Source organism: Macaca fascicularis, chromosome 3 (genome assembly GCF_037993035.2).
Source record: "Macaca fascicularis isolate 582-1 chromosome 3, T2T-MFA8v1.1".
Taxonomy (NCBI): domain Eukaryota; kingdom Metazoa; phylum Chordata; class Mammalia; order Primates; family Cercopithecidae; genus Macaca; species Macaca fascicularis.
In genome coordinates this window covers 52,285,217-52,427,076 of record NC_088377.1, presented here as the reverse complement: position 1 = coordinate 52,427,076, position 141,860 = coordinate 52,285,217, and the positions used below count along the sequence as shown (strand labels likewise).

The window sequence follows — 141,860 nt, the reverse complement described above, 5'->3', positions numbered from 1 at the left end:
TAAGCATGGGTGACACCTGCCTGCAATTGGGTGGGGGCAAAGAGAACGGGAGCTTGCACTGGGTTCAACATTCATGCAAACATTTAGTTAGCATCTGTAGCGTCTGTGAACACTGCCCTGGGAGTAACAGCACCTACCCTATTTTTAGAGGTCAGCTTCAAGATTAGGGTTGTCATAGCACCTCTTTTTTCTTTGCTGCAGACTAGGAATAAAAGCCATAGCACCTTACACCTCCCTTCCCCTACTTAAGTTGGCATTTATCAAACAGCATTTTATTTATTTATTTATTTATTTTTTCCGAGATGGAGTTTTGTTCTTGTTGCCTGGGCTGGAGTGCAGTGATGCCATCTTGACTCATGCAACCTCCACCTCCGGGATTCAAGCGATTCTCCTGACTCAGCTTTCCAAGTAGCTAATTCTGTATTTTTAGTAGAGATGGGGTTTCGCCATGTTGGACAGGCTGGTCTCAAACTCCTGACCTCAAATGATCCACCCACCATGGCCTCCCAAAGTGCTGGGATTACAGGTGTGAGCCACCGTGCCCAGCCTAGGCTAGCATTTATCAAATAGCATTTTAAATATGATTTGGGAAGCTGGACCCAGTGACTCATGTCTGCAATCCCAGCACTGTGGGAGGCCGAGAAAGGAGGATCAATTGAGTCCAGGAGTTCAAGACCACCAACCTGGGCAACAAAGGGAGACCCTGTCTCTACAAAAAAAAAAAAAAAAAAAGGGCAGCCAGGCATGGTGGCCCTCACCTGTGGTCTTAGCTACACAGGAGGCTGAGGCAGAAGGATCACTTAAGCAAGGCCCTGTACCAAAAAATAAGTAAAAGTAAAAAATAAATGGTTATTTTTGTTGTTGTTTGGTCTGAATGTTCTACTAAACTGGAAGCTCAGCTAGTCATGGTGGCTCATGCGTGTAATCCCAACACTTCGGGAGGATCCCTTGAGACCAGGAGTTTGAGACCAGCCTGGACAACATAGTGAGATCCCATCTCCACATGAATAAATAAACTGGGCCGGGTGCGGTGGCTCACGCCTGTAATCCCAGCACTTTGGGAGGCCGAGGCAGGTGGATCACGAGGTCAGGAGTTCAAGATCAGCCTAACCAACATGGTGAAACCCCATCTCTAGTAAAAATACAAAAAAATTAGCCGGGTGTGATGGCGGGCGACTATAGTCTCAGCTACTCGGGAGGCTGAGACGCAGAATTGCTTGAACCCGGGAGGTAGAGGTTGTAGTGAGTCGAGATCACACCACTACACTCCAGCCTGGGCAACAGAGTGAGACTCCATCTCAGAAAAAAAAAAAAAAGACAGGCGCGGTGGCTCACGCCTGTAATCTCAGCACTTTGGGAGGCCAAGGCGGGCAGATCACGAGGTCAGGAGTTCGAGACCAGCCTGACCAACATGGTAAAACCCCGTCTCTACTAAAAATACAAAAATTAGCTGGGCGTGGTGGTGCGTGCCTGTAATCCCAGCTACTCTGGAGGCTGAGGCAGGAGAATCACTTGAACCCAGGAGGCGGAGGTTGCAGTGAGCTGAGATCATGCCACTGCACTCCAGCCTGAGCCACAGAGCGAGACTCCGTCTCAATAAATAAACTGGAAGTTGTTTGAAACCAAAACCACGTATGTCTTCAGTTTTTGGTACAGAGTCCTGCACAAAATAGGCATCTTTTATTTATTTTAGAGATGGGGTCTCCATATGTTGCCCAGGCTGGAGTGCAGTGGCTATTCACAGGTGCGATCATATCACAGCTGACTGCAGCCTCAAATTCCTGGGCTCAAGTGATCCTCCTGCTTCAGCCTCCCGAATACTTGAGACTACTAGATACTCGAGAAAAGGCAAGAATGTGGTCTGAATGTTGGGAAAGCAGTTCATCTGGTGAAGAGAGGAGAGGATTCCAGGTGAGGAACAGGTATGTGCAAAGGCCAGAAGGCATCCTGAAGAAACGCGAAGAAAGGCGTGGTTGGAGCACAGCGGCAGAGCCAGAGGGCAAAGGTGCTGGACAGGAGAGGCGGGAGGACAGAGACAGCGCAGGAGCGCGGTTCCACAGGGTCAGGTCCCTAACACGCTGGCCAGAGCAGGGAGCCGACCTCCAAACTCCCAGGGAAAAGAATCAGTTGCCCACCGGCAGCACCTCACACCTCGCCCTGACTACAGCACGTGCGCCCGGCCCGCCTCGCACCCCGGCCCGGGTGGGGGCTCAGGGGACTCCCGGGGCGCTCAGGAGGGACGCCCCGGGCGGGGCGCGCAGGCGCGCTGAGGCCGCGAGCCCCAAGGGGCGGGCGGGTGCGCGCGCTTCCTCGCGCACGCGCGCACAGAGGGGGCGACGGCCGCGGTGACGCTGCGGCGGCGGCGGCGGCGGGCGGGCGGCGGCGCGAGGCGCGCGATACCCGGTGTCTTGGGAGCAGTGCCCTGGCCCCCGCCGCTCCCGCCGCCGCCATGTCGGGCCGGTCGGTCCGGGCGGAGACCCGCAGCCGGGCCAAAGACGACATCAAGAAGGTGATGGCGGCCATCGAGAAAGTGCGGAAATGGTGAGGGGCCGGAGGTTAGGGGGCTGGCGGGGGTCGCGGGTCCAGGCCCTGAGGAGCGCGGGACTGGCGAGTCGGGTGGGAGCCGACCGGCCGGCGCTGGGGGAGGGGGACGCGGGAGAAGGCGGGAGGAGGGCGCCGCTGGCGTCGGCGTGAGGTCAGAGGGCGCGCCGGCCGCGGCCAATCAGCGGGCCGCCCAGTTCGCGGGCCCGCCCACCTGCTGCGGCTGCGGTCGCGCGCTGCCCGGGAGGGGATGCCGGCTTCCGGCCCGTGCTGGGGCCGCCTGGCCTCGGTGTCGCCGCGCCCGGCCCAGCCGGGGGCCCGCCCTCCACTCTTCCTGGGTTTTGGCCCCGCCTGCGTTTCCAAGCTGGCCCTTGATAATAGCGAGTATCCCTGGAGTGATTTCAACCCGCCAGGCTGAGAGCTCTGCGTATTCAGGCATTGAAGTTGGGTGAGTTTATGGGTTTGTCTGTTAAGGGAGGAAGCCTGGTGTCATCCAAAGGAAAACCCCTCACTTTCCCCCAGAACCCGGCCCCTGCGCCGCGAGCTTGGTAGGCATTTTCTCTTGCTGCCCTGACGGCTGTCAGGAGAGTCCTTTGCAAACTATGTACCAGCCTCCCTTTAATTTCTCTGGTTCTGCTCTTGCTCATTACCCAGCCCGTTCATCGTCTGCACTGAGTGATTTTATTTTTCTCACTTCCAAGTAGCAGTGGTCTTTTTAAAGTGCACGTCCTTACTTGGGAGGCTGTGGTGGGAGGATTGCTGGGACCCAGGAGTTGGAGGCTGCAGTGAGCTATGATCGTGCCACGGCACTCCAGCCTGGGCTACGGCGAGAGACCCCATGTCTAAAATGTGCATGGAAGACGCCGGTTGAGCACGTATTTTGTATCCAGATCTCCGATACACACTGTGTCGGTGTGTATCAGAGTCATCACGTTAAACTTTCATAGCCAACTTTGTCAAGTTTTTTGTATAGCCAATTACTACCCATTATTAAAAACCCAAGTATGGCTAGGTGAGGTGGCTCAGGCATGTAATCCCAGTACTTCGGGAGGCTGAGGCGGGCGGATCGCTTGAGGCCAGGAGTTTGAGACCAGCCTGGGCAACATAGTGAGACCCGGTCTCTACAAAAACTAAAAGTTCAAGTAGATATTACCTCCCGCCAGGAAGCCTTCCTTAACGTCTCCCACCCCTCACCCTTTACTCCCTTTAAGATCATTGGTACATTGACCTTTATTTGTGTGTTTATCTGTCCATTTCCACACAAGAGGGAAGTTCCTTCTCTTTCTATGTCTGAGGGCTTCATATATAGTTGGGTTTCCGTATAAATAGTTTAATTTATTCATGGTTTTCCTCGTCCACCTTTAATCCTCCAAGATTTTGGTGAAACCTGAGAACAGGCACACCCTTCTCTTCTCCCCATTTTTGACCCCCCGCCCCTAGCAGGCTAGGCTCAAGGGCCGTCCTCTGTCACCTGGAACTCTGTACCAGCCTCTTCTCTCTCTGCTGCTCTTGCTCATTCCCCAATCTGTTCATTGTCACCGAGTGATTTTATTTTTCTCTCTTCCGAGTTACAGAGTGATCTTAAAGTGCACAGCTTTATTTGGGAGGCTGTGGTGGGAGGATCGCTGGAGCCCAGGAGTTGAGGCCGCAGTGAACTATGGTCATACCATGGCACTCCATCCTGGGCAACAGAGCGAGACCCCATCTGTAAAAAATATATAAAATGTGCATCTTATGCTAGCACCCCTAGTAATGCTTCAGTGGTTCCATTCTTGCTTTTAGGATAAATACCGAAGAAGGCCTTCCTTCCTGCCTCACTTGGCTGGCTCTTTCCCAGGATGCCCACCGTCTTTCCAGTGAAGTCACTCTGCTCTTCCTGCCGCCTGGCATTCTTCTTCCTCTCTTTTCTCCTCCCTCTTGCTGAGTTAACTCCTAGCGCAGCTCAAAAGTTGCTTCCTTAGGTTCACCACTTGAGATTCCCAATCTAGATCAAGTCCCCTTCACAGAACTTTCCACGATTGTATTAGATGGACTCATAAGACATTTCTTATATTTGACTTCTGTTTTGTTTTTCTTTTTAGACAGAGTCTTGCTGTGTCACCCAGGTTGGAGTGCAGTGGTGCAATCTTGGCTCACTGCAACCTCTGCTTCCCAGGTTCAAGCAATTCTGCCTCAGCCTTCTGAGTAGCTGATTGCAAGTGTACACCACCACACCCAGCTAATTTTTGTATTTTTGTAGAGACTGGGTTTCACCATGTTGGCCAGGCTGGTCTTGAACTCCTGACTTCAAGTGGTCCTCCCACCTCGACCTCCCAAAGTGCTGGGATTACAGATGTGAGCCACTGCATCTGGTCTCCTGTATTTGGCTAATTAACCTACAAAAATGGCAATTTGATATGGTTAAACCTAATAATTAAGTGACTAATCCTGAATTGAGCTATTCATGTCTGTTTCCAGATATAAGACAGGGTCTGTGAGGGCAGGGACCATGGATCTTGTTCTCTGCATCGCCAGGTCCTAGCACAGCCTGTTGTAGACTAATTGGTTGAATAAATGAGAAAATGGAGTGGTCTGTTCAGGAATTCTAGTTATTTTCTAAGACTTTAATTCATTCCTTCTGTTACATCACAGTCTTTTTACACTCCCAGTATGTCTTTTTTTTTTTTTTTTTTTGAGACCCAGTGTTGCTCTGTTGCCCAGGCTAGAGTACAGTGGTGTGATCTTGACTCACTGCAGCCTCCGCCTCTGGGGTTCAAGCAATTCTTTCGCCTCAGCCTCCTGAGTAGTCGGGATTACAGGTGTGTGCCACCATGCCCGGCTAATTTTTGTATTTTTAGTGAGGACAGGATTTTACCATGTTGCCCAGGCTGGTCTCGAACTCCTGGGCTCAAGTGATCCACCCACCTCAGCCTTCCAAAGTGCTGGGATTACAGGCGTGAGCTGCCGTCATCATTTGCTGAACAACATCAACAATTACAACAGCAGTTACTTTTTTTGCTTTTTCGTGACTTCACATTTGGACTTGACCCTTTGAGAAGTTGGCTCAGATCTGTGACAAAGCAGTTCTCTGCATTTGGCCCTTGTTCCTACTGACAGCAAGCACCTCTTAAGGTATCAGTGGACCTTACAATAAGCAGATTCGTTCTCTGCCTGGCATGCTTAGGGAATAACCTTCTTGGAATGAAGGAGAGGCTGGGCACGGTGGCTCACGCCTGTAATCCCGGCACTTTGGGAGGCTGAGGCAAGAGGATCGCTTGAGCCCAGGAGTTCAAGACCAACCTGGGCAACATGGTGAAACCCTGTTCTTACTAAAAATACAAACAATTAGCTGGGCATGGTGGCCTATCGTCCCAGCTACTTGGGAGGCTGAGATGGGAGATTCACCTGAGCCTGGGATTTTGAGGCCACATGGTGATCACGCCACTGCACTCCAGCCTGGGTGACAGAGGGTAGAGCCTATCTCACACACACACACACACACACACACACACACACACAAAATAGAGCGTTTCCTTTGTTCTGTCTCCTCCACACATTTGTTTGCAGACCTCGAAGGTGCTCTGTGGGCAAGCTCAGAACAGTGGCATTCTGATCTGGTGTGGATAGTTGGGGGTCCGTAGTCATTTAGAGAGTGACCTTGTGCAAGACTTTTATCCCTCTTGTCCCTTTGCTTATTTCGTGAATGTAGCGGACTGATAAACTCTGCCATTTTTACCCCTTTGGAACACAGCAGGAGACAAAAGGATTTCTACAAAGCTTTGGAACTTCAAAGTTGAAATTTAAAAAATTTCTTTAAACTAGTTTTCTTTTTCTTTATGCAGTCTTAGTAACCCAGAAAGGGAAAGGATCCTAACTTGTCACACCCACCACGCCGTACCCCCCAGCAGCAGGTGTCTCTCCTGGGATTGTCTGTCCCTTGGAAGAACCTTTAACTGGAGACTAAGTAGGCCAGGTGCAGTGGCTCATGCCTGTAATCCCAGCATTTTGGGAGGCCGAGGTGGGCAGATTGCTTGAGGCCAAGAGTTCAAGACCAGCGCGGGCAACAAAGAGAGACCCCCGCGTCTCTACAAAAAATAAAAATGTAGGCCGGGCGCGGTGGCTCAAGCCTGTAATCCCAGCACTTTGGGAGGCCGAGACGGGTGGATCACGAGGTCAGGAGATCGAGACCATCCTGGCTAACATGGTGAAACCCCGTCTCTACTAAAAAATACAAAAAACTAGCCGGGCGATGTGGCGGACGCCTGTAGTCCCAGCTACTCGGGAGGCTGAGGCAGGAGAATGGCGTGAACCTGGGAGGCGGAGCTTGCAGTGAGCTGAGATCCGGCCACTGCACTCCAGCCTGGGTGACAGAGTGAGACTCCGTCTCAAAAAAAAAAAAGAAAAAAAAAAAATAAATAAATAAAAATAAAAATGTAGCTGGGTGTGGTGGCGTGCGCCTCTAGTCCCAGCTACTCAAGAGGCTGAGGTGGCAGGATTGCTTGAGCCCAGGAGGTCGAGGCTGCAGTGAGCTATGATTGTGCCACTTCACTCCAGCCTGGGAGGCAGAACAAGACTCTGTCTCACTTAAACAAAGGAAAGTAGTAATAGAACTCATATATTTGGTAAAGAGAAAAGCACCCAAAGTAACTCACATGCAAGTAAAAAACAATATGGTGCTGTGTGTGCTACCTTCCAGCCTTATGTCCCACATCTTTTTTTTTTTTTTTTTTGAGACAGGATCTCTGTTGCCCAGGCTGGAGTGTGGTGGCGTGATCTCAGTTTACTGCAGCCTCTGCCTCCTGGACTCAAGGGATCCTCCCACCTTAGCCTCCCGAGTAAACTGGGATTACCGGCACATGCCACCACGCCCAGCTACTTTTTGTATTTTTTTTTGTAGAGATGGGGTTTCACCATGTTGACCTGGATGGTCTCAAACTCCTGACCTCAAGCGATCTGCCCACCTTGGCCTCCCAAAATGTTGGGATTACAGGTGTTAGCCACTGCGCCTGGCCTGTATCTTTTTTTAGAGATGAGGTCTCGCTAAATGGCCCAGACTGTTCTCAAACTCCTAGGCTTGAGCGATCCTCCTGCCTCAGCCTCCCACCTGGGATTACAGGTGTGAGCTACCATACCTCACCAAGAAGAAGTTCAGAAGGATTCCAGATTGAAGGAATGATCTGCTGAGTAGTAGAAAAGCACAAGTGATGAGCAGAAAACGCATTGCATTGTTTTATCGGTTCAAAGAAGTGTCTTTCTTTTAGGGAGAAGAAGTGGGTGACTGTGGGTGACACGTCCCTGAGGATATTTAAGTGGGTTCCTGTGACAGACAGCAAGGAGGTAAGTGTGGATGAAAATCAAAAGGTACCATTTTGTTTATTTCTTTATTTGATTGCCTCTTTTTTTATGAGATGGAGTCTTGCTCTGTCGCCCAGGCTGGGGTACAGTGGCGTGATCTTGGCTCGCTGCAACCTTTGCCTCCCAGGTTCAAGCAATTCTCTGCCTCAGCCTCCCGAGTACCTGGGGTTACAGGCATCTGCCACCACACCCAGCTGATTTTTGTATTTTTAGTAGACACGGGGTTTTACCATGTTGGTCAGGCTGGTCTGGACCCTCCTGACTTGGTGATCCACCTGCCTCAGCCTCCCAAAGTGCTAGGATTACAGGTGTGAGCCACTGCACCTGGCCTAATTGCCTCTTAATTAAAGGAATTTATTTTCCCAGAATTGAGTGGAAAATACTTCAAGGCACCCCTGTTACTGGTCCATGCAAGGCCTCTCTTTATTATTTTCCTTCTTTATTCCTTTCCCTTAACTCAAGCCTCTTTTCTAGGGCTTGACAAACTAAACCCTGGCGTATTCCTTACGTTTTTCAGTATATTTCTATTGGAACATAACTGGCTGGGTGTGGTGGCTCATGCCTGTAATTCCAGCACTTTGGGAGGCCAAGGTGGGCGGATCACTTAAGGTCGGGAGTTTGAGACCAGCTTGGCCAACATAGTGCAACCCCCATCTCTACTAAAAATACAAAAAAATTAGCCGGGCTTGCTGGTGGGCACCTGTAATCGCAGCTACTTAGGAGGCTGAGGCAAGGAGAATCGCTTGAACCTATAAGGCAGAGGTTGCAGTGAGCTGAGATCTTGCCACTGCACTCCAGCCTAGGGCAACAGTGTGAGACTCATCTCAAAACAAACAAAAAACCAAACACATAACTATACCCACTGATTCACTTATTGTCTGTGGTGCTTTTGAATTACGATGACAGATTGAGTGGTTGCCATAAGGCCTAATGGCCCATAAAACCTAAAATATTTATCATCTAGCCCTTTAAGAAAAAGTTTGCTGAGACTTGCTGTTATGCGATTAGCCCCCTACTATAGTGTATTATGTGTATATACATCTTTCTAATTCTGATGTAGGCCTTTGTGATTCATCTTTGTTTGGATACCTGCATATTCTTTAAAAATACATAGCGTTTTTTCATATGTGTATTTTTGTTTTTAAACAAAACTTACGGCCGGGCGCGGTGGCTCAAGCCTGTAATCCCGGCACTTTGGGAGGCCGAGACGGGGGGATCACAAGGTCAGGAGATCGAGACCATCCTGGTTAACACGGTGAAACCCCGTCTCTACTAAAAAATACAAAAAATTAGCCGGGCGCGGTGGTGGGCGCCTGTAGTCCCAGCTACTCGGGAGGCTGAGGCAGGAGAATGGCGTGAACCCGGGAGGCGGAGCTTGCAGTGAGCTGAGATCCGGCCACTGCACTCCAGCCCGGGCGACAGAGCGAGACTCTGTCTCAAAAAAAAAAAAAAAAAAACAAATAAACAAAACTTACATATGTACAGCATTTTGCCAGAAGCTCTTTGTATTCTCTTTGGTTCAACTGTGGTTTTTTTCTTTGGGTTTTTTTTTTTTTTTTTTTTTGAGATGGACTCTCGCTCTGTCACCCAGGCCGGAGTGCAATGGTGCAAGCTCAGCTCACTGCAACCTCCACCTGCCAGGTTCAAGCGATTATCCTGCCTCAGCCTCCTGAGTAGCTGGGATTACAGGCGCCTGCCACCATGCCTGGCTAACTTTCGTATTTTTAGTAGAGACGGGTTTCACCATGTTGGCCAGGCTGGTCCTGAACTCCTGACCTCAAGTAATCTGCCCGCCTCGGCCTCCCAAAGTGCTGGAATGACAGGCATGAACCACCGTGCCTGACCCAACCTTGTTTTGAGAACCCTCCATGTATCTGTAAATATAAGTAGAATTATTACCTTTGACTCATGCATTGCATTTTCTTATTTGCTGTGAGTACCTTTATCTACGTATTTTCTGGGTGATAAATACCCGGATTATTTTTCCAACTTTTTTTTCTAATTGTTTTTTAAAATTTCAAATATAAAACATACAGAGAAGTATATAAAACAAATGTACAGTGTATGAATAATATAAAGTTAACACCCTTGTGAGAACCACTCAGTGTAAAACATAGAGCTTTGCCAAGACCCCAGCAGACCTCTCTGCAGCTCTTCCCATCCTCTTCCTCCTGCCCCTCTAAAGGTAATCACTCTCTTACTTTTGCTTTTCTTACCACTCTCTAGTCATTCATAAACAGTTTTTCCTTTATTACTATTTTTGAGATTTTTTTCCCACAGACAAAAATCTCACTATGTCACCCAGGCTGGAGTGCAGTGTCATGATCTCCACTCACTGGAGCCTTGACCTCCCAGGCTCAAACAATCCTCCCACCTCAGCCACCTGAGAATCTGGAACCACAGGCACGTGCCATCGTGCCCAGCTAATATTTTTTTCTTTCTTCTTCTTTTTCTTTTTTTTTTTTTTGGCGGGGGAGAGATGGGAGTTTGCTATATCAGCCTAGGCTGATAGATCTCAAATTCGTGGGATCAAATGATCTTCCCACCTCAACCTCCCAAAGTGGTGGGATTATAGGCATGAGCCATCGTGCCCACCCTTTTTGCTTTTTTTTTTTTTTTTTTTTTTTTTTGAGACGGAGTCTTGTTCTGTTGCCCAGGCTGGAGTGCAGTGGAGCACTGTAAGCTCCGCCTCCTGGGTTCACACCATTCTCCTGCCTCAGCCTCCCTAGTAGCTGGGACTACAGGCGCCCGCCACCACACCCGGCTAATTTTTTTGTCTTTTTTAGTAGAGACGGGGTTTCACTGTGTTAGCCAGGATGGTCTCGATCTCCTGACCTTGTGATCCGCCTGCCTTGGCCTCCCAAAGTGCTGGGATTACAGGTGTGAGCCACCGCGCCCGGCCCCTTTTTGCTTTTTTAGAGATGGGGGTCTCCCTTTGTGGCCCAGGCTGGATTTGAACTTTTGGGCTCAAGCGATCTTATCTCAGCCTCCCAAATAGCTGGGATTACAGACATATGCCACTGCACCAGGCTCTAACATTTTGAGCGTTATTTCTTTTGCTCAGCATTATGTTTATAAAATGCATCCATGTTGTCCTTGGAGTTATCCATTCCTTTTCATTGCTCTCTCTGCTGTATTTTGCTGCATATTCATCACATGGCTAAGTGTAGTTTATTTTTCTGGTTCTCCTGTAGATATTGAGGTTGTCCACAGTTAGGGCTAATAGGAGCAATGCCCCTGTGAGCATTCTTGTCCAGAACCCACATAAGCATGTACATGGGTTTTCCTAGGATATATTCTCGGAAGGGAAGTGGCTGGGTCTTAGGGTATGTATGTTTTGACCTATATTAGCTGATGCTAAACTATTTTCTGAAATGGTAGTTGTACCAATTTATATTCCCACCAGAAACAAGAGTTTTCTTTTTTTTTGAGACAGAGTTTCACTTCTCTTGCTTAGGCTGGAGTGCAATGGTGCAGTCTTGGCTCACTGCAGCCTCCCCATCGTGGGTTCAAGCGGTTCTCCTACCTCAGCCTCCCGAGTAGCTGGGATTACAGGCATGCGCCACCATATCTGGCTAATTTTGTATTTTTAATAGAGACTGGGTTTCTCCATGTTGGTCAGACTGGTCTTGAACTCCCGACCTCAGGTGATCCACCCGCCTTGGCCTGCCAAAGTGCTGGGATTACAGGCATGAACCACCATGCCCGGCCTGCTCGTTTTTTATTGTTATTATTATTTTTTAAGACAGGATTTCAATCTGTCGCCCAGACTGGAATGCAGTGAAATAATCTCGGTTTACTTCTACCTTCATCTCCTGGGCTCAAGTGACCCTCCCACCTCAGCCTCCTGAGTAGCTGGGACTACAGGCACATGCCACCACATCCAGCTAATTTTTGTTGTTGTTGTTGTTTCTTTATTTTGTTTTGTTTTTTCGAGACAGTCTCACTCCGTTGCTCAGGCTGGAGTGCAGTGGTGCAATCTAAGCTCACTGCAACCTTCGCCTCCTGGGTTCAAGCGATTCTCCTGCCTCAGTCTCCAGAGTAGCTGGGATTACAGGCACACACCACCACGCCTGGCTAATTTTTGTATTTTCAGTAGAGACAGGGTTTCACCATGTTGGCCAGGATGGTCTCGATCTCCTGACCTCGTGATCTGCCCACCTCCGCCTCCCAAAGTGCTGGGATTACGGGCGTGAGCCATTGCGCCCAGCCTTGCCTAAAATTTCATGCACCTACATTTTTTTTTTTTTTTTTTTTTTTGAGACAGGGTGTCACTCTGAGGCTGGAGTGCAGTGATGTAATCTTGGCTCACTGCAGCCTCCGCCTCCTGGGTGCAAGCAATTCTGGTGCCTAGCCTCCCAGGTAGCTGGAACTACAGGTACATACCACCACACCCAGCCTAATTTTTGTATTTTTTTAGTAGAGACAAGGGTTTCACCGTATTGGCCAGGCTGGTCTGTAACTCCTGACTTCAAGTGATTTGCCCATCTCAGCCTCCCAAAGTGCTGGCGTTACAGGCATGAGCCACTGTGCTCGTCCTCATGCACTGACTTCTTACTGTTTTCTTCTACATTTGTTTTTCTTTTTGCTAGAGTACATCCTTCAAGAGTTTTGTCAAAGAGAGCTTCTGTGGGGAAAACTTTCTGAAAATATCTTTGTTTCACTTTCATGTTTAAAATTGATTTTATCTGTATATGAAATTCTAGGTTCAAAATTACTTTCTTTCTGCACTTTGAAGCTATTACTCAATTGTATATCCAGTGTCGCTGTTGAGAAATGTGATGTTATTCCCATTCTTGAGTCTTTGTAGGTGATCCACTTGGCTTCCTGGAAACTTTAGCATTTCTTCTATCTTTGATCTCCTAGGAATCTAGGAATTCCCTTAAAATATCCTGAAATGTTTTTTTCGTTTGTTTATTTGTTTTTTGTTTTTTTTTTTGAGACTGTCTCACTCCATAGCCCATGCTGGAGTACAGTGGTGCAATGATGGTTCACTGTAGCCTCGACTCCTGGGCTCAAGAAATACTTATGTCTCCACCTCCCAAGTAGCTGGGACTACAGGCACGTGCCACCACGCCCGGCAAACTTTTAAATTATTTGTAGAGACAGGGTCTCACTGTATTGCCCAGGTTGGTCTCAAACTCAACTCAAGCGATCCTTCTGCCTTGGCCTCCCAAAGTGCTAGGATCACAGGTGTGAGCCACTGCACCCATGCAACTGCTTGCCTGCCTCCCTTCCTGTCTGCCTGCCTTCCCTCCCTCCCTCCCTCCCTTCCTTCCTTCCTTCCTTCCTTCCTTCCTTGACGAGTTTTGCTCTTGTTGCCCAGGCTGGAGTGCAAGGCACAATCTCAGCTCACCGCAACCTCCACCTACCGGGTTCCAGTGATTCTCCTGCCTCAGCCTCCCGAGTAGTGCTTGCACCACCATGCCCAGCTAATTTTGTATTTTTGGTAGAGATGGAGTTTCTCCATGTTGGTCAGGCTGGTCTTGAACTCCTGACCTCAGGTGATCCACCCGCCTCTGCCTCCCAAAGTGCTGGGATTACAGGAGTGAGCTACCACGCCCAGCAACCGGCTTTATTTCTTAACTTTTCTCTCATTCATTTCATTTCTCATCTTTTCCTGGTGCATTCAGAGTTTCTCAACACAGTTTTTGCTTATTAATCTTTTATTTAGCTGTTTGTATTTAAATTAATTTCGTTCACTTAATTTTTATTTGAGCAAATTATTTTTATTTATTTATTTTTTTTTTTGAGACGGAGTCTTGCTTTGTCGCCCAAACTGGAGTGCAGTGGCCGGATCTCAGCTCACTGCAAGCTCCGCCTCCTGGGTTTACGCCATTCTCCTGCTTCAGCCTCCCGAGTAGCTGGGACTACAGGCGCCCGCCACCTCGCCCGACTAGTTTTTTGTATTTTTTAGTAGAGACGGGGTTTCACCGGGTTAGCCAGGATGGTCTCGATCTCCTGACCTTGTGATCCGCCTGTCTCGGCCTCCCAAAGTGCTGGGATTACAGGCTTGAGCCACTGCGCCCAGCTGCAAATTATATTTTTCATAACAAATTGCCTCAACTGGTTCTTCCTCAAAACACTTTTTTTTTTTTTTTTTTTTTTTTTTGAGACAGAGTCTCGCTGTGTCACCCAGGCTGGAGTGCAGTAGCATGATCTCATCTCACTGCATCCTCTCTCCAACTTGCAGGTTCAAATGATTCTCCTGCCTCAACCTCCTGAGTAACTGGCATTACAGGCATGTGCCACCATACCCAGCTAATTTTTTTCTATTTTTAGTAGAGATGGGTTTCACCACGTTGGCTAGGCTGGTCTCGAACTCCTGACCTCAAGTGATCTGCCTGCCTTGGCCTCCCAAAGTGCTGGGATTACAGACATGAGTCACTACCCCTGGCTAAAACAACTTTTCAATATTATCCGTATCTTTCTGAGAAGATCTATGTTTAATTTCAGTTCTTCTGCTCCTTCTGGTATAGACTATTCTATTTATCAGAGTACCTGTATTTCTCCAATCTCTGGTGAGTTTTATCTGTTCTCTTACCTTTTATTCCCTTGGGACTCTCAGTTGCTTTGGCTGGTAATGTATAACTAGGAGGACCGAAGCCTGAGCCGTAGTTTTCCTTTCTGTAAATGAATTTAGGAGGTCAAGGTTAGCCTCAGGGTTCAGCCTCTCCCTTTTGCTCTCTGCTGTCGTCTCTGGCTCCAGGAAACCTCCTAGCACCAACCCTACGGACTCTGCCTTTATCTGAGAGCGGCCATCCCAAGAAGTTCTAGGATGCCAAATTCATGGAGTTGATGGGGCATGGTTCTGGAGCAACTGTTTATTCCCTATCCAGCCCTGGCTCTGGTGAGGCCATTACCCACGGGAGTCAAAGGCCAAGCAGTAAAATCTCTTGGGCATTGTGTATAGATAGGAGTAGATGCTGCTAAAAAACCCCCTTCCCTTGGCCAAGTGCGGTGGCTCACGCCTGTAATCCCAGAATTTTGGGAGGCCGAGGTGGTTGGATTAGCTGAGGTCAGGAGTTCAAGACCAGCCTGGCCAACATGGTGAAACTCCATCTCTACTAAAAATACAAAAAATGAGCCAGGCATGGTGGCAGGCACATGTAATTCCAGCCATTCGGGAGGCTGAGGCAGGAGAATCGCTTGAACCTGGGGAGGCAGAGGTTGCAGTGAGCCGAGATCGCGCCACTGCACTCCAGCCTGGCAACAGAGTTAGACTCTATCTCATAAAAAAGAAAACCAGGCCAGGCGTGGTGGCTCAGGCCTGTAATCCCAGCCCTTTGGGAGACCGAGGTGGGCGGATCACGAGGGCAGATCATGAGGTCAGTAGATCGAGACCATCCTGGCTAGCACAGTGAAACCCCATCTCTACTAAAAATACAAAAAATTAGCCGAGCATGGTGGCGGGCACCTGTAATCCCAGCTACTTGGGAGGCTAAGGCAGGAGAATGGCGTGAACCCATAAGGTGGAGCTTGTAGTGAGCCAAGATCGCGCCACTGCACTCCAGCCTGGGCGACAGAGCAAGACTCCATCTCAAAAAAAAAAAAAAAAAAGAAAACCCCTTTCCCTCCAGCTCCCCACAACTCAACCCCCTTGATCCCTCCCGGGGGCTCCTCACAGGCTTGTGTTGGCTGAACTGGGCTCTTGAGGGTCTATCAGTCTATCTCCCCTGTGGTGGTCCATAGTGGTGTGCTGTCTTCTAGCATAGATTTGTTAGTTTAGGAAAAATGGAAAAGAGAAAAACACCATGAAGGAGACGAGAGAGTGGGACATGGCTGCTGGGACAGTAAGTTGGCACCAACTTTGTACAGGTCACATTAGTCATATGTATATATATATATCTATCCACTTTCAAAATACCTATTACTTCAATATAGAAGTTTTACCTTTAGGAATTTATCTTCAGGAGATATGCTGTATTCAAGGTACTTCTACAATGTTGAGTGTTATGGCATTATTCATAATATTTAAAAATCTTGAGGCCAGGCACGGTGACTCACACCTGTAATCCCAGCACTTTGGGAGGTCGAGGCAGGTGGATCACCTGAGGTCAGGAGTTCGAGACCAGCCTGGCCAACATGGCAAAACCCTGTCTCTACCAAAATACAAAAATTAGCTGGGTGTGGTGGCACCCATCTGTAATCTCAGTTATTCAGGAGGCCGAGGCCGGAGAATCACTTGAAGCCAGGAGGTTGAGGCTGCAATCAGCCAAGATCATGCCACTGCATTCCAGCCTGGGCGACAGATTGAGACTCTGTCTCAAAAATAATAATAATAATATTTTTTAAAGCTTGGCCAGATACAGTGACTCATGCCTGTAATTCCAGCACTTTGGGGGGCCAAGGTGGGAGGATCACTTGAGGTCAGGAGTTCTAGACCAGCCTGGGCAATGTAGCAAGATATCGTTTCTACAAAACATTAAATTAAATTTAATTTAAAAATTATTGGGTGGAGGGTAGGAGGAGGGAGAGGATCGGCAAAAATAACTAGGGTACTAGACTTAATACCTGGGCGATGAAATAATCTGTATAACAAACCCCCGACACAAGTTAACATATGTAACAAACCTGTACATGTACCCCTGAACTTAAAATAGAAGTTAAAAAAAAAAAATTAGGCCAGTTGCAGTGGCTCACTCCTGTAATCCCAGAACTCGGGAGGATCTCTTGACACCAGGAATTTGGGACCACCTTGGGAAACACAGTGAGACGTTGTCTCTACAAAAAAATAATTAGCCTGGTGTGGTGCCACATGCCTGTAATCCCAGCTACTTGGAAGGCTGAGGTGGGAGAACTGCTTGAGCCCAGGAGTTTGAGACTGTAGTGAACTATAATCATGCCACTGCACTCCATCCTTGGGGATAGAGTGAGACCCTGTCTCAAAAAAGTAAAAAAATAATAAAAATTATAAGCAAAGTAAAAATGATTGTACATAATTCACTAAGTGATTGTGCACCCATACCTTGTAAAGCCTTGTAACTGTGATAAAAGATGTTATCGCTGGGCATGGTAATGCTGTCCTATAGACCCAGCTACTCAAGAGGCTGAGACAGGATAATCACTTGAGCCCAGGAGCTGGAGGCTGTAGTGTGCAAGGATGGTGCCTGTGAACAGCCACTGCACTCCAGCCTGGACAACATAGCGAGACCCCATCTTTTTTTAAAAAAGAGAGAGATTTTGGTAGCATTATTCATTGGGTTAGGAGAATGTTTATAGTATGGTGAGTGGGGAGGAGAAGCAAGTTTATGCTGTATTAAGACTCTTTTTCTTTTTTTTTCTCGAGCCAGTCTTGCTCTGTCGCCCAGGCTGGAGTGCAATGACGTGATCTTGACTCACTGCAGCCTCCACCTCCTGGGTTCAAGTGATTCTTCTACTTCAGCCTCTTGAGTAGCTGGGACTACAGGCAGCTGCCACCATGCCCGGGTAATTTTTGTATTTTTAGTAGGGATGGGGTTTCGCCATGTTGGCCAGGCTGGTCTTGAGCTCCTGACCTCAGGTCCTCAGGTGATCCACCTGCCTCGGCCTCCCAAAGTGCTGCGATTACAGGCGTGAGCCACCGCACCCGGCCTATTATGACCCTTTTTCACACAAATATATGTTGATATTGTGGCTAGTCATATAGTTGATTTTCTTTTTCTGTATTTTCAGAATTCCCTGTAGCGAATATAAATTTTGTATCAACAACACAGAACTATTAAATATAAATGAGGTATCAGAAAAAAGTGATGATAAACCCAAAAATTGGCGTCAGTGCTATATGAAACTGTGCATCAGATACATTGCCACGTCCTTTTTGAAAGCAGTGAGGCTCCAAAAAAAACCTGTAAAAGATTATAATGGTAGGTGTGGTGGCTCACGCCTGTAATCCTGGCACTTTGGGAGGCCGAGACAGGTGTATCACTTGAGGTCAGGAGTTCAAGACCAGCCTGGTCAACATAGTGAGACCCTGTCTCTACCTAAAAATACAAAAAATTAGTTGGGTATGGTGGCACATGCCTGTAATCCCAGCTACTTGGGAGGCTGAGGCAGAAGAATCGCTTGAACCTGGGAGGCGGAGGTTGCAGTGAGCCAAGATTAAGCCAGTGCACATCAGCCTGGGCAACAGAGCGAGACTCCATCTCAAAATAAAATAATAAAGTAAGATATGATAAGATAAAATAACATAAAAGAATCAGACCAGGCACAATGGCTCACACCTATAATCCCAGCACTTTGGGAGGCTGAGGCCTTGCAGTAGAGCTTGCAGTGAGCTGAGATGGCACCACTGCACTCCATCCTGGGTGACAGAGTGAGACTCAGTCTTAAAAAATAAAATAAAATAAAAATTAGCCAGCATGGTGGCATGTGGCTATGGTCCCAGCTACTTGGGAGGCTGAAGTGGGAGGATCGCTTGCACCTGGGGGTTCAAGGCTGCAGTGAGCTATGATTGTACCACTGCACTCCAGTCTGGGTGACACAGCAAGACCCTGTTCCAAAAAAAAAAAAAAAAAAGAATAGAAATAAAAGATGCAAAACTAAATGTCCAGTATTTGGGAAGTGATTAAATGAATCATGGAAATATTAAGCAACCATTAAAAATGTTGATCGGGTACAGTGGCTCACATTTGTAATCCCAACACTTTGCGAGCTGAAGCAGGTGGATCCCTTGACGTCAGCAGCTTGAGACCAGCCTGGGCAACATGATGAAATCCTGTCTCTACAAAAATTAGCTGGGTGTGGTGATGTGCACATGTGGTCCCAGCTACTCAGGAAGGCTGGGGTAGGAGGATCACTTGAGCCCGGGAGGCGGAGGTTGTAGTGAGCCGTGATTGTGCCACTACACTCTAACCTGGGTGACAAAGCAAGACCTTGTTTCAAATTAAAAAAAAAAAAATTATGTAATATATGTAATAGTAAAGTGTTTGCAATTACATCAAAATTATATCTGAAAAATGAAGGAAAGGACACAGGGACCCATAACTGCAATTGATTTACTCCAGAGGTAAGATTGAGTTATTGGCCGGGCGCAGTGGCTTGCGCCTGTAATCCCAGCACTTTGGGAGGCTGAAGCAGGTGGATCACAAGGTCAGGAGGTTGAGACCATCGTGGCTAACACACTGAAACCCTGTCTCTACTAAAAAATACAAAAAATTAGCCGAGTGTGGTGGCGGGCACCTGTAGTCCCAGCTACTCGGGAGGCTGAGGCAGGAGAATGGCGTGAACCTGGGAGGCGGAGCTTGCAGTGAGCTGAGATCCGGCCACTGCACTCCAGCCTGGGTGACAGAGCGAGACTCCGTCTCAAAAAAAAGCAAACAAAAATATTGAGTTATTAACAAAAATTATGTTACTAATACAATGCATCTACCAGAAATGTATAAAAAGTATGAACTGGTAAATTTGAGCCTACTCAGATTTAAACTTTTGGCTTTTGGGATGCTCTCATTTTCATATGCTTGGATTTACTCTGGGCTGGTTTTTTTTTTTTGAGATAGGGTCTAACTCTGTTGCCGAGGCTGGAGTGCACATAGCTCACTGCAGCCTCGAACTCTCAGGCTCAAGCAATCCTCCCAACTCAGCCTTCTCAGTAGCTGGGACCATTGGCATGTGCCACCATACGTGGCTAATTTTTTATTTTTTGTAGAGATGGGGTCTTACTATGTTGCCCAGGCTGGTCTCAAACTCCTGGGCTCAAGCGATCCTCCCACTTCAGCCTCCTCAAGTGCTGGGATTACAGGCATAAGCCACTGTGCCTGGCCCTTTGGCTTTCTTGTTGCAAGCTGGTGCTTACCTGCCCACTGTGGTTGCCCTGCACTTATAACCTATATCTTTCTCGAAACAAATGTTATAGGTAAAAATAGACATGGGGTGATCATTTTGTTTTTTGAGTTTTTTTGTTTGTTTCTTTTTGAGACGGAGTTTTGCTCTTTTGCCCAAGCTGTTATAAAGTGGCAGAATCTCGGCTCACTGCAACCTCCACCCCACAGGTTCAAGCAATTCTCCTGTCTCAGCCTCCAGAGTAGCTGGAATTATAGGTACATGCCACCACGCCAGGCTAATTTTTGTATTTTTATTATTTATTTATTTATGGTTTTATTTTTATTTTTTTTTAGATGGAATCTCGCTCTGTAGCCTATGCTGGAGTGCAGTGGTGCCATCTTGGTTAACTGCAACTTCCACTTTCAGCAGTTCTTCTGCCTCAGCCTCCCAAGTAGCTAGGATTACAGGCACGTGCCACCACACTTGGCTGCTTTTTGTAGTAGTTTTAGTTGAGACAGGGTTTCACAATGTTGGCCAGGCTGGTCTCGGACTCCTGACCTCAGGTGATCCATCCATCTTGGCCTCCCAAAGTTCTGGGATTATAGGCATGAGCCACTGCGCCCGGCCGGGGTGATCATTTTGAATGGATGAGGCTGACGGATCAGGAATAGAGCTAGCCCGGGCCCATTTGTCCTGTCACTGTCTGCGTTACACGAGGTTCCTTCTCTCACTTTTTTCCCCACTCGGCTACTGAAACCAGAATCTTTTTCAAATGAGTGTTTTGTATTTCTTGCCCTTTTGCATAGAGAAGGGTTGCCTGAGCAGTTTGATCAGGGCAGGAGAGGGATACTATGGGACGTTCTAGTTGAAGTGTATATATCTGCCTGTTGCTTATGATTCATGATATTCCTGCTGGAAGGGTTCATTTTTTCTGAGGCTTGAGGAGAAGTGCCTTGTCCAGGATTCTGTTTTTCCTTGGGTCCTTGGATTCTCATGCTGCTGTCATTTTTCCTGTTCAGTCCTAATCCAGACCTCTGTGGTCTGTCACATAGCACCCTCCTCCCTCTCTGTGAGTCTCCTGCTTGGCTCTGTCATATTCCTCTTTTTTTCCTTTTCTAGAAAGAAAAGTCAAAATCGAACAGTTCAGCAGCCCGAGAACCTAATGGTTTTCCCTCTGATGCCTCAGCCAATTCCTCTCTCCTTCTTGAATTCCAGGGTGAGTTGCATCTCTGTGTCTTCCTTGCAGGAGAACAAAAACTTGGATGAACGCATTAATAAGAAGAATTGGCCGGGTGCAGTGACTCATGCCTGTAACCCCAGCGCTTTGGGAGTCCGAGGTGGGCAGGTCACCTGAGATCAGGAGTTCAAGATGAGCCTGGCCAACATGGTGAAACCCAGTCTCTACTAAAAATACAACAAATTAGCTGAGCGTGGTGGCACGCGCCTGTAATCTCAGCTACTCACGGGGCTGAGACAGGAGAATCGCTTGATCCCAGGAGGTGGAGGTTGCAGTGAGCTGAGATCGCACCACTGCACTCCAGCCTGGGCTGCAGAGAGACTCTCTCAAAAAAAAAAAAAGAATTCTGTGTATCAATTCAGCGCCTGCTTTTTCGCTGGTATTTTGCTAGGCACTTGACCTAAATCTTTTCATTTAAACTTCACGGTAACACTGCAAGATAGATAATGGTATCCTCGTTTTCCAGTGAAGGAAACAGGCTCAGAGAGGTTAAGTTACATGTCTGAAGTTACATAACTTGTAAGTGACAGACTCTGTGTCAGGTCCTGGTTGTCTGAATCAGAAGCCTTTTTTTTTTTTAGATTGTACTTCATTTTTTATTTTTTGTAGAGATAGAGTCTGGCTATGTTGCCCAGGCTGGCCTTGAACTCCTGGCCTCAAGCAGTCCCCCAGCCTTGGCCTTCCAAGGTACAAGCAAGAGCCACTGCACCTGGCCTAGACTGTATGTTTTGTGATAGTGGCTTAGAGAAGGCTACCCAAAGCCGAAGCTTTTGCTTACCCACTGTTAGGACGTGTTCTGCCTCCTAAACTAATCCGGCTGGGTCAGCACTGTAGTCATGATACTGCCTTTTACGTTTACCTGCTAGGTACTGTCTACGAAGCACTTTTACTTTACTGTCTCATTTTTACCCATATATCAGCCTGTGATATAAACCAGGCAGTTATTATCATCCCTATTTAAGGAAACAGATGCTCAGGGAGGAACGGTGTTTTGCTTAAGTTCAAAAGTGACAGCTTTATTCATTTGGTAACAAAATGCTACTTCCATTTTAGTGTGGGTATTAAAGGTCTTTGTAGGAGTCAAGACTAGCGTGAGTTTATGACTTTCTCTTCAAAACCAGATTTGAGCTAACCCAGCGTGTAGTTATCCCTTCCCCACCTCTTTCCCAGGCCCCACCAAGGTCAACCATATACTGTTGGAAAGGGAACACCGATGTGTGTTCAGTAGTCAGAAAGCTCTGGGAGACATATGAACCTCCATTTCCTCAGTCTGGCCACCATCTCCTCCTTTTCATTTAGTAAATACCATGAACTGTATGCAGGTACCGTGCGTTGCACTGGGGAATCAAGGACAAGTGAGCCACAGAGCCTGTCCACAGGGGCTCACGGGAGGACGCACGTGTGCAAAATGGTAAATGCAAGCGTGCACAGGCTATCATGGGAGAGTAAGAGAGGTTGGTCATTTCCACCCATGCGAGCCAGGGAGGCAGGGCTCCATGGAGGAAGTGATGTCGGGACTGTGTTGGGAGGTCTGGGGCTTTCCAGGACATGAGAAGGCAGCCTAGCCAAGTATGAATAGCTAGGCAGAAACACCCGTGCATGACGAAGCTTTTGGGTAAGGGTCCAGCCTGCCTGGAGCTGAGGATGCTTGTGGGAGAACAGCAGGCACTGAGGCCAGAGATCAGAAAGGACTTCCTATGTTGCAACAAGGCCAGCTCGTGCCTAGCCTAAGAAGTACTGGGTATGGCCGGGCGCGGTGGCTCAAGCCTGTAATCCCAGCACTTTGGGAGGCCGAGACGGGCGGATCACGAGGTCAGGAGATCGAGACCATCCTGGCTAACACGGTGAAACCCCGTCTCTACTAAAATACAAAAAAAAACTAGCCGGGCGAGGTGGCGGGCGCCTGTACTCCCAGCTACTCGGGAGGCTGAGGCAGGAGAATGGCGTGAACCCGGGAGGCGGGGCTTGCAGTGAGCTGAGATCCGGCCACTGCACTCCAGCCTGGGCGACAGAGCCAGACTCCGTCTCAAAAAAAAAAAAAAGTGCTGGGCATGGTGGCTCATGCCTGTAATCCCAGCACTTTGGGAGGCTGAGGTAGGCGGATCACCTGAGGTCAGCAGTTCGAGACCAGCCTGGCCAACATGGTAAAACCCCGTCTCTAATAAAAACACAAAATTATCTGGGCGTAGTGGCGCAAGCCTGTAATCCCCGCTACTCAGGACGCTGAGGCAGGAGAATCGGTTGAACCCGGGAGGCAGAGGTTGTGTTGAGCCGAGATCGCGCCATTGCACTCCAGCCTGGGCAACAAGAGCGAAATTTTGTTTCAAAAAGAATACTGGGTATGACATTTCTCCCTTAGGCAGCAGTGGAGCGTCGAAGGGTTTAGAAAGGTCTCTCTGGCAGTGGTTTGCAGTTCAGTTTAAGGTACATGAGACTGGAGGCAGGGCAGTGAGGTAGGTGGCTGTTGCAGGAGGCCAGGCTAGAGATGAGGAGGCTTGAACTGAAGCAGTAGAAGAGGAAGGAATGAGCATAAATGATACCAGAGCAGAAATACTTTGGTGACTGACTGCTGTAGGTGCAGCAGAGGAAGGCACTGGTGACTATTTTTTTTTTTTTTAATTATTATTATTTTTATTTTTTGAGACGGAGTCTCGCTGTGTCACTCAGGCTGGAGTGCAGTGATGCAATCTCAGCTCATTGCAACCTCCACCTCGCGGGTTCAAGCGATTCTCCCACCTCAGCCTCCCAAGTAGCTGGAATTACAGGCGTGTGCCATCATGCCCGGCTAATTTTTGTATTTTCAGTAGAGACAGGGTTTTACCATGTTGGCCAGGCTGGTCTCGAACTTCTGACATCAAGTGATCAGCCCACCTTGGCCTCCCAAAGTGCTGGGATTACAGGTGTGAGCCACCGCACTCGGCCTAGTAACTCTTAAGTTTTGAAATTTGGTGATGACTAAGCCTTCAGGCAGAACTCCCAGGTGCTAATCTATCAGTCCTTGGGGCAGTCAGGCAGCTGAAGCCTGAGCTCACCACCTTCAGACACCACCAGCCTCCTTCAGATGCCCAAGGGTGCCTGACAAATGTCATTTTCTACACATCTTGTGATGTGAGAAGGAATGAGAAGTACTGACCAGAGACACAGCTACACCCCTCCCTTCCACAAGCTGCAATCAGTGGATAATAAAGAAGTGTTTAATAAGCATATCCTGACCTTCCCGAAGTGTAATGTTGCATAAACATAAAGATTCTAGGCCGGGCGCGGTGGCTCAAGCCTGTAATCCCAGCACTTTGGGAGGCCGAGACGGGCGGATCACGAGGTCAGGAGATCGAGACCATCCTGGCTAACACGGTGAAACCCCGTCTCTACCAAAAAATACAAAAAAAAAAAAAAACTAGCCGGGCGAGGTGGCGGCGCCTGTAGTCCCAGCTACTCGGGAGGCTGAGGCAGGAGAATGGCGTGAACCCGGGAGGCGGAGCTTGCAGTGAGCCGGATCTCGGCCACTGCACTCCAGCCTGGGCGGCAGAGCGAGACTCCGTCTCAAAAAAAAAAAAAAAAAAAAAAAAAAAAAAAGATTCTGGCTGCTCTGGTACTTATAATCTATGTCGTGTAGGCCGGGCACAATGATTATTATGCTCAGTTGTATCCTTGACTGCCTAAAGTGATGCCAGGCCCTTGGCTCTGTCCAGAGTTCCTCTTGAGGAGAATGACCACACTCAGCTGCTGCCTTTGTTCTGTTTGGTTTTCAGATGAAAACAGCAACCAGAGTTCCGTGTCTGACGTCTATCAGCTGAAGGTGGATAGCAGCACCAACTCAAGCCCCAGCCCCCAGCAGAGTGAGTCCCTGAGCCCAGCACACACCTCCGACTTCCGCACGGATGACTCCCAGCCCCCAACCCTGGGCCAGGAGATCCTGGAGGGTGAGTCGTGGTTGGCCCAGGATGAGTTTCCTAGAAGGGCCTTGCTTCCTGCTCTTGTTGCGTCTCATCTTTAGAGTAACAGGCTCGAGAGAGTACCTCAGAGCCAGGCGGCACCAAGCCCTTTCTCACCAGCTTGGGATATTTTGAGGAATGATTATATTTTCCCCTTTCACAGAGTGAAGGGAGAAAACAAGCCTTAGAGTTGAGTGCCAGGCTCTGCGGAAGGAACTTGGGTATTTGACACCTGGTATAATTCTCTTAAAAATCCTGTGAGGTGGCAGCTATTGTCTTCTTTTACAGATGAGGAAAATGAACATTCAAGGCTTAGAAAGGTTAAATTGGGCCAGGCATGGTGGCTCACACCTGTAATCCCAGCACTTTGGGAGGTCTAGGTGAGCGGGTCACTTGAGGCCAGGAGTTCAAGACCAGCCTGACCAACATGACAAAACCCTGTCTCTGCTAAAAACATAAAAAATTTAGTTGGGCATGGTGGCACGTGCCTGTAATCCCAGCTGCTCCAGAGACTGAGGCAGAAAAATCGCTTGAACCTAAGAGGCAGAGGTTGCAGTGAGCTGGGATCACACCAGTGCATTCTTGTCTGGGCAACAGAGTGAGACTCCATCTCAAAAAAAAAAAAAAATAAAAGGCCTGGCATGGTGGCTCATGTCTGTAATCCCAGCACTTGGGGAGGCCAAAGCGGGTGGATCACCTGAGGTCAAGAGTTAGAGAACAGCTTGACCAACATGGTGAAACCCCATCTCTACTAAAAATACAAAAATTAGCCAGGTGTGGTGGCACATGCCTGTAATCCCAGCTACTCGGGAGGCTGAGGCAGGAGAATCACTTGAACCCAGGAGGCAGGGGTTGCAGTGAGCCGAGATTGCACCACTGCACTCCAGCCTGGCGACAGACCTAGACTCCATCTCAAAAAAAACAGAGTGAGGCCGGGCGCGGTGGCTCAAGCCTGTAATCCCAGCACTTTGGGAGGCCGAGACAGGCGGATCACGAGGTCAGGAGATCGAGACCATCCTGGCTAATACGGTGAAACCCCGTCTGTACTAAAAATACAAAAAAAAAAAACTAGCCGGGTGAGGTGGTGGGCGCCTGTAGTCCCAGCTACTCGGGAGGCTGAGGCAGGAGAATGGCGTAAACCCGGGAGGCGGAGCTTGCAGTGAGCTGAGATCCGGCCACTGCACTCCAGCCTGGGCGACAGAGCCAGACTCCCTCTCAAAAAAAAAAAAAAAAAAAAAAAAAAAAAAAAAAAAAACAAAAAAAAACCAAAACAAAACAGAGTGAAAGGTTAAATTGCTTATCTAAGATCACATGGCCGTCTAGTAACTGTTGGAATGAATGTCACTTGTCCTTCTGTCTTCGGCATTTTTGCTGTCTGCATCACATCCTGCTAAATTTTTTTCCTTTCCTTTTTTTTTTTTTTTTTTTTTTTAAGAGATAGGGTCCTGCTCTGTTGCCTAGGCTAGAATGCAGTGGCTGAATCCTAGCTCACTGTAGTCTTGAACTCCTGGGGTCAAGTGATCCTCTTGCCTCAGACTCCCTAGTAGTAGGATTGTAGGCCTGTGCCACCATGCCTGGCTATCTTTTAATTTTTTGTAGAAATGGGGTCTCACTGTGTTGCCCAGGCTGGTCTTGAACTCCTGGGCTCAAGCGATCCTCCCACCTCAGCCTCCAGAGTAGCTGGGATTATAGGTGTGAGCCGCCATGCCCAACCCAGGTTTCTTGTTATAATATGGATATATAGATGTGTCTTAGGCCCTTGTTAGCTTTCCTGTGCTGTGACCCGTTAACAGCCAACTACAAAATGGAACTTGTTTCTCCGTGGGAAATGCCAATTGTAGTTAATATTTATTGTGTTCTTACTATTTGGCATGCACTGTTCTTAGCTCCTGTGTTTATTACTTCATCTAGTCCTTATAGCAACTCTCAGAAAACTGGGAGATTGAGTTAGAGTCATAATGTTTGGGCTGGAGGATGACAAGATGAGCGGATTTGTGGGTTCCAGATATCTCCAGCCCAGCAGAGATGGCCCTCTGCAGTCTAGCAGTATTTTGCCCTTCCACCATTCATGACTGTGACCTGGTCCAGCTGGGCCCTGAATGAATGTTTGCTTCTCAGGCCAGTATTCTCCCCTCCTCACCAAGCCACCTCCACACAGCTCTAAGGAAGCTTCCCCAGGTCCAGGCCTCAGGGGACCCCTGCCCTCAGGCCGACCCTGCTGCCTTTTCAGAGCCCTCCCTGCCCTCCTCGGAAGTGGCTGATGAACCTCCCACCCTCACCAAGGAAGAACCAGTTCCACTAGAGACACAGGTAAGCAGTCACTTTGGGGTTTCTAGTTTTTCATTTGTTTGGTTTGAGGCAGGGTCTCGCTGTTGCCCAGACTAGAGTGCAGTGGCACAATCGTGGCTCATTGCAGCCTCCACTGCCTCCCGGGTTCAGGTGATTCTCCTGTCTCAGGCTCCTGAGTAACTGGGATTACAGGCGCCCACCACCACACCCGGCTAATTTTTATATTTTTAGTAGAGACGGGATTTCACCATGTTGGCCAGGCTGGTCTCGAGCTCCTGAGCTCAAGTGATCTGCCCATCTCAGCCTCCCAATGTGCTGGGATTACAGGTGTGAGCCACTGTGCTGGCCAGGCTTCCCAGTTTCTAAGTCAAAAAACCAGGAAAGACTGGATGTGGGCTTGGATCTGCAGCACTGGAAATGAGTCCCCGGGTTGTAGGCAGGGGAGGAAGTTTGATCATCTGCTGGAAGGAGCAGGGTGGGCATCCCATTATAATTCAGGTGGTGGGAAGGTTCTGGTTGGGAGGGGTGGCCCTGGCATTCCATGCTCTGCCTGCTCCTAGGTCGTCGAGGAAGAGGAAGACTCAGGTGCCCCACCCCTGAAGCGCTTCTGTGTGGACCAACCCACAGTGCCGCAGACGGCCTCAGAAAGCTAGCACCGTCCTGGCCCTCTGCCTCCTGGCCCTGCCTCTATTTATTGCATTCTGGTTCTGGCCGCGCTGCGTTGCTGGGGTAAGGGCAAGCACTGGGGTCGAGAGCCTGCACACATGAGCCTTCTGGGCTGGAAGGCTGGCGTAGGACTTGGGGCTGTAGCATCATCTTCCCGTCCCTGGCACCTGTGTCTACTTGCTCCCGAGAAGAGGAGCGCTCATGTCTTTTTTGCACCCCAAGTTGGCTGGAGCATCGGCCACCCCAAGATTCATCTGTCACCTCCAGGCAGCAGTCTCTGCTCCAGAATCTCTGGACAGAGCTGCTGGCAGCTTCTGCGAGAAGAGAGAGATGTGGAAGGCACCCTCTAGAAGAGAGTGCCTCGGGTTACTTGAACTTGAATGGAGACTGTAGACTCCCGGACTTTCCCCTAGGACTGGGGGCCCTGTAGGCTGCTGTTGGAGAAGGACTGGGTAGAGACGTTGGAGGGAAGGGAAGGGCTTTTCTCCACACAAGGGCAGAGTCTGTCTAGATTTCTTGCTGTCCTGCCAGTTCCGCCCATGCCTGAGGTGGTCCTGCCCCTCACGGGCACCCTAGCTGCTGACAGTCCTTTGTGGCCGCCGTCCCCATCCCCTGCCCTCAGCACACACGTCCGCACACACAGCTTTCTTTGTTCTCACCTGTACCTGTCATTCCAACATCCCTGCCTCTTGCCACAAACTGCCCCAGCAAGAATTTGAGGTTCTGACACAGTACCCATCCCCCACAGTACCCCTTCAGCTCAGTTTCTAGAAAGCTCCCTTTTCTTTGAAATCTGCATGTTAAATTGAACTTTGTGATTTTATTTTTTGTTTCAAAAAAGTTTAAGAAAATGGAAATGGGCAAGTGAGTGAAGACATATTTTAGCACTGAATAGAATATTTTTAAAATTAAACTATTTGAAATATGTCCTGTTGGTATCTGAGTGCTTCCTTCTTGAAGGTTGCGGAGTTGGGTGGGGGTGGTGGCTGAGTGCTTGTGGGGTCACTGTGGGCTGGGCCTGCCTATCCTTTCACTCCCACAATGTAGACTTCATGACAGTGATTTCCAGCCTCCCTTTGAAGCTGTCACATAGTTCAAATTATGCTTCTTGCTGGGCGCAGTGGCTCATACTTCTTATCCCAGCACTTTGGAGGCCGAGGCAGGAGGATCACTTGAGGCTAGGAGTTTGAGACCAGCCTGGGCAACATAGCAAGACCCTATCTCTATCTAAACAATATTTTAAAATTAAAACATAACAACCAGGCCAGGCGTGGTGGCTCACACCGTAATCTTAGCACTTTGGGAGGCCGAGGTGGGTGGATCACCTGAGCTCAGGAGTTAGAGACCAGCCTGACCAGCAAGGTGAGACCCTGTCTCTTCTAAAAATACAAAAATTAGCCAGGCATGGTGGCAGGTGCCTGTATTCCCAGCTCCTTGGGAGGCTGAGACAAGAATTGCTTAAACCTGGGAGGTGGAGGTTGCAGTGGGCCAAGATTACGCCACTGTACTGCAGCCTGGGTGACAGAGCGAGACTCCATCTCAAAAAAAGCAAAACCAAATTCCATCCCTGTGTACACCAAATGCAATCCATGGACGTGTTTTCCACAGATCCAAGTAGTTCGGAGGGATTCATGAGTTCTTTGTTTTTTTTTCCCTTGTGGTAAAATACACATAAAAGGTTTTTTGTTAGTTTTTTGAGACAGTCTCGCTCTGTCACCCAGCAGGCTGGAGTGCAGTGGTGTGTTCTTGGCTCATTGCAACCTCTGCCTTCTGGGTTTAAGCGATTCTCATGCCTCAGCCTCCCAAGTAGCTGGGATTACAGACATGTGCCACCACGTCTGACTAATTTTTGTAATTTTAGTAGAGATGGGGTTTCACCATGTTGGCCAGGCTGGTTTCGAACCCCTTAGGCTCCCAAAGTGCTGGGATTACAGGTGTGAGCCAGTGCACCTGGCCAAGAGTTACTTTTGTCATCGTTGTCAAGTGTGCATTTCAGTGGTACTGAGTACTGAGTACATTCGCAGTGCTGAGCAGTCCCTACAGTGCAGCTCCGAACTTTTTCATTACCCCGAATGGAAACCTCATGTCCAGTTAGCATCGTTCACCATCTTCCCCTCCCTTTGCACCCTGGCAGCCACAGATCTGTTTATTTCCCAGAGTGATTCCCCTCATTTCTCACAGGGGCTCCAGGTGTCATGGATGAGACTATAATCCAAGTTCTACTGTTCTGTCTTATTTATTATTATTATTATTATTTTTTTTTTTTTTTGAGACAGAGTCTCGCTCTGTTGCCCAGGCTGGAGTGCAGTGGCCGGATCTCGGCTCACTGCAAGCTCCGCCTCCCGGGTTTACGCCATTCTCCTGCCTCAGCCTCCCGAGTAGCTGAGACTACAGGCGCCCGCCACCACGCCTGGCTAGTTTTTTGTATTTTTTAGTAGAGACGGGGTTTCACCGTTTTAGCCAGGATGGTCTCGATCTCCTGACCTTGTGATCCGCCCGTCTCGGCCTCTCAAAGTGCTGGGATTACAGGCTCGAGTCACCGCGCCCAGCCTATTTATTATTATTTTTTTGAGACGGTCTCGCTCTGTCGCCCAGGCTGGCAGTGGTGGGATCTCGGCTCACCACAAGCTCCGCCTCCTGGGTTCACACCATTTTCCTGCCTCAGCCTCCCGAGGAGCTGGAACTACAGGTGCCTGCCACCACACCCGGCTAATTTTTTGTATTTTTACTAGAGATGGGGTTTCACTCTACTAGCCAGGATGGTCTCAATCTCCTGACCTCATGATCCCAACACTTTGGGAGGCCGTGGTGGGATTACAGTGTTGGAATTACAGGCGTGAGCCACCACACCTGGCCCCTGTTTTATCTTTTCTCAAAAAATATAAATAGGGCTGGGTGCAGTGGCCTGTAATGCCAGCATTTTGGAAGACTAAGGCAGGAGGATTGCCTAAGCCTAGGAGTTGAATTGAGCCTGGGCAACATGGCAAGACCCTGTCTCATTAAAAAATAAAAAAATGTAGGCCGGGCGCGGTGGCTCACACCTGTAATCCCAGCACTTTGGGAGGCTGAAGCGGGTGGATCACGAGGTCAGGAGTTCGAGATCAGCCTGACCAGCATGGCGAAACCTCATCTCTACTAAAGATACAAAAAATTAGCCGGGCGTTCTGGTGCATGTCTGTAATCCCAGCTACTCGGGAGGCTGAAGCACAAGAATCACTTGAACCTGGGAGGCGGAGGTTGCAGTGAGCCGAGATAGCACCATTGCACTCCAGCCTGGGTGACAGGGCGAAACTTGGTCTCAAAATAAATAAAATAAAAATTAGTTGGGCATGGTGGTGGGCACCTGTAGTCCCAGCTACTCAGGAGGCTGAGGCAGGAGAATGGTGTGAACCCGGGAGGCGGAGCTTGCAGTGAGCCCAGATTGTGCCACTGGACTCCAGCCTGGGCAACAGAGCAAGACTCCGTCTCAAAAAAAAAAAGTAACAGCCAGGTACAGTGACTCATGCCTGTAATCCTAGCACTTTGGGAAGATCGCTTGAGCCCAGAAGTTCGAGACCAGCCTGAGCAACATGGTGAAACCTCATCTCTAAAACAAAAACAAACATTAGTTGGGCATTTTGGTATGTGCCTGTAGCACCCCCTGCTCAGTGACTGAGGTGGGCGGATCCCTTGAGCCCAGGAGGTCAAGGCTATAGTGAGCCGTGATCATGCCACTGCACTCTAGCCTGGGCGACGGAGAGAGACCCTGTCTCAAAAAAAGAGACATATAAAATCAAATTGTCAAATGAATTTTACAGATAATGTAATTGTATGTGGTACATAAAATATGTTTTTTTTTTCCTTCCTTTTTGTGGAGAACGGGGTCTCTCTGTATTGCCCAGGCGGGTCTCGAACTCCTGGGCTCAAGCTATCCTCCCGCCTCTGCCTCCCTGAGAGCTGGGATTACAGGTGTGAGCCACCGTGCCCAGCCTTTTATTTTCTTTTTCTTTCTTTTTTTTGTTTTTTAGAGACAGAGTGTTGCTCTGTCGCCCAGGCTAGAGTGCAGTGGTGTGATCTTGGCTCACTGCAACCTCTGCCTCCCAGGTTCAAGCAATTCTTCTGTCTCAGCCTCCTGAGTAGCTGGGATAACAGGCGCCTGCCACTGTGCCCAGCTAATTTTTGTATTTTTAGTAGAGATGGCGTTTCACCATCTTAGCCAGGCTGGTCTCAAACTCCCAGTCTCTTGTGATCCACCCACCTCAGCCTCCCAAAGTGCTGGGATTACAGTCGTGAGCCACTGTGCCCGACCCTTTTTTTTTTTTTCTGTAAAGGCAAGGTCCCACTATGTTGCCCAGGCTGGACCCACCTTGGTTTCCGTTTCCCAACGTGCTGGGATTATAGCTGTGAACCACCATGCTTGGCCAACATAACTGTTTTAATTGTGTTTAAACAAAGGGAAGTATAATGGGCTGGGTGCGGTAGCTCATGCCTATAATCCCAACACTTTGGAAGGCTGAGGAGGAGGATTGCTTGAGTCCAGGAGTTTCAGACCAGCCTGGGCAACACAGGGAGACTCCATCTGTATGAATAATTTTTTTTTTTTTTTTTTAGTTAGCTGAGTGTGGTGGTGCACATCTCTGGTCCCATATACTCTGAAGGCTGAAGCAGGAGGATTGCCTGAGCCTGGAGGTCAAGGCTGCAGTGAGCCATGCACCACTGCGCTCCAGACTGGGCAACAGAAAGAGATCTTGTCTCATTAAAAAATAAAAATACTGGCCAGGCGTGGTGCCTCATGCCTGTAATCCCAGCATTTTGGGAAGCTGAAGCAGGCGGACCACTTGAGGCCTGGAGTTCGAGACCAGCCTGGCCAACATGGTGAAACCCTGTCTACTAAAAATACAAAAATCAGCCGGGCATGGTGGCACAATAAAAATATTTTACAAATACATTTATCCCTTGGTAGCTGGAGGGGTTGGTTCACAACCCTGGTGGATACCAAAACCTGCAGATGCTCAAGTCCCACAGTAGGCCATGTTCCGCATCTCTTGAATCCAGTATTTTTGATCCACTATGGGTTGAATCTGTGGATATTGAGGGATAACTGTATTTGTTGCAAACATAATCTTGGTAGGTTCTTTGTAAAGTACAACTGGTAGACACGTGGTCACTGCCTTTAAGGAGCTTATGGTCTGATGCAGTAGAGAAGGTGGAGAGGAGTAGGAGCCGTGAGGGCTGGTGAAGGTGGAATACCATTAGGGTCTGGAGAAGAATCTTGGAGGCTTTGAGATCATAGAAAGTTTATAGAGCTGGGTGTGGTGGCTCACGCCTGTAATCCCAACACTTTGGGAGGCCAAGGCAGGCAGATCACCTGAGGTGAGGAATTTGAGACCAGCCTGGCCAACATGATGAAACCCCATCTCTACTAAAAACACAAAAAATTAGCCGAGCATGGTGGGCACCTGTAGTCCCAGCTACTCCAGAGGCTGAGGCAGGAGAATCACTTGAACCTGAGATGTGGAGGTTGCAGTGAGCCCAGATGGCGCCATTGCACTCCTGGACAACAGAGTGAGACATCTTAAAAAAAAAAAAAAAGGTTTATAGAATAGGTGGTGTTTGAGTTGGGCCTTGAAAAATTTGGATACGAGATTTTTTTTTTTTTCTTTGAGATGGAGTTTTGCTCTTGTCCAGGCTGGAGTACAATGGCGAAATCTTGGCTCACTGCAACCTCCGATTCCCAGGTTCAAGTGATTCTCCTGCCTCAGCCTCCTGTAGCTGGGATTACAGGCATGTGCCACCATGCCTAGCTAATTTTGTATTTTTAGTAGAGATGGGGTTTTGCCATGTTGTTCAGCCTGGTCTTGAACTCCTTAGGTGATTCATCTGCCTCGGCCTCCCAAAGTGCTGGAATTACAGGCGTGAGACACCACGTCAGGCTGAAAAAATTTTTCTTTGTAGAGATGAGATCTCCCTATATTGCCCAAGCTGGTCTCAAACTCCTGGGTTCAAGCAATCCTCCCACCTCTGCCTCCCAAAGTGCTGGGATTACAGGCATGAGACATCGTGCCCGGCCTACAAACATTTTTTTCCCCCAGCTTTTTGACTGAATTACTTGAAAATAGGTTGCAGCATTATGACACTGCTATGGTTTGAATGTGTCCTGTCCTCTCCAAAATTCAGGTGTTGCCACTGTGATGGTATTAAGAGGTGGGGCTTCCCCCCGCCCCCACCGGAGACGAAGTCTCACTCTGTCGCCCAGGTTGGAGTTCAGGGGTGCAATCTCGGCTCACTGCAAGCTCCGCCTCCCGGGTTGACGTCATTCTCCGGCCTCAGCCTCCCGAGTAGCTGGAATTACCGGCGCCCGCCACCACGCCTGGCTAATTTTTCGTATTTTTAGTAGAGATGGGGTTTCACCCTGTTAGCCAGGATGGTCCGGATCTCCTGACCTCCTGATCTGTCCGCCTCGGCCTCCCAAAGTGCTGGGATTACAGGCGTGAGCCACTGCGCCTGGCCAAGAGATGGGGCATTTAAGAGGTGATTAGGCCTTGGGGGCTTCTCCATCATGAATGGGAGTAAGGCCCTTATAAAAGGCTTCAGCAGTGTTCGGCTCTCTGGCCCTTCTGCCTTCTGCCATGTGAAGATACAGGTTCCCTCCGCCCAAGGAGATTGCAACATCAAGGCACCATGTTGGAAGCAGAGAGCAGCCCTCACCAGATAACAGAACCAGTACCTTGATCTTGGACTACCCAGTCTCCAGAACCGTGGCCAGATAAATTTCTGCTCCTTGTACATTATCCAGTCTCAGGGATTTAGGTAGAGCTGCACAAATGGACTAAGACATTTTACCCCTAAATACTTGAGCTTCTATCTCCCAAGAACAAAGACGTTCCCTAACACAACCAGACTACCAAATCACACCCAAGAAATTTAACGGCCAGGCACAGTAGCTCATGCCTGTAATTCCAACACTTCGGAAGACCAAGGTGGGTGAATTGCTTGAGTTCAGGAGTTTGCGACCAGCCTGGAACACATGGCAAAACCCCATCTCTACAAAAAATACAAAAATTAGCCAGGCGTGGTGGCGCATGCCTGTTGTCTCAGCTACTTGGGAGGCTGAGGCAAGAGAATTGCTTGAACCCAGGAGATGGAGGTTGCAGTGAGCCAAGATCATGCAACTGCACTCCAGCCTGGGTGACATGGTGAGACTCCATCTCTAAATAAATAGAAGTCCATATTGTTCCAGATTGGGCCAGTTAGCGCCTGTGCCCTTTGACATTTCTGCATCATGATTTGAGCAGTGCCTTACCATCAGGTACGAAATGTTCCAGACTCACTTTTTTTTTTTTTTTTGAGATGGAGTCTCACTTTGCCGCCCAGGCTAGAGTGCGGTGGCACTCTCTTGGCTCACTTTAACCTCCACCTCCTGGGCTCAAGCGATTCTCCTGCCTCAGCCTCCCAAATAGCTGCGATTACAGGCATGCGCCACCATGCCTAGCTAATTTTTGTAGTTTTAGTAGAGACGGGTTTTCACCATGTTGGCCAGTCTGGTCTTGAACTCCTGACCTCAGGTGATCCACCCACCTTGGCCTCCCAAAGTGCTGGGATTACAGGCATGAGTCAGCGTGCCCGACCCTAGACTCACTTTGGACTTATCCAGCCCCAGCCATTTTTCAAGGAGCCCTGGATCTTTTTTTTTTTTTTTTTTTTTGAGACAGAGTCTCGCTCTGTGGCCCAGGCTGGAGTGCAGTGGCCGGATCTCAGCTCACTGCAAGCTCCGCCTCCCGGGTTTTTACGCCATTCTCCTGCCTCAGCCTCCCAAGTAGCTGGGACTACAGGCGCCCGCCACCTCGCCCGGCTAGTTTTTTGTATTTTTTAGTAGAGACGGGGTTTCACCAGGTTAGCCAGGATGGTCTCGATCTCCTGACCTTGTGATCTGCCTGTCTCGGCCTCCCAAAGTGCTGGGATTACAGGCTTGAGCCACCGCGCCCGGCCTACCCTGGATCTTTTTAGGGGGGAATATTTTTAATTTTTTTAATATTTTGAGACATGGTCCTACTCTGTCATTCAGGCTAGAGGGCAGGGGGGCAATCACAACTCACTGCAGCCTTGACCTCCCCAGCTCAAGTGATCTTCCCACCTCAGCCTCCTAAGTAGCTGGGGCTACAGGCACATGCCACCATGCCTGGGTAAATTTTAAAAATTATTTGCAGAGACAGGATGTCACCATGTTGCCCAGGCTGGTCTCAAACTTCTGGGCTCATGCAATCCTCCTGCCTCAGCCTCCCAAGGTGCTGGGATTACACACAACAGCCACCATACCTGTCTGGCCTAGTATTTTAAAACCTAGATAGGCCGGTGCGGTGGCTCACAACTGTAATCCCAGCATTTTGGGGGGCCGAAGTGGGGGTATTGCCTGAGGTCAGGAGTTGAACACGGTGAAACCCCGCCTCTACTAAAAAAAAAATACAAAAAATTAGCCAGGCGTGGTGGCAGGCACCTGTAATCCCAGCTACTCGGGAGGCTGAGGCAGGAGAATCACTTGAACCCGGGAGGTAGAGGTTGTGGTGAGCTGAGATCGGGCCATTGCACTCCAGGCTCGGCAACAATAGGGAAACTCCGTCTGAAAAAAAACAAAAAACAAAAAAAAAACAAAAAAAACCTAGATAAATCTAGGTTTTGATAGCGTAAGGAGTTTGAGGGAAGAAGTATCAAGATGGCAGATGGATTGTGGAGGGCCTCGAACGTTAGGCCACAGTTTGGTTTAATTCTGTTTGCTTTAAGGAGCCATCCATCGGCAGCTGTAAATATTAGAGTGACACGGTGTGCTGGATACCATGGAGAGGAAAGAGAGGGGAGGCAGGGAGACAGATGGGAAGGACAGTGCTCGCCGGGTGTGTTTGCATATATTGAGAGAAGAGTTACAGTTCTGTCTGGGGACAGAGCAGAGATAGGTCCAGAGAAAACGAAGTAAAAACAGACTGAAGTCATCCAGAGACAACAAAAGAAAGGAAATGTAATGAGTTTACCACATGAATCATCTGTGAATAATGCATAATCATAAGTTATATGCTGCATGCTGATTTAGCCAATTGCAATATAATTCTTTTGGGAATATGTTTGCATATGTGTGTGGTGTTTGTGGGGCTAAGTCCTCATCTTCCATTGAAGAAAGTCAATAGCTAATATTTATAACTGAAAAACTAGGCCAGGCGCGGTGGCTCACGCCTGTAATCCCAGCACTTTGGGAGGCCGAGGTGGGCAGATCGCTTGAGCTCAGGAGTTCAGCACCAGCCTGGGCGACATAGCACTGTCTCTACAAAATATACAAAAATTAGGCTGGGCACGGTGGCTCATGCCTGTAATCCCGGCACTTTGGGAGGCCGAGGCAGGTGGATCACCTGAGGTCAAGAGTTCGAGACCAGCCTGGCCAACATGGTGAAATCCTGTCTCTACTAAAAATACAAAACTTAGCCAGGGATGGTGGCAGAAGCCCGTAATCCCAGCTACTTGGGAGGCTGAGGCAGGAGAATCACTTGAGCCTGGGAGGTGGAGGTTGCAGTGAGCCAAGATTGCACCACTGCACTCCAGCCTGGGCAATAGAATGAGACTCTGTCTCAAAAAAAAAAAAAGATATAAAAATTAGCCGGGTGGCACATGCCTGTGGTCCCAGCTACTCTAGAGGTTGAGGCGGGAGGACTGCTTAAGCAAGGGACTTCGAGGCTGCAGTGAGCTTTGATCACACCACTGCACTCCAGCCTGGGTGACAGAGCGAGACCCTGTCTCAAAAAAAAAAAGAAAAAAGATAAAAAAGAAAGGAAAAAGAAAAAACTGAAGATAGCAGTATATGAATTATTAAAAATATAGAGCTAAAGACTAGAGGAAATGTTTAAGGAGTTGGAAATGGATGCCCCAGGGGAGCAGGAAGTGGTTAGAGGAGTGTGGCCAGGCTGCTTTTTGTAGGATTATTTGATTTTCTTTGGAACTGTGTTTTTATGTTTTTTAAAAATCCATCCATCTGCACACTGATATATGTTTCTTTTTGGAACTGTTTTCATTTTACCATGAGAATACCTAATTTGAATGCAACTGAAAACATATTTTAAGCAAAAAGTCAATATCATAGCAATTTTGGGAAGAAATAATAAAGGCCTGAAGCAGGTGCTGTGGAAAGACAGGAAGGGGAAACAGTTCAAGATTTTAGGCTGCTAGAATTGATGTTATCTAGTTGCCCCTGAGGCTGCGGAGCTCAAGGGAGAGGTCAAATGCTGAGCCTGTGGGCTGAAGAGGAAGGTGAAGCCACTAGGAGAAATAAAACCAGGGCCAAGTGCGGTGGCTCAGGACTGTAATTCCAGCACTTTGGGAGGCCAAAGTGAGAGGATCATTTGAGCCCAGGCGGCAGAGTTTAAGAATACCCCAGGCGGCCGGGCGCAGTGGCTCAAGCCTGTAATCCCAGCACTTTGGGAGGCCGAGACGGGTGGATCACGAGGTCAGGAGATCGAGACCATCCTGGCTAACATGGTGAAACCCCGTCTCTACTAAAAAAATACAAAAAACTAGCCGGGCGAGGTGGCGGGCACCTGTAGTCCCAGCTACTCAGGAGGCTGAGGCAGGAGAATGGCGTAAACCCGGGAGGCGGAGCTTGCAGTGAGCTGAGATCCGGCCACTGCACTCCAGCCTGGGCGACAGAGTGAGACTCCGTCTCAAAAAAAAAAAAAAAATAAATAAATAAATAAAATAATAGCCCAGGCAATATATAGTGAGACCATGTCTCTATTAAAATATATATTTTTTGAGATAGAGTCTCACTCTGTCGCCCAGGCTAGAGTGCTCATTGCAACCTCCACCTTCTGGGTTCAAGCGATTCTCCTGCCTCAGCCTCCCGAGTAGTTGGGACTACAGGCATGCACCACCACACCCAGCTAAATTTTTATATTTTTAGTAGAGACAGACAGGGTTTCACCATATTGGCTGGGCTAGTCTCCAACTCCTGACCTCGTGATCTGCCTGCCTTGGCCTCCCAAAGTGCTGGGATTATAGGCGTGAGCCACCCCTGCCCAGCCTAAAATATTTTTTTAAATGTATTTAAAAAAAAAAAAAAGAAGAAAGAAAAAGAGCCAGGAGTGGTGGCTCACGCTTGTAATCCTGGCAGTTGAGCTCAGGAATTTTAGACCAGCCTGGGCAATATGGTGAGACCCTGTCTCTGCCAAAAATACAAAAAAAGAGCTGGGCATGGTGTTGCGTGCCTATGGTCCCAGCTACTTGGGAGGCTGAGGTGGGAGGATCACTTGAGCCTGGGAGGCAGAGGTTGTAGCAAGTTGAGATTGTGCAAGTGCACTCCAGCCTGGGCAACAGAGTGAGACCCTATCTCAAAAACAAACTAATATGTAGTCATTATAAAAACATAATCATAAAATATAGAAAAATATAAATTAAAAAATCACATCAATTATAATTCCAGTGAAAAAGGAGGGGTGATAAAAAAGAAAAAAAAATTGTAATTCCAGGCCTGGTGCGGTGGCTCATGCCTGGAGGGAGGAAACCTTGAGGCCAGGGGCTTGAGGCCAGCCTGGGCAACACAGTAAGACTCCATCCCCGTCACCATCTCTACAAAAAAGAAAATACTTAGCTGGACATGGTGGTGGGTGCCTGTAGTCCCAGGTACTCTGGAGGTTGAGGTGGGAGGATCTTGAGTCCAGGAGGTCAAGGTTGCAGTGAACTATGATCCCCCCACTGCACTGACTCTAGCCTGGGCGACAGTACAAGATGTTGTCTCAAAACGAGACAAAACGCAAAACACATAAATCCATCTCCCCGAGGTGAGCACTGTTCTTTATCTGGGGCCTCTTCATAAACTCCATATGGTTCCTGAAGCTCAAGTTTCTATGCTGTGATCACCAAGCCCCACCTCCAGCTCCCACTTCCTCCCTCAGAATTTCCGGCGGTGTTCTGGATGGCTCTCCAGGGTACCCGGAGTTCACGTGGCCGAAACCAAGCCTATGGCTGATTTTCCCATCTCAGATCCCATCTTCACCAATACCAGGAATGGATTCTAGCCCACAGCAGACCCAAGCACTGAAATGTTGACGGCGCTCAGTTCACATGTGTAAAGTGAGATGCTGTTCTGAAATATCAAATTGTTTTCTTTTTTTTTTTTTTTTTTTTTGAGACGGAGTCTCGATCTGTCGCCCAGGCTGGAGTGCAGTGGCGCGATCTCGGCTCACTGCAAGCTCCGCCTCCCGGGCCGACGCCATTCTCCTGTCTCAGCCTCCCGAGTAGCTGGGACCACAGGCACCCGCCACCACGCCCGGCTAATTTTTTGTATTTTTAGTAGAGACGGGGTTTCACCGTTTTAGCCAGGATGGTCTCGATCTCCTGACCTTGTGATCCACCCGCCTCAGCCTCCCAAAGTGCTGGGATTACAGACGTGAGCCACTGCGCCCGGCCTTTTTTTTTTTTAAGACGGAATTTCACTTTGTTGCCCAGGCTGGAGTGCAGTGGCACTATCTTGGCTCACTGCAACCTCTGCTTCCCGGGTTCAAGCGATACTCCTGCCTCAGCCTCCCAAGTAGCTGGGATTACAGGCATACACCGCCACGCCCAGCTAATTTTTGTATTTTTAGTAGAGACAGGGTTTTACCATGTTGCCCAGACTCGTCTCAAACTCCCAGCCACGAGGTATCCTCTCTCCTCAGCCTCCCAAAGTGCTCAGATTACAGGTGTGAGCCACCATGCCTAGCCCTGTAATTCGCTTCTAAATAGTCACTCCGATTCAGTCATTACAGACTGGATCAGGATAGTCACTTCTTCACCGTTCTTATCTGATACATTCTGTCTCAAATCCTCACATTTTGGGTACACGATTTTGAACTTCTAGTCTTCACTCTGCTGTTCTGTCTAGAATGTTTGTCCCTCCTTTCTTTTCTTTTTTTTTTTGAGACAGAGTCTCGTTCTGTCACCCAGGCTGGAGTGCAGTGGCGAGATCTCAGCTCACTGCAAGCTCCGCCTCCTGGGTTCACACCATTCTCCTGCCTCAGCTTCCGGAGTAGCGGGGATTACAGGTGCCCGCCACCACGCCTGGCTAAAGTTTTGTATTTTTAGTAGAGACGGGGTTTCACCATGTTCGCCAGGATGGTCTCCATCTCCTGACCTCGTGATCCGCCCGCCTTGGCCTCCCAAAGTGCTGGGATCCAGGCATGAGCCACCGCGCCCGGCCTCCTCCCTCCTTTTTCTGTCTAGAGAACTCTTTTCTTTTTGCAATTAACTCATATGCCATGTGCTCTGGGAAGGCTTCTCCTATAGTTCTTGGGAGAAAAGCCTACTGAAGGAAAAGGAGCTCTCTTTTCTGCTAGGTGATCAGAGGAAACCTCAGAGGTAGCTTTTGACCTAGACCTCCTAGTGGGGATTAGGATATCCTTGAGGTGAGAAGAAAAGGAGATACAGGTCTGGCATTAGGAGGCTGCATTTAGGGACACCTCGCAGTCTAGCCCCGTTGAAGGACAGGCTGGGAAGGTACAGACTGGGGCCAGTGAAGTTCTTTAAACTAAGGGAGACAGTTGAACAGGGAGAGAACTTAATGAGTGTGTTTTTGGTTGTACTGGAAAGCCCAACAGATTCTGGAAGTGGATGTTGTCTGGAGAAGCAACTGAAATGCTCCCCTCCTCAAGGCACAGTTAATGCTATTTTCTTTTTTTCTTTTTTTTTTTTTTTGAGACGGAGTCTAGCTCTGTTGCCCAGGCTGGAGTGCAGTGGCCGGATCTCAGCTCACTGCAAGCCCCGCCTCCCGGGTTCACGCCATTCTCCTGCCTCAGCCTCCCGAGTAGCTGGGAGTACAGGCGCCCGCCACCTCGCCCGGCTAATTTTTTTTGTATTTTAGTAGAGACGGGGTTTCACCGTGTTAGCCAGGATGGTCTTGATCTCCTGAACTCGTGATCCGCCCGTCTCGGCCTCCCAAAGTGCTGGGATTACAGGCTTGAGCCACCGCGCCCGGCCAGTTAATGCTATTTTCTTATTCTGCACTTTGTATTGAACTGTGATTATTATTATTTTTGAGACGGAGTTTCCCTCTTGTTGGTCAGGCTGGAGCGCAACGGCACAATCTCGGCTCACCGCAATCTCTGCCTCTCGGGTTCAAGCGATTCTCCTGCCTCAGCCTCCCGAGTAGCTGGGATTACAGGCATGCGCCACCATGCCCGGCTAATTTTGTATTTTTAGTAGAGACGGGGTTTCTCCATGTTGGTCAGGCTGGTCTCGAACTCCCGACCTCAGGTGATCTGCCCGCCTCGGCCTCCCAAATGCTGGGATTGTAAAGGCGTGAGCCACCGCGCCCGGCCAGACATACTTTTTTTTTTTTTTTTTATTCAGTCTCACTCTACCGCCCAGACTGGAGTGCAGTGTCACAATCTCCGCTCACTGAAAGCTCCGCCTCCCGGGTTCAGCCATTCTCTTGCCTCAGCCTCCTGAGTAGCTGGGACTACAGGCGCCCGCCACCACGCCCGACTAATTTTTTGTATTTTTAGTGGAGACGGGGTTTCATCGTGTTAGCCAGGATGGTCTCGATCTCCTGATCTCGTGATCCGCCCGCCTCGGCCTCCCAAAGTGCTGGGATTAGGCGTGAGCCACCGTGCCCAGCCAGGATGTATCTTTAATAGGTACATCTGGGCTGGGCGCGGTGGCTCATGCCTGTAATCCCAGCACTTTGGGAGGCCGAGGCGAGAGAACTGCTTGAGGCCCAGTGTTCGAGACCAGTCTGGGCAACAAAGTGAGACCCTGTCTCTACAAAAAAATAAAAAATAAAAGGTAGATCCAATTCATTCAAATAGCATTCACTAGCACCTACAATGTTCCGAGTTGGGTGCCGAGTATCATGGGAGTAGAAAAATAAGACACAAGAGATTGCCGGGAAAAAAAAAAAAGGCCAGAATCACAGTTCTGGACGGGCGCGGTGGCTCACGACTGTAATCCCAACACTCTGGGAGGCCAAGGCCGGTGGATCACCTGAGATGAGTTCGAGAACAGCCTGACCAACATGGTGAAACCCCGACTCTACTAAATACAAAAAATTAGCCGGGTGTGGCGGCGCGCGACTGTAGTCCCAGCTATTCGGGAGGCCGAGGCAAGGGAATAGCTTCAACCCGGAAGGGAGAGGTTGCAGTCAGCTGAGATTGCACCATTGCACTCCAGCCTGGGTAACAAGAGTGAAACTTCGTCTCAAAAAAAAAAAAAAAAAAAAATCATCTTGGGAGGCCCAGTCGGTCGGATCACCTGAGGTCGGGAGTTTGAGACCAGCCTGACCAACATGGAGAAGCCCAGTCTCTACTAAAAATACAAAATTGTCCGGGTGCGGTGCCGCATGCTGGTAATCCCAGTTACTGGGGAGGCTGAGGCAGGAGAATCTCTTGAACTTGGGAGGCAGAGGTTGCGGTGAGCCGAGATCGCGCCATTGCGCTCCAGCCTGGGCGACAGAGCGAGACTCCGTCTCAAAAAATCCAAAAAACTAGGTACGTCTTTTAATCTATTTCTCCAAAGAAGCTTCTACATTCTACTTTCCAGCAAGCCCCTAGAAACAAGCAGTATACTTCTACCCAGATCTCAACCACACTCTCGCCCAGAAGTTAACTTTGGCGTGAGCAAAGCTGGCGCCCAAGTTGTCCTTCCGCAGAACCTTTGCCAGGGGAAGCTCCCGGGGCCACTTCCCGCCAACCCCTCCCTGCAGTCCAGCCCCACCCGCGCATCCTCGGGCGTGGCCGAGCGCGGCGCCTTTAAGAAGGGGGCGGAGCCCAAAAGGAAAGACAAAGCCCCTGGCCGCGCGCTCCCCCTCCCCCTCCGGCGCACCACACGGACAGTGGTGCCCGGATGTCGGTGTCGCCGTCGGTGACAGATGGCGCAGTATCTGTATATGCGAGGGGCTTCTCCGGCGTGACCTCTTTGAGTTCTCAGCCTCTCCGTCCCCCGCTGTCCCCGACTTTTAACTCCGCTGTCGGAGGCCCGCATGCCTATCACGGGCGTTTACATAACGTGACCTTTCACCTCTTCAGACTGCCCTCTAGTGCGCTGCAACCCAACTACGCGACAGGGGCAGGGGGGCGGGACCCAGACGCGGAGCGGCAGCTCCTCCGAGCCAATGGGCTGTGGGCGCTGACCAGCTCTCCGCCTATTGGAGCATTCGCCACCGGAGCCACGGGGGAGCAAGTTAGTGTGTGCGTTGGCCGGGCTGGGGGGAGGAGGGGAATCTCCCGCCATTTTTCAATAATTTCCTCCGGTGCCGCTGAGGAGGAGTCGTGACTGCCGGCCGCCGGGACCGGAGGTGGAGGTCGGCGGGGAGCTGCTGGGAGGCGCGGCGGTGTGCGCGGGAGCTCTTCGCCGTGGCGTTCCGCTCCATGGCTGTCGCGCGGCCGCGCCGGCGGTGAGGGAGCCGGAGTTCGCGCCGCCCTCTCACCCCTCCCCTCCCCCACCCCACCCCCGGGCGCCTGGCGCTCGCTCCGGGCCGCGGGGCCTAGTGCTGCGCCGCGGGGCCGGCCCCAGCTGCTGCCAGTCCCTACCGCCGCCGTCGCGATGGCGCCGCTCCTGGGCCGCAAACCCTTCCCGCTGGTGAAGCCGCTGCCCGGAGAGGAGCCGCTCTTCACCATCCCGCACACTCAGGAGGCCTTCCGCACCCGGGAGTATCCTTTTCCAGCCGCGCGGGCCGGGCCGGGCCGGGCCGGGGTAGGGCCTGGGACTCGCGGGAGCGGGCAAGCCGCGCATCCCCCGCCCGGGGCAGCTGTCAGCGCGCCCCGGCCGCTCGCGGGCCTGGACGCCGAGTCTCAGCCTGCGCCTGCCGATCCTTCCCGGGGATCCGGCGGGGGGCGCGCACCGGCCCTGGACGGGGGAGGGCCCCCTTCGGCCGCCCCCGGGGCCCCGCACTTTGTCCCGGGGCTTCGCCGGCGAGGAGCGCATCCCCCCATCCCCATTACCGCCCCCGGGTTGGCTTTAGGCCTTGAGGACCCGGGAGTGGGGAGGGGGAGCTAGGTTTCCTCCTTTTCTTTTTACAATTTTTTTTTTTTTTTTTAATTTAAATGAAACCTGCAGCTTAAGTTTTGAAATTGTGCTTGCGCGGCCTCGTGATGCGGCGTGTGCAAGTCTCAACTGCGTCTTTCCCCGATCTCTGCGGGGATACTTGGCGTTTTTTTCTTCTCCCGAGGGGACTTTAGGCCGGGGATGAACTGACAGGACCCTGGGGCAGAAAACTGGGAGTGAGATTCCCCACTTAGAGGAAAGGGAGGGAAGAAAACTGCCTCTGGAGGAGCTGATGCCTGCCTTCCCTGGGCAGACACAGGTTTGAAATTTTGAAGGTTTAGAAGATTGATATTTGTTAAAAGTTTAAAAAAAAGCAAAAACGTGAAGATTTTATGTTGTATTTTCGGAACATGAAATTGGATGTTTTACAAAGGAAGCATCCTCTCGTCATGACTAAGATTTCTTGCATAAGCATTATCTTTTGGTGAAAAGTTATGCAGCTTTTATTTGCTTTTTTTATGGGTGCCAGAAGAATCGTTTTTGAGACTTATCTGTAAAAAAGAAAACGATTCCGGAATCAAGCATTTCTTTGGTGACTGAAAGCTTTAAGAGTTAAGGCTAATGTGTTAGGAATTTTCTCAGCCCTATCTGTTCGGAAGGACTTGATTTCTCAGTTTCTTGCTTGCTTCTGTATAGAAGGAAGTGTCTCTGAGACTTATTTCATTTCTTCCTGATCCTCACTTTCACGCAGTACTTTAGAGGATAATCTCATTCTTGTTGGAGTGCAATTTGTGAGTGTCCCTTTGTGGGGAGTATGCACACAAAGGGACCTGGAAAATGAGTCCATGCTGGAAGAAGGCTCTTGGAGAAATCGAGCTGTAGCATCTTGGAGCTGAAGTGGATCTTGGATCTTGGAGGTGGTCGGGTCCTCGGGCTTGGTTTGCAGAGTTGGCCGAGAGAGTGGAGGTTGACTTGTTGAAGGTCAAATGATAAAAGAGGAGTAGAATCCACCGCTCTTCCTACCTCAACCCTGTAAGTCAATCAGCAGAAGAAGGTGGAATGTTAGTCCTTCACTTTAAATTGATTTAAATATTACCTCACTTTTTTGTCGTTGTGGTATAAGGTAAAGCACATTAAAGTGGGTGGAGGGGTGGTAATCTGGTTTTTTCCTGTACTGTGAAGACTTGGAATGCTTTGGAGAAGTTCCTCTAGCTCTACCAAATACTGCATTATTCTAAAGGTACCCCACTTTTTTTTTTTTTTCTTTTTGAGACAGAGTTTCACTGTTGTTAACCCAGGCACGAGTGCTGTGGCAAGATCTGGGCTCACTGCAATCTCCGCCTCCCGGGGTCAAGCGATTCTCCTGCCTCAGCCTCCTGAATAGCTGGGATTACAGGCTACCGCCACCACGCCTGGCTAATTTTTTGTATTTTTAGTGGAGACGGGGTTTTACCATGTTGGCCAGGCTGGTCTCAAACTCCTGACCTCAGGTGATCCCCCCGCCTTGGCCTCCCAAAGTGCTGGGATTGCAGGTGTGAGCCACCGCGCCCAGCTGGTACCCTACTTTTTAATACATTTGAAACGTCAGTGGAGTAGCAGCTTGTCAGAATCCAACATCCCCTTTTCAAATGTCGTTAATATTTTGAGCCATTGATGGATGCTTACACACTATCAGATGATAATTTCTCAGGTCTGGTTCTAGTGGAGTATAAGAAACATGCCATGGAGAAGAGACAAGTTCTAAGTATATTTCAGGTACTGAGCTTTGTAAAAAATGGCTGTAGGGAGTTAATTTAGGACTGGCAACGCAACGCAGGCTTTTTCATACTATTGAATGAATGAAATTGAAATTATATATGAAGAGTTTTGATGGTAACAATTGAAAACTGAAACCGGAAACATTTTAAGTGGTACGTATTTAATAAACATTCTTCATTTTTAAATTTCCCATAACAGCATTTAGAACTGTTTTAACAAAAGAAGTCTTAAAGCATATTATATATTGGGGGGGGGGGGAATTGCTCTTTTGGGAATTTCTGCAAGTGGAAGGACTTTGAGGATGGTTTTTGAACAATTGTACTGTATGGTTGGCAGATTGGCATATTTCTTTATTAGGCTATTAGTGGTTTCATAGAGGAGAACAAATATGTGGTTGGGTAACAGCTGCCTTTGAAGTAGTATTCCCAGTTCTCAATTTATATTTATAGTTACGTTGTTAATGGGACTTGATATTTTAATTTTCTTTTAATACCATACCTACTTTTTGATTGCATGTATCACAGAAATTTGTGTGATATTTTACTGACTTAAAGCTGTGTGTTGGTATGTTCTTGGAGTGTATTGTAAATCTTCATTAAACTTAGTGGAAGTTGTGAGTAATGCACACATTTAATGACTAGGTGTTATATATTGGTGATTATGTTGATTGTATTGTAGCTTTGTATGGTACATTCATAGGTTAGTCTCACAGGCAGGACACTAGATCTTGGAAAACATTAACTTTATCAGAATCAGTTCTTGATGTGACACTGTATTTAAGTCAAGATAGGTTTTAGGCAGGAATTGGAGCTACAAGCAGCCTGTTGTAGATGAGTATTTTTGTTGTGTTGCTTCAACTGTCATAGTTTCTAAAGCTTAGAATCAACTAGTTCACGACCTTTGTAGCATCATTATATGAGAATTTATTGAGGGTATGATGATGAGGGGCTTATTCATACTGTTAATCTGGCTCTATACAAGTGTGACTAGAGCATGTTTTTGTTTTGTTTTAAGAGACGGAATCACTATTTTGCCCAGGTTGGAGTGCAACAGTTGTTCACAGACGAGATGGTAGCACAGGGAAGCCTTGAAGTGGACTCGAGATCCTCCTGTCTCAGCCTCCAGAGTAGCTGAGACTACAGGCACACACTACTGTGCCTGCCTTAGAGCAGCATGTATTAAGAGTTGAGTAGCTGTAGATGGAGTTATGTTGTAGTTGTAAGAGTTTTACTGGACATTTGGAATACTGAGCTCTTATGTTGATTTTTATACATTCTTTAAAGTAAAACATTATGCCATGTTAGACTTGTTTTTAACTTAAAGACAGTCTGGTCCAAAGAGAGAAAATCAGGTAAAAAGCAAATCTTGAGTTGGCTCACTATTTGCCATCTTCTGACTTAGAATTCTTAGGTTACAGTTAATGCTTTTTTAACTCTGTACTTTCCTGGGCCACTTCCTTTCAGGATATCAAGTACTTCATTGAAAGAAACAATCCCTGCAAGATTGAAGAGAACAAAGCAGGAGCATATTGTGATAAGGAGGTAGCTGATGGCAAAGTAGATGCATAATGAGATAGTCTAGGATTCGAAAATATCTTATCTTTTATAGCTTACACAACCTTTGGAGAATTGCTTTGACATTTTGTCTGCAATTATATGTGCAGCAGTTGCTGGAACATAAAAACCTCAATTGGCATTTGCTCTGAGAGATTGTTTGAGAATGAGTGACTTATTTTGGTAACCTAAAATCTGAAATAGGATTTAGAGGCAGCTGACTCAATATCCTACTAATGGGCCTTTTTGCATTTTCATTTTCATTTTTTTTTCTTGCTTTCCCTTTTTTATTTATTTATTGAGACAGGGTCTCACTCTGTTGCCCAGGCTGGAGTGCAGTGATGTGTGATCATGGCTTCCTGTAGCCTCCAACTCCCCAGGCTCAAGTGATTCGTCCCACTCAGCCTGCTGAGTAGCTATAACCATAGGTACGCATCACCACACTTGTCTAATTTTTGTACGTTTCATAGAGACGGGGTCTTGCAAAGTTGCCCAGGCTAGTCTTGGATTTCTGGCCTCAAGTGATCCTTCCGCCTCAGCCTCCCAAAGTGCTGGGATTACAGGCGTGAGCCACCATGCCCGGCCTTGTTTTCTCTTAATATAAGTTAAGGTAATTACCAGAAGAGTTACACAAACTTAAAATAGCCATTGTTAGGGGTTGTAGGAGTTTCCGTTTCAGATTTTTTCTTTTTTTGAGACAGTCTCATTCTGTTGCCCAGACCGGAGTGCAATGGTGTGATCTTGACTCACTGCAACCTCCGCCGCCCAGCTTCAAGCGATTCTCCTACCTCAGCCTCCCAAGTAGCTAGGATAACTGGCGCCTGCCACCATGCCTGGCTGATTTTTGTATTTTTAGTAGAAACGGGGTTTCACCATGTTGGCTAGGCTGGTCTCGAATTCCTGACCTCAGTGATCCACCCGCTTTGGCCTCCCAAAGTGCTGGGATTACAGATGTGAGCCACCGTGCCCGGCCCCAGATTTTTATAATTAATTTGACTAGTCAATTAATTTTGAGTTAATACTGTCAGAGGACATTTTCTGAGATGTATACCTTGGGTTTCAGTGCTGGCCAACAAAAATATAAGCCATATGTAATTTAAAATTTTGTAGTACTCTCATATTAAAGAAAGAAAAAAATGGTGGGAAAAAATTAAAACAGCTGGTTGTGGTGGTGTGCGCCTGTAATCCCAGCTACTCAGGAGGCCAAAGCTGGAGAATTCGTTAAACCCAGAAGCTTGAGACCAGCCAAGGCAACATAGTGAGACCACCATCTCCAAAAACATAAATAAATAATAAAAAGGAAAACCACATTTTTCTCTGTTTTTGAGTGGAGTCTCGCTCTGTATCCCAGGCTGGAGTATAGCGGTGTGATCTTGGCTCACTACAACCTCCGCCTCCTGGGTTCAAGTGATTCTCCTGCCTCAGCCCCCTGAGTAGCTGGGACTACAGGCACGCGCCACCACACCTGGCTACTTTTTTGTGTATTTTAAGTAGAGATGGGGTTTCACCTTGTTGGCCAGGCTGGTCTCGAACTCCTAGCCCCAAGTGATCTGCTGACCTCTGCCTCCCAAAGTGCTGGGATTACAGGTGTGAGCCACTGTACCCTGCCACATTTTTCTCATTTTAAGACCAAGGCTGACACCTGGTATGGTGGTTCATGCCAGTAATCCCAGCACTTTGGGAGTCTGAGGCAGGTGAATTGCTTGAGCCCAGTAATTTGAGATCAGCCTGGACAGCAGTGAATGAAACCCTGTCTCTACAAAAAATAGAAAAATTAGCTGGACATGGTGATGGTTGCCTGTGGTCCCAATTACTTGGGTGGCTGGGGTGGGAGGATCACTTGAGTCCAGGAGGCAAAGGTTGCAGTGAAGCGAGATGGTGCCATTGCACTCCAGCTTGGGTGACAGAGCAAGACCCTACCTCAAAAAAAAAAAAGAAGGCTGGAGGGGCAAACCCTGTGTGTGACATGCCTTTCTAGTGGCATAGAGAAAGAGCTAGAAGACATCATGACTTTAAGCCTCTTCCTGGAAGTGACATATATTACATCTGCTCACATGTGTTGGTTGAAACAAGTCACATGGTCAAGCTTGATGTTAATGGAGAGGGGAGGTACATTCCTCTTCAGGGACCTTGTGGACATGCCACGTGGCAGTGGGTGGAGATGTAAAAATCGTCTTATGGAAAGAAACTAATACAATCTATCGTATTTGAAGGTTCAAGGAATGTTTTCTGGGAAAAACTATTTTTGAGATCTAAAGTATGATTAGAATTTACAGGAATAATAGAGGACTGTATATTCTTGGCAGAGAAGGTGTGATGAGTTCGTGATTGTGTGAGTTTGAAGGGTTTTTTTTTTTTTTTTTTTTTTTTGAGACAGATTCTCACTCTGTCATCTGGACTGGAGTGCGTTGATATGATCTTGGCTCACTGCAGCCTCCACCTTCCTCATTCAGGCAATTCTCTGCCTCAGCCTCCCAAGTAGCTGGGATTACAGGTGCCCACCACCGTGCCTGGCTAGTTTTTGTATTTTTCTTAGAGACAGGGTTTCACCATCTTGGCCAGACTGGTCTTGAACTCCTGACCTCATGATCCACCCACTTCAGCCTCCCTAAGTGCTGGGATTACAGGCATGACCCACCATGCCCGGCCTAATCTTTTTTTAGACAGTCTCCCTCTGTTGCTCAGGCTGGAGTGCAGTGGCACCATCTCAGCTCACTGCAACCTCCACTTCCTGGGCTCAAGTGATCCTCCCACCTCAGATCCCTGAGTAGCTGGAACTGCAGGCCTGTGCTACGGCATTTAGCTAACTTTTTTTTTTTTTTTTTTTTTTTGGTAGAGATGGGGTTTTGCTGTGTTGCCCAGGCTGCTCTCGAACTCCTGGGCTTGAGCGATGCTCCTGCCTGGGCCTCATAAACTGCCACCATGCCTGGCCACTCCTTTTTTTTTTTTTGAGACTGAGTTTCGTTCTTGTTGCCCGGGCTGCAGTGCAATGGTATGATCTCAGCCCATGCAACCTCCATCTCCCAGGTTCAAGCAGTTCTCCTGTGTCAGTCTCCTGAGTAGCTGGGATTACAGGCGTACGCCACCACGCCTGGCTAATTTTTTGTATTTTTAGTAGAGATGGCATTTCACGATGTTGGCCAGGATGGTCTCGACCTCCTGACCTCAGGTGATCCTCCCGCCTTGGCCTCCCAAAGTGCCAGGTTTATAGGCGTGAGCCACTGTGTCTGGCCTGCCCCTGATTTGTTTTGTTTTGTTTTGTTTTTCTAGCCCCTACTTTTTAAAGTAACAACTCTAGGTTGAGCATCCCAAATCCATAAATCAGAAATGCTCCAAAATCTGAAAGGTTTTTTTTTTTTTTTGAGACGGAGTCTCACCCTGTCGCCGAGGCTGGAGTACAGTGGTGTGATCTGGGCTCACTGCAGGCTCCGCCTCCTGGGTTCACGCCATTCTCCTGCCTCAGCCTCCCCAGTAGCTGGGACTACAGGCGCCCGCCACCACGCCCGGCTAATTTTTTGTATTTTTAGTAGAGGTGGGGTTTCACCATGTTAGCCAGGATGGTCTCCATCTCCTGACCTCGTGATCCGTCCGCCTTGGCCTCCCAGAGTGCTGGAATTACAGGCGTGAGCCTCCGTGCCCAGCCTAAAATCTGAAAGTTTTTGAGCCCCAACATGATCCTTAAAGGAAGTGCTCATTGGAGCATTTTGGATTTTTGTATTTGGGATGCTGAACTAGTTAAGTATAATGCAAATACTTCAAAATCTGAAAGAAATTCGAAATCCAAAATACTCCCGTTTCTAAGCATTTTGGATAAGGGATCCTCAACCTGTAATAATAAAAACTTACTGTTCTCTCTTTAAGACATATTTGTTAATGTGTTTCTCTTATATTCTCACTGATGACATCGTGAGTTTTTTTTTTTTTTCCTTTTAATAGTTTTTTGTAAAGATAGTCTCACTATGTTCAGGCTGGTTTTGAACCCCTGGACTCAAGGGATTCCCCAACTTTGTCCTCCCAAATGCTGGGATTGCATGCGTGAGCCACTATGCCTGCTGGAGCTTCTTAAATATGGCTAAATGATGTGTTAGAATTTTATCAAGCTTTTTGAAAGCTTAAGTAAGTCCACTTGCTGATTCCTCCTCTGTCCTTGTTTTACTACCCATCCCTTCCACTCCCCTAGTGCAGCAGACAAAAATAAGACAAATCCATCTTGGGATAATGTCCTATGGAAGCCGTTCTGTTGCTCTTTTCTAGGTATAGGTTTGAAAATTTTTCAGTGATTGGATTTACATAGCTGTATATGGAAGCCTGACTCAGGTTTTTACTCAAACATACTATATATTTTGTTTAATCACTTAGATATTAGCACCACCCCTGCTAAGGAAAATGGATTTATTACTCAATTTTAGCAGATCTGGGGAAATCCACAATGAGCAAAGGTGCTTATACTATTGGATAATGTTACTATTTTGGATTACCTGTGGGTTTGTTCTTATTTGCGTTTTTGTTGATCATAACCTTGGAAAACCAAGCATCTGTATTTATTAAACATGCGGCTGGGTGTGGTGGCTCACACCTGTAATCCCAGCACTTTGGGAGATTGAGGCAGGAGGACTTTTTGAGCCCAGGAGTTCAAGACCAACCTGGGCATTGTGGTAAGACCCCGACTCTGCAAGAGATAAAAAACGTAGCTGGGCATGGTGGTGTGCACCTGTAGTCCTAGCTACTCAGGAGGCTGAGGCCCGGGATTGCTTGACCCCAGGAAGTCAAGGCTACAGTGAGCCATGGTTCTGCCACTGCACTTCAGCCTGGGAGACAGAGTGAGACCCTGTGTCAAAAATAAATACATAAATAGATAAAAATGAGCTGGGTGTTGCAGTGTGAGTCCCAGCTATTGTAGTCCCAGCTATAATAGTAATCCCAGCTATTCAGGAGGCTAAGGCAGGAGGATCTCTTGAGCTCAGGAGATCCCGGCCAGCCTTGTCTCTAAAAACAAAAATTAGAATATTTGTTTAGTTGTTAGGTAGTATTGTAGAGGAAGCTGTTTAAATACTTATTTCAACCACTATAAAACGTGTCTTTTGGAATATACAGGTATTGTTTGCTAACTTACGTCAGTTGATTTTCTTACATAGCATCTGTTGCTGTGCATAAAAGTAAATTAGTTACTTGCCATTTGAATTTGAAAGTGGCTGGCTGATGGTGAATTCCAGTTGGTTTTGTGTGGAAAGTTGCCATATTTACGCTACCAACTTGATGTTTTCTTTCCCTCATCTCCCTCACGAAGACTGTCTAAATGGCTAGTAAATGATCTTCTGAATCTAAATAATATTGGAGACATCATAGAGACTGGATAAATATTGTATTAAAAGTACTTTTTGGAATACTTCTAAGTATTCTTTGTTTTTTTTTTTTCGTTTTTTTTTTTTTTTTTTTGAGACGGAGTCTCGCTCTGCCGCCCAGGCTGGAGTGCAGTGGCCGGATCTCAGCTCACTGCAAGCTCTGCCTCCCGGGTTCACGCCATTCTCCTGCCTCAGCCTCCCGAGTAATTGGGACTACAGGCGCCTGCCACCGCGCCCGGCTAGTTTTTTGTATTTTTTTAGTAGAGACGGGGTTTCACCGTGTTAGCCAGGATGGTCTCGATCTCCTGACCTCGTGATCCGCCCGTCTCGGCCTCCCAAAGTGCTGGGATTACAGGCTTGAGCCACCGCGCCCGGCCCGTATTCTTTGAAATTTATTTTTTAAACCAGGGGTATCCAATCTTTTGACCACATTGAAATAAGAATTGTCTCGGGCCACACATAAAATACACTAACACTAACAATAGTTGATCTGTTAAAAAAAAAATCACAAAAAAACTCATAATTTTTTTTTCCCTGAAGATGGAGTCTCCCTCTGTTGCCCAGGCTGGAGTGCAGTGACATGATTTCAGCTCACTGCAAGCTCTGCCTCCCGGGTTCAGGCCATTCTCCTGCATCAGCCTCCTGAGTAGCTGGGACTACAGGTGCCTGCCACCACGCCCAGCTAATTTTATTTATTTATTTATTTTTAAATTTTATTTATTTATTTATTTATTTATTTATTTTTTTTTTTTTTGAGACGGAGTCTCGCTCTGTCGCCCAGGCTGGAGTGCAGTGGCCCGATCTCGGCTCACTGCAAGCTCCGCCTCCCGGGTTCACGCCATTCTCCTGCCTCAGCCTCCCGAGTAGCTGGGACTACAGGCGCCCACAACCGCGCCCGGCTAATTTTTTGTATTTTTAGTAGAGACAGGGTTTCACCGTGGTCTCGATCTCCTGACCTTGTGATCCGCCCGCCTCGGCCTCCCAAAGTGCTGGGATTACAGGCGTGAGCCACCGCGCCCGGCTTTATTTTTATTTTTAGTAGAGATGGGGTTTCACTGTGTTAGTCAGGATGGTCTCTATCTCCTCACCTTGTGATCTGCCCGCCTCGGCCTCCCAAAGTGCTAGGATTATAGGTGTGAGCTACCGCGCCCGGCCAAAAACTCATAATGTTGTAAGAAACTTTACGAACTTGTGTTGGGGCTGTATTGAAAGCTGTTCTGGGCCACAGGTTGGACAAGCTTGTAAACCCTAAGAAGTAACATGTTTCCAAGGTGGACTGGAGGGCTGTGGGTAAATGGATCATTAACATATGCTCAAGGTTATTCCAAACTGGCTGTGAGACTGTGGCCTGGTCATCTCATTTTACTGTAAACCGATTACTTTTTTTTTTAAATGGAGGTGCAATGTACTGATTTTCTTTTTCTTTTCTTTTTTTTTTTTTTTTTGGAGATAGAGTTTTGCTCTTGTTGCCCAGGCTGGAGTGCAGTGGCACTATCTCGGCTCACTGCAACCTCCGCCTCCCGGGTTCAAGCGATTCTCCTGCCTCAGCCTCCCGAGTAGCCGAGATTACAGGCATGTGCCACCAAGCCTGGCTAATTTTTTTTTTTTGGATTTTTAATGGAGACGGGGTTTCTCCATGTTGGTCAGGCTGGTCTCGAACTTCTGATCTCAGGTGATCTGCCTGCCTTGGACTCCCAAAGTGCTGGGATTACAGGTGTGAGCCACTGCGCCCGGCAGTGGACTGACTCTTAAACTTGCTGACTATCTGAGTTTTCTAAAAATTTTACTTACCTTGTATTGTTATTTTTTGACTTGTATTTTAATTTACCTTTACTTTTTCTTATGAGTTTTTAGTACATCTTAAGTCTTGTGTAATGAAACTTTGGTGAATTGAGGAAATTGCATTTGTACTAAATTACTAGTTTTTTTGTAAAATATGAGCAACCGTTTTTATTATTTATTATTATTATTATTATTATTTTTTTTTTTGAGACGGAGTCTTGCTCTGTCACCCAGGCTGGAGTGCAGTGGCCCGATCTCGGCTCACTGCAAGCTCCGCCTCCCGGGTTCACGCCATTCTCCTGCCTCAGCCTCCCGAGTAGCTGGGACTACAGGCGCCCGCCACCTCGCCCGGCTAGTTTTTTGTATTTTTTAGTAGAGACGAGGTCTCCCTGGCTGGTCTCGAACTCCTGGTCTCAAGTGATTGTCCCACCTTGACCTCTCAAAATGCTGAGATTAGAGGCGTGATCATCCCAGTCTGTAAATCCCATGCAGGCGCCCAGCCCATGACAATCCATTCTCATCATACTTCAGTCTTAGTCATTTTGCTTTGGGCCCTGATTCAGCTTAAAGACCCCAATTCCATTTTTATACTCTCATGCTACACATTTTTAAAAGGATACTGTAGATTTTTTTCTATATATAAGTATCTTACGGGTATGGGTTAGTTGTCTCTGTTGCTTGCATATTGTTTTCCTGAACTACTGCCTGCAGAGAGTACGAAGCCCGCTTGGAAAGGTACAGTGAGCGCATCTGGACGTGCAAGAGTACTGGAAGCAGTCAGCTAACACACAAGGAAGCCTGGGAGGAAGAACAGGAAGTTGCTGAGCTGTAAGTAATAGAAGTATTGCCCTTTGCCACCATCTTCTCATTGTTAGGAAAGGAGGGAATATTAATCCTAAAGCAGTATGTGTATTTAAGTTTATGGGGCACAAATTGGACTGTACTACATTGGTGTACTGTATGGGTTTCTGGGTTCCTTTGCATAGTGGCATTTTGCCAGTAGCAATGTGGAATATTTATTTAGTTATATGTGCACTTGTTTAGGTATTTACCAGGCCTTTGAGTGTTCCTGCTCCATGCTTTCACCTTGCAAGTACTCTGGTAATGTGGTTTCTTTTTTTCTTTTCTTTTTTTTGAGATAGAGTCTCACTTTCATCCAGGCTGGAGTGCAGTGGCATGATCTCGGCTCACTGCCCGGGTTCAAGTGGTTCCCCTGCCTCAGCCTCCCGAGTAGCTGGGACTACAGGTGCCCACCACCACACCCGGCTAATTTTTTGTATTTTTAGTAGAGACAGGGTTTCACCATGTTAGCCAGGATGGTCTCAATCTCCTGACCTTGTGATCCGTCTGCCTTGGCCTCCCAAAGTGCTGGGATTACAGTCCTGAGCTACCGCCCCGGTGTTATTTATTTATTTATTTTTTGGAGACGAGTCTCCCTCTATCGCCCAGCCTGGAGTTCAGTGGTGCGATCTCGACTCAACTGCAGGCTCCGCCTCCTGGGTTCACGCCATTCTCCTGCCTCAGCCTCCTGAGTAGCTGGCGCTACAGGCACCTGCCACCACACCTGGCTAATTTTTTTTTTGTATTTCTTAATAGAGACGGGGTTTCACCGTGTTAGCCGGGATGGTTTCGATCTCCTGACCTCGTGATCTGCCCGTCTCGGCCTCCCAAAGTGCTGGGATTGCAGGCGTGAGCCACCGCGCCCGGCCTTTATTCTTATTTTTATTTTTGGGATGGAGTCTCGCTCTGTTGCCCAGGCTGGAGTGCGGGGGATGATTTCGGCCCACTGCAACCTCTACCTCCTGGGTTCAAGCGATTCTCGTGCCTCAGCCTCCCGAGTAGCTGGATCTACAGACACTCACCACCACGCCTGGCTAATTTTTCTATTTTTAGTAGAGATGGGGTTTCGCCATGTTAGCCAGGCTGATCTCGAACTCCTGACCTCAAGTGACCTGCTCACCTCAGCCTCCCAAAGTGCTGGGATTACAGGTGTGAGCCACTGTGCCCAGCCGGGTATGATAATTAAATTTTTTTTTTTTTTTGCTAATTTAATAAGTGAAAAGCATTAAATCATTGCTGTCCTTTTGCAACAGCTCTGGTGTTCAAGTCATGTTTCCGACATGTTAATGCTTCCTGGTTTCCTTTTTTTTTTTTGCTCTTGCCCAGGCTGGAGTGCAGTGGCATGATCATAGCTCATGGGATCAAGCCATCTTCTTGCCTCACTCAGCCTCTTAATGTAACTGGGACTGTAGGTGCATGCCACCTCACCCAGCTAATTATTTTAGTTTTTTATAGAGGCAGGGTCTCACTCTGTTGGCCAGGCTGGTCTCAAACTGCTGGGCTCAAGCAGTCCTCCTTCCCGTGCCTTCCAAAGTGCTAGAACCCACCGTGTCCAGCAAACTGCATGGTTTTTTTAATCTTTGTATTCCCCAGTGCCTTGTGTGTATTTGCTAAAGTAGTGTTGTTTTGCTGTGAACCTAAAACTTGTAAAATGGTGTCTTTTTTTTTTGAGATGGAGTCTTGCTCTGTTGCCCAGGCTGGAGTCCAGTAGCCTGATCTTGGCTCACTGCAGCCTCCGCCTCCCATGTTCAAGTAATTCTCCTGCCTTAGCCTCCCAAGTAGCTGGGATTACAGATATGTGCCACCACGCCTGGCTAATTCTTGTATTTTGAGTAGAGACAGGGTTTCGCCATGTTGGCCAGGCTGGCCTTGAACTCATGACCTCAGGTGATCTGCCTGCCCTGGCCTCCCATAGTGCTGGGATTACAGGTGTGAGCCACCACACCCGGCCAAAAGTTAAGTCTTAAAAGAGGTTAGGTGCAGTGGTGCATGCCTGTGGTCCCAGCTACCTGAGAGGCTGAGGTTAGGAGGATTGAGCGCAGGAGGTGGAGGCTAGTGAGCTACGATTGTGCCACTGCAGTCCAGCCTTGGTGACAGAGTGAGAAATGTTTGGAAAAGAAAGAAAGAAATGTTTGAATTGACTTGAATTAAATCTCTGGGTAAGTTTTTGTGTTTTCTTAATAACTAATTACATTTATTTAGCTTGAAGGAAGAGTTTCCTGCCTGGTATGAGAAGCTTGTTCTGGAAATGGTTCACCATAACACAGCCTCTTTAGAGAAGTTGGTAGATACTGCTTGGTTGGAGATCATGACCAAATATGCTGTGGGAGAAGAGTGTGACTTCGAGGTGAGTGCCTGTTTGTTTCTGATTGGACTTACCGTCAGAATTAGAGCTGTCGGCCTAGGTTACAGAACACATTTCTACGTGTGTAAAACGTAGTATTATGTATGTTATGTGTAGTATTATATTTAATATCAAGTATTGATACTTGATGTTAATACTTGTTTGTTTTTTTGTTTTTGTTTTTTTGAGATGGAGTCTCGCTCTGTCTCCAAGGCTAGAGTGCAGTGCGCAGTCTTGGCTCACTGCAACCTCATTCTCCCGTGTTCAAGTGATTCTCCCACCTCAGCCTTCTGAGTAGCTGGGACTACAGCTGTGCACCACCACGCCCGTCTAATTTTTTTATGTTTTTGGTAGAGACAGGGTTTCACCATGTTGGCCAGGCTGGTCTTGAACTCCTGACTTCAGATGATCCGTCCACCTTGGCCTCCTATCAAGTATTGTAAGGAATACATGTTATTTTTATTTGTTTGTTTAGAGACAGGGTTTCGTTCTGTCACACAGTCTAGAGTGCAGTGGTGCAGTCATAGCTCACTGTATATAGCCTTGGACTCCTTGGCTTACGCCGTCTGCCCACCTTAGCCTTCTGAGTAGCTGGGACTGCAGACATGTGCCATCATTCTTGGCCTTGAACCAAATTTTAGAACCACATTCATCACCAAGAATGTTTTAGTATTGTAATAATTGCAACACTTTGTTGTAGTAGTCTGTCCTTGCTTTGTCTTTTTCATCCTTTTTTGATAATTCTGTTATTTTACCTTTTTGGTTTTGAGTTTTCTTTTTTTATTTTTCGGAGATAGAGTCTTACTGGACTCTGTAAGTCTTACTGGACTTGCTGGAATAGTGCAGTTTCGCGATCTTGGCTTATTGCAGCCTCCACCTCCCAGGCTCAAGCGATACTCTCATGTCACCCTCCACATAGCCGGGACCACAGGTGTGTGCCACCATGCCCGACTAATTTTTTGTATATTTTGTAGAGACGGGGTTTCACCATGATGCTCCGACTGGACTCTAACTCCTAATCTATCCTCTTGCCTTGGCCTCCCAAAGTGCTGGGATTTAGGCTTGAGCCACTGTGCCCGGCCCGTGCAGTGGCCATGCTAGTCTTCTCCATATTATTCCAGTTTCATTATATGTGCTGGCAAAGTGAGCTCATAATTCTTACTATGTTTAAAAGATTTTAAGATTTTTTTTTTTTCTGAGATGGAGTTTTGTTCTTGTTGCCCAGGCTGGAGCGCAATGGCGTGGTCTTGGCTCATTGCAACGTTTGCCTCCCTGGTTCAAGTGATTCTCCTGCCTCAGCCTCCCGAGTAGCTGGGATTACAGGCGCCTGCCACCATGCCCTGCTAATTTTTCATTTTTAGTAGAGACGGCATCTCTCCATGTTGGTCAGGCTGGTCTTGAACTCCCGACCTCAGGCTTCGGCCTCCCATAGTTGGGGTTATAGGCGTGAGCCACCGCGCCCGGCCTCAGACGTGTAATCCAAGTCCTCGCTGTAATGAGAGTTGGACTTTTTCTACCTAATTTTTTTTTTTTTTGAGACGGAGTCTTGCTCTGTTGCCCAGGCTGGAGTGCAGTGGCACGATCTCGGCCCATTTTAGCTGGGTGTGGTAGTGCATGCCTATAATCCCAGCTACTCGGGAGGCTGAGGTGGGAGAACTGCTTGAACTGTTCTTCGGCCCATTCCTTGAGGGTTCAGAAGGTCTAGGATAGACCTAACATTTTTCAATTCTAACAATCTGCAGGGTGGTAGTGATGCTGTCACATGAGGTATAACACTTTTAGTGGTACTAGCTTAAACAAGGAGGACGTGATTATCTCACGTAGTAAGTCTTAGATAGTTCCAAGTTTGGCATAGAGGCTGAATACTATTATCAAGGACCTAGACTTTCTCTGTCTTTCTGTTCTGTTCTTAGTGTGTTGAGTTCTGGTCCTTAGCTTTGTTGTCCCTTGGTTGTGATAAAATGTGACTGTTCAGAGTGAGGGAATACTTATCAAAGCAGTCTAAGAAAATCTTTCCAGAAGTGTATCTGGAGAAGTCTTTCTTGAAGTATAAAATAGAAAACTCCACCCTTTATCTTTACATGTTATTGGCTAGACCTTGGCTTATATAACCACCCAGAGCTGCAGTGGGGGCTGAGAGAGTATCTTCCTTTGTATTTAAGTCTCAAAAGAGACAGGCTGGCAAGAGAGAAGAGGGAGGGAATAGCTTGGTAGCTAGCTCAGCAGCAGTTTGTGCTACAATAGCCAGTACATGATGGGGCCAAGATTCACACCTGTCTGTCTGGTTTCAAAGTTCTTGTTGTTTGTTTGCTTCAGTAATTTACTCCTCTGACTCCTTTCTATCTCCTAGCTAGTTCTTTTTTATTTGTCATGTCTGGCAGTACTAGTGGGGTTTTTGTTTATTTGTTTGTTTTTTATTGAGACAGGGTCTTGCTCTGTCTTCCAGGCTGGAGTGCAGTGGTGTGGTCGTAGCTCACTGCAGCCTCAGCCTCCCGGGCTCAAGCAATCCTCCCACCTCAGCCTCCCGAGTAGCTGGGACTGTAGGCATTCACAACCATGCCTAGCTAAGGCCTTTTTTTTTTTTTTTTTTTTGAGATGGAGTCTAGCTATCTCCCAGGCTGGAGTACAGTGGCACGATCTCAGCTCACTGCAAGTTCCGCCTCCCGGGTTCACGCCATTCTCCTGCCTCAGCCTCCCAAGTAACTGGGACTACAGGTGCCCGCCACCGCACCCGGCTAATTTTTTGTATTTTTAGTAGAGACAGGATTTCACCATGTTAGCCAGCAGGATGGTCTCAATCTCCTGACCTCGTGATCCGCCTGCCTCTGCCTCCCAAAGTGCTGGGATTACAGGCCTGAGCCACCGCACCTGGCCAGTTTTTTTTTTTTTTTATAGAGAATCAGGGCCTCGCCATGTTGGCCAGGCCGGTCTCAGACTCCTCCTGGGCTCACGTGATCCTCCCACCTTGGCCTCGCAAAATACTGAGATTACAGGCATGAATCACTGTGGCTGACCATTAGTGGGTTCTAATCACATACTTTATATCAGTCAGTGTCCCAGCAGGAAACAGATGGTATACTCAAATGTAATTGAATTGAGCTTAATAAAGGGGCTGTTGACAGCACACAGCAGTCTGGTCAGGGTTAAGGAAAACTTAACAAGGAAGAGTTAAGTACTTCATACCTATCAGCGGTTGGGGGAAACTTTATCATTTCTAAACCCCAAGAAAGCAGAGGGAGGGAGTAGGTACAGGAACTAGAAAAGAATAGCTGCTGTTGTTGAAGAGTACTTTGGTAGTGAGAGAAAACTGTAACTGTAACCAACCTCCTAGGGAGGCGTTTGGGAATAAACACCCCAACGATGCTTTACTTCCATCTCCTGGTTTTCTGCTGATGCTCCCTATGAACTGAACTCACCAGAATCTAGCAGGCAATGTGAGTTTTGGCGGAGGCTATAAAGGTCAGCCTATTTAAGCATAGAGCTAGGTAGAGAAGGATGGAAATGGATTTGACGTGGCAAAACAAAAATATTTTGTACACATCTGCAAGGTGAAAGAAGAAATGTTTGAGGGAAGATGGGCTGAACCCAGTGGCTCCTGCCTGTAATCCCAGTACTTTGGGAGACTGAGGGAGGAGGATGGCTTGAAGCTAGGAGTTTGAGACCAGTCTGGGCAACATAGGGAGACCCCGTTTCTACAAAAAATAAAAACTGACTCTGTGTGGTAGTGCATGTCTGTAGTCGCAGCTACTTAGAAGACTGAGGCAGGAGGATTGCTTGAACTCAGGAGTTCAAGGCTACAGTGAGCTATGATTACACCACTGTACTGCAGCCTGGGCAACATAGCAAGACCCTGTCTCAAAAAAAAAAAAGTTTGAGGAAAGGGAAGAGATACTAAGGAGCTATGTATGTCCATAAACATGAAAATATGTTTAAACTCATCAATAATGCAGGAAATCTAATCGAAACCATAGTGAGATAATGTATATACATCAGATTAATAAGGAAAAAAACCTCACTGCCAAGTTTTGACAGGAATGTGGAATTGCTCATAGTGTGTAGCACATCTATTTTGATAAGCACTTGGCATTGCTGAATACAATTGGATATTATATATTATACCCTTTGACTAAGGATTTTTTCTTGAGTGTTTACCCTCAATTTTGCCGCAAGAGATTTGTGTAAGTATTTTAATAGAATTGTTCATAGCATTCCAATGAGGAGATAACCCAAATAGCCATCAGTAGTTGATAAACAAATTGTTAAGCCGCGGAATACTCTATAGCAGAAAAAATGTGAACTTGAAAGAAGTCACAGAAGAATACAATGTGATTACATTTATAGAAGTCTCAAAGCAGGCAGAACTCACTCACTCAGAATGTTCATTACCACTGTCAGCAGGGGAGGAGAGGAGAGGGTTGTTTCCACCTGAGCATAGGCTTCCTGGGAGATTCCGAGGTACTGTTAATATCCTTTTTTTTTTTTGAGACAGGGTTTGGCTCTGTCACCTAGGCTGGAGTGCAGAGGCGCAACCTTGGCTCACTGCAACCTCCACTTCGCAGGCTCAAGCCATCCTCCCACCTCAATCTCCCAAGTAGCTGGGACTGTAGCTACAGTGCCTGGCTAATTGTAATTTTTTTTCCCCCCTCATCCTACAGTCCAAAGGCACTGGCTGATTTTTGTATTTTTTGTAGAGACAGGGTTTTGCCAACTTGCCAAGACTGGTCTTGAGGCCGGGCGCGGTGGCTCAAGCCTGTAATCCCAGCACTTTGGGAGGCCGAGACGGGCGGATCACGAGGTCAGGAGATCGAGACCATCCTGGCTAACACGGTGAAACCCCGTGTCTACTAAAAAATACAAAAAAACTAGCCGGGCGAGGTGGTGGGTGCCTGTAGTCCCAGCTACTCGGGAGGCTGAGGCAGGAGAATGGCGTAAACCCGGGAGGCGGAGCTTGCAGTGAGCTGAGATCCGGCCACTGCACTCCAGCCTGGACCACAAAGCGAGACTCCGTCTCAAAAAAAAAAAAAAAAAAAAAAAAGACTGGTCTTGGACTCATGAGCTCAAGCGATCCTCCTGCTTTGGCCTCCCAAAGTGTTGGGATTACAGGTGTGAGCCACTGGGCCTGGCCATTATTAATGCTAAGTACTTTAACCTGTATGGTGGGTACACAGGTGTTCATTATTTATAAAAATGTTTTGCACTCTTAAGTGTGATAAAAAATAAGAAGTAGATATGATGGACATTGGAAGGGTGCCACAAACATTGTCTCAAGCGCCATATAGAGGTATTTATTGATGACCTGCTATGTAGAGAGCATATTTTGGGTGCTGGAAAAACAGTGGTGACCAAAATCAACAGTTGTTTTGGGGTGTTTAGCATTGGTGATGAGGCCAGGTGTGGTGACTCACGCCTGTAATCCAAGCACTTTGGGAGGCTGAGGCAGGCAGATCACGAGGTCAGGAGTTCGAGACCAGCCTGGCCAACATAGTGAAACGCCGTCTCTACTGAACATACAAAAATTAGCCAGACATGGTGGCACGTGCCTGTAGTCCCAGCTACTTGGGAGGCTGAGGCAGGAGAATCGCTTGAACCCAGGAGGTGGAAGTTGTAGTAAGCCAAGATCGCACCACTGCACTCCAGCCTGGGCTACAGAGCGAGACTACGTCTCGAAAAAAAAAAAAAAAAAATTGGTGATGAGACTTAGGAAAGAAAAGCACAGGGTATTTATTAAAGTTTATAGTCAGGGGAATCAGAATTGGTGTTGTCCTCCTCCGAGGAGGAGGCAATATTTAAAGTGAAACCTATAGGTTGAGTAGGATATATCCATGGGAGAAGGGGGCATTTAGTATTTCAGGGAGAGAGAACAGGGTGTGTGAAGGCCCTTAGGCAAAAGGGAACTTGATGGTCAGGAACGGGGTTTCTCAATGTTGGCATTACAGACTTTAGAACAGATGATTCTAGTGGGTGCTGTCCTGTGCATTGTAGGGTATTTAGCATCATACCTGACTTCTACCCTCTAGATGCCAGTAACACCCTCTGAGTTGTGAAAATCAGACATTGCCATATGTCTTGGGGAAAAGAAAAGAGGGATGACAGAATTACCCCTGTATTGTACTGGGAAAACCATTGTACTGGAAGAACAGAGAAAAATCAATGTGGCTAGACTATGTAAGGAGGGAGGATGGTGGCAATGGTAGTATCAGGTAGCCAAGGGCTAGATCTTGTATAGGTCCTCAAAGGTTAGGTCATGGTTTGAACTCTGTTGTTTTTGGTTTTTGATTTATCATAAGGCTTACTTTGCAAAACTGGTTTGAACTCTGTTTTTTTTGTTTTTGTTTTTGTTTTTGTTTTTGAGGCAGAGTTTTGCTCTTGTTGCCCAGGCTGGAGTGCAGTGGTGTGATAGCTCACTGCAACCTCCGCCTCCTGGGTTCAAGTGATTCTCCTACCTCAGCCTCCTGAATAGCTGGGATTACAGGCGCCTGCCACCGTGCCCGGCTAATTTTTGTATTTTTAGTAGAGACAGAGTTTCACCATGTTGGCCAGACTGGTCTCAAACTCCTGACTTCAGGTGACCCACCCACCTCGGCCTCCCAAAGTGCTAGGATTACAGGCATGAGCCACTGTGCCCGGCCTGGTTTGAACTCTTAATGAGCATTGGAAAAACTTTGTATTTTTTGTTTTTATTTTTATTTTGTGAGATAAGGTCTCACTGTGTTGCCCAAGCTTGAGTGTGGTGCACAGTCATAACTGACTTCATCTTCGACGTCCCAGGCTCAAGTGACCCTCTTACCTCAGCCTCCCTAGTAGCTGGGATCACTGGCATGCACCACCTCGCCTGGAAAAATTTTTTGTATTTTTTGTAGAGACGAGGTTTCACCATGTTACCCAGGCTGGTCTTGAACTCCTGGGCTCAAGCAGTCCACCCACCTTGGCCTCCCAAAGTGCTGGGACTACAGCCGTGAGCCACCATGCCTGGCCAGTGTTTTTGTTTACTTAACGGTATTTTTCGAAGAGCAGTTTTTAGTTTTGTTGAGGCTGAATAGAAAAGCAAATAAACCTTAAATATGTCTATAATTATATTAAACATAAGTAGTCTAAACATTTCAGTTAAAAGGTGGACATTGACCAGGTATGGTGTGTGCCTGTAGTCCCAGTTACTTAGGAGGCTGAGGTGAGAGAATTGCTTGAGCCCAGAAGTTCAAGGACAGACTCGGCAACATAACAAAAATCTCGTTTCTTTAAAACAATAACAAAGCAGTAGAAATTCTCATTTTGGGCAGAAAAAGGAACACCAAATGGTATTGCTTTGTGTATATAAGAGAGATACACATAGAATAAAAGTGAAAGAATGGAAAAATATATACCATGTTAACATAAGTCAAAAGAAATCTGAAGGGGCTATGTAAGTATCAGAGGATAGATTTCAGATTAAAGAATGTAACCAGGGATAAAGAACTAGCAAGTCATTTTTTAGTGAAAAAAGGAGTCATTTTGTCAAGAGGACGTAGCAGAGGTTCGCACCCCCCCAGCCCCCCAAGATAGGGGTCTCACCCTGTCACCCAGGCAGGGGTGTAGTGGCACTGTCATAGCTTACTGCAGCCCAAAAAAACTGGGCTCAAGCTATCTTCCTGCCTCAGTCTCCTCAGTAGTTAAGACTATGGGCACATGCCATCATGCTTGGCTAATTTTATTTTATTTTGTAAAGATGGGGTCTCCCTGTGTTGCCCAGGCTAGCCTCAAATTCCTGGGCCTGGCCGGGCATGGTGGCTCATGCCTGTAATCCTGGCCCTACACAATTGATTTTTGACAGAGGTGGAAAGGTAATTAAGTGGAGAAAGGTGTTACTTCAACAAATGGTTCTGGAACAATTGGATATCCATATATAGTTTTTTTTTTTTTTTTTGTAGTGTAGGCCAGGCACAGTGTCTCACGCCTGTAATCCCAGTCCTTTGGGAGGCTGAGACGGGCAGATCACTTGAGGTCAGGAGTTCGAGATCAGCCTGGCCAACATGGCAAAACCGTGTCTGTACAAAAAATAAAAAATTAGCGGGGCATGGTGGTGCGTGCCTGTAGCCCCACCTACTCGGGAGACTGAGGCAGGAGAATGGCTTGAACCCAGGAAGCGGAGGTTGCAGTGAGCTGAGATCGCACCACTGCACTCCACCCTGGGTGACAAAGAGAGACTGTGTCTCAAAAATAAATAAAAAATAAATACATAAAATGTAAATTACTGAACTGTATTCACATATTTTAGGCTGGTACAGTGATTGCCCTTTGGCCTTGTATATTGGCATAGTACATGAATCATGAACCTAGATTGTGATCATTTCATTGTTTTAGGGTGTCATATTTCAACCTAGAAGTCTCAGAAGTAAAGTTGGAAACAGTTCATTGTACTTGGGTACTTTACTGTTTCAATCACTTTTTGTTAGTTGAGGAGCATGTATATTGGATGATATATTCTAAATATCTTCAGGTTTCTGATTCTTATTTATTATCTCTGATTTTCTCTACTGTCTCCTTTATAGGTTGGGAAGGAGAAAATGCTCAAGGTGAAGATTGTGAAGATTCATCCTTTGGAGAAAGTGGATGAAGAGGCCACTGAGAAGAAATCGGATGGTGCTTGTGATTCTCCATCAAGTGACAAAGAGAATTCCAGTCAGATTGCTCAGGACCATCAGAAGAAGGAGACAGCTGTAAAAGAGGATGAAGGAAGGAGAGAAAGTATTAGTATGTTTGATACTAGCTTTCCTTAGTGCTTTATGAGATCCTGTTTATTTTATTTTAATTTAATTTAATTTAATTTAATTTAATTTTTTTTTTAGACAGAATCTTGCTTTGTTGCCCAGGCTGGAGTGCAGTGGTGCAATCTTGGCTCACTGCGAGCTCCGCCTCCCGGGTTCACGCCATTCTCCTGCCTCAGCCTCCAAGTAGCTGGGACTACACGCGCGCACCACCATGCCCGGCTAATTTTTTGTATTTTTAGTAGAGACGGGGTTTCACCATGTTAGCCAGAATGGTCTCAATCTCCTGACCTCGTGATCCGCCCACCTTGGCCTCCCAAAGTGCTGGGATTACAGGCGTGAGCCACCGCGCCCGGAGTTTATTTTATTATGAACATACCTTTTAGGGTTCTCTAGCAACTAAATGTGTGATTTTTTAATGTAGACATGATTTTGTTCATTTATGATTCATAGAACAACTAAAATGTCCACAACATGAATCAAGACTTGAATCTCCCTAAACAATTAAGACCATTTGGAAATCATTTCCTCTAGTTGCTTAGAAATCTGTGTACAGGGCCGGGTGCTGTGGCTCATGCCTATAATCCCAGCACTGGGAGGCTGAGGAGGGCAAATCATCTAAGGTCAGGAGTTCGAGACCAGCCTGGTCAACATGGTGAAACCCCGTCTCTACTAAAAATACAAAAATTGGCGGGTTGTGCTGGCGCACGCCTGTAATCCCAGCTACTCGGGAAGCTGAGGCAAGAGAACCTCTTGAACTGAGGAGGCGGAGTTTGCAGGGAGCTGAGATCACACCATTGCACTCTAGCCTGGACCATAAGAGCAGGGCCACAAGGGCAAAACTCCATCTCAAAAAAAAAGAAGAAAAAAAGTTGTGTGCACATTGCTAGCTACCCAAGATGGCAAAGAAAGTTTACTTTCCTTTTGTCTTAAAGTGGAAATGGGTACTGTCCTTTTGTCTTAAAGTGGAAATGGGAAATGTGTTGGGGGGTGATGAAGGTGGGAAGAGCAAATTCTAATACTTTTTGCTCTTTACATCATAAGCCAATGTGATGGTTTTAGGTACAGCTCACACTTGAACAACGTTTGAGTTTGAACTGCACAGGTCCATGTATAAATGGAATTTTTCTTTTTCTTTTCTTTTTTTTTTTAATGGCACTTGTCCATCTCTCAGTATTTTTTCAATGAATGTATTGGAAAATTTTTTGGAGGCTTGTAACAGTTTGAAGAAACTCAGAGACGAACTGAGTACCCTAGAGATATTGAAAAAAAGAACAAAAAGTTAGGTATGCATAAAATACATGTAGATACTAGTCTGTTTTATCATTTACTACCATAAAATATATACAGAAGTCTATTACAAAAAGTTAAAATTTATCAAAACTTACACAAACAGACCATACATGGCACTTTTCTCAGTCAAGAGAAATGTGAAGATTCAGTATTAAATAATAATGAAATAAAATGAACTGTAGTACATACTATACTACTGTAATCATTTCCTAGTGACCTGTTGCAGTTGCAGTGACCTCAGTCATCTTATGTGATGCTAGTTCATCTCTCTAGTAAATTGGTAATTGTCCTACTGTCCTTTTTTGGCTTTTCATAGATAAGGTCTTGCTCTGTTACCCAGGCTGGAGTGCAGTGGCATGATCATGGCTCACTGCAGCCTCGACATTCCTGGCTCAAGCGATCCTCCCGCCTCATCTTCCCAAGTAGCTGGGACTGTAGGCATGCACCACCACACCCAGCTAATTTTTGTAGGGTTTTTGTTGTTGTTGTTTTGTGGAGATCAGTTCTCAGTATATTGCTCAGGCTGGTCTTGAACTCCTGAGCTCAAGCAATCCTCCTGCTTTGACCTCTTTTTTTTTGAGACAGGGTCTTACTGTGTTGCCCCCAGGCTGGAGTGGAGTGTTGCGATCACAGCTTACTGCAGCCTGGACCTCCTTGCGGCCTCGGCCTCATGCTATTACAGGCATGACCCACTGTGCCTGTCTGTATACACAGATTTTTGCCTGCAAGAGAAGGAGAGGTCAGAGCCCTAATCCCTGTGCTGTTCAAGGGTCAATTGCACTTTCTTCTCTCCATAATCTGTAATTTAAGTCCCTCTCACATGGGAGCAGGTAAAATCCTAAAACTGTGATATCCTAGGGACCTGGAGACTCTGACAATAATGTTTTTAAAGTTGAAGAATTGAGATTTGGCTCACTGGGAAGACCGTTCAGCCTCTGAGGCCTTCATTAATAAAGAATTTGACTGGACTCGGTTATTGTTGCCTCCAAAAATGTAGGTGCACCAAGTGTTTGGTGTGTATTGGTATCCCTCCCCATGAGTGTTAGAGAATCAAATAATATTAGCTCACTGTTTAACTGGTACAAACTTTGCATTAGAATGTGATGTTGTCTGTCTCCCATTCTGTTTTGTGTCTCTAGATGTTTTGGATCTGTGCAGATGGTTTTCAGGGTACTTTCTTAATATAGTTTGAAGCAAACTTCTGAGAGTGTCATTGTAGTTGGTCCACCCCAAGTTGTTGATACTTCAGTTTTGTTTTCTCCTCTGTATTGCGAATGCTAACTTCTGTGTTTTCGAGTTTCCCTCTTCTTTTTGATATTGAAGTTTTGTAATAAGGGCATTACTTGCAATTCCTTGAGGTTGAGAAGTGTTTTGGTTAGGAATGTTCTCTCTGCTTTCTGAACATCAGTTTTATTGTGGTCTTACTTCTGCCTCTATATTCCTGAAATAGTTCCTATTAAGTTTACAAGTGTCCTCTTAATTGTCAAATGCAGATATTTCTTCTTGGCCTGTGTTTGACTTTTCTGTTATATTTATTAATATTTATTATTTTTTTAACATTTAAGTTCAAGGGTAGAAGTGCAGGGTTGTTGCATAAACTTATGTGATAGGGGTTTGTTGTATACATTATTTCATCACCCAGGTATTAAGCCTAGTGCCATTAGTTGTTTTTCCTCAAAAAGCCCCAGTGTGTGTTGTTCCCCTCTGTGTCCATGTGTTCTCATCATTTAGCTCCCACTTACAAGTGAGAACATACAGTATTTGGTTTTCTGTTCCTGTGTTAGTTTGCAAGGATAATAGCCTCCAGGTTCATTCATGTCCCTGCAAAGGACATGATCTCATTCTTTTTTATGGCTGCATAGTATTCCATGGTGTACGTGTACCACATTTTCTTTCTTGTGTCCATCATTGGCTTTTAGGTTGACTCCATGTCTTTGCTATTGTGAATAGTGTTGCATCTATTACATTTAATACTGTTGATCACTCATATCTCTTAGCTTGATACCACTGTCTCCTAGTGCCTCAGCTATTCCGTTTCTTTACTTCCTTCCTTCCCTGCCATTCCTTTGACTTTTTCCGTAGGATTCTATTCTTTGCCTTCTGTTTTTCAGTTTGCGTAGTGTACTGTTGTATGCTGTTCATGCCACAGTTTGAATCCTTTTTTTTTTTTTTTTTTTTTTTTTTTTTGAGACTGAGTCTTGCTCTGTCGCCCAGGCTGGAGTGCAGTGGCGCGATCTCGACTCACTGTAAGCTCCGCCTCCCGGGTTCACGCCATTCTCCTGCCTCAGCCTCCTGAATAGCTGGGACTATAGGTGCCTGCCACCGTGCCCGGCTAATTTCTTTCTGTATTTTTAGTAGAGATGGGGTTTCACTGTGTTAGGATGGTCTCAATCTCCTGACCTTGTGATCCGCCCGCCTTGGCCTCCCGAAGTGCTGTGATTACAGGTGTGAGCCACCGTGCCTGGCCACACAGTTTGAATTCTTAGCTATTTGTAGCCTGGTGATTTTCAAGCTTGGGTCAGACTTTTAACTGTTGACTTGATCTTTACTTGCCTGTCCTGTATGCAATTTATTTACTTATTTATTTATTTATTTATTTATTTTTTGAGACGGAGTCTCGCTCTGTTGCCCAGGCTGGAGTGCAGTGGCCGAATATCAGCTCACTGCAAGCTCCACCTCCTGGGTTTACGCCATTCTCCTGCCTCAGCCTCCCGAGTAGCTGGGACTATAGGCGCCTGCCACCTCGCCCGGCTATTTTTTTTTTTTGTATTTTTTAGTAGAGACGGGGTTTCATCGTGTTAGCCAGGATGGTCTCGATCTCCTGACCTCGTGATCCTCCCGTCTCGGCCTCCCAAAGTGCTGGGATTACAGGCTTGAGCCACCGCGCCCGGCCTATTTACTTATTTTTGAGATGGAGTCTCGCAGGCTGGAGTGCAGTGGTACAATTTTGGCTGACTGCAACTTTTGCCTCACGGGTTCAAGCGATTCTCCTGCTTCAGCCTCCCCAGTAGCTGGGACTGTGGGAGCACGCTACCACGCTCAGCTAATTTTGTATTTTTAATAGAGATGGGGTTTCACCATGTTGGCCAGGCTGGTTTTGAACTCTGGACCTTGGGTGGTCCGCCCACCCTGGCCTCCCAAAGTGCTGGAATTACAGGCCTGAGCCACCACGCTTGACCCCTCCTTTATGCAGTTTAGATTCAACATGTGTAAAGCTGAATTGACCTCACTCTTCTTGTATCCCAAGGCAGGTAAACAAGAACTGTTCTCTCCTCATTCTTTTACTTGGCTCACCATCCATCCACCTAGTCTTTAAGGCAAAAAACTTAAGATACCTTTAACATTCTCACATCTAGTTGGTCACGAACTAGATGCATCTTAACTCTCCTTTTGTATTACAGTTACATAAATTCAGATGTTTACTTTTGAGATAGGGTCTTGCTCTGTCACCCAGGCTAGGGTGCAGTGGTATGGTCATAGCTCATTGCAGCCTCAACTCCCAGGCTCAAGTGATCCTCCTGTCTTAGCCTCCTGAGTAGCTGAGACCACACGTGTGTATCACCACACCTGGCTAATTTGTTTGTTTGTTTGTTTGTTTGTTTGTTTGTTTAGAGACAGGATCTCACTATGTGACTAAGGCTTGATTTAAACTCCTGGGCTGAAGCAGTCTTCCCACCTCAGCTTCCCAGAGTTCTGGGATTACCTGTGTGAGCCTCCGTGCCCAGCCTAATTCAGACGTTTAGCATTGTATTTTCTGATTTCCTTGTCTTCAGTCTCAACTTTCCATTTTATATTCGTTGTCTTTTTTTTTTTTTTTTTTTTGAGACAGAGTCTCGCTCTGTTGCCCAGGCTGGAATGCAGTGGCGTCGTCTCGGAGCACTGCAACCTCCACCTCCTGGGTTCAAGCAATTCTCCTGCCTCAGCCTCCCGAGTAGCTGGGATTACAGGCGTGTGCCACCATGCTCAGCTGATTTTTTTTCTATTTTTTGTAGAGACGGAGTTTCACCGTGCTGGCCAGGCTGGTCTTGAACTGTTGACCTCAAGTGATCCTCCTGCCTCGGCCCCTTAAGTGCTGGGATTACAGGCACAAGCCACTGTGATGGGCCCCATTTTATGTTGGTCTTTCCAGAATGCACCGTAGTTAGTTATAGCCACAGACTGTCATTGGTTCTTTAGTGCTAGGAAGACAAATTCTAATCTCTTTAAATGGTATACAAGGCCCTTTCTAATTATGGCCCTGGCTTACCTTTTTAAATTTTTTTTTTTTTTTTTTTTTTTTGAGACGGAGTCTGGCTCTGTCACCCAGGCTGGAGTGCAGTGGCGCGATCTCAGCTCACTGCAAGCTCCGCCTCCCGGGTTTACGCCATTCTCCTGCCTCAGCCTCCCGAGTAGCTGGGACTACAGGCGCCCGCCACCTCGCCCGGCTAGTTTTTTGTATTTTTTAGTAGAGATGGGGTTTCACCGTGTTAGCCAGGATGGTCTCGATCTCCTGACCTCGTGATCCGCCCGTCTCGGCCTCCCAAAGTGCTGGGATTACAGGCTTGAGCCACCGCGCCCAGCCTAAATTTTTTTGACTCTAGTATATATCATATTTAGCCACACCTCATTGCTTGCAGTCTCTGAAGAGGTCATATGCTTTTTTAGTCGTATTCTTTTTTTTTTTTTTTTTCTTTTTTTTTTTTTTTTTAGACAGGGTCTCACTCTGTCTCCTAGCCTGGAGTGCAGTCGCAAGATCAGGGCTCACTGCAACCCTGACCTCCCAGGCTCAAGCCATCCTACCCCAGCCGCCCAAGTAGCTGTGATTACAGGCATGTGCCACCACACCTGGCTAATTTTTTATATTTTTTGTAGAGACAGGGTTTCACCATGTTGCCCAGGCTGGTCTCGAACTCCGGAACTCAGGGGATCCGCCTACCTTGGCCTCCCAAAGTGCTGGGATTACAGGTGTAAACTACCACAGCTGTCCCAAGTCATATTCTTACTCATCTTTCTACCTGCCTTCCAGAATAAGTTAGTATTCCTTCTCTGTATTCTCATAGTGTTTTTCTTTTTTGTTTTTTTGAGATGGAGTTTTCGCTCTTGTTACCCAGGCTGGAGTGCAGTGGCGTGATCTCAGCTCTCTGCAACTTCTGCCTCCCAGGTTCAAGCGATTCTCCTGCCTCAGCCTCCTCGGTAGCTGGGATTATAGGGATGTGCCCCCAAGCCCGGCTAATTTTGTATTTTTAGTAGAGATGGGGGTTTCTCCATGTTGATCAGACTGGTCTTAAACTCCCAACCTCAGGTGATCCACCTGCCTCAGCCTCCCAAAGTGCTGAGTTTACAGACGTGAGCCACTGTGTCCAGCCTCTCATAGTGTTTTTCTTTACCAACTTCTATTATGCTGTTTACCACATTGTAGTTTTTTACTTGGTGACTTTCCTTATAGACTTTAGCTCCTTGAAGTTAAGACATTATGATTCATTTTTGTGCTACGTCACCCAGTGCGTAGTGAAGAGCAGACATTCAGTTAAGACTTGCTAATGAGTGAATGAAAAGGGTTAAAATAATTATGTTTTTCACAATTTTCTATGATTTGACTAGATGACAGAGCACGTAGATCGCCACGAAAACTTCCTACTTCATTAAAAAAAGGAGAAAGGAAATGGGCTCCTCCAAAATTTCTGCCTCACAAATATGATGTGAAACTACAAAATGAAGATAAGGTTAGTTGACACTTTACATTAAACTTTTTACATGTGATTGATGTTCTTTAAGAAAATATCATAGGGTTGCTTTTGTTGGAGAATATGTACTAAAGAAAAATGCAAATGAATATCTTTGTACAGCAAATTCTGAGTGGTTTTCTAGTTACAGTAATTAATGACTTCAAGTTAATGTAAATTATATTTTCTTTCCTAGAAGATAGCATGCTTTTCCTCTTTTTTATATAGGAATTACTAGGGTATAAGTAATTCACGTTTGAGCTTGAAACTCAGTTTGAAAATTAAGAATCTGTTCCCAGCAGTTGCGGACTTTCCAAGGAAATCATTCCTCCCAGTTAAAAGTAGAGCAGTCATTTGTTAATATAATTAAATTCAGACGTTGAGTCAACTCTGCTCAGTGCTTTTACAAGGAACCTTATAAAACTACAAGCTAATAACCTGCAATAGTAAGTACTCTCAAATTAACTTAGTATTATATTTATTCTAAGATGTTCAGTTTTTATTTTATTTTTTTTAACTTGTCCAGAGTCAGGATGTAAGTTAAAATCAATTGGCAAGGGTTTTTTTCATAGTGGTATATAAAATAATGGGTTTGGGCTGGGCGCTGTGTTACTTTTCAGGTACTCCTACACCACCTGTATGTGTAGAATCTTATAAATAGAAAGAGGTGGATTAGCAGACTGGGTGTGGAAGGCAGTGCACATTTGTCTTCAGATGTAACCATTTTACAGAAGAAACAGCTAAGACCTGAGAAGTTTAGTAACTGTCAAAGTTCTTGATTCAGTAAATGAGATTGGGAAGGATTATAACCCAAATCTTTTGCTGCTTTATTTACATTGTTTTGTTCCTGCCTCAGAATGTTGACAAGTCCAATTCCATTCTGACTGTTGGTTTTATGGTTTGTGATCAGAAGCCTTGGCCGAGTTGTTAGGAATTTTTTTTTTTTTTCTTTTTTTAGAGTCAGAGTTTTGTTCTCATTGCCCAGGCTGGAGTGCAATGGCACGATCTTGGCTTACTGCATCCTCTGCCTCCTGGGTTCAAGTGATTCTCCAGCCTCAGCCTCCCAAGTAGCTAGGATTACAGGAATGCATCACCACACCTGACTCATTTTGTATTTTTTGTAGAGACAGGGTTTTACCATGTTGCCCAGGCTGATCTCGAACTCCCGACCTCAGGTGGTCTGCCCCTCTTCGCCTCCCAAAGTGCTGGGATTACAAGCGTGAACCACCACTCCTGGCCTAGGTGGTTTTTTTTGTTTTTTGGTTTTTTTTGTCTCTTTTGAGATGGAGTCTTGTTCTGTCGCTCAGGCTGGCGTACAATGGCGCGGTCTCGACTCACTACAGCGTCTGCCTCTCGGGTTCAAGCGATTCTCCTGCCTCAGCCTCACGAGTATCTGGGATTACAGGCGCAGGCCACCATCCATGCCTAATTTTTGTATTTTTAGTAGAGACGGATTTTCACCATGTTGGCCAGGCTGGTCTTGAACTCCTGACATTGTGATCCGCCTGCCTTGGACTCCCAAAGTGCTGGGATTACAGGGATGAGCCACTGTGCCCAGCCAGGATTTTTTATTTTTGAATATTGGATATTGTTAAATACAATTTTTCACAGACTTTCTTCTCATTCAGCAAGGTAGCTGATTAAAACATGCTTAGTTTTAACCACTTCCCTAAGTATCACTTGTATTCTTATTGATGAGCCCTATTGATATAGATGGTATTTTGTTCACAAAGAGTAAGTTGGTTTTAGGAAGAAAGAATATGTGAATAAGAAAGAGATGATATCTGATATCATGCTCAGAGATAATTGGTGAATACAGATTTAGTAAATGGTAGTTAGCTCCTAAGTGACTTTTTAAAAAAAAAAATTTGTTTTCCTTCCTTCTCTGTTGCCTGCTATTAAGTGACTTTTAAAAGTAGAACTATTCTGTCTGTATTATAACTTAATTTGTTCATTTATTGTGTGCTAAGCATCTATAATGTCATTAAACTTTCTTCCAAAGCAGTGTTCTCAGATTTTAATGTATGTGATAGTCACCAGGAGAGCTGATTACACATGTTGATTCGTAACCTTTACTGCCAGAGAGTCATAAGATTCATTAAGTGTGTGGTGAGGCCCAAGCATCTGCATTTTAATAGCACCCTAGATGATTCTGATGAATTTTTCTGGGTTGAGAAACTTTTTTCTTAGGGCTGGAGTGTCCATTATATGTACATATTTTCATTTAACAAATCCCTTATTGATGTACCTTTAGGTAATAACCCTCAACCCCTTCCTCACCTTTTTGCTGTTACAAGCATTTGATGATGACTTTGTCCATTTACTTCCTAAGATAAATTCTTAACGAGAGGAATTGCTGAAAGGGTATACGTATTTTTAGAAAACTTTGATACATATTGACAGATTGCGTAAGGATGTTTTTAAATTGATGTTCTGTCTCTGAAAATTATTCTCTGTTTTCTCTCTTTTTTTAAGAGATAGGGTCCCACTGTGTTGCCCAGGCTGGAGTGCATTGGTGTGACCATAGCTCATTATAGCCTCGATCTCCTGGGTTCAAGTAATTCTACTTCAGGCTCCCAAATAGCTAGGACTATTGGCATATTTTGATATTTGTACACAGAGGGTCTTTTTATATTTCCCAGGCTGATCTCTAACTCCTGGCCTCAAACGGTCTTTATTCCTTGGCCTCCTGAGTTAATAAGATTACAAGTGTAAGATACCATCCTTGGCCAATTTTTTTTTTTCTTCCTAATTTGTAGCTCTATTGATGTAGATGGAATTTTGATTTTTCTGGAGAGAACATATATTGCTTGTTCTCGTTTGGGTAATTACTTTTTACCCCAGTGTTGAGTTATTTATTTATTTTTAACCTAGATCATCAGTAATGTGCCAGCAGACAGCTTGATTCGTACAGAGCGCCCACCAAATAAGGAGATAGTTCGATACTTTATACGGCATAATGCATTACGAGCTGGTACTGGTGAAAATGCACCTTGGGTCGTAGAAGATGAATTGGTGAAGAAATATTCTCTGCCCAGCAAGTTCAGTGACTTTTTACTTGATCCATACAAGGTAAGGTCACTGTTAATTTTTGGACAGCAGGATAAAGCATCATTATTTCTTTGATGGCTCCAGTATATTTATATTTATAGCAGGTTTTGAACTCTAACATCAGATAATGAATTAAAAATTTTTCAGGTATATCTGTTTCATATAGGTTGTGATGTGAGGTTGGTAGGGGAGAGGCCACATTGAATATCTTCCCCAGTTCAATTTATTTTTTATTAGGCTAGCATAATTTAAAAACTCTACATACATGTGCTTTTGTGCCTCAGACCCTTTTTGGAATGAGGTATGGTATAAATACAAAAAGTATTTTGTTAACCAGTTACTAAGAATGAAAACTGATATTGCATGTCAGACAAGATGATCACATACAGTGGCAACCTTAAAAAGAACCTGAAATGAGAAGCACTGTGTGTGATAGGTTAGTGGAAAACCTAGTATTTTCCTCTTGAAGAGTAATTTTTTTTTTTTTTTAATTTGAGATGGAGTCTTGCTGTGTCACCCAGGCTGGAGTGCAGTGGTGCAATCTCTGTTCACTGCAACCTCCTCCTTCTCAGCCTCCTGAGTAGCTGGGATTACAGGCATACGCCACCACACCCAGCTAATTTTTGTACTTTTAGTAGAGATGGGGTTTTGCCATGTTGGCCATGCTGGTCTCGAGCTCCTGACCTCAAGTGATCTGGCTGCTTCGGCCTCCTAAAGTGCTGGTATTACAGATGTGAGCCACCACGCCCGACCGAGAAGGAATAATTTAAAAAATCATCTCTTTTGATTTTCAAAATACTTTTATGAAGTTATATGTTTCATTTTACAGATGGGGAATTTGAGACCTGGTCTAATCAGAACCAACAGAAAGTGATGACAAAACTTAAGACGCTGGTCTAGGATTTCTGATTTTCTTTTCCGTTTCAAACTTTATCTGATAAGGTGTTTTTTTTAAATTTAGGTTTTGAAAGTACTTAATGCTTCTTTCATTGGTAAATTTAACACAGCATACTGGCTGGTAATTTTCATCTTGGTCTCTGGGCCAGAGTAGAATCAGAAAAGGGCTCTTGATCCATTAAAACTAGGTCACATTTCCAGGATTTCTTTTTTTCCCATTTCATTTAATTATGAAAATATAAAGACATCTTAAGTCATAACAACCAAATTAGCTCAGTTATCTTAAGTTGATTATGATGAGAAAAGCATATTGAAAAATAATTTTGTTTCTCCAAAACATAGTAAAGACCTCCAGTCATAGTTTTAACACTTAGCGATTTTCTTATTCTAGACCAACAAGATAAGTGGTGTCTTCTGTTAGGCTCTTTAAATTTTTATTATTTGCTTAAAAGGAAAAATTTAGAAAGCAATTGGCTTTTTCTAGTTCAGGAGTAAATTTTCCATGGAACTTATAATTTTTTCTTAGATGTTCGTTTTTGTTTATTGAAGAGAAATTTGAGTTCACTGTCATTTTGTTGCCACAGAGTTTGGAACCATGATTCAACTTTTTCTGGTCTTCACATGAGATTACTGTCTTAACTGTATGAGAACTCTATGAAACCATCTCTAAATGGGTTTTAGACTAATTCTTGGATTACTTGAGTCCTTAAATATTTTCCTCTTTTCTAATCTTACAGCTCTCTTTTTATGTATTTTAGTTTAGTGATTCAAGTATGTTAATAATGTGAAAGACTCTTTTTATGGGTAACAGATTTTTTGAGTTTCCTAAGACATAAAAGCCAATCCACCCTTATTTCTTACTTTAGAGACAGGGTCTTGCTGTGTTGCCCAGGCTGGAGTGCAGTGGGACAATCAAGTTCATTGCAGCCTGAAACTTCTGGGCTCAAGTGATCCTCCTCCCTCTGTCTCACTGGTAGCTAGGGACTACAGGCATGTACCACCACGCCCAGCTGATCCACAATTTTTGTAGGAGAGAGAGACTAGAACTCTGGGAACTTATAACCTGAAAGGTAATTTCTGAAGAAATAAGCTTCTCCCAGAATTTCTAGTGGGGGCTTAAATTACTAATGTTATGAAATTTGGCCATAATTTAGGTTGAAACTAGGAAATGGAAGCTTGCTTAGAGTAAAATGCTATAAGAGGGCAGTGATTTTACTCAGAAAACTTAAGACTCATGTAAAATACTGGCTTACAGAGTTAAAGGCTTATACTCAGATTTATTATTTGTTTTCCCTATCTTAAACAATAATTTCTTATTTCCCAATACTACTTGACATGTCACTGATTGTTTTCTGTATATAAGCTATGTTTTTCCTATTTATAAAATTAGTATTTTGGCTTCTCAGCCAGGGCAAAACATAGTAAAGAACACAGATGGTAAGTAGAACTTAAAACATTGCTTTGGATTCTCTATCTAGAAGAAATTTAAAATAATCTGTTGAGGATTAAAGTTGATCACATAGGACCCATCCATCCAAAGGCCTGGGATATTTTCTCTCTCTGTATACCCTTTGGATTTTGTAGAATTTAATGTTCTATCAGGCTCTGAGTACATTTACTGTAGAGAGAGACCAGGTGTAAAGAGAGGGAGTTCTGAGCAATAGTTTTAGCAGGCCGGGCGTATGCTGGCTCACGCCTGTAATCCCAGCACTTTGGAGGCCAAGGTGGGTGGATCACGAGGTCAGGAGATCGAGACCTCTACTAGAAATACAACAAATTTGCAGGGTTTGGTGGTGGGCGCCTGTAGTCCCAAGCTACACGGGAGACTGAGGCAGGAGAATTGCTTGAACCTGGGAGGCGCAGCTTATAGTGAGCCGAGATTGCGCTACTGCACTCCAGCCTGGGTAACAGAGTGAGACTCTGTCTCCAAAAAAAAAAAAAAAGTTTTAGCAAGGGATCCGTAGGGAGGGCTTACGTGGGAGAGAGGAAAATTATGTAAAGGTGCAGGAATTTTTACCTGAGTACTTAATATGATGATGAGGGTGTGTTTGTGGTTTTCCAAATTCTTTCTAGAATAAAAAATTACTTGAGAATAAGAACTACCTTGCTTATTCTATATCTTGTAATGTTTAGTATAGTATGTTGCATATAATAGGTAACTGGCTATTCATTTCTTGAAGAAGTTCCATTTGTTGGAGAAAAATGCCACTGACATTTGGACTTTAGGGGCAGCATAATTTTTTGTAGGCCCAATGACTTGGAGGAATGATTTACAAGGAAGTTGGGTGATAACTGTCATCTAAGATGAAATCTGCAGCTCATTTTCCTCTTGTAATACATTGAAGCCCTGTTTTGTTAGTCTCTCCATCATGTTTGAGCTCTTATTTTAGACTGATAAATCCTAGTAGGGAAACCTTTGGATTAAAGGCATAAGAAGAAAATAACACTTTAAGACATTTGGAATCCTGCACGAGTTTAGCCTTGTTCTTAATACATTTTAATATTTTATTTTGAATAATTTTATACAGGAGAGTTGACAAACCCTACTGAATTTCCATGTACTCTTTAATTAGATTTCCTCAGATGTTAACATTTATCATGTTCATTTATCATTCTCTCTTTTTTTTTTTTTTTTTTTTTTTGAGGTAGGCCTTACGCTATCTCCCAGGTTACAGTGCAGTGGAATGATCATAGCTCACTGTAACCTGGAACTTCTGGCTCAAGCAGTCCTCCCACCACATGCTTCTGACTAGCTAGGATTACAGGTGCTCACCACCATGCCCAACTGATTTTTGTGTTTTTTATTTTTTGTAAAGATGGAGTCTCACTCTTGCCCATGCTGGTCTTGAGCTCCTGGTCTCAAGTGATCCTCCTGCCTCAGCCTCCCAAAGTGTTGGGATTACAGGCACAAGCCACTGCATCTGGCCTAATCTGCTCTCTACACACACACATGAATTATTTTTTCCTGAGCCAAGTGATTTTCCAGACAGGATGCCCTTTTACGGAATATTGGAATATGGATTTCTTTAAAACATTGATATTGCTAGCTCACACCTGTGTAATTCTAGCACTCTAGGAGGCTGAGGTGGGAAGATCACTTGAGTCCAGGAGTTCAGGACCTTCCTGGGCATCATGGCAAGATTCCATCTCTACAAAGCAAAACAAAAAATCAAGGATATTTTCTGACATAACTACAGTAGAGTTGTCGAAATAAAGAAGTTAACATTGAAGTAACTCTATTATCTGATCTATAGTTTTTACTCACATTTTCCCAATTCTTCAGTAATCGCCTTTTAACCAAAAAACAATTTTGTTTTGCTTTAATAGGATTCATTGTGCTACCATGTGTCACGTGTGTTACATTTACTTGTCTCTTTGGTCTCTTCTAATCTGGGACAGTCCCTCAGCTATTCTTGGTCTTTCAAAACCTTGACATTTAAAAATAATAGAACCTGGTTATTTTGTAGAATGCTCTTTGATTTTGGTTTATTCATGATTAGATTCAGGTTATGAATATTTGGACATAAGAATTGATGTATTCTCAGTGCATCATGTAACAAGGCAGTGACATAATTTTGTCCATTACTCATGGTATTGCATATTTTATTTTATTTTTTATTTTTTGAGAAAGGATCTTGCTCTGTCCAGGCTGGAGGAGCAGTGGTGCGATCATAACTCACTTCAGTCTTGACCTCTGGGCTCAAGCGATCCACCTACCTTAGCCTCCTAAGTAGCTGAGACCACAGGTGTGCACCACGAAGCCCAGCTAATTTTTATTTTTAATTTGTTGCAGAGACAGGATCTCGCCATGTTACCCAGGCTGGTCTCAAACTCTAGACTCAAGCAGTCCCCACTCCCCTGACCCCCGAAGTGTTGGGATTACAGGCGTGAGCTATCATGTGTGGCTGATCGATCTCTCTCTCTCTCTCTCTCTCTTTCTCTTTCTCTTTTTTTTTTTTGAGACACAGTCTCGCCTTGTCACCAGGCTGGAATGCAGTGACGTAATCTCGGCTCACTGCAACCTCCACCTCCCGGCCTCAAGCGATTCTCCTGCCTCAGCCTCCCGAGTAGCTGGGACTATTAGGCACCTGCCACCACACCCGGCTAATTTTTGTATTTTTAGTAGAGATGGGGTTTCACCGTGTTGGCCAGGATGGTCTCAATCCCTGGACCTTGTGATCCACCCGCCTCGGCTTCCCAAAGTGCTAGGATTACAGGCGTGAGCCACCACACCTGGCCTGATTTTTCTTTAAATGAAGTCTCACTCCTAAAGTTTGTTTGTTGTTTATGGCTGGGTGTAGTGGCTCCTGCTTGTAATTTCAGCACTTTGGGAGGCTGAGGTGGGAGGATTGCTTGAGCCCATGAGTTCGAGACCAGCCTGGGTAACATGGTGAGACCCTGTTTCTACACACACACAAAAATTAACCGGGCATGGTGGTGTGTGCCTTTAGTCCAGGCTACTTCGGAGACGGAGGCAGGGTGATCCCTTGAGCCCAGGAGGTCAAGTTTGCAGTGAGCTATGATCATGCCACTGCACTCCAGCCTGTGTGACAGAGTGAGACACTGTTTTGAGGGGAGGAAAAAAGAAGTTTGCGAGTTAGAGATTAGAACAGAAGTACTTTAAAATGTAAATTATATTGTTGAAGGAATGCTTTGCTAGAAGAAAAATAAGTGAAAAGTAAATTATATTATTTTGAAAACAGTTTAAATATATTTTATAGTAACAAATTTTGCATATTTGCTAATAAAGGCATATGGAAATTGAGAAAAGCCCGCTATTTGAGTGTTGTCCTCAAAGTTCTAACATGTTGCCTTGGGTGAATGAGAACGGTTAGATAAGAATCAGACTAGAGATTGCCAAGGTTTGCTAATTTAGGGTTTTGCTGCCTAGATTATATTGCTTATTATTAAATTGTATGCAGCATCTGAATGAGCTACTACAAGTAATTTCTTTCATTTTTATCATATTTTTAATCAAGAAACAGGAGTTGCAGACAGATATTTGTGGTTGTGGTGAGTTTCAAGTGACAGGAACAAATGTAAAATTGTGGATGCTCTTTTCTTTTCAACCTTCCATGCTGCTGAGACAGTCATAAATATTTATTTCTGTTTAGCAATTAGGAAGGGCCTCTGCCAAAAATTATACTAGTAGTAATCCAGGTGTCCTTTCTTCTCCCTCCCCATCCGCTCGTCTGGTAGAATAACTGTGCTGAGTGGGGGATAGGGAGCACCGTTGGCGCATAAGTGGTTTTATACTTTTTCAGATCCCCCTGAGTCCAGCCAAGCTGGCTCCCATTTGGCTGTGACTGCCCAGCATGCCCCATGCTGAGATGATCCAGTTACTGAAGGACTGCTCACGTGGGGAGCCGGCCTATTGGGAGGGGGTTGGGTGAGTTCATTTCTTTCATTTTTAAGAAAAAAACAAAAAAACATGGTGTGGCTTGCCACAAAAACACACCTTATGAATAAAAATGGATTGCTAGACTCTCATGGCTAAGCCATCCCACCTTTTTCTTGTGTCATTTCTTCATGCTACTATGCTTCTAAGTGGAAGAAGTTTAAAGAACCTTATGAAAAATGTGAGTGATTTTTCTTTTAAAATAGAACTATAATCAGTAAATAAAGAAGTGTCCCAGTTATTGTAACAGGCCCTATTAAAACATACCTATTTAAAATGCTAAAAATGAAACTTAGTCTTTTTAGCAATAAATTTCATTTTAGGATAACTTTAAATATATAATCTGTTGTTCTGAGCAGTAGAAAAAATGTCCGTCTCTATGTGTATACTCTGAAGATTTTCCAAGGCTGACTGAAGAAGGTTGTTAACTTTTTGGGGGCACACATTTGTTCTTATTTCCTGTCAGGGTAGTAATGGGTCTTGCTCTGCAATTTGGGTGGCCTCTGCCATATTCTCTTTGGAGTACTATTACTGTCCATGAGGAGACTGGAGTCTTAAATAAGTTATCTTGGCTTATTCTTCCTAGCATTTTGTGAAATGTAGTTCTGGGAAACTAGAATGAGGAAATTCTGCATCTAGGGAAAGTAATCCAGGAGTCATGGATAGGGTTTATATGTTGTAAAGCCTCTTTGTCAGCCCATTTTAATGATGATTTTTGGGGATTGGGGAACAACACATTCCAGTTAATCAGGCAACAGAAAGTCGGGCGGAGGAACAATAATCTGCAGTTGCCTGGAACTCTTCAAAGGCCAATGGGCCTTTAAAGTTAGATAACTTAGCCAAAAGAGGGATTTGTTAAGTATATCCTACTCAGTGCAGGCCATGTTTTTTTCCTCTGTGTGTAGCCATGGTTCTGTGGGCTCGTTTCTCTCATTATATCTTCAATGTTTAAGTCTTAATTGGGGCCTGGCTGGGTGGCTCATGCCTATAATCCCAACACTTTGGGGGGCGGAGGTGGCAGATCACCTGAGGAGTTCGAGACCAAGCTGGCCAACATGGTGAAACCTGTTTCTACTAAAAATACCAAAATTAGCCGGGTGTGGTGGTGCACACCTATAATCCCACCTACTCGGAAGGCTGAGGCAGGAGAATCGCTCGAGCCTGGGAGGTGGAGGTTGCAATGAGCCAGGATTGCGCTACTGCACTCCAGACAAAAAAAAAAGAAAAAAACTTAAATGGCTTTATAGTACAGCTTATTTAATTTTACTAAACTTATTTGCTTTTCTCCTAACAAGAGCATAGGTGTTTTACTCTGTGATCTCTGCGATTTATCTCACCTTAGCCATTTCCCTGTACCCTTTTTTAAGGGGCTCGTAATTCTATATTCAGTAATTCTTACCTGTTTTCTTGCCTGTAGTCTCATCTCAAACTAGCCTGACCTACTTGTTGTCTTTAGACTACTTCTTTACGTATTACTCTTTTCCGGTTAGTCCCTTCTGTTCAAAAACTGGATGTTCATATCTGTGAGTGCCATTGATGGGCTTAGCTGCTTTTGGTAATAATTACATATTCTAGAGTTTCTCTAGTCTTTTCCCTAATCACTTAAAGCAACAGTTTTCCTCTGAAATGGGCTGTATTTTGGATTACTTGGTATTTTCAATTAGTTTGCATTTTAGCTGTCAGGCGTTTTTCTTCGTAATTATCTTTTTTAAAGTGTTCCACTCATAGAGTTTGGTTTTTCTTTTTTTCAATACACATTTAAAAAGAGAAGCAGTGGTATCGTGACAAATGGACCAGACTGTAACCTGTTAACTGATTGTGTATGATGGAGGTGAGGCATGGGAGGTTTGAGGAGACGAGATGTGTATCAGGAGAGTGGGAACATGAGTGGACTAAAGGAACACACTGTTTACTAGGTGATGTGGAGGACCTATTTGAGGTGCCTGGCAATGAATTTAAAGTGAGACTACTCACTTTTTTTTTTTTTTTTTTTTGAGGCAGAGTCTTGCTCTGTCACCCAGGCTGGAGTGCAGTGGCATGATCTCGGCTCACTGCAAGCTCCGCCTCCCGGGTTCATGCCTCAGTCTCCCAGGTAGCTGGGACTGCAGGCGCCCGCCACCACGCCTGGCTAATTTTTTTGTATTTTTAGTAGAGACAGGGTTTCACCATGTTAGCCAGGTTGGTCTCAATCTCCTGACCTCGTGATCCCCCCGCCTTGGCCTCCCAAAGTGCTGGGATTACAGGCGTGAGTCACCGCGCCTGGCTGAGACCCCTCGCTTTTATTGTATCTATTATTTTAGCCATGTTTAAGCTGAACATATGCAGGGCAGGAGTAAATAGAGTGAGTTAATCAGGGTTATGGCTTTTCCAAGTAGAATAAGAGAGACAAGGGAACTATAGGTTTATGTGAGATTAATTATCATGATTGACTAAAATTTAATCTGGGTAAAGCAAGACATGGGGGTTAGGGTGGTGAAAATGTAATAAAATTAATGGGTTTAAGGTTCTGGTGAGATTGAAGGACTGTAGAGTTGCGGGACTAGAGGGAGTGGATTTGGAAGATAAGAGGGTATGTTCAAAGGAGAATGGTGTGAAATTGGTGATGGGAATGAATTCTCTTTTTTTTTTTTTGAGACGGGGGTCTTGCTCTGTCCTCCAGGCTGGAGTGCAGTGACGTGATCCTGACTCACTGCAACCTCCTCCTCCTGGGTTCAAGTGATCTCGAGCCTCAGCCTCCTGCGTAGCTGGGGTGACAGGCATGCGCCACTACACCTGGCTAATTTTTGCATTTTTAGTAGAGACAGGATTTCACCATGTTGGCCAGGCTGGTCTCCAACTCCTGACCTCAAGTGATCCACCTGCCTTGGCCTCCCAGAGTGCTGGGATTACGGGCGTGAGCCACCGCGCCCACCAGAATGTGTTCTTAAAAGTGTGGGGTGGCCAAGTAATGTGGCATGGTGGCGCATGCCTGTAATCCCAGCTACTCAGGAGGCTGAGGCAGGAGAATCACTTGAACCTGGGAGGCGGAGGTAGTGGTTAGCCGAGATCGCGCCATTGTATTCCAGCCTGGGCAAAAAGAGCGAAACTCCGTCTCAAAAAAAAAAAAAACTGTGGGGTGAGAACAAAGGGGAGTTTGAGGCCCAGGTCAGGAGGTGTCTTTATCTGTGAGCAGTGTTCATGTTCTTACACTAATTGTTGCTTTTATCAGAAAATGTGCCTTAGAGTTTAGACAAAAGTACTTTAAGCAGTATCATTTCTGCTTAAAAGCGTAAAATGCCCTGAATAGTAACCAACAGTGAAAGGATGAAAATTCATTCTTGTTTCAAGAACAGTGCATTTTAAACTTTTCAGATACTGCCATTTTGTAGATCATATATCCTTAATCTGGGGTCCATGGATGGATTCTCTGAAATTGTATGCGTAGTTTTTGTCTAATATTTCTGGTGGAGGGGTTCACAGATTTTGTTTAAATATTTAAGAACCATTAATATATATAAACAGAGAACTAGTTACATAGCAGAAATGTCTAATATTAAGTCTGGATGTCAAGGGAATTTTGTGTTGACATAGTAAAAAACCTTAGCTAACGTTCATGTCTTTGCTTTTTTCAGGGCCAAAGTATCTATGAAGAGATATGAATATGTAGCTTTACCTGAATAGCTGGGGAAGAGGGCCTTTAAGATGCTTAAATGTTGCTTAAGTTAGTTTTAGATTTTAAAATTAATTTTGCTCCTATTCTTAAATTCTAGTATATGACTCTCAACCCTTCTACTAAGAGGAAGAATACTGGATCCCCAGACAGGAAGCCCTCAAAGAAATCCAAGACAGACAACTCTTCTCTTAGTTCACCACTAAATCCTAAGTTATGGTGTCACGTACACTTGAAGAAGTCGTTGAGTGGCTCGCCACTCAAAGTGAAGAACTCAAAGAATTCCAAATCTCCTGAAGAACATCTAGAAGAAATGATGAAGATGATGTCGCCCAATAAGCTGCACGCTAACTTTCACATTCCTAAAAAAGGCCCACCTGCCAAGAAACCAGGAAAGCACAGTGACAAGCCTTTGAAGGCAAAGGGCAGAAGCAAAGGCATCCTGAATGGACAGAAATCCACAGGGAATTCCAAATCTCCCAAAAAGGGACTGAAGACTCCTAAAACCAAAATGAAGCAGATGACTCTGTTGGATATGGCCAAAGGTACACAGAAGATGACGCGAACCCCACGGAATTCTGGGAGTACACCTAGGTCCTCTAGTAAACCTCATAAACATCTGCCTCCTGCAGCCCTACACCTCATTGCCTACTACAAAGAAAATAAAGACAGGGAGGACAAGAGGAGCGCCCTGTCCTGTGTTATCTCCAAAACAGCTCGTCTTCTGTCTAGTGAAGATAGAGCTCGTCTCCCAGAAGAATTGCGAAGTCTTGTTCAAAAACGCTATGAACTTCTAGAGCACAAAAAGAGGTGGGCTTCTATGTCTGAAGAGCAACGGAAAGAATATTTGAAAAAGAAACGGGAGGAACTGAAAAAGAAGTTGAAGGAAAAAGCCAAAGAACGAAGAGAGAAAGAAATGCTTGAGAGATTAGAAAAACAGAAGCGGTATGAGGACCAAGAGTTAACTGGCAAAAACCTTCCACCATTCAGATTGGTGGATACCCCTGAAGGGCTGCCCAACACGCTGTTTGGGGATGTGGCCATGGTGGTGGAATTCTTGAGCTGTTATTCTGGGCTACTTTTACCAGATGCTCAGTATCCTATTACTGCTGTGTCCCTTATGGAAGCCTTGAGTGCAGATAAGGGTGGCTTTTTATACCTTAATAGGGTGTTGGTCATCCTCTTACAGACCCTACTACAAGATGAGATAGCAGAAGACTATGGTGAATTGGGAATGAAGCTGTCGGAAATCCCCTTGACTCTGCATTCTGTTTCAGAGCTGGTGCGGCTCTGCTTGCGTAGATGTGATGTTCAGGAGGAAAGCGAGGGCTCAGACACAGATGACAATAAAGATTCAGCTGCATTTGAGGATAATGAGGTACGAGATGAGTTCCTAGAAAAGCTGGAGACCTCTGAATTTTTTGAGCTGACGTCAGAAGAGAAGTTACAGATCTTGACAGCACTGTGCCACCGGATCCTCATGACATACTCTGTGCAAGACCACATGGAGACCAGGCAGCAGATGTCTGCAGAGTTGTGGAAGGAGCGGCTTGCTGTGTTGAAGGAAGAAAATGATAAGAAGAGAGCAGAGAAACAGAAACGGAAAGAAATGGAAGCCAAAAATAAAGAAAATGGAAAAGTGGAGAATGGGTTAGGCAAAACTGATAGGAAAAAAGAAATTGTGAAGTTTGAGCCCCAAGTAGATACAGAAGCTGAAGACATGATTAGTGCTGTGAAGAGCAGAAGGTTGCTTGCCATTCAAGCTAAGAAGGAACGGGAAATCCAGGAAAGAGAAATGAAAGGTAAAATTTCATGCTGAGAGAAAAGGGGAAACTCTGTAGAAGATAGTAAAAGAAAGGAAATTATTGAGGTAATGGTAGGGTCTCTGTTTACTTATTTCTGTATGTAATAACCTGGCACCTATTGGTATGTATTTTACTTTTTATTCTATTGATAATTTCATATTTTAGCTGGAGTGTTCAGCCTGGCATTCTGATTAGTTAATAAGTTAGTGTGATGTTGGCATCTTTTCTGGGTTCAATAAAGGACCAAATCTACACATAAGCATAGTGGAAACAACATAGGACTCGGGAGTTGACTGACCTGGGTTCAGATCCTAGCTCTGACTTAGCTGTACAATGTTCCTTTGGGCAAGTTACTTACCTGTGCCTCACTTTCCTCATATGCTTGATAAGATTGTTGTAAAATTGGTTGACAGGATATTTGAAGCCCCTAGCACAGTCACCAACTCAGATTGTCCTTTAAGTTGTCCTTTAAGTAATCTGTCCTTTAAGATTTAAGAACTTAAAAATTTTGGGCTTTGATGGCACCATCAAATCTGAACTTTTAAAAAGCAGCTTTATTAAGAAATAATCAACATGCAGTATAATTAGTTCACTTATTGTGTATGAGTTAGTGTTTTCAGTAGATTCACAGATAATGTACAACCATTGCCACAGTCAATTTTATAACATTTTTATCAAATCAGAAAGAAACCTACCCATGAACTGTCATTACCCCATTCACTCATCCTCCCCAGCCCTGAGCAACCACCAGTCTACTTTGTCTCTACAGATTTGCTATTCTAGATGTTTTCTGTAAACGGAATTGTATAATAAATAGGTGGTCTTTTGTGACTTTCACTTAGCATAATGTTTTACATGCTACAACATGAATGAATCTTGAAAACATTATGCTAAGTGAAAGAAGCCAGTCACAAAATAGACTACCTCTATTTATTTCCAAAACCTTTTTTTTTTTTTTTCCTGAGAGGTTGGAGTGCAGTGGTGCAATCTTGACTCACTGCAACCTCCGCCTCCTGGGTTCAAGTGATTCTCCTGCCTCAGCTTCCCGAGTAGCTGGGATTATAGGCACGCGCCATCATGCCTGGTCAATTTTTGTGTTTAGAGACGGGGTTTCACCATGTTGGCCAGGCTGGTTTCGAAGTCCTGATCCACCTGCCTTAGCCTCCCAAAGTGCTGGGATTACAGGTGTGAGCCACTGTGCCTGGCCAGCCACCGTGCCAGGCCAGCCACCGCACCGCGCCTGGCCCCAAAACATTTTTAAAAGAAAACCCAAAAGTCACTCACTTCTCCCTTGTCCCCATCCCCCGGCAACCACCAGTCTGTTCTCTGTGTCTATGGATTTACCTATTCTGGATATTTCATGTAAATGCAGTCATGTAATATGCAGCCTTTTTATGGCTGGCTTTTTTCACTTAGCATGTTCTCCAGGTTCATCCATGTTGTAGCATGTGTTAGTACTTCATTCCCTTTTATGGCTGGATAATATTCCATTATTTGGATATACCACGTTTTGTTTCTCATTCATCACTTGATAAACATTTAGATTGTTTTCATCTTTTGCCTGTTATGAATAATGCTGCCATAAACATTGGTGTATGAGTTTTTGAGCAGTCATGTACTTTGATTTCTTTAGAGTTAATACCTAGAATGAGATTGTTGGGTCATATGGTTATGTTTAACCATTTGAGAAACTGCCAGACTGTTTTCCAAAGTGGCTGCACAATTTTACATGCCCGCCAGCAGCGAATTAAAGGTTCTGACTTTTCTCCGTCCTCATCAATACTTGTTATTTTCTGACTTTTTGATGGTAGTCATCCTAGTGGGTGTGAAATGGTATCTCATTGTGGTTTTGATTTGCATTTCTTTGATGGCTAATGATGTTGAACATCTTTTCATGTGTCTCCTGGCTACCCGTGTGTCTTTGGAGAAGTAGTAATTCAGATCATTTGCCCATTATTAAATTGAGTTGTTTATTATTGAGTTGTAAGAGCTCTTTATATATTCTAGATACAATTCTCTGTCAGATACCTGGTCTGCAAATATTTTAATCTATTTTGTGTGTTCTTCCACTTTTTTTTTTTGTTAATTTTTTTTGGGAGACGGAGTTTCACACTTTTTTGTGCCCACGCTGGAGTGCAGTGGTGTGATCTCGGCTCCCTGCAACCTCTGCCTCCTGGATTCAAGTGATTCTCTTGCCTCAGCCTCCCAAGTAGCTGGGATTACAGGTGTGTGCCACCACGCCTGGCTAATTTTGTATTTTTAGTAGAGATGGGGTTTCACCATGTTGACCAAGCTGGTCTCGAACTCCTGACCTCAAGTAATCCGCCTGCCTCGACCTCCCAAAGTGCTGGGATTACAGCTGTGAGCTGCTGCGCCTGTCCTGTCCTTTAACTTTCTTAGTAGTATCATTTGAAGCACAAAAGTTTTTTAAATTTGTTGAGGTTCGTTTTATCTGTTTATTCTTTTGTTACTCATACATTTGATGTTAGATTTAAGGATCTGTTTCCAAACCTGGGGTCATGAAGATTTACTCTTGTTTTCTTCCAAATATCTTGTAGTTTTACATCTGAAATTTAGGTCTTTTATTTTCAGCTAATTTTTATAGTGTAAGGTAAAAGTTCAGCTTTATTGTTTTGTGTGTGTGTGGCTCTCCAGTTGTCCCAGTGTCATTTTTTCAAATGGTAAACCTTTCCCCATTGAATGGCCTTGACAGACTTGTCAAAAATCATACGACTCTAGGCTACATTAGCTTATTTCTGGACTCTGAATTCTATTTCATTGATCTGTATGTCTGTCTTTATGTGAAAGCCACATTGTGCTGATTACTTTGTAGTAAGTTTCGGAATAGGGAAGTGTTGATCTTCCAGCTTGTTCTTTTTCAACATTTTCTTTTTTATTTTATTTTGAGACAAGGTCTCATTCTGTCACCCAGGCTGGAGTGCAGCAGTGTGATCTCAGCTCCCTGCAGCCTTGACCTCTTGGGCTCAAGTGATCCTCCCACTTCAACCTCCCGAGCAGCTGGGACTACAGGCGTGTGTCACACCTGGCTAATCTTTTTATTATTTGTGGAGGTTGGTATTGAACCCCTAAACTCAAGTGATCTTCCCGCTTCAGCCTCCTAAACTGCTGGGATTACAGGCCTGAGCCACCATACCCGGCTTGAATAGTTCTTTTATTAGAAAATGTGTATTCCTTTTAAAATAAATTTTAGTTTACACTACCTTAAGGCCATTGAAATATTTTTACATATAATGCATACTGTGCCTGAGTACACATATATAATGTGTACTTTCCATTTTATTTATTTGTTTGGATACAGAGCATTGCTCTGTCGCCCAGGCTGGAGTGCAGTGGTGCGATCTTGGCTCACTGCAACCTCTGCCTCCCAGGTTCAAGCCATTCCCGTGCTTCAGCCTCCTGAGTAGCTGCAATAACAAGACGTCCGCTACTATGCCCAGCTAATTTTTGTATTTTTAGTAGAGATGGGGATTCATCATGTTGGCTCAGCTGGTCTCAAACTCTGACCTCAAGTGAACCGCCTGCCTCAACTTCCCAAATTGCTGGGATTAAAGGCGTAAGCCACCGCCCCTGCCCATTGTATTTACAATTTTAAAGACCTGTGAAGATCCAGGCTCTGTGGCTCATGCCTGTAATCCTACACTTTGGGAGGCCGAGGCGGGTGGATCATGAGGTCAGGAATTTGAGACCAGCCTGGCCAACATACAAAAAATTAGCTGGGGGCACGGTGGCTCACGCCTGTAATCCCAGCACTTTGGGAGGCTGAGGTGGGTGGATCACAAGGTCAGGAGATCAAGACCATTCTGGCCAACATGGTGAAACCCTGTCTCTACTGAAAATACGAAAATTAGCCTGGTGTGGTGGCGCATGCCTGTAATCCCAGCTACTCAGGATGCTGAGGCAGGAGAGTTGCTTGAACCAGGGAGTCCAAGGTTGCAGTGAGCCAAGATTGCACCACCGCACTCCAGCCTGGGGGAGAGAGCAAGACTGTGTCTCAAAAAACAAAACAAAACAAAAAAAATTAGCTGGGCGTGGTGATACACGCCTGTAATTCCAGCTACTCGGGAAGCTGAGGCAGGATAATCGCTTGAACCAGGGAGTCAGAGGTTGCAGTGAGCCGAGATCGTGCCATTGCACTACAGGCTGGGTGACAGGGCGAGACTCCATCTCAAAACAAAACAAAACCTATCAAGAAAGTATAACTGCAGCCGGGCGCAGTGGCTCATGCCTGTAATCCCAGCACTTGGGGAGGCTGAGGTGGGCGGATCACCTGAGGTTGGGAGTTCAAGACCAGCCTGACCAACACAGAGAAACCTTGTCTCTACTAAAATACAAAATTAGCTGGGTGTGGTGACACATGCCTGTAATCCCAGCTACTCGGTAGACTGAGGCAAGGAGTATTGCTTGAACCTGGGAGGTGGAGGTTGCGGTGAGGCCATATCACACCATTGCACTCAGCCTGGGCAACACGAGAGAAACTGTCTCAAAAAAAGAGAAAAAAAAGTGTAACTGTACTCCAGATAAAGCAGAATGTAGGTTAAAACGTTCGGCCCTGTTTTATCGGAAACGTAATAATTTCTTCTTGCATTTTTGGACTGCTTCGCTGTGTTTTATATTTATCTTAAGAGAAAGGAAAAGAAGATGATATTCTGTTATTTGTATAGAAACAAAGGACATGATATTAATATTTTACCAAAATCAGTATTTGGATTAGAGTTCAGGTCTTTGGATAACTAGTTCAGTGCTGTAACCTCTGAGTCAGAACTTGGGTCTTGCTTTGGTGACTTGTCCTAAGTTGGTTTATGTTTCTTTGTTTGTGGTCTTGGGAGACTAAACTTTTCCTTCACTGTAATTGGGCCATCACTCACTCATTCCCTCTCTCTCTCTTTTTTATCATTTACCTTTGTACTGTTTTTTACTATAAACATTGTTAAAAATATACAGTGTCATTTGGGCTAGAAAACTGTTTATCAAAGGTAACAAATTCCATGTTTTGAATGGAATTTATCTTAAGTTTTTAAAGGAACATCTTTAGACAGATGCATTTTCCAGATTCACATCTTATTGTAGATGTTATTGTCAATAAGACAATCAGAGTTAAAAATTCTTGGGGCTGAGTGTAATGGCTCACACCTCTAATCCCAGCACTCTTAGAAGCCGAGGCAGGAGGATTGCTTGAGCCCAGAAGTTTGAGACCAGCGTGGGCAAACATAGTAAGACCCTGTCTCTAAAAAAACAATGAACAATTTTTTAAAATTGTGACAATGTATATAGCATTGCTCTGTACCCTATGGTGTCAGGGTTTGTGACAATTATGGAAAAACTTTCAAAATTAGTGGGCTGCTTTTGTTGTTGAGGGAAATTTCAAACCTAATTAATGAATAATCAGAAATAAAATTTTTATCATTAACAGTAACTTGCTGAATAATTAGAAAAAGAGGTGTTCAGTGTAAAATAATTATTATTCACAAGTGCTCCCCTGCCGTTTTTCAGGGTTTTTTTTCTTGTCATCAGGGCTGTTAAGCCAAATTACTATCAGATTCCTCAGGACTGAAGTATGTTTTATTTTGAAATAGTTACTTTACTGGTTTTATTTATCGTGATCTTTTTGAGGATCCTGTAGGTGCACCTGTCAGAAGATGTTTCAGTTAGTCCCATTTATGGACTGTTAACTATTTCTTCAGGATTGTTTAAAATATATTAAGAAGTGATATTTTGGCCAGGTATGGTGGCTCACGCCTGTAATCCCAGCACTTTGGGAGGCTGAGACGGGTGATTCATTTGAGGTCAGGAGTTCGAGACGAGCCTGGACGACATGGGGAAACCCCATCTCTACTAAAAATGCCAGAATTAGCTGGATGTGGTGGTGTGTGCCTGTAGTCCAGCTACATTCGGGAGGCTGAGGCTGGAGAATTGCTTGAACCTGGGAGGCAGAGGTTGCAGTGAGCCGAGATCGCGCCCCTGCACTCCAGCCTGGGTGACAGAGCAAGACTCTGCCTCAAAACGAAAACAAAAAGAAGTGATATTTTGGAGATAAAAGATTTTGCATTGAGTTAGGGATGAGATGTCACCAAAATTCAAGGAGTGTAGGAGGACTAGATGTTGCTGCCTCACATGTCATTTCTTACAACATTAGAATTAGGGAAAGCAAACTAAGATTTTATAAACAACTGCTGAACACTAGCCACTTTTTACTCCATATTTTATTTAATTTGTAAGAGTGGGATTTACTAGGAAAATATCTGATTGAGTCTTTTTAATAGTGAAACTGGAACGCCAAGCTGAAGAAGAACGAATACGGAAGCACAAAGCAGCTGCTGAGAAAGCTTTCCAGGAAGGGATTGCCAAGGCCAAACTAGTCATGCGCAGGACTCCTATTGGCACAGATCGAAACCATAATAGGTCAGTTCCTCAACCGAATTTTTGTTTTCTTTAGGACTATTTACATTGCTGTTAGTTATGAAAATTTCCTAAAGTACAAGAATAGGCAAGCTTCTCTCTTCAGTTTTCCATTTCTATTTGGAAACAGAATTGTTGATGATTATTGAATATTAACTGCCAAATGCTAGAGTTGCAAGTTAAGTGAGACATATTCACGCCCTTGAAGATACCACAAGTAGGAAGCTTAAATGATGGTGATAGGTGAAATGTAATCCAAATACAAGTCTTTAAAAATGATAATAGGTTTTAAATGCATACATTTTGTAAAACCTAAAGAAGGAGAAATATTAGTAGTTACACAAATTGGGGCTGGGCGTGGTGGCTCACACCTGTAATCCTAACACTTTGGGACGCTGAGGCAAGAGGATTGCTTGAGGCCAGTAGTTCAAGACCAGCCTGGCCAACATAGCGAGACCCTATTTCCATTGAAAAAAGAAAGAAGTGGGCCGGGCGCGGTGGCTCAAGCCTGTAATCCCAGCACTTTGGGAGGCCGAGACGGGCGGATCACGAGGTCAGGAGATCGAGACCATCCTGGCTAACACGGTGAAACCCCATCTCTACTAAAAAATACAAAAAACTAGCCGGACGAAGTGGCGGGCGCCTGTAGTCCCAGCTACTCGGGAGGCTGAGGCAGGAGAATGGCGTAAACCCGGGAGGCGGAGCTTGCAGTGAGCTGAGATCCGGCCACTGCACTCCAGCCTGGGCGACAGAGCCAGACTCAGTCTCAAAAAAAAAGAAAAAAGAAAGAAGTGGCACTTTGGGAGGCTGAGGCGGGTGGATCATGAGGTCAGGACATTGAGACCCTCCTGGCTAACCCGGTGAAGCCGTGTCTGTACTAAGAAATACAAAAAGCTAGCTGGGTGAGGCGGCGGGCGCCTGTAGTCCTAGCTACTCGGGAGGCTGAGGCAGGAGAATGGCGTAAACCCAGGAGGCGGAGCTTGCAGTGAGCTGAGATCAGGCCACTGTACTCTAGCCTGGGCAACAGAACGAGACTGTCTCAAAAAAAAAAAAAAGAAAGAAGTTACACAAATTACAGACACTAAACTAGTCTCCAGTTTCAACATTTCTCATATACTTTGATTTACCTTGCAATTTTTATCTGTCTAGAGTTCTGAAGAGGAAGAATTCCGTAAACTGTGGTTTTGAATGCTCAGTGATACTCTGTAATTACCTTCTCCAGCAGTAAAATCATCCTGCAGTCCTGATCTATTCATTGTCTTACTAATACTGGTTGTGATTTGTAGATACTGGCTCTTCTCAGATGAAGTTCCAGGATTATTCATTGAAAAAGGCTGGGTACATGATAGCATTGACTACCGATTCAACCATCACTGCAAAGACCACACAGTCTCTGCTGATGAGGATTACTGTCCCCGCAGTGAGTATATCTGTATATCTAAGAGTGAGTTCACCCTGCTCTAGTGGGCTCAACATTAAGGACTGCCTTTCCTCTGTCACCTTTTCCATTTGCAGAATTTCTTTATTGTGGTCTTAGATCAATTTGAGTGACATGGGTAGGTGTGAAATGTGTAGACAGAAGGAAAGAAACCCACATTTGATTACTACCTTTGTTCTAAGCATAGTGTGAGAAGATGAAGAGCTTGAATATTAGGATATTTGGGTATTAGATTTTATAGGAGCAGTTTTCAAACTTTGTCCCTTGGAAGCCTTTGTAGGTGCCTCAAGGGCTGAAACTGAGGTATGGGGGCTAAGAAGGGAAGTGTTACATGTCCTCTTCTACTATTTTTTTTTTTTGGAGACAGAGTTTCACTCTTGCCACCCAAGCTGGAGTGCAGTGGTGCGATCTCGGCTCACTGCAACTTCCGCCTCCTGGGTTCAAACAGTTCTCCTACCTCAGCCTCCTAGGTAGCTGGGACTATGGGTGTCTGCCACCACATCTGGTTAATTTTTGTATTTTTAGTAGAGACAGGGTTTCGCCATGTTGGCCAACCTGGTCTCAAACTCCTGACCTCAGATGATTCACCCACATCGGCCTCTCAAAGTGCTGGGATTACAAGTGTGAGCCACCGCACCTGACCCTCTTTTACTTTTAAAATTAATTTATTCAGTGTTTATGCTGAATCTATTTGTGAAGCAGTTTTTCATATGTTAGGGGTACAGCAGCAAAGAAGACAGATAAGGTCTTAAATGCTAGGGGTATAGCTGCAAACAAGACAGATAAGGTCCTTACAATTCTTGTGAGGAGAAACATAGCAAATACCTAATGAAGAATGAGTGACTGAGAAGGGATCATGTAGGGACACTGGTAATATTCTTTCTCTTCATCTGGGTGCTGGGTATATGTGTTCAGTTTGTAAAAGAAATACACAGTGAATGGTTTTCTGAATATATATTCATCTTCTTTCTTAAAGTGTATGTATTGAGTATATTTCGAGAAAGAAATTAAACAAATTTTAATTAAAAAAATAAGATTCTTAGGTTAGCTCAGGTTTTCTCAACCCCAGTGTTGCTGACATTTTGGGCTAGATGAATCTTTTTTTTTTTTTCTCCCACCATGACACTGATGAGGAAGATAGTTTTTTGTACTGGGAGCTGTCCTGTGCATTCAGGAGCTTCCCTCTACCCACTGTGTGGTAGCAGTGAAAACCAAGTATGTCTCTAGATCCTGCCAGATGCCTATGGCAGGCAGCGGTGCTCCCTGTCGAGAATCACTAGGTTAAATGATCCATAAACTTCCTTCAGCTCTCCTGTCTGTAACCTAATGAAAATTGCTTGTGTGTTGGTGTCATGTGGGAGGTAAAGGAAAAAAAAGAGTTGCTTCCTGAGTACTAGATTCTTGTGCTTCATTGATAAATCTTTATTTTTTTAAAGTAACTTTTCATGTTAGAGAAATTCCTAACTCAAACTTGAAACTCACAAAATTGTTAAGTAAGAATACTACTAATTTACAAAAATAAACATTCCTTCAAATAAAACTTCAAATTTAAGGTGTTTGTATGTTGAATTATATTGAGCATAGATTATGTCACTTGTTAGAACAATCTAGTTTTGGTAGACTTCATAAACACTCAGGTGAGGGCAGTTAGATTTGAGAGCAGTAACTGTGGAGCCCGGATGTTTAGATTTGGAAGAGATTTCAGTGGGATGAGGGAGTGTTACTTTATAATGTGTCCCCAAGACAAGGTTGGGGACCCAGACCCTTCACTTCTAGAGCATCCTGGTGGATGTGGTTTCACGTTTTCCAGTTCTAGAATGGCAGTTTCTATTTAAAATTACCCAGCTGAGGCTGGATGCAGTGGCTCATGCCTGTAATCCAGCACTTTGGGAGGCTGAGGCAGGTGGATCACTTGAGCTCAGAAGTTGAAGACCAGCCTGGCCAACATGGCAAAACCCCGTCTCTACAAAAAATACAAAAATTAGCTGAGCGCGGTGGCAGGTGCCTGTAATCCCAGCTAATTGGCAGGCTGAGGCAAGAGAATTGTTTTAAGCCCAGAAGGCAGGGGTTGCAGTGAGCCAAGATTGTGCCACTGCACTCCAGCCTGGGTGACAGAGCAACATTCTGTCTCAAAAAAAAAAAAAAAACCCCAACTGAAAAGACTAAACAAGGTTATGTGTTAGTAGTATTGCAGAGGTGTTTCAGGTTAAAGCGGGGAGAATGGGAAAGAGAAGAGAAACAGTCATAGTATGCAGTAAGGCTTATTGTAAGGTAAGGCTTATTGTAAGGTAAGGCTTATTGTAAGCTAAGTATTGTGATGACTGGCCAAGAGTGGTGGCTCACACCTGTAATCCCAGCACTTGGGAGGCCAAGGTGGGCAGATCACCTGAGGTCAGGAGTTCGAGACCAACCTGGCCAACATGGTCAAACCCCATCTCTACTAAAAATGCAAAAATTAGCCAGACGTGGTGGCGCGCGCCTATAATACCAGCCTTTTGGCAGTCTGAGGCAGGGAGAATCACCTGAACCCAGGAGGCGGAGGTGTCAGTGAGCCGAAGGTTTCAGTGAGCCAAGATCACACCACTGCACTCCAGCCTGGGCGACAGAGCAAGACTCTGTCTCAAAAAAACAAAAAACAAATATTGTGATGAGCTAAGATAGGCTTTGATAAATTGGCTCAAAATATATCTATGTTAAAGTTATGTATCAGTATATAGGAACTGATTTACAAAAAAGTTAGTTGTATTATTTGCCACTTGAAACCTCCAAGGATAAGTCTATGGTATTTATGTATTCTCATTGCTTCTACTTCACTACAGATGCCTTTGCTCTTAACATCATGTAAAAGGAGTAAGTTCTTTATTTTGCTTTGATATAAAGATAGTCATTCTTCTTCATTCTAAGTTGCAGTACTTTTAAACTTTGGAACTGTGCAGCGATTCCACCTCAGCAAATATCTGAGATAACATGCTGTGTTTAAGATATGTAAGAGAAAGTAGCATCTATTATACATGAAGATATATTTGATATTTCACAGGAACCATCTGTGTTGTTACAAATTGTTGAGTTTGGCACTGGGTACTGCTTAGGTTTGAAACTAGCAATTGGGCATTTACTGTAGTCAACCTAATATCTCAATTTTTCTTAGGTAAGAAAGCAAACTTAGGTAAAAATGCAAACATGAACACACAACATGGACCAGCAACAGAAGTTGCTGTAGAGACAACCACACCTAAACAAGGACAGAACCTATGGTAATGTGAGCATTCATCTGGTTGCTCTTTCTTTTTCCTTTTAATTGTTAAGGAAGAAAGTATTTAGTATAGTGATGCCAGTGAGTTAATAATGCTCAGGATACTTTGTGTGACTTTGATATTTTGGGTACCAAAACTTCTTGCATTAGCAGACCTGATTTTCGTTAAGAGGATACTTGTTTTTTAAGGGTTGGAATTTTGATTTTTCCCCCCTTGTAATATAACTTTGTGTATTATGTGATATATCTTATATAGCAGTAAAAATGTAGCTTAAATTTGGTTGGGAATAGAAGTATTTAAGATTTTCCTTAACTTTTATTAATTAACAAATTGTGTGCATAGCTGTTAGTTTCCTTTGTGTGCAATTCTGCTTTTAGGCAGTGAGCTAGGTTTTAGAGGATCCATTCTGTGACTTTAACTGTGATCATCTGTGGTTTAATGACGTTTCATTTTTGAATTTTGGGTATAGGTTTACTCTCTGGAGGGAAAGGGACAAGTATGCTAATTAACTTTATAAAATTTCATTTAATATTTTAATAGGAACCATATTGGCTCTGGTGTCCTAGTACAGAGTTAACATTAGTCATCATGAAAATAGTAAATTACTTAATTCTACTTCTAGATAGTAAACTGTGAACACATTTGGAATTCTGTTCTCCCAAGTCCCACTACCAACTCTAGATCCCTTGCTTAGTGTTTGATTTTGAATTTTTTTTTTTTTTTTTTCAGAGTTATCAGGTCTGTTTTGCCCCTACAGGTTTTTATGTGATAGTCAAAAGGAGCTGGATGAATTGTTAAACTGTCTTCACCCTCAGGGAATAAGGGAAAGTCAACTTAAAGAGAGACTAGAGAAGAGGTAAGAGGTTTTCATCTTACTCGTCACATCTTACTTCTCTTTAGCATTGGATATAAATATCTGAGAGTTTTTTTTTTTATTATCCATTAAAGTTACTAAAGTAAAATATTTTAAATGTGTAACCGTTTTGTGTTCATATTACCTGATATTTTCTTGGCACATTATGCTTATTGGAAAAATATGCCTTTGGCCATCTATATGTAGAGTAGCAGGATTATGCACTAAAGAACATGTGCCAGCACCAAGCTGTGAGCCTCATGGTTGTTAGACAGCTTTGCAGGTGCAGGCCCAGATGGGTGGGTGTCCAGAAGTGTTCTGTCAATATTCAGAAGAACCAAAAGGTGGAAACAATGGCAATGACGATCAATTGATGGAATGGATAAATAAAATTTGGTATATATCCAGGCCTTGTGTGGTGGCCCACACCTGTAATCCTGGCATTTTGAGAGGTGAAGATAGGCCAATGTCTCGGCATCCAGGAGTTTTGAGGCCAGCCTGGGCAACATAGAGAAACTCTGTTTCTACAAAAAATACAAAAATTAGCTGGGTGTGGTGGTTTGTGTATGAAGTAGTCTTAGCTACTTGGGAGGCCGAGCTGAGTTGGTCACTTGAACCCAGGAGGCAGAGGTTGCACTGAGCCAAGATCATGCCCTTGTACTCTGGCTTGGCCTGGGTGACAGAGCGAGACGCTATCTCAAACAAAATGAAACAAAAAATGCCCAAAATTTAGAATATTCAAATAATGGAATATTATTTAGCCACAAAAAGAAATGAAGTATTGTTCTGTGCTACAACATGGATGAACCTAGAAAACATGCTAAGTGAAATAAGTCAGACATCAAAGGCCATGTGGTGTATGATTTCATTCAAATGAAACATTTAGAATAGGCAAATCTATTTCAAACAGAAAGTGGATTAGTGGTTGCCAGAGGATAGGGGAAGGGGAGAGTGGGAGTGATGATTGCTAACAGGTAAGAGATTCCTGCTTGGGGTGATGAAAATGTTTTGGAATTACATAGTTGTGGTTCTACAACAAAAACCACTGAAGTACATGCTTCAAGTTGGTGAATTTCATGCCATATGAATTAAAAAGAACCAAAAACCCTGTTCTGTCTACAAAGTAGCATCAACTCCATCTAAATTTGCGACTGCCATATTTGTTGTAGACATTTCTATCAAAGCCAGGATAAGATTTTGGCTTAATGCCACCTCTTATTTCTGACTCTGCTCAATTTCATGGTTGAGTTTAGGTTTGATGGAAGAGGGAAGGAAAATGTGATTCAGTACATACTCTACACCATTGCCAGACTTTTGCGAGGGAAAATAGGTACATAATGTTGATGTTAGTCCACTGCTTAATGTGTAAATTAATTAAAATTGCATTCAGAATTGTGTTGTCTGAATACAGATGTGTCTAGGCAAATTAAGAAAGACAAAGGAGGGCCGGGCACAGTGGCTCACACCTGTAATCCCAGCACTTTGGAAGGCGGAGGCAGGTGGATCTACAAGGTCAGGAGTTCGAGATCAGCCTGGCCAACATGGCAAAACCCCGCCTCTACTAAAAATACAAAAACTAGCCGGGCGTGGTGACGGGCGCCTAGTAGTCCCAGCTACTAGGGAGACTGAGGCAGGAGAATCACTTGAACATGGGATATGGAGGTTGCAGTGAGCCAAGATCACACTACTGCACTCCAGCCTGGGCGAAGCGACACTCCATCTCAAAAAAAAAAAAAAAAAAAAGGAAAAATGTCAGTACACAGAGCCCCAAAGGAATATAGTTCTATGATGTTCCTTCTCTTTGGGCAGCACATTTGATGCTGCGTGTGTTGAATTGAAAGGACCTGTTTTGTTCACTAAATATGAAGATTGATTCCTACCATTAAAAGCTTAGAAGTGGTTGGGTGTGGTGGTGCACACCTGTAATCCCAGCAGTTTTGGAGGCCTAAGGGAGAGGATCACTTGAAATCAGGAGTTTGAGACCAGTCTGCGCAACATAGCAAGCAAGACCCCATCCCTACAAAAAATAAAAAAAATTAGCCAGGTGTGGAGGCACATGCCTTGTAATCCCAGCTGTAGGCTCAGGTCGGAGGACTGCATGAGTGCCGAAGTTTGAAGGTGCAGTGAGCTGTGATGGCACCTTTGCACTCCAGCCTGTGTGACAGAGCAAGACCCTGTCTCAGGAAAAAAAAAAAAGAAAAAACACCAGGGAGAGGTGAAAGAGATCTAAGTAAGTTTTCTAGAAATAAAATGTTAAGTAATTGAAATTTAAAGAACATCTTCAAAAGGTTTCTTTCTTTCCCTTTTCTCTTGTCCCAAATCTTCTAGGTACCAGGACATTATTCACTCTATTCATCTAGCTCGGAAACCAAATTTGGGTCTAAAATCCTGTGATGGCAACCAGGAGCTTTTAAACTTTCTTCGTAGTGATCTCATTGAAGTTGCAACAAGGTTACAAAAAGGAGGACTTGGATATGTGGAAGAAACATCAGAATTTGAAGCCCGGGTAAGAATATAAGAAAATCCCCCTTGAATTACTCATGGAAACTCAATCTGAAGTTGTTCCCTGATGCTGTTCTTGACTTCCCAGCATGACCTTCCTGGAAATCAGATGTTTGGATTTGTCTTGGAAGACATGTATGGAACCAAAAATACTTTATGTACATGTATTTTTCCCTTGTTATCTTTTGCTGGTATCCAGAAACGCTTAATAATTGGCTTACAACCTTGGTATGAAAAGAGCTTCGCTACTAAGGTGGATGAAAACTGATTGTAGAGGCTCTAGTCATACAGCATCATTTCACATCTTTCCCTTGCGATGCCTCTGCTTTCAGGTGTAAAACATGCTTGTGTATCCTGCACTTGCCCATTCTTCACACTCAGTCAGCTCAGATTTCTATTTATGTTGGGCGTGACTCATGTTGTCCAGTGGGCTGTCATCACAGTCCTGTCCTTTAGTGCTCAGAGGGACCCTTCAGTGGGATGGGTGAAACTTCTCAAAAGATCCCATACACCATAGCAGGTAGGTTTAGGTGTCGAAGATTGGTGAATACTATGCAGCAATTACTATTGTAAACCATTTTTTTACTGATTTTAAATCAATAAGTCTACATAATTCTAGGCATATTAATATTTGTAGGTCTTTTCAAATTCCTCATGCACTATGACATGTTTTGTCTTTTTTTTCTTTTTAAAGAGATGAGGTCTCTCTCTGTTACCTAGGCTGAAGTATGGTGGCACAATCACTGCTCACTGCAACCTCAAATTCCTTTGCTTAAGTGATTCTACCATGTCAGGGTTCCAAGTAGTTGGGACTACAGGCACAAGCAACCCCTGCCTGGCTGATTTTTAGAATTTTTTTATAGAGACTGGGCATGGTGGCTCACGCCCATAATCCTGGCACTTTGGGAGGCCAAGGCAGGAGGATTGCTTGAGCCCAGGAGTTCAAGACCAGCCTGGGCAACATAGCGAGACCCTGTTTCACACACACACAAATGGAAAATTTTGTAGAGACAGAGTCTCACTATGTTGCCCTGGCTGATCTCAAACTCCTGGCTTCATGAGATCCTCCTATCTCAGTCTCTCAAAGGGTTAGGATTATAGGTGTGAGCCACCTCACCCAGCCAATGTGTGTGCTCTTATGGTTTTGTGATTTTTATGAACAGGTTCATTTGCATCCCCCCATGCCATTTTTCCTAATTTATAAGTACTTTTCAACTCTTCTAGCCGGTTTTTTTTTGTTGTTGTTTTTTTTGTTGTTTTTTTTTTGCTATTAGAATAAGCAAATAATATGTGTATCTTGCATATGCACATTTTTTCTTTTTAATTAATCTTGTGGTGAATTCTTGGTACGTTTCCTGGGAAAAAAGATTGAAACATCTTTATGGTTCTTTTTTTTTTTTTTTTTGAGACGGAGTCTCGCTCTGCCGCCCAGGCTGGAGTGCAATGGCCGGATCTCAGCTCACTGCAAGCTCCGCCTCCCGGGTTCACGCCATTCTCCTGCCTCAGCCTCCCGAGTAGCTGGGACTACAGGCGCCCGCCACCGCGCCCGGCTAGTTTTTTGTATTTTTAAGTAGAGATGGGGTTTCACCGTGTTAGCCAGGATGGTCTCGATCTCCTGACCTCGTGATCCGCCCGTCTCGGCCTCCCAAAGTGCTGGGATTACAGGCTTGAGCCACCGCGCCCGGCCCATCTTTATGATTCTTAATGATTTTTTTTTTTTTTTTTTTTTTTTTTTTTTTTTTGAGACGGAGTCTCGCTGTGTCTCCCAGGCTGGAGTGCAGTGGCGTGATCTCGGCTCACTGCAAGCTCCGCCTCCCGGGTTTATGCCATTCTCCCGCCTCAGCCTCCCAAGTAGCTGAGACTACAGGTGCCCGCCACCACACCCGGCTAGTTTTTTGTATTTTTAGTAGAGACGGGGTTTCACCATGTTAGCCAGGATAGTCTCGATCTCCTGACCTCATGAGCCACCGCACCCGGCCCTTAATGATTTTTTTAAAAAGAATTATTGAACCCAAAGGATCTTGCAGGTTTCAGATGTTACACGTTTACTTTTTGTGTAGCAAATGTTCATTAATTGCCTACTTTGTGCCAAATTCAGGCCTATATCTTGCTGACATTGGGGTATCATTTTTCTTTGTTTGTGACTATTAAAATGTTATCTTCTAATTGGCATGTCTTGTGTGATTGATAAGATAGTGTTTAAGGACATTTTTTATTTCTTTTCTTTTTATTTTTAAATTAATTGATCTTTTAAGAGATAGGTCTTGTTTGTCCAGATGTGGTGGCTCATGCTTGTAATCCCAGCACTTTGGGAGGCCAAGGTAGGCAGATCACCTGAGGTTGGGAGTTCGAGACCAGCCTGACCAGCATAGAGAAACCTCGTCTCTACTAAAAATACAAGAATTAGCTGGATGTGGTGGCACATGCCTGTAATCCCAGCTACTTGGGAGGCTAAGGCAGAAGAATTGCTTGAACCCGGGAGGTGGAGGTTGCAGTAAGCCAAGATTGTGCCATTGCACTCCAGCCTGAACGACAAGAGCAAAACTGTCTCAAAAAAAAGAGATGGGTCTTGTTATTCTTACCCAGTCTGAAGTGCAGTGGCTATTCACAGATCATAGCTGAGAGCAGCCTCAAACTCCTGCCTCAGTCTCCCGAGTAGCTGGGACTACAGGCATATGCCACCACCACACCTGGTTGGGCACATGATTTTGATGAAGTGGCCAAACTTCTGTTTCCTCATCTATCGGGTAGATGTGAGGCTTAAAAAGAGATCAGTGAAGCAGGAGGATCGCTTGAGGCCAGGAGTTTGAGACCAGCCTGCGCAAGAATTTTGAAAAATTAGCCAGGTGTGATGCCATGTACCTGGGATCCCAGCTAATGGGGAGGCTGAGGCAAGAGGATCACCTGAGCCCAGGAGTTCAAGGCTGCACTGAGTTGTGATTGCTGCACTTCTGCCTTGGTGACCCAGTGAGACCTGTCTCTTTAAAAAGAAAAAAAAGGAGATCAAGTTTGTAAAACACACTACCTTACATGTAGTTAGTTACATGCTGGAAGCAGGTTACAAATATGAAAAAAATTTTTAAAAAAATTATTAAGTTGGAAAGTCAGCAAATTTTTATTTTACTTTCTCAGTGTGTCTTTGCCTTAAGATTATAGTTTAAACATAGTAGACACTCAGTCATTATTGAATGAATCAACTATGTAACTCATTTGGTGGATCCCTTAGCTGGCAAAAGGGAAGTAGTTAAGTACTTTTTTTTTTTTTCTGAGACGGAATCTCGCTGTGTCACGCAGGCTGGAGTACAGTGGCACGATCTTGGCTCACTGCAACCTCCGCCTCCAGGGTTCAAGTGATTCTCCTGTTTCAGCTTCCCGAGTAGCTGGGATTACAGGCACATGCCACCACACCTGGCTAATTTTTCTATTTTTAGTAGAGATGGGGTTTTGCCATGTTGGCCAAAGTGGTCTCGAACTCCTGACCTCAGGTGATCCGCCCGCCTTGGCCCCCCAAAATGCTGGGATTACAGATGTGAGCCACCGCGCCCGACCAGTCAGCTACTTTAAAATGCATAAGCCATGCAGTGAACTGAGGAGCACAGTTAAATTAATGGTATGTGGCTCTTGATTTTGTTAAATGAATGTTATGTGGCATTTGAGTCTAGATTTATTTGAATTTGAGGATGGATTCCTTTTATCTTCCTCTTGGCCTTCTCTCAGTCTGGTTTTAAAATCCTTTCCTATAGGTCATTTCATTAGAGAAATTGAAGGATTTTGGCGAGTGTGTGATTGCCCTTCAGGCCAGTGTCATAAAGAAATTTCTCCAAGGCTTCATGGCTCCCAAGCAAAAGAGAAGAAAACTCCAAAGCGAAGATTCAGCAAAAACTGAGGAGGTGGATGAAGAGAAGAAAATGGTAGAGGAAGCAAAGGTATTTTGTTGTTTGAAGTTGTAGTTTGTGATTGTGTAGGTGAGTGTGATTTGGTCTTAAAATAATCTAACCCTATGCATTTTAGCTACTGTAGGCACTGTGCCCTGAGTGAGTGTTCCTTTTTTTTTTTGTAATCACTTTCTACCCCTTCTTGTGGTTTTCACACTGGCCTGTGGAGCGCAGCCCTGCTTCTTGGTCATTGGGTGGTGGTCACAGTGGATGTGGCCTTCCCACCTTTAACCAGAGTTTGCTTTCTTTTTTTAAAAAGAAGAAAGCAAACTTTCTTTTTGCTGGTGGTGGTGACTTTAAACACATTAAAAATTTGTTTATTTAATTTTGAGACACAGGGTTTTGCTCTTGTGCAAGCTGGTATGCAGTGATTTGATTATAACTCACTGTAACCTTGAACTTCAGGCTTTAGGCTATCCTCCCACCTTAGCCTCTCAAAGTTCGATTATAAGCATGAGCCACTGTGCCCAGCCATGCTTGCTCTAGATATTTTTTAAATCATGGTTAAAAGTATGCATAACATACAAATTTACTTTTTTTTTTTTTTTTTTTTTTGAGAAAGAGTCCCACTCTATTGCCTAGGCTGGAGTGTAGTGGCATAATCTCAGCTCATTGCAACATCTACCTCCCAGGTTCAAGCAATTCCCCTGCCTCAGCCTCCCAAGTAGCTGGGATTACAGGTGCATGCCACCATGCCTGGCTGATTTTTGAATTTTTTGTAGAGACAGGATTTCACCATGTTGGCCAGGCTGGTCTCGAACTCCTAACTTTAGGTGATCCGCCCACCTCAGCCTCCGAAAGTGCTGGGATTACAGGCGTGAACCACCATGTCCAGCCGAAATTTACCATTTTTATGTGTACGATTCTGTGGCATTAAGTATATTCACGTTGTTTTGCAACCATCACCACCATCAGTCTTCAGAACTTTTTCATACACTTCTGACACCAAATATGTGGGGTTTTTACCACCCTAAGCAACTCTCCAGTTATCTGCTGCACCAACTACTCTTAAAATTCAGTTTAATTCTGACTGTATCTACTTGTAGTTTGTGGCAGATCCTGCAAGTTAAAGTGCTCAGTCCCACAAGACTGTTCTCACTTCAGATGCCAGTTGCAAGTCCCACGTTGCCACCTGTACCATCTATACATTTAGGATTCTCACAGCCCTCTCTTTAAGTTTGATAATTTGCTAGAATACCTGACAGAACCCAGGAAAGCATTTTACTTAGGTTAACGGGTCATTTTGAAGGATACTACTCAGGAATAGCCAGATGGAAGAGATACATGGAACAAGGAAGGTGGCGGAGCAGGGGTACGTGGGGCTTTCATGTGTCCTCTGAACACTCCTTCCTCCCAGCTTCCGAGTGTGTTACCTGAAGCTGATCAAATCTTGTTCCAGTATCGTTGTAAAGCTTAATCTCTCAAGTCTCCCCTTCCTCCTACCTTTCAGGAACTTGTGGGTAGGGCTGAACATTCCAGCCTTCTAATCGTCTGGTCTTTCTGGTGACCAGCCTCATAACTAGAGGTCTCACCGAAAGCCTCATTAGCATAAATTTAGGTGTGATCCAAAGGGGCTCCTCTGAATAACGAAAGACACTCCTATTAAGGTTTTAGTCTGCGGAGAAAGACCAAATATATTTACTATATCATGTCTGTGTACCACATTTTGTTGATCCACTCACTTGGGTTGCTTCTGTCTTTGGCTATTGTGAATAATGTTGCTGTGAACATGGGTGTACAAATATGAGTCCTGGCAGGGCACAGTGGCTCATGCCTGTAATTTCAGCACTTTGGGAGGCCGAGGTGGGCGGATCACCTGAGGTCAGGAGTTTGAGACCAGCCTGGCCAACATAGTGAAACCCCGTCTCTACTAAAAATACAAAAATTAGCAGGGCATGGTGGCACACACCTGTATTCCCAGCTGTTAGGGAGGCTGAGGCAGGAGAATCGCTTGAACTCAGGAGGCTGAGGCTACAGTGAGCAGAGATGGAGCCACTGCATTCCAGCCTGGGTGACAGAGGGAAACTCCATCTCAAAAAAAAAAAAGAAAAGAAAACCACAAAAACAAATACTTGAGTACCTGCTTCTAATTTTTTTTTTAATGTATACCCAGTAGTGGGATTGCTGGATCATATGGTAATTCAATGTTTAACTTTTCTGAGTAACCACTATACGCTTTCCTACAGTGACTATACCATTTTACATTCCCTCTAGCAACTCATGAGGGTTCTGGTTTTTCCACATTCTTGCCAATACTTTTTTTTTTTTTTTTTTGAGACAGTGTCTCCCTCTGTCGCCAAGGCTGGAGTGCAGTGGTGTGATCTTGGCTCACTGCAGACTCTCCTGGGTTCAAGCAATTCTCCTACCTCAGCTTCCCAAGTAGCTGGGAGTACAGGTGTGCACCACCACTCCTGGCTAATTTTTTTTGTAGTTTTAGTCGAGATGTGGTTTCACCATGTTGGCCAGGCTGGTCTCGAACTCCTGATCTCAGGTGGTCCGCCTGCCTTGGCCTCCCAAAGCGCTGCATTACAGGCCTCAGCCACCGTGCCCGGCCTTTGTCCTGTTTCTTTAATAGTATCCATCCTAATGGATATGAAGTTGTATCTCATTTTGTTTTGATTTCTTTTTCTCTAATGATTTATGATGTTGAGCATCTTTTCATGTGCTTATTGTCCATTTCTCTACCTTATTTGGAGAAATGTATATTCAAGTCCTTTGCCCATTTTTAAATTGGGTTTTTTTGTTGTTCAGTTGTATGAGTTCTTTATGTGTTCTTGATAATAACCGTTTCAGATATATGATTTGCAAATATAGCCTCCCATTCCGTGGGTAGCCTTTTCATTCTGTTGATAGTGTCCTTTGCATACAAGCATTTCATTTGCATGGAGTCTAACTTAACCTATTTTTTATCATTGTTGCCTTCACTTTTGATGTCATATTCGAATCATTGCCAGATTCAGTGTCATGAACCTTTCTTTCTCTTGTTTTTTCCTAAATATTTTATAGTTTAGCTTTTACATTTAGGTCGTTGATCCATTTGAGTTAATTTTTGTCAGTGGTAGAAGGTAAGGCTTCAGCTTCATTTTTTTCATATTAGATATCCAGTTTCCTCACTTTTTATTTTTAAATGTAGCATGCTTTATTATTGTAAGTAAATAAAATGAGAGGTAAGTAAAATATATAACTCCCACCCTAGTTTCACTGCCCAAGGATGTCACTTTTTTAATAGTTTAGTGTCCATTTTACGTATGTACAAAGATTTGTTGGATTTTTTACAAAATGGAATCTTACTATGCATACATAATATTCTTCAGTTTCTCACTTATCAGTATATCCTAGACACCTGTCCACTCTGTTCTGTTAGTCCACACAGATCTACCCGATGTCATATTTGCTCTTTTCTTATTTTATATTGTGTTTCTTTAGAAACTGGGTCTCTGCTGTCCAGGCTGGAGTGCAGTGGTGCAGTCATGGCTCGCTGCAGCCTCAAACTCCTGGGCTCAGGCGATCCTCCGACCTCAGCCTCCCTTGAGTACCTGGGACTACAGGCGAGTGCCACCACGCCCCCAACCAATTTTTAAATTTTTCGTAGAGATGGGGACTCGCTGTGTTGGGCAGGCTGGTCTTGAACTCCTGGGTTGAAGTGATCCACCCACCCTGGCCTCCCAAAGTGCTGGGATTACAGGCATGAGCCACTTGGCCCAGCCACATTTGATCTTTTAATTTCTGTGTTACTTATTAATAAATATGAAACTTGTTAGAATAACTAGCAGCTCCATTTTTGTCTGTTTTGTGTATTAGATTTCTGCTTAAGATTATTTGTGAAGAAAAGAATTTGAGAGCACTACATTATGGGAGAGGTCCTAACCATTATTTAGTGTGGAATACTTGTCACTAATTTTATATTTGCCTCTCCCTCCCTTCTTTCTTTCTTTCTTTTTTTTTTTTTTTTTTTTGTTTACAGAGATCTGGTACAGGCCTGCTGCCTGCTTGTGCCAGTCATTACTAAGTTTGGAGGTTTTACAGAGATGAGTAAAAAAGCCTTTAAGTTCAGGGCCGGGTATGGTGGCTCACACTTGTAATCCCAGCACTTTGGGAGGCTGAGGTGAGCGGATCATGAGGTCAGGAGTTCGAGACCAGCCTGGCCAACATGGTGAAAACCCATTTCTTCTAAAAAAAAAAAAAAAAAAAGTATACACACACACACACACACACACAGCTGGGTGTGGTCATGCAAGCCTGTAGTCCCAGCTACTCAGGAGGCTGAGGCAGGAGAATCACTTGAGCCCAGGAGGCAGAGGTTGCAGTGAGCTGAGATCACGCCACTGCACTCCAGCCTGGCAACAGAGCGAGACTCCGTCTCAAAAAAAAAAAAAAAGAATCCTTAAGTTCTTGCTTTCAGGGAACTCAGTTTGAGTGTGAGACCAGCGGGGGACCCTTACCATAGTGTGACCAGTAATGATGAGAAAGAGCAGTACTCAGGCTCACTGTGAGGGATACCCAGGGCACACTAGAGAAAACTTCCCAGACAGAAGAGGATGGGTTTTGAAGAATGTATAGGAATGGATCAGGTTGTGGGAGGGGCAGCATAAAACTGAAATTGGCCTCTTTGTCACTGACAGCTGGTTCTTGTTTGTCCTCCCCATTTACATAGAGTGAGTCTGCTGTCCTTTCCAAAGCTTATCATATGTTTGTACATAATTGTCGTGTTCCCCCTACATTTCTTCCTGAGGCCGAGGATGATATGTGATATGGGGAGGATAATTTTGGATAAGAGGTAAGCAGGGTGGAGAAAGAAAATTCAGTTTAGATAAAAGTTTAATTCATTACTTAAGCTCAGACACTTACTATGTGGTATGTCATTATCTTGCTGGGATTTAGTTTTCACCTTCCTGTATTTCTTTTATTTTTAAAAATTTCTTTACTTTTTGGGATGGGTTCTCACTCTTTTGCCCAGGTTCAAGTGCAGTAGCCAGATCCTGGCTCTTTGCAGCCTCAAACTCCAGGCTCGTGATCCTCCCACCTCAGCTTCCCGAGTAGCTGGAACTACAGGTGCCTGCCACCATTCCTGGCAAATTTTTAAATTTTTATGTATTTTTTTATTTTGTAGAGAAGGGGTTTCCCTACGTTGCCCTGGCTGGTCTTGAACTCCTGGGCTCCAGTACTCCTCCCACCTTGGCCTCCCAAAGTGCTGGGATTATGGGTGTGAGCAACCATGCCCCAGCCTATGCTTATTTTATTTATGAGTGAATAACAGGGTCTCACTCTGTCACTGAGGCTGGTGTATGCAATGGTGCAATCTTGGCTCACTACAGCCTCAAACTCCTAGATTCAGGTGTTCCTTCCACCTCAGCCTCCCAAGTAACTGGGACCACAGGCATGTGCCACCATACCTGGCTGTTTTCTGTATTTTTTGTAGAGGCAAGGTTTTACCATGTTGCTGGTTTTGAACTCGGGCTCAAGTGATCCACCTGCCTTGGCCTCCCAGAGTGCTAGGATTACAAGCAGGAGCCACAGCATCTGGCCCTGTGTTCCTTTTAAATGACTGTATATAGCACCTAGGTAACCTTTTAGATGATGTCTAAGATATTAAACAGTTAACAGTCTAAGATATTAGACTGTCTAAGATATTAAACAGTCTCCTTAGCTAAATCTCTTCTCATTAGGCATAGGTTTTAGTCTTACTACTACATAGGTTTTGTTTTTAACTCAAGTTGAATACAGAAGAGTTTCTTGATGTGATCTGTCCAAGAGTCACATCTGTCCTTTCCATTTCTTTTCCTGCAGCAGTGCTTTCTTCTCATTGAGAACTCACCCGTCACTGTAGGATTCTCATTAACTTCTTGAGTCCCGTGTTCCACAGTGAAGTAAACTCAGTTTGTCAGATGAGACTTGTTCTTAGCTTAGTTGGGGAGGAAAATGTGAGAACTTTGCAGGTCCAGACACAGTACATAAATGGAAAGCATGGAAGAGTTTCTTGGAAAATCAGCTAGGCTGCCTACTAAGTAGTTCAGCAGTGTTCTGCATTAAAATGGCATTATGCCCTGTGGTTCCCCACCAGAGGTCAACTCAACCACAGCTTTGAAATTTTCCACTGCTCTTTGCTTTGAAGGTTTCCACTTTAGCAAGGGCCAAAGTTTTTTCACTGGCACTAGGCTGTTGCATGAGCTTCTATCAGTCTCTAATCTGGGATTCAGTTTCCTTATTTATAAAAATGGATTCTCTCTCAAATCTTTTTGTAATAGTGGATGATTTCAGTTTTTAATGCTTATTTTGTTTTATTGAATTAAATAGAAAAGACTATTATTTGGCAAAATCCTGGGTTTTGTTTGATTGTTTACTCTAGTGGCATTTGTCCTGACATCCTGATTATAGATACTCCTGAATTTAGGATGGGGCTGTGTCACAATAAACCCATTATTTGACTTACAGTATTTATAATTTCCGATGGTTTTATCTGGGTGTAACCGTATCATAAATCAAGGAGCCCGCTGAAGGTGTATCACTTTTTTTTTGTTTTTTTTTGAGACGGAATCTCACTCTGTCGCCCAGGCTGGAGTGCAATGGCACAATCTTGGCTTACTGCAACCTCCACCTCTCGGATTCAAATGATTCTTCTGCCTTAGCCTCCCAAGTAGCTGGGACTACAGGCGTGCACCACCATGCCCGGCTAATTTTTGTATTTTTACAAAAACCAGTAGAGACCTGGTTTCACCATATTGGCCAGTCTAGTCTCAGACTCCTGACCTTGTGATCCGCCCGCCTCAGCCTCCTGAAGTGCTGGTATTACAAGCGTGAGCCACTGCGCCCAGCTGAATGTGTATCACTTTTGCACCATTGTGAAGTCCTAGGTCTGACCCATCGTAAGATGGGGTGATTCTGAATAACCAAAATACGGAAGCAGCCCAGATATCTGTCAGCTGATGAGTGGATAAACAGAATGTGGAACATCTATTCAGTGAGATACTGTTCAGCAGTAAAACTGATGGAAGTATTGTTACATGCTTTGCGAATGAACCTAGAAACATGCTTAGTGAAAGAAGCCAGTTACAAGGGCTACCTATTACTGTGTGATACTACTTAAAATTTGTTTTTTTAACAAAGGTTAAATAAGCCTATTCCCAAAATACCTTCAAATTAAAAAAAAAAAGTTTTAATGAGGTCGGATAAGCTGTTGTATGCTGAGATTTTAGCATTGATAGGAAATAGTAAAAAGCAGGACTGCCCAGGACTGTTTCCTTCCATACTGTGTGCACTACATGTGAGTGTCCGCTAGAGGACAGCAAAGCCTATTTGTAGTCATTCCCTGCCAGTTCTCAAGCACTTTTAAAGAACCGAACCTAAAATTCTTACATTGATATTCCATTGAAAAGATTTGGATTATCCTCTCAAGAAAAGAATCTGCAGTAGTGTCTGTCAGCTCTCCATTTATCAGGGGAGAAGACAGCAAGGCAGCTGTGATTGTGGACCTCAGTTTACTGTGGAGCTCTGCAAAAGTAAGGGAGGAGATTGCTGTTTCTCAAAGCAGATGTTGAAATATCTACAACGGAGGTTGGAGTAAGGAATCAGTCAGTTTCCAGTTGAACTTCAGCAGCTTCTTAAATGTAGATTTGTGTGTGTGTGTTTATAGTACTTGTTACCCATAAATTTATATACACAGGGCTCTCTGTGATTCTCTATTTTTATAGGAAAGAGAAAAAGCAGCCCTGTTCCCCTCATCCCTCACCCCAGTCTGTGTAGTACCCCACTTCGGAACAAACTCGGCTATCTTTGTTCCTTGGCACCTGTATTTTAAAGCCCATGGCCTTCCAGGGTAACTGGCTCTTTTCCTTTAGGAGATTCATTACTTCACAAGGACCTCTTTGCTTCGGGCAGGGCATTGAAATCCAGCTGTGGTATTGGATTGGTGGTGTTGTGGTAGGTTATTATCTTTTAAATCAGAGTTTTATTAGCTGTATAAAATTGTTGCATTATAGCATTTACAGCATACAGGTGATCCTATTTTTAAATTATACTGAGTCTTGGTCCCTAGAAGATGCTTGTCCCCAGTCATCCATCCACTCCCACTGCATCTCTGTGTGACCTTTGGCAAGTTTTTTTCACCCTTTGGAGCCTTGATTTTTTTCTGTAAGAATAAATAGTTTAGATTAGTGAAGTTCTAGGAGGCAAGTGTCCTCAGAATTCACTCATACTGTCACCTGTTCCTAGTTCTCGGTGTCTTTGGTCACTGTAGTAATGCTAGCCTGGTTTGGTCTCTGTTTAGGTTGCATCTGCACTGGAGAAATGGAAGACAGCAATCCGGGAAGCTCAGACTTTCTCCAGGATGCACGTGCTGCTTGGAATGCTTGATGCCTGTATCAAGTGGGATATGTCTGCAGAAAATGCTAGGTGCAAAGTTTGTCGAAAGAAAGGTATATTTAAATCAAATTTGCTTATGTGGGTGTATTAGGGAGTATAATTTCTTTTCTTTTCTTTTCTTTTTTTTTTTTTTTTTTGTTGAGACAGAGTCTTGCTCTGTCGCCCAGGCTGGAGTACAGTTGCACAATCTCAGCTCACCGCAACCTCCGCCTCCTGGGTTCAAGCGATTCTCCTGCCTCAGCCTCCCTAGTAGCTGGGATTGTAGGCATGTGTCACCACACCCAGCTAATTTTGTATTTTTAGTAGAGACAGGGTTTCTCCATGTTGGTCAGGCTGGTCTCGAACTCCCGATCTCAGGTGATCCACCTGCCTCAGCCTCCCAAAGTGCTGGGATTACAGGCGTGAGCCACCATGCCCAGCGGGAGTAGGATTTCTATTCCCAAGATCTTCATTTCTACCCAAAAGAATTTTGTGTACACAGAATATAAGTATGGTATAGATTTTACTCTCCTGGAGGTCTGTAACATGCCAGTCTTTGAAATGTCATGCCAGGGAATCAGAGCACTCCCTTTGTTCCTCATTGTAGAGCGTAACATAAAAGCAATTGATCTCTTCAATCTCCTGATTTTCTACAGAAAACAAAATTAGTTAATCCTTTTAACTATTTTAGTTTAGTTTTATATCCTTTGATTGGCTCAGAACTTTAGTCATCTGTGAAGTAAGATACGTGCTTTCAGCAGAAGGTGGTCCAGTTAAAGTGAGAAGCATGCAGTCTCGTGTGTGCAAAAGGAACTTCATGGCTAGAAGCCCTTTTGTGATTGGCTTTTCATTGGCTAGAGTTATTTTCTGAGTTAGGTTAGAGATGAAAAGATCTACGTAAAATTCAGTTGCTGTAAAGCGTTCAATTGCTCTAGAATGAAGGTTGGAAGGAGAGATGACCATATTAAGTTGACTCAGCATAACACTTTTTCGAATATAAGGGAACCCGTCAGGGGCCAGGCGTGGTGGCTCACGCCTGTAATCCCAGCACTTTGGGAGGCTGAAGCAGGAGAATCACTTGAACCTGGGAGGCGGAGGTTGCAGTGAGCCAAGATTGTGCAACTGCACTCCAGCCTGGGCGACAGAGCAAGACTGTCTCAAAAAAAAACAAAAAACAAAACAAAAAACACCACACAGAGAGAACCCATTAGGCATAAGTTGAGAAACGTTTGAGGAGGTCAAAAGAGCAGCAAAATTTCCTGCTCTCACTTGGGTTTTTTGTGCCTCTTAGTAATTGTTAACTGTCCTGTCTTAGCCATAGGTAGGTTTTGGGATATAAATTAGGAGAGCTGATTCCTAAATTATCTATAGTCTTAAGTTATGCTATATTTCTTTTTAGAAAATGCCTGCATTTACAAAACAGCAGCTGGGTAGCATTCTATGGAACACGTCTTCTCGTGTGCCGTGAATTGTAGGGTGATTGCCTCTTCCTTACAGCTCATTGACTGCTGCTGTGCTCCCAACAATGCTATTCACATTTATCTCTTTGCAGGTGAGGATGACAAATTGATCTTGTGTGATGAGTGTAATAAAGCCTTCCACCTGTTTTGTCTGAGGCCGGCCCTCTATGAAGTACCAGATGGTGAGTGGCAGTGCCCAGCTTGCCAGCCTGCTACTGCCAGGCGCAACTCCCGTGGCAGGTGAGAATCTTTTCTTTTAAAAATAATTGAATGAATAAATATGAATAGCTGTTATAATTAAGCTTGAGTTATTCAAACAGAATGAGTCTAAGGAGCTTTAAGTTCATCTTTTGGGAGCAGAAACTGATCATTTACAGTACTTCAGTAGGAGCTCAAAGGACTCTGATCTAATTTTAGCTGAATGTTGACATTTCTAGTTTTCACTGCCAGCCACATTCTCTGTCTTCTTGACCATACCTTCTTCTCAAGTAATGAAATCTCTCTCTCTGCCTTTAGCCTCCTGTTGCCCACTTCCTGTGTCTTCATGATTACTTCTGCAATCACCCACTGCTAAAAATCTCACACTGATTACCTTCCTTACCCATACATAATGTTTTCTTCCCTATCATGAGTAGAACTTGGGTGTCAACTTGAACATGAATGTCTCTCCCTCATCCTACATACCCATTAATTTGCCACGATATCAGTCCAATGCCCAGATGTTTTATGATCCAGTTTCTTGCTCTCCATTCTCCATAGTCTCCGCTCTCATTTGTCCCTTCTACATCTGTCACCAAAGGCTTCTCAACTCCTCTTTCTTATATCACATCTTGTCCCCTCTTATCCACCCATCTATTGCAATACCAGAATGCTGTGCACAAGGCAATGATCTGCTCACATTCCTGATCACAAACTTCCAGTCTTCCCCTTGCCTCTAGAATAAAGTCCCAACTCCTGTCCTCACTTCTGAGACTCTTATACAACACCAGCCTGGGTTTTCAATTAGCTTTAGATCCCATATCTGTGTGCTTGTTACAGACTGTTTATTGTTCATCCTTTCCTCTTGTGCCTTTCTCCCAGCTGGGAGCATTCTCTGCCCGGAATTCCCAGTGGGTAAATTGCCCATGGCTTTGCTGACATTTCATTGCTCTTTTGAAAAGTGCTTGCATCCTTAGGCTTCATGGTTTCTCTGTGTTTCAGCTGAACCTTCATTCTCTGAAATAGTATTTTGGTTCATGGATCTTGTCTCTGGTTTTATACATGTCTGTCTCCCATGAGATTATGAATTCCCTGAGAGTAGAGGTTGTGCTTTGTTTTCTACCCGAATCCTCAATAAGGCCAAACACAGGGCCTTGTAAAGAGGAGGAGACACCTTATATTCGCCCAAGATAATACTGTTGTTTCCCACATTGAAATTTGGGGTTGTAAAATGGGCAGCTTATAGGCACTCTGGCTTGGGCTTCTCTTTTTTGAGACGGGGTTTAGCTCTTGTTGCCCAGGCTGTAGTGCGATGGCGCGATCTCAGCTTACTGCAACCTCTGCCTCCCTGGTTCAAGCGATTCTCCTGCCTCAACCCCCAGTAGCTGGGATTACAGGCATGTGCCACCACACCCTGCTAATTTTGCGTTTTTAGTAGAGATGGGGTTTCTCCATGTTGGTCAGGCTGATCTCGAACTCCCGACTTCAGGTGATCCACCTGCCTCAGCCTCCCAAAGTGTTGGGATTACAGGCATAAGCCACTGTACCCGGCTTGGGCTTCCTTTTAAAGGGCAGAGCTGTTTGATCCTGACCCCACCTTAACAGTATTAGCAGGTTCTTTCACACTCCATCCCAGCTGCACTTAAGAGATGAGATATGTTGCTCTGAAATGGTGGGGCTTTGGACCAGCTGTTCCGAGCTGGGATTACCACTGCTTTGATGTTATGGTCATCTGCAAGCTGTTTCAGCTCTTGGAAGGGGGCCATGAAGGTGAAGTCACACCTGTCTGGGCTCTGTTTATTCTTTCAGTCCACCTCAGAGGTGGGGACAGCTTTTAGTACCTGATGTGTTACATTATCTGGTTCTTTTTGTGAGACAAAAGAAATAGTGTTTTGTATTGCTTTGTGTGGGGAAGGGTAGGATTGCATTTTGGTCTTGATTTCTGTTGCCTTTGGTATCTTGTCCAAACTGTCTGTGGCCTGGCAGAAGGAGGCATGCTGTTGAAACTTCGTTTTTCATTTCTGTGAAAAACTCTCCTGGCTTACATTCAGGTTCCCTCTCTGTATTGTCATACATTATACATATCTAGTCTGTGAAGAGAAGTTTCCTGATCCCTATGGGATTTGAACCCTTCTTAGGACCACTTTGGGCTACAACTGTGTTCCCTACATTATTTTTTCTACCCACAGGAACTATACTGAAGAGTCTGCTTCTGAGGACAGTGAAGATGATGAGAGTGATGAAGAGGAAGAGGAGGAAGAAGAGGAGGAGGAGGAAGAAGATTATGAAGTGGCTGGTCTGCGATGTAAGTATTTTGTCTTCCTTTGTAGTTGATTTCACAGTCTTTCTAAGCTTGGAACGCTTGGAAAGGCTGGCTTGGCAGTAGGTAGTGTGGCCGGCTTGCTCTCTTCCTTTTCTCTCGTGTTGTGACTGTGGCGTAACTTAGCTGCTGTGGGTTTAAATGGGTTTCCAAGATGGCATTTAACTACCTGCCTGGTAGGAGGGAAGGTGGCTTGGTCTCAGTAACATCAGCCCACTTGCTCTAAGATTCAGTAGAATTCATGGTCCCAAGTATATTTATGCCAAGGCTGCTGGTTCTCAGCTCCTTGGCATATGGGGACAGTGGGGGAAGCTCTCGGCCCATTGCCATCTCCTAACAGTTCTTTTGGCTGTTGTTTTATCGCTGCTTTCAGAGAGTGACTTTTTCTCTCTGGTTACAGTGATTTTCTCCTCCCTGCAGTGTGCAGGGCTATAGCTTTGCTGGTTTAAAAAGAGATGACTGATTGTTTGAAGGCTTAGGGGGAAGGATGTTAGGAAGGTTCAGATCTGTTCTCACTAGATGCCTGTAGGAAAAAAGGCATCATCTTTTGTGTTCACCACATTGACTCTCATTCTCTCATGTTCATTTCTCATGACCGTTGGAGAGTCTTGTGTTCGTGGCTAATGTCCTCTTGTCTGGCCTTTCTTTTAACAGGCTACCTCTTTCCAAAATACACTTTTTTTTTTTTTTTTTTTTTTTTTTTTTTTTTGAGATGGTCTCACTCTGTGGCCTGGGTGGAGTGCAGTGGTATTACCTCAGATTACCTTAGTCTCTGCCTCAGCCTCCCGATTATACAGGCACCCGCCACCACACCTGGCTGATTTTTGTATTTTTAGTAGAGACGGAGTTTCACCATGTTGATCAGGCTGTTCTCGAACTCCTGACCTCAGGTGATCCACCTGCCTCGGCCTCCCAAAGTGCTGGGATTACAGGTGTGAGCCACTGCACCTGGCCCACACACTTTTCTTTACAGGTTTGTAGAAAACGGACCGCAGATCAAAATTCTAATGAGCTTTCGAAGCAGTGGTTCAGTTCCCAAGATCATAGCAGCTCTGAATGGTCACACTTGGTATAAGGAGTGAGAGACTAGATGCCTGGCACGACCAGTCTCTTACTATAGTGAGACTGCCAAACCCTAACGACTTTGGGCTTGCACGTCTTCTCCTATCCTCCCACTTTTCCCCCATACTCCAGAGGTGTGATGTGGGACACCTTAAGCTCTCGCGTTCTTACGGGCTTTTTGTTTGTTCACTACGCCTGATTTTTCAGGTATCCCAGGGTAAGTGAACAAATGGCCCTTCAGTCCTGCATTCAGGGATATCATCTTCTGTTGATCAGAGTCAGTGACTTGGGAGCATATTTTTTTTTTCTTTTTTTCTTTTTTTTTTTTTTCTTTGAGATGGGGATCTTGCTCTGTCACCCAGGCTAGAGTGCAGTGGTATGATCACAGCTCACTGTATCCTTGATCTCTCAGGCTCAAGCAGTCCTCCTACCTCAGCCTCCTGAGTAACTGTGACTACAGGCACGTGCCACCATGCCCAGCTTTTTTGTAGAGACAGGGTCTCACCATGTTCCCCAGGCTGGTCTTGAACTCTTGGGTTCAAGAGTTCAAGCCTTGGCCTCCCAGCGTGCTGGGATTGTAAGTGTGAGCCACTGTGCCAGATCTGTCTAAGAGCAGATCCTGAATATGGTAGTATACAGATTCTTTTATTTTTTATTTATTATTTATTTTTGAGACGGAGTCTCACTGTCACCCAGGCTGGAGTGCAGTGGCGCGATCTCAGCTCACTGCAACCTCCGCCTCCCGGGTTCATGCCATTCTCCTGCCTCAGCCTACCAAGTGGCTGGGACTACAGGTGCCCGCCACCACACTTGGCTAATTTTTTGTATTTTTGGTAGAGATGGGGTTTCACCGTATTAGCCAGGATGGTCTCGATTTCCTGACCTTGTGATAGATGCCTGCCTCTGCCTCCCAAACTGCTGGAATTACAGGCGCAAGCCACCACGCCTGTCCTGATTCTTTTATTTTTAAGCTAGTGATTGCTTTCCACTTCTACATTGTAGCTCCCTTTCCAAGGAATTGTTTTTCTAGGTTTCTGCAGCCTCTACTTGCCAAAAGGATCTAGGAAGTATTTGGTACTTCACAGCTTTTTATCAACTCTATCTTTCAGACCACCAAAGATGTGGTTCCCCAGTGCAGCTCAAGGCTGTAGCACCTAAGCATCAGCTTCTTACCTTTTCTTACTAGCCTGGGCTTGAGCTAGAGACCCTAAAGTAGCCAAGGAAGGGTTATCGTGATCTAGAAATAGAATGGAAAGTAGTGTTTCTCGATTCTTTGTGTCATTGCCTTCCTAGACACCCTATCTGTGTCCAGTGTCATCTCCCCACTCCCCAAGGGAAGGTGATGGAAAGCTTGGAGCTAATCCTCATGGCATTGTTTCCCAGGGCTCACTGAGGAATGCTGGTTGGCTTGATGCTGAGCACCTGTTGTAAACCTGAGACACAAGTAGTCTCAGTGCCTTTGTATTTTTTTTTTTTTTTTTCTTTTTTGAGATGGAGTTACACCCTTGTTGCCCAGGCTGGAGTGCAATGGCGTGATCTTGGCTCACTGCAACCTCTGCGTCCTGGGTTCAAGCGATTCTCCTGCCTCAGCCTCCTGAGTAGCTGGGATTACCGGCATGTGCCACCATGCCTGGCTAATTTTATATTTTTAGTAGAAACAGGGTTTTACCATGTTGGTCAGGCTGGTCTTGAGCTCCCAGCCTCAGGTGATCCACCTGCCTCAGCCTCCCAAAGTGCTGAGATTACAGATGTGAGCCACCACGCCTGGCCTGTCTTCTTTATTCTCTCATTGGCGACCCTGGGCAGGTCTCTGTGGAGGGGACTAGCCCTAAATTGTATTTAATGAGGCAGCCTTGTGGCCCTTCATGGAAGTACCACCTTTTCTCTGAAAAGATTCTGATGGTGAGTGTAGAATAACTCTGGGAATTAAAACACAGGGTCTGTTGTGTGGTTTTTTTTTTTTTTTTTTTTTTTTTTGAGTTGGAATCTTACTCTGTCACCCAGGCTGGAGTGCAATGGCGCAATCTCGGCTCACTGCAAGCTCCACCTCCTGAGTTCACGCCATTCTCCTTCCTCAGCCTCCCGAGTAGCTGGGACTACAGGTGCCTGCCGCCACGCCCAGCTAATTTTTTTGTATTTTTTTTTTTTTAGTAGAGACGGGGTTTCACTGTGTTAGCCAGGATGGTCTCAATGTCCTGACCTCGTGATCTGCCTGCCTCAGCCTCCCAAAGTGCTGGGATTACAGGCATGAGCCACTACGCCTGGCCATCACAGGGTCTGTTTTACAATCCAGTTCCATCTCACGTGTAAATATATCCACTTGCTCAGGCTGAGCTTGGGCTGTGGGAAATCCAGGCTGACCTATTAGCAAATGGCTTCTCCTGAGTGAGAGTTTACAGTTGATTCCTGCAGGGGCCTTATGGCTGGGAGTAACTGCAGAACTGGGGCAGGACAGAAGTACCGAAGGACCTGGCCCTCTGAAGGGCTTTGGCAGTAAAAGCACCCATTCTTCATCTGCTGCCACTGCCTTTTAGTGTCCTTTTAGGTAAGGCAAGATAAAATAACAAGAGCACCTTAAAACCAAAGGAAGCCACTGCTTTCCTTGTCCAGGAAAAGGATTCTCCCTGCATCCCTTTCCCCCATTTCGAAGATGCTCCTCCCTTCACCTTTGGTTGTTCTGTGCTGAATCCTTATTTTTTGTTTCAGTGAGACCTCGAAAGACCATCCGGGGCAAGCACAGCGTCATCCCCCCTGCAGCAAGGTCCGGCCGGCGCCCGGGTAAGAAGCCACACTCTACCAGGAGGTCTCAGCCGAAGGCACCACCTGTGGATGACACTGAGGTGGATGAATTGGTGAGAATTATTTATCATCCCTTCTCTAACCTTTCTGTTTCTTATTCCCAACCCCAGCAATTAGGAATTCATCAGGCAACAGGTGGGAGGGGAGCCTCCCCGCTCCTTCTTCCCAAACTTGGGAGGCTGGGGAGGCAGATGGGTGAATCTGTAGGCAGACAGAAGCAGCAGGGCCTCCAGGAACAGCTATGTCCGGCATTCCCCTGCTGTAGCCTGCAAACTAGTTAGTGGGCAGCCTGCAACTTATTAAGGATTTAAAAATAGTATCCATGTGTCTCCAGTGGGCTCAGAGGGGCTGGGTCTTCATTGTGGGAATGTCAGCAATGTTGGAGCCTCACTTACAGTTGAGTCGACAGTTGTTATGGGAGGGACGTTACCCTCCCCTCTGCTCCTTAACCAATGTAATTTTAGTTGTTTTTAGATCTCACTTGAGCTTTGAAGAACAAAAAAGAAACTCTTGAAAAGGTGCTTGTTTTGACAGATCAAATTGGAGTTAGGGGCTTAAGGCAGGCCATTGGGGAGATCATAGGGCATTAGAAGATGCTCGGTTTGCCCAGCCTTCACCCCTTGGGCTCTGTGTGGCCTCTGCTGTGAGTCACAGCTTTGTTATGGCTACCTGGAATGGAGGCCCCGCCCCTTTTCTCTTTAGCCACTTAGCCCTCACATGTCTACGTTGGAAGAGCCCAGGAAGGGAATTGGACCTCTTGCTTTTCTTCCCAGAGGCACCTCACCCCCACAGAATTGGCTGCTGGTGACCCAGATAGCCTGTTTGGCTTTCTGCAGTGGCTTGTTGATGCCCTTCCATGGTGTCACTGTAACCCCAGGTCCACCTGTTCTCCGAGAGCTAGTGTCCTGTTGACAGTGGCCCCCTTCAGCCGACCTCCAGTAGGACTGCTGGTGAAGACGGCCTCTGCTGCCTGCTCTCTGCTGCTTTGATTGCCATGGCCCTGCGGGGGCGAGCGAGTGGACTACTGGGAAGATGCCTGCCACCTGGGCCGAGGGTGCTCCCTGACTTGAATGTCAGAAGGTTTCAGCACCTCTGTGCCAAGGAAATAGTTGAACTCTTCCTTTTTTGAGCAGATACACTTATTTTCTGCCCTATGCACTCTTCCTCCTGTCTTGAATCTATAATAACATTGTTATTTCTTTCCTGCCAGGTGCTTCAGACCAAGCGGAGCTCCCGGAGGCAAAGCCTGGAGCTGCAGAAGTGTGAAGAGATCCTCCACAAGATCGTGAAGTACCGCTTCAGCTGGCCCTTCAGGTGAGCGCTGTGTTCTCAGGTGCAGGGGAGAGGAGTGGCCTAGCAGGTTCTAAAAGCTTCCAGAACCCCTGAGGGGCTCTCAGCCAAGCCCTTGCTTTTTAGGATGTGTCTTAGCATGGGCACTGCCGTCAAGGCTATGCAGATTCTCTATTTGGTTCTTCTCCACAGGGAGCCTGTGACCAGAGATGAGGCCGAGGACTACTATGATGTGATCACGCACCCCATGGACTTTCAGACAGTGCAGAACAAATGTTCCTGTGGGAGCTACCGCTCTGTGCAGGAGTTTCTTACTGACATGAAGCAAGTGTTTACCAATGCTGAGGTTTACAACTGCCGTGGCAGCCATGTGCTAAGCTGCATGGCGAAGACAGAACAGTGTCTAGTGGCTCTGTTGCGTAAACACCTTCCTGGCCACCCATATGTCCGCAGGAAGCGCAAGAAGTTTCCTGATAGGCTTGCTGAAGATGAAGGGGACAGTGAGCCAGAGCCCGTTGGACAGTCCAGGGGACGAAGACAGAAGAAGTAGAGAGGCAGGGCTGTGGTAAGGGATCTGAGGTGGGGGGACAGCGAGGGAGGGTGGGAGGGAGGTGAGAGAGGAAGACTGAGAACTCTGAAGAGATCGCAGGGAGTCCAGAAGCGCCCATCATCCCAAGCTTATGCTGTTTTTCTAACAGCTCTTTATGGGGCTTATTATTGGGTTGGTGGTCTTTGTCCAGAAATATTAAGGGACGAAGAGGGCCATAACCCTCCCTTCTGAGAGTTTCCAGGAGGAGTCTGAGGGTCTAGCTTTTCTGGTGAACCCAGTTCCTGTTCCTGCCTTCTTTCCTAAGGCCCCTCTCACTCTGGCTTTTACCACAGTGCCAAGCCCCTCTGGTCTCCAGGGGTGGGATTGCTGTGTTACATAGCAGGATCAGGGGTAATCAGGCCAACAGGGAAGATGGTGGCGATTTTTCTTTTTTAATCTGTATTTATATACAGTCTTGTTTCTTTAAGCCCATACTCTGTCTCTTCCCCGTCTTCCTCTCAGGTGACAGTATCAGTGAGTGCCATACAGAATTCTGTATTCACCAGCATCATGAAACAGTTGTGGTCTTTTGAGTTGATCTTGGCAGAGTAAAGGGACGTGTCCTGGAGCCATTCCTGAATCTCTCTCCCCTTCTTTGTGACAGCTCCCCTCCCCCAAAAAAATAAAAATAAGAAACCACAAAAAACAAAACTAAGGCACTTCACTTAGAGACTGGAGTCCTGCTTATAATCATGCATATAACCTTTACTTTGATGGATCTGGCCAGAGGGGTGTTGGAGCCCAGCCCACCCACATACCAGACAAGCTCTTAGGGGAGCAGAAGAAAAGCAGGAAGAATTTAAATGTTTAATTTTTTTTTAAATTGACTTTTCTAGTTATTAAAAGTTGCTTGTTTCAGCAGTGATATTGTATAAAGAACATCTTGTAAGATACTCCTGACATCTCGCTTTGGCACATGTACAGTACAGTTTCTATGATAATGTGTTTGCTCTAACTTCCCTGGCTTCTCCCTCAGCCCATCCACTCTCCTGCAGAGCAGTTGGGTTAGAGGCTCATCGAGGCAAGCAGCAACACTGGGGGCGGGGGCGGGGTGGGGCAGTGCCGCGTCTGCTGCCTCCCATGCCCTTTCTGACCTCAGACTTGGAACTCCTCAAGAACCTGAAGATTCCAGTGGTCAGTGTCAGTGGGGGGTGGGAGGAGAGAGCAACAGAGAAGCTCTGAGAGCCCCATCCCACAACCAGTCTAGCTCTAGTTGTTATATTTAGGCAAAACTTTGTAGTCTTCTTTCCCTTTTATGATGGATTTTGATAAAAGTACAAAACAGGGTTTAATTTTCTTTTTTATCACCTTTGAATTTGGAAATGTTGAGCACCCAAGCTCTTCTGTACCTATTTAAATTAAAGTCCACCAAGGGGACTGCAGCTCCTAGAACATGAGAATCAAGCCTCTCAATATTAAACTGCGGAGTGTGGCCCCTGCTTTCTCCGTCCTCCTGCCCAAGGACGACGGGGATTGCTCCAGGGCTGCTGGGTAGTTTACCGTCCCTTCTCTAGGCATGGAGTTGGCACTGACATCACAGCTTCATAACCCCACCACCGCCAGCTTCCCCTGCCTCCTACATCCAGTCTGTTCTTGTTCATAGTGAGAATCCTGTGTTCCCACTTCAGTGACAACTGAATTGTTTGTTGTTGTTGTTTTTTTATTATTGTCTTCAAGGAGGAAGGGCCCCATTAAAGGGTGAACTTGTAATAAATTGGAATTTCAAATAAACCTCATGTACTTGTGTTTATAAAGAAGAAACCATTCTGGTGGCTGTTTCTTCATGCTCTTTCTTGGTGGGTGGGGGTGAGTAGTGCTGTTCTGAGTGCTGTTTTCCCACTGACCCTTGGAGCCAGGTCCTCTGAAGGCTTGTCCTCCAGAGTCAGAGGGCCTCTCAGTGTTCTTAACCAGAGAAAGAAATACTGCTTTCAAGCCTCTCCTGGCCCTGTCTCCATCTAAAACCCCGAAAAACTTCATTTGAAACTAGGAATTAGGGTGAAAATAGATTTTTAAGCCTTCACTATGGGGAAACTCCTGCCACTTTAAAACTCCTTCAGGGAAAAAAAAAAGTTGGGGGGTGGTGGGGACGGAGTCTCACTCCATCACCCAGGCTGGAATGTAGTGGCGTGGTCTCAGCTCACTGCAACCTCCACCTCCTGGGTCCAAGCAGTTCTCCTGCCTCAGCCTCCCGAGTAATTGGGATTATAGGAACACGCCGCCACGCCTGGCTAAGTTTTTGTATTTATAGTAGAGCCAGGTTTTCACCATGTTGTCCGGGCTGGTCTTGAACTCCTGACCTCAGATGATCTGCCCGCCTCGGCCTCCCAAAGTGCTGGGATTACAGGCGTGAGCCACCATGCCCGGCCTCAAGGAAAATTTCAGACACACACAGAAACAGTGAAAAAGTATAATGAATTCCTATGCACTCAGCTTTGACGGTTCTACCACGTCTAATCGTGTTTTATTTATGCCTTCATTTATCCTTTAAAGTTTGACTGGCTGATGTGCGTAGGGTGCTGCTAGGCAGCCACCCGCCAATGGAATACAGAGATTTTGCTGAGCCACTGCTGTGGGCACAGGCACTGAGAAATTAAACTGCCAGTTCCTGACCAGCTGAACGAGGTGAAGCTGGTGTAATGGGAAGAGCCTTTGAGGCCGGAGCCTTGGGCGCAGGTTCTGCCGCTGAGTGGCTTTGCGGCCTTGGTAAGCATGGGCAAGCCAGGGCCTACACAGAGCGCTCAGGGAATTTTCGTCCTGCCTGGAGGAAGCGGGCTTGCCCCAACAGCAAATTGAATTTGCACAGCTTATCCGCTCCGGCCTCCAGCTCTGGAGAAGGGTGCCGTGCCCCCTCTGGACATTTTCTGCAGGGTGACAGTGACACTCAGGGCTCCCAGCCTTCCTCTGTGAAGTCCTGCTCCTCCGGTAGTTTTCCCAGGCACACACTAGGTATTGCCTTGGGGTGGTCACCTCTGGTCGTGGTCGTGTCCTGGTCTCAGCACACTCTTAGCCACTGCCTCACCAGGCTGTGACCTTGTGGGGCAGCCACTTTGATGACTGCAAATGGGGGCATGGGAACTCCATCTCTGAAGACAGGGGCCTGAGTCATGACCTGGGAGTCAGCTGAGGCCTGTCCTTGTCCTGCACACTCTTCTTTCTCCTCAAATTTTGTCTCTGGGGAGGGGACATGGTCAGTAGACTTGGTTGGCAGTGAGGTGGCATCTGGATTCCAACAGAGCCACTCAGAGGGGGCACCTCTTCCTGCTGGCCAGCGGCCAGGGCATCTCTAGAGGACCCTGGGGAACTCGCCTCCCGTTAACTGCGCTCTCCTAACCCCGGCCCTGGGCCTCCTGGCTTTTCAACATCTGGGACTGCTGTGTCTAGGAGCTGCTTGAGGGGGGCGACTTCCTGGGAGCAGGAGGATCTCGGGCCCACCACACACAAGCGCAGACCCACAGGGACAGGGTCAGCCTCCCAAGAGGCTTGCAGGTGTGTGATGCTGCACTCTGAAGACCCAAATACTGGGCGCCAGGGCCACTAAGGGAAAGGCCCGGGCTCGGGCACTCGATGCACATGCCAGCACGTGTGGGTTTTCAAGGCATTTTTTGGCCCTGGAGGGTTCTTTAATGGGTGTGGGGAGAGGTCTGGCAGTGGGAGGGGCGTTCGTCTACTCCCCACCCGCTTTGTCCAGCTTCTGGGGACATAACCTTGCCAAGGCATACACCCTGCCTTTCCCCACCAGGACCTAATCGGATCCCTGGTGTGGAACGCACGAAAGCTCTAGAGGCAGACTTGGGTTCAACTCCAGCTTGGCCTCAAACTGCCTGGCTATGCGTTCCAGCAGCCAAGCCATCTAAACACTTCCCATCTGAAACGCGGGGGTGGGGAGCAGGATCACGTGAGAGGGTTGCGTTTCCTTTTTCCCTTTCCTCCAGGGCCTAGAACTTATTTCCATAGCATCTTCCAGGGCTGAGAAAGCTGGCAGGGCCCTGCCCTGCCTCCCAGGTTCTGGCCTTAAAGCAGAGCCCCCTGGGGCCTGTCCTGACCCTGCACTGCCTGTCTGTGCTCCCATCCCAGCTGCCCTGGAAACCAGCACCAGGCTGGTGTCTGCTGAGCAGGACATGGTCACTGACAGCAAGGAAGAAGGGGCAGGTGGGTGCCCTTGGATGCTTATCCTCCCCCCGCCTTTCCCACACCCCACCTATCTTTCTCTTCCCAAGTCTCTGGAATCCTCTCCATTCGTGCCAGCTGTCCTCGCCCTGGTATAGGCCCTTCCCACTGCCCTTACACTGCCTGTGAGCCCAGCACCCTGCAGCCTCTGCCCCTCCCATGCCCAGTGTGGGCACTTCACTGCCTCTAATGAGCTCATTCTCTTTCCCACTCAAAGACCCTCGCATGGCCAGGTGTGGTGGCTCACGCCTATAATCCCAGCACTTTGGGAAGCCAAGGCGGATGGATCACTTGAGGCCAGGAGTTCAAGACCAGCCTGGGTAACATGGTGAAACCCCATCTCTACAAAAAAATACAAAAATGAGCCAGGCATGGTGGTAGATACCACCCGGGAGGCTGAGGCAGGAGAATGGCTTGAACCTGGGAGGCAGAGTTTGCAGTCAGCTGAGATCTCGCCACTGCAGTCCAGTCTGGGCAACAGAGTGAGACTCCGCCTCAAATTAAAAACAAAAACAAAACAAAAAAACACCCTCACCTGCAGCATTACAAGGAGGCAGGGTCATTTGGCTTTGTTGGTCAAAGGCACATGGGGACTTGCTTAATGTGCACTCTGTGCAAAGGGAAGGATTTAGATGGAGAGGGCGTTCCCCGAGCAATAAACAGCCTAAGAACAGGTGCGAGGGCTGTAAGCTTCCCTGGGGCACCACTGCTCCTTGTGGTGAGGGATACCCCTTAACCCCCTCAGCCCACGGTGGTCTTGTCTTCTGGGAGCTTGACCCAACCTCTTTGATTCTCACTGAATTTTTCTTGTCCCTGTGGGATTGGTGGTTGGGGGTAGGGCACAGTGCTCCAGCCCGAGAGGCCCTGGGTTTGGGGCTCCGCCTCACCATTCAACCTTAGCACCTGAGCGTCTCCCCTCCTGGAGCCTCCCCGTGGCTCTAAAGTGAGGCTGGCAGCAGGGCTGGACCTCTGGGACCTCCTGGCACTGACACCAAATGCTGGCTGTGTGTAGTAGGCACTCAGGGACAGTAGTAACTAAGACCCTCACCTGGCTGGAGTCACAACAGCCAAGATGGGGCCCTGGGGTCTGACCCCAAGCCAATAGGGGTCTCCAGATGGCCACATGTCCCCAGCTACCCAGCCCACAGAAACAAGGCAGGTCCTAGTAACCCTGAGCTACCTCAGCACGCGGATGGACACGGGACCTTTCCCCATACCTGCCCCAGTGTGGAGCTCTGCACAACCCCCGAGCTGCCTCATTCCCACCGCTGCTGTCAGCAACTCAAATCTGACAAGCTTAGGAGCTAGGAGCCCAATTCCCACTCTACTCAAGGGCTTCCCAACTCCGCGTGCATGTCTGTACTACCCAGAGGCCCACAGACCAGTCCAGTCTCACCTTCACCCCACCTGGAGATGCCAGGGAGCGGGCTGGGGCTGCCCTGGTGGAGGCCCTGAGGAGCCAGGCAGACACTAGCAAATTTCCAAGCCCCCAGGGAGGAGGCCCTCATGACATTGACACAGACTGACACCCTTACTTTCCACGCCAGTGAGGAGAGCAAGGGCCCAGAGAAGGAAAACGAATCTACAGCCTCAAACTGGACTCCCTGGGGCCGCGTCACCCTGGGGGATTCCCTGAACATCCCACAGGCGTCCCTCTCTCCATTTGGAAACAGAGAGACGGGCGGGAGGGGAAAACACGCACACATGGTGTCTGGGACTCCTGCAATGCACAGCTGTTCTGGGGGCACTTCCTCCGATTGGGGGGTGCCAGCACCCACCGCCAGCTCTGCTTACAAGAAAGACTGCTACAGGGCCCTCACCCTCTTACCTTCCCCCCTTCCCAGCCACAGAGGACTCAGCAGTGCCACGCGGGGATTTATTCCAGTCACAGCTTCCAGAGAAACGCAACAATAAATTACATCATTAAATAAACTCTGGCTGGACCCTTCTGCCCCCTCCTCTCCACATCCTCCCCTAGGACCCTGTGAGGACTCGGGCTGGTCCAGCGCCTGCATTAGGGGAGACCCCCATCTCCCCTAATGAGCCTCAAGGGGTCCCGGCCCTGGTTCTCAGCCCCTGGTGCTCACTTGCCTGACCTTGACAGCTGGGCAGCTGCTAGTCAGCTGTCTCTAGTGGGTGCAGGGGACAGGGTGTGGAGGGCAAGGAGGGGGCAGCAGCCACCCCCCGCCAGGCCAGTGTCGCTAGAGGTGTGTGGGGTTCTCCAGAGAGGGGTCCGTCTTAGTCATGTGCAAGACCACGGTGGGAGCCTTATAGTGGCAGTGCGTGCCACGGCCATAGCCCCCGGGGACCCGGCAGGCCTTGGCCCGGGCCCGGCCAGCTGCCATCTTGCGGTAGCACAGGCTCTGCCAGGTCTGGAAAGTTTTGGAGCTCCACACCCAGACGCCGCTGGTGATCCCCACCACCAGTGACATGAAGATTTTGAGCATGAAGACCGCCACGGTGGGCACCGAGCCCCCTGGCAGCGAGCAGTCCCTCCGGCCTCCGGGCCCCGCGGCCGCTGCGCATGGTTGCTCTGTGGCCCGAAGGCGCCAGAAGTCCATGTTGAGGCGTTCGTAGACATAGCAAACAATGACACAGGTGGCGGGCACCGTGTAGAGGATGGAGAAGACTCCGATCTTGACCATGAGCTTCTCCAGCTTCTCTGTGTTGGTGCCGCCCGTCTTCATGATCTTGCGGATGTGGAAGAGGGCCACGAAGCCGGTCAGGAGGAAACTACTGCCCAGCACCAGGTAGCCGGAGAGGGGCACCAGCACGAAGCCCGTGAGCGCCGCCGCATCCGTGCTGGCCACGTAGCAGAGCCCGGTCAGCTCATCCCCTGCCACCTTGCGCAGGGTCAGGATGACGATGGTCTTGAGCGCGGGCAGGCCCCAGGCAGCCATGTGGAAGTAGCTGCCGTGGGCCTCGATGGCCTCGTGGCCCCATTTCTTCCCGGCCGCCAGGAACCAGGTGAGCGTCAGGACCACCCACCAGAGCGAGCTGGCCATGCCGAAGTAGTACAGGAGCAAGAAGACCAGCGTGCACCCCGTGTTCTCCAGGCCCTCCTGGATCACGTAGAGCGCGCCTGCCTCCTGGTCACAGGCCACGCTCTGCGCTCCGGCCACCGCACGGATTAGGAAGGCCAGCGAGTAGACGTTGTAGCACATGGAGAGGAAAATGATGGGGCGCTCGGGGTACTGGAAGCGGTGGGGCTCCAGCAGGAAGGTGAGCACGGTGAAGGCGGTGGAGAAGAAGCACAGCGCCGACCACACGGCCATCCAGACCAGCGCGAAGTCCTTGTCGCGCCGGGACCAGAACACCTCGACGCCGGGCCCGCAGCGGGGTGCGCACGAGCGGCTCTTCTCCACGTACTGGAACTTCTCGGGGTTCTCACAGGTGCCACCGCCGCCAGCGCCTGGGCCCAGGTCTCCGGGAGGGCGCGCGGGCCGCGGCGCCACGGGCAGCATGCCCAGGCCCTTGTGGGGCTCCGCGGGGCCGGCCGTGGCGTTCTCGGGCGCCTCCATGCACAGCGCGTGCGGGTCGTTGCGCGTGGGCAGCCGGGCGCAGTCGAGCGAGTCCGGCCAGCCGAAATTGAACTGCTCCATGATGGGCGCGCAGCGCAGGCGCGCCTGCTCGCACATGGGCCGGCAGGCGGGAATGGGCGTCGAGACCTGGTCGGTGCACATGGGCGCGTAGAGCGAGCACAGGAAGAAGCGCAGGTGGCTGTGGCAGCCGTACTGCACCAGCGGCGCGAACTCCGCCAGCTCGGCGGCCGCCTCGCCCTGCGACGTGTGGCCCAGGAGGTTGGGCATGCGGGTCAGGTTGTAGCCGATGCCGCGGCACATGGGGATCTCCACCGCCTGGCACGGCGCAGCCCCGCGCCCGCGCTCCGGGTCGAAGCGGCCGATCTCCAGCGCCGCGCCGCCCGCCGCCAGCAGCTGCCACAGCAGCAGCGCCCCCCGCAGCGGCGCCACGGCCATCCCGGGCGGCCCGGGCCGAGGGCGGGAGCGCGGCCCCGGCTCACTCGGGCCGAGCGGTCCCGCGCCCCGGTGCCTGCCCGCCACGTCGCGGGGCGCGGGCCATCGCCGAGCCGCCCACGTGTGTCCGGGCGCCCTGGGCAGCGAGTGGGCAGCCGCCCGAGGGACAGAAGCCGCCGAGCCCGCCTAGCCGCCACCGCCGCTGCCACTGGAGCCGCCGCTGAGCCAGAGCCGGCGCAGCCTCCCGGGGCCGAGGCTACCAGCCCCCGGGGCGGGGCTCCGGGCGGACACGCCCAGGGACACGCCCCCTGCTGGGCTTTAAAGGCGCCGCGTCTGACGGCCACGCGGAGCGCGAGGTGGGGCCGGGCCCTGTGGGTGTCCGCCCGCTCGCCGTCCGCTTACACTCGGTTTCCTCCCTTCCCTTGCTGCCTGGGGGAGGCTGCGGGAAGTCCTCGTACCCACACTCTCATACTGGGTCGCCTCATTTTATTCTAGGAGGGAGACTTTTTTTTGAGACGGAGTTTTGCTCTTGTCGCTCAGGCTGGAGTGCAATGGCACGATCTCGGCTCACTGCAACCTCCGCCTCCCGGGTTCCAGCTATTATCCTGCCTCAGCCTCCCGAGCAGCTGGGATTACAGGCGCCCGCCGCCATGCCCTGCTAATTTTTTGTATTTTTAGTAGAGACGGGGTTTCACCATTTTGGCCAGGCTGGTCTCGAACTCCTGACCTCAGGTGATCCACCTGCCTCGGCCTCCCAAAGTGCTGGGATTAGAGGCATGAGCCACCGCATCCAGCTGGAAGACTTTTTATCTTTATTTTTAATTGTTATCTCTTTTTAGATACAGGATCTCTCTCCGTCGCCCAGGCTGGAGTCCAGTGGAATGACCATAGCTCACTGCAGCTTCCATCTCCCTGGCTCAAGCGACCTTCCCGCCTCAGCCACCAGAGTAGCTGGCATTACAGGTGGGCACCACCACTCCCGGCTAATTTTAGAATATTTTCTTAGAGACAGGGTCTCACTATGTTACCCAGGCTGGTCTTCAACTCCTGGGCTCAAGGGATGCTCCTGTCTCTGCCTCCCAAAGTGCTGGGATTACAGGAGTGCTCCACCGTGCCTGGCCAGGGGAGACCATTTCTAAGGCTTCCCACGTGTGGCGTCTCTGCCTTGTGCTCAGTGGCAGCTCAAATGCAGCATCTGCCTCTCCCCTGGGTGTATGTGACTTGGGGCTCCTCTCTGAGCCTCAGCTTGCTTTTCTGTCATGCAGGCAGATAATCCTACAGTTAAAATCAACAGTTCTGCCAGGCACAGTGGCTCGCACCTGTAATCCCAGCACTTTGGGAGGCCGAGGCAGGAGGATCACTTGAGCTCAGGAGTCTGATATCAGCTTGGGCAACATAGTGAGACCTCGTCTCTAATAAAGAAAAAAAAATAGCTTTTTATTTTTTTAAGATGGAGTTTCGCTCTTGTTGCCCAGGCTGGAGTGGCTGGAGTGCAATGGTGCGATCTTGGCTCACTGCAACCTCCGCCTCCCGGGTTCACGCAATTCTCTTGCTTCAGCCTTAATAGCTGGGATCACAGGCGCACGCCATCACTCCTGGGTAATTTTTGTATTTTTAGTAGAGATGGGGTTTCACCATGTTGGCCAGGCTGGTCTCGAACTCCTGACCTCAGGTGATCCACCCACCTCGGCCTCCCAAAGTGTTGGGATTACAGGCATGAGCCATGGTGCCTGGCCTGAAAAAACAAAAAGGAAAAAAAAAAAAGAAAGAAAATCAACAACTCACGTGTTGGGCACCTGAATCTGATCAATCACACCGCACACTTGGCCTCATTGTATCTTCTCAGCAATCCAAGAATGCTACGCTATCCTTATTTCCCAGGTGGGGAAACTGAGGCTTAGAGAGGAATGACATACCCAAGGGCATAGAGCTACTAAGAATTCCATTTGTGATTGTCCGTTCTGGACCCCATACCCATTTCACAAGGCCACTGTGCTCCTCTGGGGAGTGGCGCCATCACCCTCTCACTTCTCTCTAGGCTGCCCCCTTGAGACCCCTGGGACCTGCTTAGAAACTGCCATGGTTCCTGGGTAGCTCTGTGGGTGAAATCCAAGTGCCACCGGCAGGCCACATAAGGGGCAAGGGGCCCTGGCCTTTAGAGAAGGCCAACCCCCTTTTGCCCATCTGTTCCTATTCCTTTGGCCTGGAAACACCCGGAGGACTCAGAATGTTTCACATGAGCACTTAGTACTGTTTCACTTGAGCACTTAGCACTGTTTCACATGAACATTTAGTACCGTTTCACGTGAGCACTTAGCACAGTTTCATGTGAGCACTTAGCACTGTTTCACATGAGCACTTAGCATTGTTTCACATGAGCACTTAGTACTGTTTGACGTGAGCACTTAGTACTGTTTCACATGAGCACTTAGCACTTTCACATGAGCACTTAGTACTGTTTGACATGAGCACTTAATACTGTTTCACATGGGCACTTAGCACTGTTTCACACGAGCACTTAGTACCGTTTTGTTGTTTTTTTTTTGAGACACAGTCTCGCTCTGTCGCCCAGGCTGGAGTGCAGTGGCCGGATCTCAGCTCACTGCAAGCTCCGCCTCCCGGGTTTACGCCATTCTCCTGCCTCAGCCTCCCGAGTAGCTGGGACTACAGGCACCCGCCACCTCGCCCAGCTAGTTTTTTGTATTTTTTAGTAGAGACGGGGTTTCACCATGTTAGCCAGGATGGTCTCGATCTCCTGACCTCGTGATCCGCCCGTCTCGGCCTCCCAAAGTGCTGGGATTACAGGCTCGAGCCACCGAGCCCGGCGAGTATTGTTTGATGTGAGCACTTAGTACTGTTTCACATGAACATTTAGTACCACTTCATGTGAGCACTTAGCACAGTTTCATGTGAGCACTTAGTACTGTTTCACACGAGCACTTAGCTAAGTCTCTGTGTGTGTGTGTCTCTGTGTGTGTGTGTGTGTCTCTGTGGGTGTGTCTCTGTGTGGGTGTGTTTGTGTGTCTCTGTGTGGATGTGTCTGTGTCTCTGTGTGTCTCTGTGAGTGTATGTGTGTGTGTATGTGTGTGTGTCTCTGTGTGTGTCTGTGTGTGGGGGGGACTCTGTGTGTGTGTGTGGGTGTCTCTGTGTGTGTTTCTGTGTGTGTATGTGTGTGTCTCTGTGTGTGTCTTAGTACTGTTTGACGTGAGCACTTAGTATTGTTTGACATGAGCATTTAGCACTGTTTCACACGAGCACTTAGCACAGGGCTAGGCACCTGGCTGAGCTCAGAGATGGTGAGTGAATGAATGAGTGAGTAACTAGAACGGCAGGGAGGCACAGAAACTCACCAAGGACCTGCTGTGAGCCTCCTGGGCTCTGGTCCAGGGATTTTACAGTGATCATTTGTTCACCCTCATCACAGTGCTACAAGGAATCCCGTACCCGTTTTATAGATGAGAAGCTGAGGCTTAGCAAACGCAAAGTATTTGCCCAGGATTACACAGCTTGTAAGGGTCAAGATTGGCATCCAGGCTCCTGCATTGGAAGAGGCTGTTAACACCACCAGAGGCAGGGCACCAGCCCAGCCGGCCCAGCTCAGCCACACCTGCCCGCTGTAGAGCCTGGCCTGTGGTGGGAACTTGGGTAGGAGTCAGCAGTGGTGGTGGCAATGGTGAGAAAATGGGGCCATCATTTCCCACACATCCCTGTAATTAGTGTTCTGCTACCCTTAGAGCTGTGCTGGAGCAGGGAGGGGACCAGGCAGGGGACATGTCATCTCGGGCATACACACTCAGCCCCTCACTCTTCAAGAGGACCCGGGAGATGGGGCACCAAGGAGTTGCAGCCAGCCCTGTGTCCAGCACACGGTAGCACTCAGCCCCACGTGGGCCATGAGAGGTCCTGAAGTTCCCAAAGGGGTAAGGCAGGAGGAGTGTGGTACCTGTGACCCTGGGGGACCCAGGCTGGGCACCGTGGCTCAAACCTGTAATCCCAGCACTTTGGGAGGCCAAGGTGGGAGAATTGCTTGAGCCCAGGAGTTTGAGACTAGCCTGGGCAACATAGCAAGACCCCACCATCTCTAAAACAAAAATAAACAAAAAATTCAGGGATGGTGGTATGCGCCTGTAGTCTCAGCTACTCAAGAGGCTGAGGCTGGAGAATCGCTTGAGCCTGGGAGGCTGCAGTGAGCTGTGACCACACCACTGCACTCCAGCCTGGGCAACGGAGTGAGACCCTATCTCTAGGAAAAAAAAAAAAAAGGGGGAGAGAGGGAGGGAGGGAGGAAGGAAGGAAGGAAGGAAGGAGGTAGGGGGGAGGGAGGGAGGGAGGGAAGGAAGGAAGGAAGCCAGCTTTGATCACCTGGGCAATGATAATGGAGGGTCCTAAAACTTCAGCAGCAGCTGCCCAGAATAAAATGCATGCTCTTAGGGATGGCAGTGGAAGTCCTCCAAGCAGAGCCCCCGCCTCACCTCTTCATTTCCTGTCACACTGCACACCCCACTCTTACTCCTCCCCAGAAACACCCTGCAAAGCCATGCTTCCAGGCCTTTGTTTCCCCAGCTCTGAAGGCCTTCCTCCTCTTCTGTTCTTTATGGCACCCCAGATTGAAGCATCACCTCCCAGGGGCAGCCCAGCAGAGCCTGGCTGGGGCTGGAGGCTCTACTCTGTGGATCCAGGGTCTGGGCCAGCCCATCTGTCCAGCACACTGTGGCCTCTGCATCCATGCCCTCCCTTGGCCCCATGCCAGCCACTGTTCAAGGGCTATGGAATAACATCATGAAATAACATATTGGCTGGGTGCAATGACTCATGCCTGCAATCCTAGCACTTTGGGAGGCCAAGATGGGAGGATCGCTTGAGCCCAGGAGTTCAAGACCAGCCTGGGCAACATAGCAAGACCCCTCTCTACAAAAAAATAAATATTATTTCTCTGTATCTGGCCCCTAGGTGCACAGATGATAGTGATGTGTGGCCCCACCTCCTGAGCCCCCAGCTGTCAGGGTGCCAGGAGGTGGGGCTCCCCTCCCACAGACTTGGGAGGTTCAGGCTGCTAGAAACCTCCCACTGCTGGGGCTGGTCTAAGAGCTAGGTTTTGTGGGCCCCCGCCCCCACCTTGCCAGGGTGGAGAAGCATGGGGGGGCCCTTCCTCTGGCAGCCTTGGTGGGCAGGGCGCCCCGGGGGCTGTGGGATGCCAGGCCTGTCACCATGGCAACGGCCGCGCCTGGGAAGCAGGAGGAGGGGAGAGGATGAGCCCCGCCCCCACACAGATGCGGCCTGGGAGAGAAGAGGCCTCTGGCCTCCTGCCCACCCACCCGGCTTTGTCACCTGATCTCCCTCTTTATAAAGGCGGAACAATGCTCCTGGAGCTCCATGAAAGGGAGACTATGTGGAGGACCGGAGGACCGGAGGGGCCGGGAGGAGGGAGGTCACTATCAATGCCCATCTCCAGCACCCCTCCCTGGGCCAAGGGGCCCCCCTAACTCCTCCTCCCCCTGGGGAGAAGCCGTCCCTCCTGGGGGCCTTGGCTGGGGCCACTAGTTGCCCCTGAACACATGTCACCCCCTAGAGGGTACGCCCTCCCCTTCCTTTACTGCCTCCTCCGGGACGACCCCCACTCAGTGTCCGGCTGACCCTCGTGCCCACCTCTGTGCCTTGCAGCCACCATGCTGCACCTGTGCCTTCGTCCTCATGAGCCTAGGGAGGTCAGGGCCCCGGCCGTGCTCTGCAGCGTCTCGGAGCCTGCCCTGGAGTAGGCCTCCATAAATATCTGTTGTGTGTGAAGAATGTCAGAATGAGAAGAGGGGCAGAGATCCTTCTGGAATGGCTGAACTCTCGTGGGGCCTGAGGCTGGGGAAAGGGTGTTGATTGGATTTTGGGGGAGGGAGGTGGCGGTATGAGTAAGCAGGGACCAGAAAGGGGACTATCCTGCGCCTCCTTCAGGTGCCTGGGCCGCCCCACAGGAGAGGCTGTCCGTGGCCTCGGGGTACCCAGCAGGTCCACCCGGCACACCTGCTCCCTGGGGCAGGATGGGTGGGAGGGCCAGTGTGTTCCTGCAGAGGCAGGTGCCAGTTCATGTATGTGTGTGTGTGGTTCTGTGTGTCTCTGTGTGTCTCTCTGTGTCTGTGTGCGTGTACGTGTGTGTGTGTGTGTGTCTGTGTGGGTGTCTGTGTGTGTCTGTGTGTGTGTGTCTCTGTGTGTGCATGTGCATCTGTGTGTATGTCTGTGTGTGTGCGTCTCTGTGTGTGTGTGTCTGTGTGTGTGTGTGTGTCTGTGTGTGTGTGTCTGTGTGTGTGTGTCTGTGTGTGTGTGTGTGTGTGTGTCTGTGTGTGTGTGTGTCTGTGTGTGTGTGTGTGTCTGTGTGTGTGTCTGTGTGTGTGTGTGTGTGTGTGTCTGTGTGTGTGTGTGTCTGTGTGTGTGTGTGTGTCTGTGTGTGTGTCTGTGTGTGTGTGTGTGTGTGTCTGTGTGTGTGTGTGTGTGTGTGTCTGTGTGTGTGTGTGTCTGTGTGTGTGTGTGTGTGTGTGTCTGTGTGTGTGTGTGTGTGTGTGTCTGTGTGTGTGTGTCTGTGTGTGTGTGTCTGTGTGTCTGTGTGTGTGTCTGTCTGTGTGTGTGTCTGTGTGTGTGTGTGTGTGTGTGTCTGTGTGTGTGTGTGTGTGTGTGTGTCTGTGTGTGTGTCTGTGTGTGTGTGTGTGTGTGTGTGTCTGTGTGTGTGTGTGTGTGTCTGTGTGTGTGTGTGTGTGTGTGTCTGTGTGTGTGTGTGTCTGTGTGTGTGTGTGTGTGTGTGTGTCTGTGTGTGTCTGTGTGTGTGTGTGTGTGTGTGTGTCTGTGTGTGTGTGTGTGTGTGTGTGTGTGTGTGTCTGTGTGTGTGTGTGTGTGTGTGTGTGTGTGTGTCTGTGTGTGTGTGTGTGTGTGTGTCTGTGTGTGTGTGTGTGTGTGTGTGTGTGTCTGTGTGTGTGTGTGTGTGTGTGTGTGTGTGTGTCTGTGTGTGTGTGTGTGTGTGTGTGTCTGTGTGTGTGTGTGTGTGTGTGTGTGTGTGTGTGTGTGTGTGTGTGTAGGTTAGGTGCACACACAGGGTCCATGCAGGTGCCTGTTTACTCCTGTGTGTGCACCTGGGCCAGGTCCACAGGCTGTGCACAGGGGCAGGGGTGGGAAGACCTTGGGTGTGGCTCAGGGAATATTTTCCTTTCTGTAGCTTGAGCCCTGGTTCTGACTCAGTTTCCCTTTATGAGATATCAGGGCTATACTAGTTCTACTGTCTGTTCCATTCTTTTTTTTTTTTTTTTGAGACCAAGTCTCACTCTGTCACCCAGGTTGGAGTGCAGTGGCGTGATCTCGGCTCACTGCAACCTCCTCCTCCCGGGTTCAAAGGATTCTCCTGCCTCAGCCTCCAGAGTAGCTGGGTTAACAGGCGTGCACCACCACACCCGGCTAGTTTTTGTATTTTTAATAGAGACGGGGTTTCACCATGTTGATCGGGCTGTTCTTGAACTCCTGACCTCAGGTGATCCACCCTCCACGGCCTCCCAGAGTGCTGGGGTTACAGGTGTGAGCCACTGCACCAGGCCCAATTTGATGATTTTTGATCTATGGATTATATATATGCAGTCATCATCGGGATTGGTCCACATAATGAACATATTCCAGTTAAAATGCAAATATATTACTGGATTTAATGTGCTATTTAATTAAAATGTTAACAACTGGCCAGTCTTGGTGGTTCACACCTGTAATCCCAGCACTTTGGGAGGCCAATGTGGGAAGATCGTTTGAGCCTGGGGGTTTGAGAGCAGCCTGAGCAACATAGTGAGACCCCATCTCTACCAAAAATTTAAAAATTAGGCAGGTGTCATGGCGTGCAACTGTGGTCCTAACTACTCAGGAGCCTGAGGCAGGAGGATTGGTTGAGCTGGGAGGTTGAGGCTGCAGTAAGCTATGATCATGCCACTGCACTACAGCCTGGGCAGCAAAGTGAGACCCCATGTCTACGAAAAAAGAAAAAATTAAGCAGGTATGGTAGCACACACCTGTAGTCCCAGCTATTTGGGAGGCTGAGGCAGGAGGGTCACTTGAGTCCAGGAGGTTGAGGCTGCAGTGAACTATGGTTGCAATCACCACTGCACTGCAGCCTGGGCAGAGTGAGACCCTGTCCAAAAAAAAAAAAAATAATAATAACTAGTACGTACTACAATATCCTGTGAAATGAGCTTAATCATAACTACAATTTATTAAATATTAATTTGTATCTCATTTAATCCTGATAATACTTTATGAGGTGATTATTTATTTATTTTTGTTGAGATGGAGTCTCACTCTGTCACCCAGGCTGGAGTGTAGTGGCGTGATCTCGGCTCACTGCAACCTCTGTCTCCAGGGTTCAAGGTTCAAGTGATTCTCCTGCCTC

The 141,860-nt window shown here is 46.5% G+C and overlaps 3 protein-coding genes across 11 annotated transcripts; 2 read left to right on the top strand and 1 right to left on the bottom strand.

Annotated features, from left to right (window-relative positions):
- Positions 1-2,324: 2,324 nt before the first annotated feature.
- Positions 2,325-28,668, top strand: BCL7B (BAF chromatin remodeling complex subunit BCL7B). Of its 5 annotated transcripts, none has more exons than XM_005549367.3 (6): positions 2,325-2,541; positions 7,782-7,857; positions 20,737-20,833; positions 24,604-24,774; positions 27,017-27,096; positions 27,636-28,668. In XM_005549367.3, the coding sequence occupies exons 1-6, from the start codon at positions 2,450-2,452 to the stop codon at positions 27,726-27,728; spliced, it is 609 nt and encodes a 202-aa protein (XP_005549424.1). In that variant the 5' UTR covers positions 2,325-2,449; the 3' UTR covers positions 27,729-28,668. The 5 variants fall into 5 exon arrangements, with proteins under 5 accessions (XP_005549424.1, XP_045245609.1, XP_045245611.1 ...); XM_045389674.2 differs by having other exon boundaries at positions 26,945-27,096; XM_045389676.2 differs by having other exon boundaries at positions 26,905-27,096.
- A 15,240-nt stretch (positions 28,669-43,908) lies between these two features.
- On the top strand, positions 43,909-127,079 carry BAZ1B (bromodomain adjacent to zinc finger domain 1B). 5 transcript variants are annotated; one of them, XM_065541798.1, is made up of 20 exons: positions 43,909-44,375; positions 55,856-55,972; positions 58,187-58,331; positions 66,854-67,055; positions 73,943-74,064; positions 76,939-77,136; positions 87,160-88,861; positions 95,146-95,284; positions 96,568-96,701; positions 99,868-99,973; positions 100,731-100,829; positions 103,155-103,332; positions 107,072-107,254; positions 115,527-115,674; positions 117,153-117,300; positions 119,448-119,563; positions 123,347-123,492; positions 124,650-124,753; positions 124,922-125,294; positions 125,781-127,079. In XM_065541798.1, exons 1-19 carry the CDS (start codon positions 44,269-44,271, stop codon positions 125,277-125,279), a joined length of 4,452 nt encoding a protein of 1,483 aa, XP_065397870.1. In that variant the 5' UTR covers positions 43,909-44,268; the 3' UTR covers positions 125,280-125,294; positions 125,781-127,079. The 5 variants fall into 5 exon arrangements, with proteins under 5 accessions (XP_065397870.1, XP_073890785.1, XP_073890784.1 ...); XM_074034684.1 differs by having other exon boundaries at positions 66,854-67,049; positions 124,922-127,079; XM_074034683.1 differs by having other exon boundaries at positions 124,922-127,079.
- Positions 127,080-131,347: 4,268 nt separating this feature from the next.
- On the bottom strand, positions 131,348-133,692 carry FZD9 (frizzled class receptor 9). The gene has a single exon (XM_005549363.4). The coding sequence runs from the start codon at positions 133,460-133,462 to the stop codon at positions 131,687-131,689; it is 1,776 nt and encodes a 591-aa protein (XP_005549420.3). The 5' UTR covers positions 133,463-133,692; the 3' UTR covers positions 131,348-131,686.
- Between the last annotated feature and the right edge of the window lie 8,168 nt (positions 133,693-141,860).

Excerpts from the sequence above, each read along its gene's own strand:
- BCL7B (XM_045389674.2), top strand. The coding sequence starts at position 2,450 with ATGTCGGGCCGGTCGGTCCGGGCGGAGACCCGCAGCCGGGCCAAAGAC. Across the intron at positions 20,834-24,603 it reads TCTCCTTCTTGAATTCCAGG|ATGAAAACAGCAACCAGAGT; the intron begins GTGAGTTGCATC and ends TTTGGTTTTCAG. Across the intron at positions 27,097-27,635 it reads CAGTTCCACTAGAGACACAG|GTCGTCGAGGAAGAGGAAGA; the intron begins GTAAGCAGTCAC and ends GCCTGCTCCTAG.
- FZD9 (XM_005549363.4), bottom strand. The coding sequence starts at position 133,462 with ATGGCCGTGGCGCCGCTGCGGGGGGCGCTGCTGCTGTGGCAGCTGCTG.
- BAZ1B (XM_065541798.1), top strand. The coding sequence starts at position 44,269 with ATGGCGCCGCTCCTGGGCCGCAAACCCTTCCCGCTGGTGAAGCCGCTG. Across the intron at positions 117,301-119,447 it reads AGGCGCAACTCCCGTGGCAG|GAACTATACTGAAGAGTCTG; the intron begins GTGAGAATCTTT and ends TTCTACCCACAG. Across the intron at positions 124,754-124,921 it reads CGCTTCAGCTGGCCCTTCAG|GGAGCCTGTGACCAGAGATG; the intron begins GTGAGCGCTGTG and ends TCTTCTCCACAG.